The 121,383-nt window shown below is 34.2% G+C and overlaps 3 protein-coding genes and 1 long non-coding RNA gene across 4 annotated transcripts; 3 read left to right on the top strand and 1 right to left on the bottom strand.

The window, feature by feature from the left end:
• Nucleotides 1-57,513: 57,513 nt before the first annotated feature.
• On the bottom strand, nt 57,514-82,132 carry LOC149899248 (fatty acid synthase-like). Its single transcript, XM_090114233.1, has 39 exons — nt 81,992-82,132; nt 81,039-81,231; nt 80,368-80,488; nt 79,800-80,003; nt 78,795-78,911; nt 78,320-78,498; nt 77,488-77,630; nt 74,117-74,320; nt 73,239-73,425; nt 72,487-72,649; nt 71,820-71,989; nt 71,332-71,483; nt 70,892-71,075; nt 70,400-70,548; nt 69,366-69,550; nt 67,916-68,035; nt 67,694-67,803; nt 66,938-67,128; nt 66,400-66,563; nt 65,839-66,084; nt 65,627-65,741; nt 65,292-65,540; nt 64,604-65,020; nt 64,309-64,464; nt 63,982-64,094; nt 63,591-63,741; nt 63,160-63,331; nt 62,736-62,848; nt 62,375-62,539; nt 61,668-61,840; nt 61,360-61,509; nt 61,049-61,252; nt 60,832-60,940; nt 60,600-60,741; nt 60,365-60,515; nt 59,807-59,954; nt 58,788-58,952; nt 58,272-58,371; nt 57,514-58,177 (listed from the first exon to the last, which is right to left on the bottom strand). Exons 1-39 carry the CDS (start codon nt 82,130-82,132, stop codon nt 57,585-57,587), a joined length of 6,909 nt encoding a protein of 2,302 aa, XP_089970359.1. The 3' UTR covers nt 57,514-57,584.
• A 6,142-nt stretch (nt 82,133-88,274) lies between these two features.
• LOC149899247 (uncharacterized) lies at nt 88,275-92,046 on the top strand. Its single transcript, XM_090114627.1, has 3 exons — nt 88,275-88,322; nt 88,730-88,956; nt 89,127-92,046. The coding sequence occupies exons 1-3, from the start codon at nt 88,275-88,277 to the stop codon at nt 92,044-92,046; spliced, it is 3,195 nt and encodes a 1,064-aa protein (XP_089970753.1).
• A 19,943-nt stretch (nt 92,047-111,989) lies between these two features.
• LOC149899246 (uncharacterized) lies at nt 111,990-115,827 on the top strand. The gene is made up of 3 exons (XM_090114626.1): nt 111,990-113,064; nt 113,335-113,534; nt 115,756-115,827. Exons 1-3 carry the CDS (start codon nt 111,990-111,992, stop codon nt 115,825-115,827), a joined length of 1,347 nt encoding a protein of 448 aa, XP_089970752.1.
• Nucleotides 115,828-119,251: 3,424 nt separating this feature from the next.
• On the top strand, nt 119,252-121,022 carry LOC149899245 (uncharacterized). Its single transcript, XR_016457965.1, has 2 exons — nt 119,252-120,164; nt 120,799-121,022. It is a non-coding gene; the product is annotated as an uncharacterized LOC149899245 (long non-coding RNA).
• Nucleotides 121,023-121,383: the final 361 nt, after the last annotated feature.

Below are 121,383 nucleotides of genomic sequence, written 5' to 3'. Positions count from 1 at the left end.
CGGCGACCGGCCGCATGCTTCTGGTGACTTAAATCTACCGTGTAAAACGATCAGTTGCAGGCGTATAGACGTATGGTTGACTACTATGAATAAAAATAACACCTGTGTAAATAGGCTAGTGATGCGGCTTGATGAGGCGATTAGTGAAGCGACTAGCCGCACGACGAAAATCGACCCACGTATTCCCCGCTTTACTATTAATCATCGATAATTAATAGTGATTCTAGAAGCTTGTTCAGCATTCAATATATTCAGCATATTCAGAAATGATCATTATAATTCTCATCACCAGTGCTCATGTAAAATAATAAGGAAAGTATATGTTGGTAAATGAGTTTAAAATATATTATTTTTATTGAATTCTAGACAGGTAGCACACCCCGGACACTCCATACAAAATTATCGTTTTGACAGTAACACTGTAGAGACTGCAAATGTGTGTGTTAACGCTTTATGGTTGGCACATTTTTGACTAGCGTAAAAAAAATTCGCGTTTTTCTGATGAAATACCTACATCCGTAAACAGCGCAATATCTACGAAAAACGATAATCACAAATCCAAAATAATAAAATTACTTTAAGTCAATTTGATTAATGTTGTCAATCTTCGTTGCGTATCGTCCCTGTAGAAAAATATGGACCATTTTTACTGATCGTGCGGGGTGAGGTAGGTGTTTAATTTTGGCGGGAGGCGGAGAGTGTCCGTTCTGTAGCGTTTAGCTACTACATATTATGTATTCTGTGCAGGTAGTATAACATATTTTAGAATCTTTGCAAATATGTCAAGAATAGGAAACAAGAATAAAAAAAATCGCTTAAGTTCGAGTCGGGCATGCGACAAGTTCCATAAAAATAACCTATTTTTATTAAAATGACTAGCTTTAATCGCAATATAATGGTGTTAATAATATTTTAAAATACATCTTGTCTTATTATGGCGATAGCTACCTTCTATTTAACTTAACTTGAAAATAAATTTATGTACAGTACTCCAAAATTAATAATGCGCATGCAGATCTTCGCTAATTATCGTATTTCCAGAAATACCCGAATCACCCCGAATCATTGAATCGTAAGTGCACTAAACAATGCACTTGCATCTTGCACCTTGTTCGAAAGAAATAGGAGTCAATTCAGAGTCATACACAATCGAAAACAATTTGGGCGGTAGGTGACGGTAGCCTGTCAGTCGAAAAATTCAAAAACCCGTTTGTCGTCTTTATATATGGGTGCTGACCGCTCGTGTTATCTCTATAGAGCTGCTGTTACATACACTTCTTAGTTCTGTTTCAAAGTTGAATTTTCCTATAAAATGATTATTACACGGGTAGCAGATAGCAGTGCGGAAAGTGAAAATTAATAAGAGCATAATGACTGTTCAGATCATTCTTCGATATCAGAAATAGAGATACCTAATCTGTAAATCCTTTGGACTAAGATTTTAATGATTAGATTTCTACAATTTAAATGTAAACCAGTGTTTGAGAATATATTTTTTTAATTATAAACTTTGTTTTAACCTTCCATACATCCATCGTTACGCCAGTTTCAGTAAGACATTTTAATAGTTCTAAGTATAAAATTTTCCAAGTAAATCAATACAACAAATATATATTCGCAATCAAAAACTCAAAACTCAAAACTCAAACATTTATTTATTCAATTAGACTACTATTTAGTAGCACTTTCGAATCGTCATTACATAGTATTTTTAACATTTAATCGTGTGGCTTATCCTCACTATTAACTTACATTGAATTATGGAAACAAATTTCGTTACTTAGGTATCTCTTTTACCACAAAATCACAATAAAACTCATAATTCTAATAAACTATGCATGAAGAAAATACATTTAATCACTCTATATACATATCGCCTTCGGAGGCTCGGGGAATAGGACAGTTGCCCAACAGTGACGAATGTTTCTATGCGCATTATCAGTTTGGGAGTAGGTACTATCATTGGAAAATAGATGTTGCATTTATCAATAATGAGCTCAAAATAGCATTTAATCACGTTTCTATGTCTTTAATAGTTGTGTAACCAAATTATGACCGTGCCAACCATTTCTAAAAATGTATTTTTTCTTATAAAAAATATTATGTATCAACTGAAGTGAACGAGATACAAAAAAATTAAAATATTTAAATGCCCAATGCAAATTAAACATACAATGTTAGTAAGGATAAAGCACCTTTACATGACCTTATGAGACAAAAAAATATTATTTAACACGTGAATCAAACCAAAAAAGAATATGTTTTGTTGAGGTGTGCATTATTTTGCATCTTATTAGACTCCCCACAATTATTATTGGAACGAAGTTCCTTATTGCGCGTTGCGAAAGGGGGCTAGTCGGAAAAAAATAAGACTATAGCTGTTGTAATAATATGGTTGTAAGCCATGAGGCGTGCGTGTTTCTCTGTCTGTCTGTCTGTCTCTCTCTCTCTCTCTCTCTCTCTCTCTCATAGAACTTCGTTTCATTTGGGTGTCCTTTGATACCTCTCAAGTTTTTTTTTGTAAATATGTACCATGTACACATATTTTTTTACTGACATTTACATTGACTGCATGTTTAAATTACTTTCTTATATCGTTACTATTTTGTAAAGAAATCGTACACAAAAAATTAAAATTTATCTTATTATAAAAAGGTAATCTAAAGTTGGGATTTACCTGCGATTAGCAAGCGCGTGTGACGTTAGGATGTTATAGTTTCTAGTTATCGTGACCTACACCAAAAGTAATCCACAAAAATAGATTAATTAATTATTTTTAAGCAATTATATTTTAATTGAATCGGTAGAGTTCGGTACCAATAATTTTATACTTAAATATTATAATTTGTAGTGATCTTTAAAATGATAGCAAAAAATACAATCAGAGCGTGCACTTAATTGCTTTTGGTCCTTAATTTATTTTCATAAAAATTTTCATTGCTTCAATCAGCGCAGAATAATTTATGTAGAAAAGAAATTCATACATACATGCGCTATACTATATTACATATATTTTACTCTTATTTTCCTTATTAATAACCGAATGGTGGCTGCAGTGTACAACCACCACCCCAAAAGAATTTTAATTTCATGGTGACATGTTTTATTGTGTTTTTTCTTTTCCCAGGATTTATATATTATCTAGACCATGGACATATAAAAAAAAACGGACGCCGTATTACGAACAAACAACGTGAAGCCACCATAGTAAGCTAGCGATCGTGTAAAGACAATAAACACGCACACACTCTCACCATAGTAAGCTAGTCGGCCGCCATTACGTCGTGAACTACCGACTGATTAACTGTGTTTCACAAAAAATATTTAAAATGCCGTCTTGCGTGGTTAAATGGTGTCGCAACAGTACAATTTTAAATAACAAAACACAAGGGATTACATTCCACAGGGAAGCAAGTTATTTCTTTTATGTTTTAATGACAAAATTACTACGGCAAAATTTATAGAAAAAAATACAGCCGCCATTGTCATCAGGACAGCTGTTGCCATGGCAACATGGCACACACACATGGATGTTTCGCCGCCATTACTAGGCTTCACTCAATGTTTAGGCGATATACCGTCCGTCTTTTTTTATACGTCCATGATCTAGACATTAATATTATATATTGTTTATTCTTTTTTAGTGTCAGTGATGTTTAATGTGATTTTTTTTACTTTTGAGTGTAATTATAGTTGCAATTGTAACAATGTAACACAACGTATGAGTGTGTCCATTAAAGTTCGGATATTCAAATAAATTGACGTGATGATGCAATTATTGACGTTTCCTACAGTTCCCTGCATTTATATATTAACATAATTAATTGACTTCTACGTATTGGATGCATATTGCGACTTCTAAGTTAGAGGAGAGCCATATAAAGATTTTTTTTGTATAAACGTTTCCGTGAATCTGGGAAAGACCTGTAGGGAACCAATTAATTTTTAAAAAAAATAGAGACTTATTCCATCGACTTATTCCGATATATTTTTAAAGTTTATAAGATATTGCACACTGCTGTTAAATAAAGATAAATTTAGTATAATTCATTTTCATTCATTCATTCCGCCCGCGGCTTCGCCCGCGTTTTCAGAGAAAAACCCGTTCCCGTAGGATTTCCGGGATAAAACCTATCCTATGTCCTTTCTCGGGTATCAAAATATATATCTATACCAAATTTCGTGCAAATTGATTCAGTAGTTCAGGCGTGATTGAGTAACAGACAGACAGACTTTCGCATTTATAATATTAGTATGGATATTACGTTTCAATTACGTAATTAATTATCTATTTTTTGACACTATGACATTCGTTAATTTATTTAGAATAATTAAAATTTTTGTGACGATAAATTTAAATAGTTTGAAAAAGATAGTGTGGTCGTCATTCATACATATTCACATTGTTCGTTATAATTATATCACTCGATGTTTTACGGGTTAGTTTCCATAACAATTAACGTATGGTGTTGACTTACATTAACCTTTTTAAACTTTTCCATAAAGATTTTTTTTCACGTCAAAAATAATTCACGAAATATATTTCATTACACGTTTATTTTAATATAGGTTTTCATTTAGCATCACTACTACGGAACTGAAATATGATAACGAGGTATGTTGTCACAGCGCCCAGTATCTGAAAAAAGAAATTAATGATAATAAAAAGTAAACAAATAAAAAAAATAGTGTGTGCCGAGTACACATGTCAGAAGTGAAACTTCTTTGGCAAGATTCAAAGATACCAAAATTGTCACTGTACTCCATGACGTGACGGTATTACCATGACGCAACTTTGAAATTTTACTCACAAAGCGCCTAAAAAAGTTTCACTTCAAAAATATAGTGGATGTTCTCATGATTTCCATGTTATAGATATTATTTATCAAGTAATAGCTTAAATAATCCGTGTGATGTTTTTGTTTATGGAATTTTGGGGGACGGATAATGAATTTTAATTACATTGTGTTTGTTGGAATAGCTAATTTATTATTTACTACAATGCGCAATTGCGCAGTTGGAGAAGAATTTAAAAACAAATTTAAATTTTTGGTTAGTTCGATTCCCGGTCGAAGCAAGTGAATTTTCTAAAATATTTGAATGCAGTACTATTTCTTTTTAAAAATAAAGGAATGTTTCCTTTCAGCAAAATTTGCTATTTCTAGTACATATTTCAAGTACTTTCCCACCAGGGCTCATCGAAAATTTCCACACTGTATATGAAGTCATAGGTACTAACACATAATCCTTACCGCTAGAATCAAAGGCCTTCCTAGAACACACATTCCAAGGGGTGTATAATTTGTTGACTTCAGAAACAGCATCTTATAGAACACACTTAGCTCTATCGATAAGTCTTCACTAAATGTACTCGCTCTGAGAGTTATCTGACTCAACAATACTCGAGTTCGGTCCATCTAGAATGTGTATCAAATTATCAAATATTTTTGTCAATAAAGTCATAAAATTCAATATTTTCTATAAAAAAAAGATGTGTTATCTAAAATTAAATAAAATACCTCAATTCAATTGAAATTATGAATTATTTCACGGTTGCCCACTAACCACAAGCCAAACGAAGCAATAATTTACTATATTGAATACAATTCCCCAAAAAAATGATTACCAAACTCTTTTTACTTATAACTACAATAATAATTATTAGATTAGCACTAACCTCTACTTGAGTATAATGACATGGTTCCACTACAAGCGTTAAATTAGTTCCATGAAATAAAAGCCATGAGAGTTGCAGCAAAAAGTTGCCAAACTGAGGATTTGGATTTTCCACTAAAACACAATAACCTTTATATTATAAGTATCACCATTTGACAAAAATGATAAAAACAGAGCGTGTGTGCTGAGCACACGTGTCAGAAGTGAAACTTCTTTGGCAAGGTCAAAGATACCAAAATCGCCTTACTCCATGACTTGACGCTATTGCTATGACGCGACCTTGAAACTTTACTCTCAATGCGCCTAAAGAAGAGGATAATATAATTTACCAATGAAATATACTTACGTAAATATGTAATAATGTAGTATGGAGTTATAATCAAGTAAAGAAAGAATGATACAAGCAAGAGTAAGAGAAGGGGACCATATACTTTAGTTATTTCTTGTATTATCTCACATATACCTTCGTGTACAGAAGCCAAATTTTGTAGTGTTTTACAAGCTTCCTTTTCAAAATGATCTTCTATATCTGGAAGAAAAAAATTCAAATCATTGACGATTCTGAAATTCCACACATATACAAATTTATCTTAGTTCTTGTGTCCCACAACACAGTAAAGTTCTCGAAAGGGCCTCTGCGTGTTGGATCCGAGTCCCCACGTAAGCCTTCCAACCGGACCGGGTACCTTCCTTATGATGGTACCCGAGTATTATGGAATTGAGATACATAATAATAATATTCTTGAAAAACTATTGTTCTTAGCTACATTACCCAATTTCCCAAAATTTATATACAACGTATCAATAGAATAGTTAACTTGTCTTGAGTTTATTGTTCTGTGTGCCTTCGTTATATCTCTTTCTAGATCTAATTTATCTGCAAAAACAAAGCATAGCATTACAACTAAAACTATAATATATGTATAGTCAAAAATGCTTCAGCACAATACTTTAGAATATTTATATAAATTGTTGAATAATATTTTTTTTCCTTAGATTAAGTCTAAAAAGCTAACTTACCTATTTTCTGAAGTAACTGATAAAGTTCCTCATTAGAATCTTGAATTAAACTTTTCAATCGTAAAGCTGTTAAAGTAAACTGTAGTTCTAGGAGCACTTGAATTATAAATTCAATATAAAACAGCGAATACATGACGACTATTTCCACTTAAAATGAAAATAAACAGAAAAATTGAGATATTACTTCCCAAAGTAAGATATTACAAAGTAATGCGTAAATAAAGTAACAAAATCGATTGTTGGTACTTCAATTCATTGAATATTTTACAGTGGAATGATTTTTCATTGGTGTGATAATTGATTTGAATTTATTTTCGAAAAGTTCAGATTCCAATATAAACTTTTATCTATGAATAATATTCAATTTGTCAACAAGCTTGTAACTTCACTACATAGTATAAAACAAAGTCGCTTTCTATGTCCCTATGTATGCTTAAATCTTTAAAACTACGCAACGGACTTTGATGTGGTTTTTTTTAATAGAGAGTGATTCAAGAGGAAGGTTTTAGTATATTATAATTTATTATGTTTTAGAGAAAGCGGGCGAAGCCGCGCGCGGAAAGCTAGTTAAGCATAAATATTAAATTTACCATTGCTTCCATTGTGAATAGCTAGCAAAATGTGACCGTAAAAGTCAGTAATCACAATGATTAGTGTTCCAATGGTGAAGACACAAAAAGCAGCATATTGTTTACGCCCAATAATTCTTCTTTGCGTGTGGCTTCCAATCTGACATTTTAACTATTAAAATTATTAATTTAGTTTCAAACTCAAACATTAATTTATTCAATTACACTACTATTTAGTAGCACTTTCGAATCGCCATTACATAAGTATTTTTAACATTTACCACCGAGTTAGAGTTTTATAGTCAGTTTTCTCAGAAAATCATACAAGGTTTACAAGCAGTTCATGATCATAAAGAAGTGGCTAAATTATCCCAAAATATTATCTTTCTACTTTCCCTTTTGGTGCCTAGTCTAGTAGAAATATTCTGTTGGTTATGCTTTTGAGCCACGACGCTCACCAGCAGACTCAAATTCAACACCGTAAGATTGTAAAAACTGATAGATAAAAATGTAACTCGGGGGATTTCAAACTGTCGATAAATTGTGAGCATATTTGCAATTATAATTTTACCGTGTTTACATTTTTATGGTGACAAATACATTTTTCTGCTTATCGCTTTCGCATTCTTATTTTTGCAAAAGGACATCCAAAACCATATTATATTATAACAATTTTTGATTATAAGGTATATCAAATTGTATCACCTCATATATTCGTTCCAACACATGTATCAGACACTTCAGTCTAGCTGGGGAGTTGTAGCAGCCGAAACAAGTGACAGTCATAATAATTGCAACGTTACAGATCCATATGAGTCTTTCAGTTATAGTTCGCGCCCTTTCGGAATGCTCGTAATCCGCTAAATCTAATGCGAAGCCTGTTAGAATGGTCACATCTGGAAGGAAAGCAAATTCGTCATATTATTACCAGAATAATATATATTATTATATATATTCTGGTATACCAGAATAGATATTGGTCACAATAAAATATCCACATCGCGCAGTGACATCGTGCAATTCCTGTTGTGGTTATAATAAAAACGCTCACAATGCGTTATGGCCATTTTCGGTCTTGCAGCAGAACCGTCTTACAAATATACGTAGCAAAATAAAGATCAATTATGTAAATCGGGATGTAGGTATACTCACTTAAAACTGTAATGAATATCCTGCTTAGCAAATTGTAGGTTTGGGAAAACTGTAAACTATTAGATGTATATGTCACAGGAGCTACGCAACACACCCGAGATATTTTTAAAAGAAATACTGAGACTCTACTTAATTTATCAATATTAGAGTTTCTCATTTTTGAAGTGAAAACTTCTTCAGCGGCGTTGGGTAAAAAATCTTAAACACGCATCAGGACACGTGACCTGATCGAAAAAGCGTAAGACGGATGGATATCAAACATGCTCAACGTTAATAATCAAGTTTTCACTTCTGCCGGCACTCCCGGAGTGCAACCCGTTTTTTATAAAACCCTTTCAAAACCTGGTTCATTTATTAATTAGTTTCATTTAAATTATTTACCGATTTTCAAGATTTTTTTGTTTTTCTCCTATGCTATTGTTTTGCTCTACTAATTAGATTTGATTTTATCATAATGGCATCATTTTTTTCTTAATGTCTTTTAACTATTTATTTTTCATGAAAGAAATGAAATGAAAGAAATATACAAAAGTGGACAAGCGCCAATTTATACTGGCTTTAGTATAGCTTTACTCCTAGAAATGATTCAGCAAAATACAAATTTAGTAATGTTTTCTCAATAAATATCCCGTTCACAAATATTTATATGAACAATGACATAAGGCCTTACCTAAACAAATATTCGGCCTTTCTTTTCAATTATTTATTAATATTATGGCGTGCTTCGTTTGGGTGACATGTTTATTTTATTTGATTTACATATGCCTCCTTGTTATTATGGTTAAAGCGACAGCGTTAAGCTGAGGGGTGGATTCGATTCCCATTAGTATGAAAACGCGGACTGGTCGTCTTATACATTGTTTTTAGAAAAAGAATTTGATCACTGGGTATTTCCTAATGAAGATCCTCAATCGTTGTATAATAACTTTATTAACTCTATTAATTTAGCTGCCGATTTGTATATTCCATTTGTTAAGCTAAGTCACAATCCTGCAAGTAGTTTCAAACCGAAACCTTACTGGAATGTAATCTTATCAAAGTGTGTAGCAGATCGACGGTTAGCTCTTTCCACTTTTCGCCGCAACCCGACTCCACATAATTTTGCAAAGTTACAAACTAAAGTCCGCGAATCTCAACGCTTGATACGGGAAGCGCAAAATCGGTCACGCCACGAATTTTACTCTTCTATTGATGGCCAGTCTAAGTTAGGTGAAATGTGGCATAAGATAAGCTGGTTGAAAGGCATCAACACATCGCGCCCTTGTGTCGATAAAGAGAGTGCCAATAATCTCTTACAGAATTTGACACCCGACTCGGCCGTCCCTAAGGATCCTATTTTTGACGCTGGCATGACTGTTTTGGACAACCAAATTTCCATGCAGGAATTAAAGTCTTGTATGCGTCATAAGGACTCGACACCAGGAAGTGATAATATTTCATACTCTATGCTGGCTCATTTACCTGAAAACGGACAACGAGTTTTACTGAAGTTATTTAATGTTTTTTATTCCTTTGGCTTTGTACCATTACAATGGCGAGATATCACGATTGTACCAATTCCAAAACCCGGTCGAAATGATCAAAGTACTAGTTCCCTTCGTCCTATATCGCTTATTTCTTGCCTCTGCAAAGTTTTTCATAATATTCTTCTTAAACGCTTAGAGTGGTATATCGAAAGAAACAATTTTTTCTCTCCTAATACTGTTGGGTTTCGCAGATGCCGTTCTACTCTTGATAATTTAAGTAACTTAGTTTCGCGAATACAAATGGGCTTTTCTCGAAATGATATTTGCCTCGCTACATTTGTAGATATAAATAACGCATATAATAATGTCGATGTATTAAGTTTGATTGGAATTATGCAAAAGTTAGGAGTTAGCCTCAAAATATGTCGATATATTTGGAATTTTTTGAAGGACAGACGCTTGGAAATTAGATCTAATTACTTTTCTGTTCGAAGATCTACCTCTTGCGGCCTAGCCCAAGGAGACCCTCTTTCTCCACTCCTTTTTAATATTGTTACCATAGATATTTGTAAAAATATAAATAATGTGTCTATTTCACAGTACGCAGACGATTTTGTTCTTTTTATTAATTGCCGTAGCGCGGAGTATGGAAGATTTCACTTACAGAGAGCATTGGATAAATTAGTCGAACTATTGTGTGCTATTGGTTTGGACATTTCGATCCATAAAACAAAATTCTGCATATTCAAAAGGGGTTGGCGTAGAGAGTCTATTAATCTTTTCATTGAAGGTATCCCAATACAGTCTGTTGATAGCGTAAAATATTTAGGGGTGTGGCTTGACCGATCTTTGCGCTGGTTCACTCATATAAAATATGTCAAAGAAAAATGCTTCAAGTTGTTAAATTTTTTCAAAGTGATCGCTGGGTCGGATTGGGGCATTCATCCAATTATGTTAAGACACATTTATATTGCAATGATTCGAAGTAAGTTAGACTACGCGTGTGTTCTATATGGTAATAGCTGTAAAACTAATTTAAGTATTCTGGATAAGATACAAAATCAATGCATGCGAGTTATAGGTGGTTTTATTAAATCAACGGCTATACATGTTATGGAGAATGAGTTATCTCTTCCTCCCCTAAGGGTGCGTAGATATTATTTAGCTGGTAAGTATTGGCTAAAAAGCAAAGCTTTTTGTGATAATAATATAGTTGATATCATAAATGAGTTGAGTAGTCTTTGTAAAAACGGTTATTGGGCCCGCCGTAATACTCCTTTGTTAGCCTTGGTTCATGATTTGTTAAAGGAAAAACCTATGCATTCTAGCAGTCAGTTGGATATGTTTACTTTACAAACTTGGGTCAGCAATGTGGATCTTTGGGATGTGTTGGAACTGGAAATCAGGGGTATTAATAAACCAAAAATGAGATATCAGCCTCAAATGTTAAAACAACTCGCGATAGAGTATTTAAATACCAATTACTCAGATTTCTATCATATTTACACAGATGGCTCGAAACTGGGCAACTCATGCGGCCTAGCTATTTATGATCCTCAGTTGAACTGCTCCGTTCAGTTGCACATTAATTTTTCAATTTCTATCATGCACGTTGAACTGATTGCTATTGCAGAAGCTATTTCATATATTAATAATTCATTGGGAGATGGTAAATTTGTTATATTAACAGACTCCAAAAGTGCTATATATCACCTGGCTCGATGTACCTCGAATTTTCGAGGCACACCGATTGCCTACAGCATTTTGAAAATGCTGTGGAATGGTTCCTGCAATAGTAATCAATCAATTAAGATACAATGGATCCCTTCTCACGTGGGTATTCCTGGCAATGAAAAAGTTGATTCCCTTGCCAGGACCGCAGTTACGGAAGGAGTACCATTCATGTGCCTGCCATTACACACCGATTATTTCTATTGTTTGCGAGATTTTTGTGGTCAGATGTGGAAGGAGCATTTCGACGAGAGATCGTTATCGAAAGCGATTTGGTATAAAACCATTCAGCCGCACATTTGGCAATATCCTTGGTTTACCAGTTCCAATTTAAGTAGATCTGAAATTGTAATTGCTCTCAGACTTCGTTCTGGACATATCCCACTAAATATGTTCACATATCTGATGGGTAAATCGTCATCCCCCAATTGCAGTGTGTGTAACATGGTGGAGGATGTTTACCATATTATGGTGGAGTGTGTCCGGAACGAGACTGAGAGATCTGCTGCTGAGTTGAACCTTAGATTGTTGGGCAATGTTAATGTTTTTTTGGCGCTTCCTTCTTCAAAGGAAGCTAGATTTATTTACAAAATTGTTAATCTTGGTATTAAGCGTAGATAGTTGATTTTTGTAATGCCAATGAGGGTGGCATGATCATGTTTGATCAAACCCTCGTTAATAAAATAAAGATTTAAAAAAAAAAAAAAAAAATCTAATTTATCTGCAAAAACAAAGCATAGCATTACAACTAAAACTATAATATATGTATAGTCAAAAATGCTTCAGCACAACACTTTAGAATATTTATATAAATTGTTGAATAATATTTTTTTTCCTTAGATTAAGTCTAAAAAGCTAACTTACCTATTTTCTGAAGTAACTGATAAAGTTCCTCATTAGAATCTTGAATTAAACTTTTCAATCGTAAAGCTGTTAAAGTAAACTGTAGTTCTAGGAGCACTTGAATTATAAATTCAATATAAAACAGCGAATACATGACGACTATTTCCACTTAAAATGAAAATAAACAGAAAAATTGAGATATTACTTCCCAAAGTAAGATATTACAAAGTAATGCGTAAATAAAGTAACAAAATCAATTGTTGATACTTCAATTCATTGAATATTTTACAGTGTAATGATTTTTCATTGGTGTGATAATTGATTTGAATTTATTTTCGAGAAGTTCAGATTCCAATATAAACTTTTATCTATGAATAATATTCAATTTGTCAACAAGCTTGTAACTATACATAGTATAAAACAAAGTCGCTTTCTCTGTCCCTATGTATGCTTAAATCTTTAAAACTACGCAACGGACTTTGATGCGGTTTTTTTAATAGATAGTGATTCAAGAGGAAGGTTTTAGTATATTATAATTTATTATGTTTTAGAGAAAGCGGGCGAAGCCGCGCGCGGAAAGCTAGTTAAGCATAAATATTAAATTTACCATTGCTTCCATTGTGAATAGCTAGCAAAATGTGACCGTAAAAGTCAGTAATCACAATGATCAGTGTTCCAATGGCGAAGACACAAAAAGCAGCATATTGTTTACGCCCAATAATTCTTCTTTGCGTGTGGCTTCCAATCTGACATTTTAACTATTAAAATTATTAATTTAGTTTTAAAATCAAACATTCATTTATTCAATTACACTACTATTTAGTAGCACTTTCGAATCGCCATTACATAAGTATTTTTAACATTTACCACCGAGTTAGAGTTATATAGTCAGTTTTCTTTGAAAATCATACAAGGTTTACAAGTAGTTCATGATCATAAAGAATTGGCTAAATTATCCCAAAATATTATCTTTCTACTTTCCCTTTTGGTGCCTAGTCTAGTAGAAATATTCTGTTGGTTATGCTTATGAGCCACGACGCTTACCAGCAGACTCAAATTCAACACCGTAAGATTGTAAAAACTGATAGATAATAATGTAACTCGGGGGATTTCAAACTTTCGATAAATTGTGAGCATATTTGCAATTATAATCTTACCGTGTTTACATTTTTATGGTGACAAATACATTTTTCTGTTTATCGCTTTCGCATTCTTATATTTTTTGCAAAAGGACATCCGAAACCATATATTACAACAATTTTTGATTATAAGGTATATCAAATTGTATCACCTCATATATTCGTTCCAACACATGTATCAGACATTTCAGTCTAGCTGGGGAGTTGTAGCAGCCGAAACAAGTGACAGTCATAATAATTGCAACGTTACAGATCCATATGAGTCTTTCAGTTATAGTTCGCGCCCTTTCGGAATGCTCGTAATCCGCTAAATCTAATGCGAAGCCTGTTAGAATGGTCACATCTGGAAGGAAAGCAAATTCGTCATATTACCAGAATAATATTATATATTATTATATATATTATTACTAGTGGTCCGCCCCGGCTTTGATCCTATCTCTCAAGTTGGATCGAACTGCACATGGTGTGCGAATTTTATTATAATCGGTTAAGTGGTTTAGGAGTCCATTGAGGACAAACATTGTGACACGAGATTTATATATGTATATTAAGATATACATTCTGGTAATATTATGACGAATTTGCTAATTAATTGAAGCTATTGCTTAGGTTTTAGGAAACATTTTCAAATAATTGAAAAAACAAATGCCGCGTTCCATCGTTAAAATATAGAAATAATCTTTCCATCAATGAAATAATATTTCCTATTGATTAAGGGCCGATTTTTCTTTTTATTTTTTTAATGATTTTTTTTTTATTAAAACTAACATTTTAAAAACGTATTCTAATTGCCCGTATTTGACAGTTTACGTGACATTTTAATATTATCGTGTAATACTTTAGTGGATGTTTTATCCAAGCATTGAAAAATCGGCCCTTATACGGTTATTTTAATCATCGCAGTAGACAGTCAAATTCACATCAGGTTTTATATTAAGAAACAACATGACATGATAATAATCGCAATTAAGGAAGAAAAAGCCCATTGAGCGAAATAAAAAGGTAAACATATAACGTATTGGTCACAATAAAATATCCACATCGCGCAGTGACATCGTGCAATTCCTGTTTTGGTTATAATAAAAACGCTCACAATGCGTTATGGCCATTTTCGGTCTTGCAGCAGAACCGTCTTACAAATATACGTAGCAAAATAAAGATCAATTATGTAAATCGGGATGTATACTCACTTAAAACTGTAATGAATATCCTGCTTAACAAATTGTAGGTTTGGGAAAACTGTAAACTATTAGATGTATATGTCACAGGAGCTACGCAACACACCCGAGATATTTTTAAAAGAAATACTGAGACTCTACTTAATTTATCAATATTAGAGTTTCTCATTTTTAAAAGTGAAAACTTCTTTAGTGGCGTTGGGTAAAAAATCTTAAACTCGCATCAGGACACGTGACCCAGATCGAAAAAACCTGACGGATGGATATCAAACATGCTCAACGTTAATAATCAAGTTTTCACTTCTGCCGGCACTCCCGGAGTGCAACCCGTCTTTTTTATAAAACCCTTTCAAAACCTCATTCATTTATTAATTAGTTTTCATTTAAATTATTTACCGATTTTCAAGATTTTTTTGTTTTTCTCCTATGCTGTTGTTTTGCTCTACTAATTAGATCTGATTTTATCATAATCGCATCATTTTTTTCTTAATGTCTTTTAACTATTTATTTTTCATGAAAGAAATGAAATGAAAGAAATATATAAAAGTGGACAAGCGCCAATTTATACTGGCTTTAGTATAGCTTTACTCCTAGAAATGATTCAGCAAAATACAAATTTAGTAATGTTTTCTCAATAAATAGCCCGTTCACAAATATTTATATGAACAGTGACATAAGGCCTTACCTAAACAAATATTTGGCCTATCTTTTCAATTATTTATTAATATTATGGCGTGCTTCGTTTGGGTGACATGTTTGTTTTATTTGATTTACATATGCCTCCTTGTTATTATGGTTAAAGCGACAGTATTAAGCTGAGGGGTGGATTCGATTCCCATTAGTATGAAATAAGCATAGTTTATGTATGGTACTATTTAAATTTGAAAGGATCACATACTTGACTTTATATTGTTTTTTAAGAGTCGACTTGACCGATTATTCAAATAAAATATCATACACTTCAATGAATGTTGTCGTAAACTGAAATCAAAGGTTTTCGATGAACTGGTTGTGATTAAAACTATTAATACAGAAAATTCGTTTAATACAAATCATAGGTGATGTATTTAACATTTTTTAAAAGCAAGAGCTAGAGAAAGATCAAAATTTTTTACAGAACATAAAGTATGTCAGTAAACTGAGTCATCATGACCAAATAAGTTAATGCGCAACCGAGTACCTGAAAGAAAAAGTTTAAGAATTAAATTAAAAATTTGGAAAGTGTCAATGTACAGAACAAAGTTACTAAAGAAACTGGCTTGTTTTCTATTAGAAAAAGAGAGAGAGATACACAGAGAATGACACGCACGTCGCACGGCTTACAACTATAGCAAAAAGTGTCGTTACAAATTTTGGTCTTATTTTTTTACATCTAAATAAGTCAGACTAGAGTAGTTGAACCGGAAACCTCATCCTTTGCTCTCCCATCCTAATCCATTACATCACTCCCATCGTCAATGTTTTTTTCTCGTCATAATGAAACATGTTGGCAAAATATATGCACACCTAAGATGCACACCATCTCTGAAAATGTTCATAGTGGTGTATCATCACCATGGTGTAGGTACCATCAATTGCCCGAGCATATATGTCTATACAGGGTGTCCCACTATTGGTTATACTAAGCGCGAAGGGACTTGTAGTTTTGCATACACTGATCACGTAAAAAATACTTAAACAACAAAATTATGTCATAATTTTTTTGCTAAATTTTTCCTGAAAATCTATGTTTTCTTCTCTAGCTTCGCGCAGTCGGCATATACCGCTTCTCTAATGTGAGCATTTTGTCTATGAAAACATAATCTTAGGGCCGGCGCCCACTGCCGGCACGGCGTGGCATGGCAGGGCAGAGGATTTTATTACTAATGAAGTTATTTTGAATCTTATTTCAATCAGTTTAGAATTCAAGTTACTTTATTTCGATGCCACGATGCCGCGACGTATCGCAGGATGCTGCAGCATGACCCGGCACGCCGCAGGATGCGGCAGCATGACGTGTCTTGCTTTGGGGTCGAGGAATTATGATTGCTAGCTAGTTGAAATAAGGTTGAAACTTATGCAGCATTAGTGGGGCTTTTAGCAGGATGCCACGGCATGCCGCGGGATGCCATTGCACGCCGCGGGATGCTCTGCCGTGCCATGCCGTGCCGTGCCGGCAGTGGGCGCCGGCCCTAAAAACGATATCTCACGTGCGGATGGCAAATTTGGGCGTGTTGCTTGTTAGGGGTGTATACATAGAGTTTTAAGAATTCATCTATCCGAAAAAATAATGCGTCTGGAATTTTATAAGTATTTTTTACGTACTCAGCGTATGCAAAACTATAACCTCCTTTGAGCTTAGTATACCAAAAGTGTGACACCCTGTATGTATTTATAAAATTTTCGTACCACGCTCTTCTCTGGGAATCGGTCAACATCTATTTTTCATACCCCTAAGTGCTAAGAGTAAGGCAGAACAACGTTTGTTGGGTTAGCTAGTATTATAATATAAATTCAGCTAAATTAGATATTGAGTTCTGAAAGTTGAGCTTAGAAATAATAAAACTTTCAAACAGCAAATCACATAGAAAGAAGTAAGATACCTTCATTCCCAATAACCTGTCCAGAGTGAATACATTAAGAGGTGAAAATGTGAATTCACTCAATTCAACCGTACGTTTGAAAAGGTTCAACTCGTTCAAAATTGCATCGAAGTCACTCCAAAAATATTTCAGATGATGAATTAGTATCAGGGTTACTTCCATCTACAATAAACAATGTAAAATATGATTCGTTAGAAAATATGAATATAATATAATACTTATTAATTGCAACATATTATGTAGGTATTTAAGACAAAATTTGTAAATCATTTATTACCTACAACTTAGAGTTCTAACACATGAACGGCCTAGCGGCCAAGCTGTGAACGGCGGCAGAGGCTACTGCAGCCGTCGCCACAATCATGTCGACGGCAGTCGTCACCACGACTCTGCCGTTCGCAACTTGCCGTTCGTCAGATATTAGAACGCTTAGCCAATCAACTGTATTCCATAGAAGATTCCTATTACCATAAATTGAGGATATACGTTTTATACTCAAACTACATAAAACCTCACCTCCTTACACTTCCCGACTTTAGAATACCCGTAAATTATTATTAATTTTTTATGTATTCTTCAATTGCATTTTTTATTATGCTATATTTTTTTGGCTTTTCATAATTTTCAACGGCATTGGAACTGCCCATATTAAGAAACCTAGTATTGTCTAATACTTGGTTTCTTAAAAAATGTTTTATTGTTTTTAAGCTTACCTGCTGATGGGTACGAAAGCAAGATTCTGTGAGGATGATCAATCTAAATAAATGTAAAAGAAACCATAAAATATTCGGAATTTCATATTCTACGCCACCTAGAAAGTGAGAATCAATAATATATCTTATATATAAAATTCTCGTGTCACAATGTTAGTCTGCATACTCCTCCGAAACGGGTGGACCGATTCTCATGAAATTTTCTGTGCATATCGGGTAAGTCTGAGAATCGGCCAACATCTATTTTTCATATGTACCACGGGCGAAGCCGGGGCGGACCGCTAGTAATTCTATAAATTAATCTTTTTACCGAATCGTCAAATTTTATATTAAACTAGCGGTCCGCCCCGGCTTCGCCCGTGGTACCTACATGTTTAAACTATCCTATCTCTCAAGTTGGATCGAACGACACATGGTGTGTGAATTTTATTATAATCGGTTAAGTGGTTTAGGAGTCCATTGAGGACAAACATTATGACACGATATTTATATATTATGTTAAGATAAAAACAGTTAATAATACATATTCAAATTACTGAACACTAGCGGTCCGCTTCGGCTTCATCCGTGGTACATATTTCGCAATAAAAGGTAGCCTATGTTCTTTCTCAGGGTCTAAAGATTGTCCGTGCCAAATTTCATCAAAATCGGTTGAGAGGTTTAGGCGTGAAAACAATACATACAATATACATACATAATTACAAACTTTTCCTCTTTATAATATTAGTATAGAAGTATAGATAATACATATATATGTAGATGTAACAGTAAATAGAATGTATTGGATTGAATCCCATGAACTTTATAGATTTATCACAGCGTTTTCTTGTCATTCACACAACCAATTGCAGTCATAAAACATCCATATTAATTAGCATAGTAGATGTAATATTGATTTATTTTGAAGATTTGGTTTTCTTTTCTTTCATTGCATTAATAAATTTTTCATCTTACCTTCAACGCAACAAAAAAGCATTACAATATAACAGCCCAAACTCGTCAAACGAATTACAATCGACATCAGAGATATTAAGATGGACAGACCATCCTTGTGGCTTACGTCTTTTACAGTACCAGAAATGTAAAGATGTGATGCTGCATACGAGCGGATTTCCGAAGCAATCTCATTTATTCGTCTGTCGTCGTAATCTATAATAATAATTACATAAATATAATCAGCTATTCAAGTATAGAGGACGTACGGAGGTTGAGATGTTTTTAATTATAATTAATTACTAATATTATGAATCTGAAGAGTTTGCTTGTTTGAACGCGCTAATCTCGGGAACTACTGGTCCGATTTGAAAAATCATTTCGGTGTTAGATAGCTCATTTATCTCGGAAGACTATACGCTATACGCTATACGCTATATATATATCATCTCGCTAAGACCAACATGAGCGGAGCACTGCGGGTAAAACCGCGGAGAACATCAAGTTATAAAAATTATGCGTACCTTTTCTTTTCAAAGATGGACGGTGGAAAAAGTCTGATACATCTATATTTGTGTCACGACATATCTTGGCATATTCTTCATCCAAATCTAAAAATAATTTGAATGATCCGTCATATATAAAAATATCATAATGAACCATACATACGTAAACGCTATTTTTTCTTACCAAGTTGAAACTCTTTAAGACCTGAATTCAAATTAACGAGGCCAAAATATATCCATATTATTATTGAAGCGTAAAGAACAGTATGTATCATTGTTATAAAAGATATTATGCTGGATGCAACAGCATCCATTATCATTTTCCCTGTAAAGAATAGAAGTTGGAAAGAATGATCAAGTTTCGTCAAAATAATGACAAAATATTTACGAACGTGATCTTATTTCATACACAAAAAATAAAAGACGTGTGGCACTCGGGGACTGCCGTGGTAAAGCTATTGCATAGCATGCCTTCAAGCCACACCTCCGTGTCCGTCGGAGTGGGGAGCGTGAGGATTTTTCACGGAATTTCTCGATTCGGCCCCCGTTCGCTCAAGGCCCACGATAGAAGCTATGCAATAGCTTAATAATTTAAAAACTTACAAAAAGATTTTTCGGCGACAAAGTACGTAATATACTCCCAAAGCATCCAAAGATATAATCCTCCAACAATCAGATTGATGAAAAATTGCAAGATAAATAACTTTCTTGGTGACATTGAAGCTGTTGGTACACGATATATTATCTAAAATTGAGGAGTGTGATGATGTGAGGCTTTTTCATAGGCATAATATTTTCAATAGCATTATAAACAAAATTAAACTTATAGATATTATCACTTTTCCCTTTCCATTTAGGAGTACTCATCCTGCTAATATTATTTATAATATTAGCAGGATGAGTACTCCTAAACACCAATTTAACTCTTTCTAAAAACCAATTTAACTCTTTCTGATTTCATGTTTATTAATTATCGTTCAGGGACATGATGCGTGTACCGTCGGACCATTAAAAGTTGATCGACCCATAAATGAGAAAGATTTTGAGGATGGATGTATGTATGTTTGTTACTCTTTTACGCAAATATTACTGAACCGATTACAATAAAATTTAGCACTCATATAAAGGGTAACTTGGATTAACACCTAGGATAGGTTTAATCTCGGGAATACCATGGGAACGGGAACTATGCGGGTTTTTCATTGAAAAAGCGGGCGAAGTCGCGAGCGGAATGCCAGTACCTAGTATAATATATTCGTGCTCTATTATGTTGAATAGAAAATTGCCTTTACTCTTTACCTTATTCAATCTGTTGTAATATTCTACCCAGCGTTGTATTCTATGTGAATTATTATAAGCTTCCCAACTAATTATAATTAGTCTCGTACCAAAATTTAACATCTGTGGTAGTTTATAAAATCCGTTTTTAAGGATATGATCAACGACTTCCAATACTATTGTTGTATCTGCAACAAATGCTGTCTTAATATGCACGTATACATGTTAAATACCAATTTTATGTACTTAATTAGCAAACCGGGCGAACTCCGTTTCACCACCAGAGACACCTTTTCTTTGCTATAAACTTCAAGAAGCTCGAGACCTTTCCAACGAATGCAAAACCGTAGAAATCGGTTCGTGCGTTCTGGAGTTAAAGCGTCAGGAAGGAAAACCCGACTTATTTTTATATAGTAGATTTAACTGATAATTTATTAAAATTTAATTTCTGGCATTCTTCTGGTTGCTTTTACTTATTCGTACAATCGATTCTATAGAATAATACTTTCGAATATAATGCGAAGAACATAATAATATTATCTAAAACTCAGCATACCTACCATATTTTTATATGATGGTAGATGTATATTAGGGCATTTGCTTTGCTTAAAAATGAAAGTCACTTACCCAAGAATAAAAGGACTATTAAACTATATATTTGGAAAGATCTGGAATATGCTAGAGACGGTGAAGTTTGAATTGGTGCTATTGCAAACCATCTGGACAAACGTAGGCCATGCTTAAATATTTCTTGAAAAACTACTGCATTATTAGTCATGGTGAAAGGGTACTTCTAATTTCTTGATATATTTTTCGGTAACAGCGTCTTCTTATAGATAAAATTAATATAATCTACGAATAGAGGTTTTTAAAAAAAATGTTGTGGGGTTTTATGAAACCACGGTAAAAGTGAAACTGTTCGAACGGTTCCGAACACTGCTTGTGTAGCGCATGTTGCGTGTCGGTCGGCTGCCGAGTAGGTATACCTACTCGGCAGCCGCGATACACGCGACATGCGCTACACCGACCAAAAAGTTTGAGACGATGTAATAAAAGTTTCACTTTAAAATAATACTAAATAAATTAAGTGTAAGAAGTAAGTGTAAGTTATATAGGTACCTACTATTTTATATAAAATGAAAGCATGCAGTAATGCATTGATAAATGTAAAAGATACGACGATCAGCTTTAGTATGAACAATTAGGTGCTATGGGTTACGTGGTTATGCATAGATTTTTAAGTTTTTATTGAAAAAAACACGATTTTTTTCTTCACAGAAGAAATCGGTTAAGTGTGAGTCGGAACAGTGACATAGAGTGTTCCGTGCAAATCCATACTAATATTGTAAATGCGAAAGTAACTCTGTCTGTCTGTCTGTTACTCAATCACGCCTAAACTACTGAACCAAGTTTCATGAAATTTGGTATGGAGATATTTTGATACCCGAGAAAGGACATAGGCTACTTTTTATCCCGGGAAAATGACGCAATCCCGGAAATCCCACGGGAACGGGAATTATGCAGGTTTTTCTTTGACTGCGCGGGCGAAGCCGCGGGCGGAAACCTAGTAAGCTATATTTTTTAAATAAATTATTCTTGTGTCTTGAAATTAGAAAATAACTAAAGGAAAATATTTTTCACAAATATTCGTATACATTAATACTATTCTTCTCATTTCTTTAGAAATAGACAACTGTATGTAATGACGCTGAGGTAATCAAGGAAAACTAACGATTTTATCGAAAAAATCTCATCAATAATTCAACGACACATTGTCGTATTTATAAAAATACTTTTAAATCGATTAAAGATTAAGAACCGTATAATGTTTACTTCATCCCTCTATGTTTACAAATAAAAAGGTTATTTCAACAGCTGCTTGTATAAGTAAGGAAAAATTATAATTGTAAATATAATTCAATAAAATATTGCCGTACTTATACTATGTTGTTTTGAAAAGGTTAACATCAAATTTAAGTATAATGCTTATATAGAACTAAAATAATCGAAAAGAGAAAAAGAGACGTGTGGCACTCGGGGACTGCCGCGGTAAAGCATAGCGTGCCTTCAAGACACACCTCCGTGCCCGTCGGAGTGGGGAGCGTGAGGTTTTTTACGTTACGGAATTTCTGGAGTCGGTCTCCGCGCTCGAGGCCCGCGATAGAAGCTATGCAATAGCTTAAAAAAAATATTCAGCCCCCCTTTACATGTATGGGGAGGCATCCTTAAAAAAGGGTAATTTTCATTTTTTATATTTTTTAAAAAATTGAGATCCATATCCAAAGTATCCTTGAATCAAGTTTCATGCAAATCGATCCATAAACGTAGAAGATATTGTGCTGTGACAGACTATAGGACGGACGGACTGAACGATCTTTTAAGGGTACCTTGTCGAGCTACGGAACTCTAACAAAGAGCCTACAATAATTTTACTAGCAAGTCTAAATTACTTTACTTTATAAGACTTTATTTTATTTAACTTTAAGTAATCGGAGCTTTGCATAATATGTGTAAGTGATAGCTAAAACGATCTATCAACGGGAGATCGACCTTCACCGATCTAATAACTATACGTAAGTATTTTTTATCAAAGCGGTGAAAGATGATCGATTAGGGACCGATTTTTCAATGCTTGGATAAAACTTATTCGTCGAATAATGTATAAAACTACCATTTTAAAAACGTATTCTATTTGCCTATATTTGACAGTTTACGTGACATTTAAATTTAAATATTATCGTGTAATACTTTATTGGACGGATAAGCTTTATCCAAGCATTGAAAAATCGGCCCTAAAAGTAAGAAGTACGAATTGTATGACTCATAGATAGTATTTTAAAGAAATAAACTTGAGAGGCTTGACGAATCCCAGATGGAACGAAGTCGCTTAGAGAGAGAGAGAGAGAGACACAGACATAGAAACACGCGCACGCCGCACAACTTTAACAAAAAGTGTTGTTACAACTTTTCGTCTTATTTTTTTCAGTCTAGCACCCTTTTGCAATGTGCGATAAAGAAATTCGTTCCAATTCTTAGTGATAGCATGAAATAATTGGTCGATCTATGGTCGATCTCGTTGCTCGTAGAGTTATCGGGAAATAAAGAAAGAGTTTTCAATTAATATTTTTTATTTATAAGTTACATTACAGGGCTGTTATAATATTAAAATAACATGTGCATTTATATTTTTAACAATATAAAAAAAAACTATTAATACCCAAAACATCGCCAAGACAACCAACCAAAAAATTTATTTAGGATGAAACTGAAATATCATGATGAAATAAGTTACTGCGCATCCAACTACCTGAAACAAAATGGTCGTTTTGGAGAAAATTTAATTTGATTAGTAGATAACACACACTTATAACATACTTTAAAATAGTCAACAAAATTCTTAAAATGACCACTCACTATTTTGTCAAAACACTATTTTGAAATCAAAATAGCTACACTTATCTCAAGGGTAAAGGATTTGCCATTGCAAATGGGCATGGGCGCTGATAGTGCTTACCATCAGACGACCCACTTATTACATTGAAAACTAGCTGTGCCCTACGGTTTTACCCACAGTGCTCCGCTCCTGATGGTTAATTATACTGATATATAGCCTACTAGCGGTCCGCCCCGGCTTCGCCCGTGGTACATGATTATGTTTTCTTTCCATAAGAACCATCCTCGTACTTCAAGGAATATTATAAAAAAAGAATTATCGAAATCGGTCTACCTGTTCACGCGTGATGCCGTGACCAAGGAAAACGGGTTTCATTTTATATACATAGATTAGTCTTCCGGATAAATGGGCTATCTCACCGAAAGAATTTTTCAAATCACACCAGTAGTTCCTGAGATGAGCTCGTTCAAACAAACAAACGAAGTCTTCAGCTTTATAATATCAGCATACCTTTGTTGCTAGCGATCTTTCGAGAGCGAATACATTAAGAGGCGAATACGTGATATCATTCATTTCAATTGTACGCTTAAATTGATCCAGTTCGTATAAAACTAAATCGTATTCACTCCAAAAATATCTAAGACGGTTTATTTGTTTTTTGGTTTCATTTACCTGCAACATAAGCATTTAATCTTAATAATGGAACTCAACGGTGAAGGAAAACATCGTGAGGAAACCGACATGTCGAATAATTAAAAAGTTCGACGACGTGTGTCATCCGCCAACACGCCCTTGGCCAGCGTGGTTGATTATGGCCTGATTATGAACCGAAGGAGGCCCGTGTCCCAGCAGTGGGAACGTATATGGGCTGATGATGATGATGATGATCTTAATTAAGAAAACTAAGTTATATATAAAGTATATTTGTTACCTGTACATGGGTGCGATGGCAAGGCTCTATAAGCATCATCATTCTACAGAAATGAACTATGATCAAAAAAAATATGACATAGCTGTTCTTTGGGCAATCTAAAAAAGGATTTGTAAAAGTTCATAACTAAAAATTTGCGCTATTAAATATCTTCCATGAGCCTTCTAGTCGATTTAAAAACAAATAAATTATAAAATAAAAATATATAACCTTACCTTCAGCTTCAGTACAATAAAATAAATACAAAATTAAATAGCCCGAGGACGTCAATCGACTCACAATCCCTAGGAGAGATAGAAAGATGGATAGACCATCAGTTTGCTTGAGCCCTTTGATAATGTCAGAAATAAATAAGTATAATGCTGCATGCAAGCGGATTTCTGAAGCAACCTCCTTTATTTGTGTTTGGCGATGTTCTTAAAAATAAATAATTGTTTAAATCGGATATTCCATAAACATTCTGAAAATTATTTAAGTAAAGCGTGTTAAAAGAATTCAAAATTTAAATTGATGTTCGTACCAAACTTATTAAATAATAGTCCCAATATTTTTTGGAATAAAGCAAATATTATAAGAGCGAATCTTTTCGTTATTTTCTAAATTTTCTTAATACATTCTAATATTATAAATGCGAAAGTAACTCTGTCTGTCTGTCTGTTACTCAATCTCGTCTAAACTACTTAACCAATTTACATGAAATTCGGTATGGAGATATTTTGATACCCGAGAAAGGACAAAGGCTACTTTTTACCCCGGGACTTAGGATAGTTTTTATCCCGGAAATCCCACAGGAACTATGCGGGTTTTTCCTTAACGAAGCCCGGGGCGGAAAGCTAGTACTATATAAAGCCATGATTACCTTTTCTCAAAGATTCTCGATAGGAAAAGTCCGATACGTCTAAATTAATTCCACCACAGTTTGTTGAAAAATTATCGTCAAATTCTGTAAACGTCATGATAAATTTTATTAATCCCGAATGCCAGTGTAGCATTTGAAAAGTATCTTTTCCAGGGTCAAATGATAAAATTTGAACGTTTATTAACTTAAAATTCAGTTTTAATGAAGCTTATCCATAATTTAATTAAAAAGAATACAACAGATATTTTCCTGCAAATCAATCTCAAGCTCTAATTTTGTATAAGAAAAGAGAGGAGAAACAGTTAGGAAAAACCATTCTACGAAGCTCCTAACAACATTACCCTGGAGACCTAGTTTTACCCAGAGGGCTTGCTCTATATTAAAATCCTAGTCATATTTTACTCTTGATAGAAATCAGCATTTTGGATTTTGACTATTGCCTGAAGTAATTCTGAATATTGCCTGAAGTAATAAATGCGCCTCAATATCAAATAGATGAATCACATACCTACTTCTTAAAATTAGAAACTTACTTTCATATTTTTTTTTAATGCTTAAGCAGGCAATTAAGCATCCCTTACTTACCATTTAACTTCATAAGACCCGCATTTACATTTACCAGTGCAAAATATATTAATGTTATTAATAACGAATAAAGTGCAGTTAGTACCATTAGAATAATAGTTATTATGCCATGTGAAAATATTCCCATAATGATAAGCCCTGTAAAAAAAAGTGGATAAAAGGTTAAAACATTTGAGAACTAACAATAACAAAAAAATCAAAAATGTTGTGTGGTTTTATGAAACCACGGTAAAAGTGAAACTGTTCGAACGGTTCCGAACACTGCTTTGTGTAGCGCATGTCGCGTGACGGTCGGCTGTCGAGTGGGTATATACCTACTCGGCAGCCGCGATACACGCGATATGCGCTACACAGACCAAAAAGTTTGAGACGATGTAATAAAAGTTTCACTTTAATAAATTTTAAAATGTTAACCACCTCTTAATAATTTCGAAGTAACCTCGTCATACTTTCAAAGATATATTTTTGGTTTAAGAAAAAACAAAGAAACATAAGATTCAACAGACTTACAATCCGCACAATCATATTGATAACATAGAATTGAACCATCACTTGCAAGCATCATCATGACAAATAATGCCGCAGTAGTTATCCTCACTAAAAATCTCACGATAAAACATTTTCTAGCAGAAATAGAATCCTTTGGTACTCGACATATCTAAAATTGGAAATAATCTTATTAATAGTTAACTACGTATTATACGATCCGATACAAAGAATGCCAAAATCCCTATCGATCCCTTAGGTATCGACACTTATTCGGGGTCAAAGGTCCAATATTGGAACGAAGTTCCTTATCGCGCGTTGCGAAAGGACTAGACGGAAAAAATTAAGATGAAAAGTTGTAACGACATATTTTCCGTTCGTCTTCCGGGTGCTCTTGACACTTGCCAAGTTTTATCTCTTATTAATTGTTTGAGGGCCGATTTTTCAATGCTTGGATAAAACTTATCCGTCCAATAAAGTATTACACGATAATATTAAAATGCCACGTAAACTGTCAAATACGGGCAATTAGAATACTTACGTTTTTAAAATGGTAGTTTTATACATTATTCGACGAATAAGTTTTTACCAAGGATTGAAAAATCAGCCATAAATTGATCCGACTAGTATTTCAGTAAAAATCATTTACCTTATCGCATTCGTTGAAATATTCTATCCATCGTGGTATCCGTTCGGAATTTTTATAAACTTCCCAATTAATTAAAGATAAACTTACAGTGGCTATTAGATATCGTGGTACGTTAAGAATTAGTACGCCTTTTTTCGCCTGGTGAATTGTTTCAATAACAAATACAATATCTGAAATGTGCTCTGTGTTAAGGTTATTTTAATGAAAATAAAATCCAAAATAATTATAAGGATTCAATTAATTGTAAGGTAGTATAACACAAATGTTCTGAAAGTTTATTTTCTTCTTATAATCATCATCAGATTCGTCAAAAGGTTCAGGCCATCCGCCATAGCCCACAATTATTTTAAGTTCACCACGCCAGCGTAAATACTGCATTTTTAGAATTTTAAAGCTACTTAATTACTTACCCAGAAATAAAACTACTATAATACTATATACATGAAATCGTCTAGAATATGCCAAAACTGCGGAGGAGCTGATTGGACCCACTGCAAACCATCTCGACACTCGCAGAACTTGTTTGAATATTTCTTGGAAAACTGCGACTTTGTAAGTCATTGCTCATGGATGAAATTCTTTAGGATTCTTTTATTTGATTGATTATAATAATATGTAGTATATAGATATAGATAATTTAATGGAAAAAATAACGATTTTTAGTCGTGGTGATTATCCTTACGTCAGTAAAAATTACTCATCCTTTCTAAAACTATGTTTATAAAGTAAAAATTATATAAAACGAACTAATGGATAACAGATAAGTACAAAACAGGTATACCTTTGGTTAAAACATGTTATGGGAGCTTTTACTAATAAAATGCAACTAAATTTTAATGGAATGATAAATGTTAAAGATACGACGTTCGCATTATTTTTTTAATATTACTAACTTTCCGCCGGCGGGTTTACTCACGAATATCTAATTAATTTCAAATCACTAGTATTCATGTACTAAACATAATTGCTACAAAAAAAAGTTTACCTACTAAAAATATACAACCATCATGGTGGCAAGGTAATCAAAGCAAACTATAGCAAACAACGACATCAATCTTACGACATTATTTTTATTGGGTAAATATTGAGCAATACCTATAAAGAAATCATAACATATATTTACTAGCTGCAACCCGCGGTTTCACCGCGTGGCTCCGCTATGGTCTTACCGTCTTAGCGTGATGATGTTTTTTACACTTTCGCATTTATGTTACAAAAGAAGTATTTGAACAGTTATTTGACAATTTAGTAACTGATAGACTTATGGAAACACATTAAAAATTGAATAGTTATAGCCAACGTTAAAATAATTTATACAAATAGCATCAAAAAAGCAAAAGTAGAATAGATACAAATCAGTTCAAATCTATAATCATATAAATACATTGTTTTAGTACATACTACATTCCTCGTATAAGCCGCGCTTAAAAAGAAACGAATCTAAAATGGCGGCACTAATCATATTTTCGTCTTTACTCACACACTAGGGTACACGATTCAAACTTAATTGTTGTTAAAGATATGTTTAAGTATTTCCAATTGAGATTAAACAGTCACAAGACGAAGCAAAAAGCGTAGCAAACATTTTAAAATAAAAAAAAAGACGGGTTGCACTCCGGGAGTGCCGGCAGAAGTGAAAACTTGATTATTAACGTTGAGCATGTTTGATATCCATCCGTCTTCTGCTTTTTCGATCAGGTCACGTGTCCTGACGCGAGTTTAAGATTTTATACCCATTACAGAAAAAGTGCTCAACGCCGCTAAAGATGAAGTGAAAACTTCACTTCAATAAAATATAAATGATAAGCATTTCAGATTCAATTTATAAGCTATTGCATAGCTTCTATCGCGGGCCTTGAGCGCGGGGACCGAATCGCGAAATTCCGTAACGAAAAAACCTCACGCTCACCACTCCGACGGGCTCGGAGGTATGGCTTGAAGGCATGCTATGCAATAGCTTTACCGCGGCAGTCCCCGAGTGCCACACGTCTTTTTTGTAACTTTTTGGTAACGAATGTACAAAGTACAATGTACCTAGGATACAATTCTCATATACAACTTTGTTCGCAACATATCTTCGATTCCATTACTCTCATTATTCTCCTACTCCCTGTCCCATTGAAAGTGGCTCGTCAACATCAAACTGTACAATATCTTTCTTTCCACATTTTGGCATTTTCACAAATGTATTTATTTACATGTGCTTGAAAAATTTGACAACGAAATTCTCTATAAAAAATTACAGCAAGGAAAACTAACTAAACTAACTTACTAACCTATTACTAAATATAAAGCAAAGAATTAAACTGGTACACAACAATTAAATAAGTGAGTGCGCATCCAACCACCTGAAAGAAAAATTTTTAATGAAGGTTAGCTGAGTCCTCGTTAGATGTCTATAAATATTGATATTTCACATTAAAATATGTTTTATCATCAGAAAAATAAAATCTTTTTTACAGTAGATTCAAGTGCCTTTCCACGGATAAAAGGATTTCAGTAATATTATCGATATTAAAGGCTTTGTCAGACAGGACGCGTACTTAGCGCGCGTCAGAGCGTTAAGTTGACGCCGCGATATGACGCTAAGATGTGTTCTACTACCATCGTAGAATACCGTCAAACAGAGCGCCGGCGCTAGCAGTACGCAACGCTCTGTCGCGGCGTTAGGACGCTTTAACGTCGGGTGTTGTATTTTTTTACAAATTTAATTTTAGCGTCGGAGTTAATAGGCGTAAAATAATAATAAAAAACTGCATAATGACCGAAAATTTGATAGAATTGGTTAGAAAATATCCATGCTTATATAATACGAAGGATAGTTCATATAAACTATAAAGATATATCAATGAAGGCAAAATTGTGGGCACAAATCGGAGAAGAAATTAATGAAACTGGTAAGTAAAAAATTCTTCCGACTCCGGAGTTAATATCGCTGTACCTTGTTTTGTTCGTAAATAATAATTATGTAAACAACATGCAGCTTTAATAATATCAATTGCTATGTCCTAACGCGCGCTAAAGCGTTCTGTTTGACGAAGCCTCGCGCGACGTTAAAACAGGACGCTGTAGCGCTACTACGCAGCGCTAAAATACGCGTCCTATCTGACAAAGCCTTAACTCCCGTGAACGCGACGTACTCGAGGAAAATGATAGCACACGTCATTTTTCTCGGTCGAGCCACGACCGAGCTGTTTCGCGCAGCAATTTCTTTGCGATGCTCCCGCTCTGTGGGGACCCGGCTATTAGCCAAAAGATCACGGGGATATTGTAACAATCACTAATATTGTAAAATACCTTTGTTGCCAACGCTCTATCGACAGTGAATAGATTCAATGGTGAAAACGTTACTTCATTCATTTCAATTGTGCGCTTAAAGTGCTCCAGCTCACATAAAATAGATTCAAATTCGCTCCAAACGTATCTAAGATGGTTCAATAGTTTTATGGTTTCTTTCATCTGCAATAAAAAAAACCTATTTATTTAATAGTAGTTTTCCGTCTGCGGTTTCGTTCGTATATTCAAAGGAGAACCCGCATTGTTCCCGTTCTCGTGGGATTTCGGGAAATAAACCTAACATGAAACATAACATTTTAATAATATTTACCTGATGATTGATACGGTGGCAAGGCTCTACAAGCATCGTCAGTCTACAGAATTGTAATATTAACCACGCAATAACCGTAATATGGGTGACACTAACTAAAAATATTAAATTAATTATAAATTATTATTTTCTTTATGGAGAATACAACGTTTTTGGGAGGTTTTAATGCGTTTTACTACAGAAATAATATGTTATATTTATTTACAATCAAGCTCTTAGCTAAGTGCCTAAATTACGAAATAATTCCGCTGTAGAATATAAATATAATAATTAATAATGATCTAACATTAAAAAACCGGCCAAGTGCGAGTCAGACTCACGCACGAAGAGTTCCTTACTATGGTATGAGGGTCCCTTTATATATTTTTTTAAAATTTTTGGTATTTATTGTTATAGCGGCATCGGAAATACAACATTTGTGAAAATTTCAGCTTTCTAGCTATCACGGTTTATAAGATACAGCCTGGAGACAGACGGACAGATAGACAACGAAGTCTCAGTAATAGGGCCCCGTTTTACCGTTTCGGCACGGAACCTTGAAAAACTAATTTTATTAATGGCCAATTTTTCAATGCTTGGATAAAACTTATCCGTCCAATAAAGTATTACACGATAATATTAAAATGTCACGTAAACTGTCAGATACGGGCAATTAGAATACGTTTTTAAAATTGTAGTTTTATACATTATTCGACGAATAAGTTTTATCCAAGCATTGAAAAATCGGCCCTAAATCTTACCTTTCATACCAGAAAGTAATAGGAGAGCTAAACAACCCAAGCTTGTCAAACGAGTGACAATCAATACCAGAGATATTAAGATGGACAGACCATCCCTGCACCTGACCTCTTTTACAGTATCAGAGATGAACAGGAATGACGACGAACATGAGCGGATTTTTGAAGCGAGCTCCTTTATTTGTATGTCATCATAGTATTCTAAAATTTAATGATTGTTTAATCAGATTGTTTTATAAAGAAGAAACGGGATTAGAAGTACTTGACGTTTAAAGTACTTGAGTACTTTGACGTTTCAAAAGTGCTTCTCGAAGAAGTCTAATTGAATAAATAAATGTTTGAGTTTGACTCTTTTTTTGTACCCGTTTCGCATGAAATGCCCCATTTATTTCGCCATATTTACATGTTTTTGTTTGTAGAAACACAAATTGAATACATACCTTTTCTATTTAAATATGGGCGGTAAAAAAAATCTGATGCATTTAAATTAATTGCAATATGTATCTTTGAACAATGATCCGCATAATCTGAAATTTAAGGTTTGGTTCATATTAAACAAATATTGGAAATATCAAACTCCAATTCAAAAATGTTTTTATTCAACTTGATTTATCTTAGAGCGAGCGCGCACGAGCAACTTTGTCTCCGCAACTATTTTGTCTCTCCCATCAATTTGTATGGGGAGTTGCGTCGCTACGTGCGCGCACTTTCATACTAGCCCATAGGTGGGAGAGACAAAATAGTTGCGGAGACAAAATAGTTGCGGAGACAAAGTTGCTCGTGCGCGCACTGTCTTAGAAGCGCCTTTGGCTATTTCGCTACATGATTTACGTCTTACTTTATTAACTCGCACATTTCTAAGAACGCTTTCTTAGAGCTTACTAACACTATTAAAAAACTGAGAGGTGTCAAGTGACACCCGAATAGAACGATTATTCCGTCTAGCCCGCTTTCGCAACGCGATAAGGAACTTCGTTCAAAAAAATCAAGTTTCTAATTTCTTCATAGCCTATTACTTACCTCTTTGAGCTCACATAAGTATAGAAATGTATTTGTTTTATATGAAATAAATCAAAAACTATTTTCATACCAAGCTGCAACTCCGAAAGACGTGCATTCACATCTATTAGAGCAATATGTATTAACATTATGATTGAAGCGTAATGAGCGGTTAGTATCATGAGAATAATAACCATCACGGTATGGAAATTCATCTCCGCGATCGCTTGCCCTGAATAAGGAAGAAAAAGAATTATGTTGTGAAAGCAATAATGGTATTTAGTATTTACAGAATCTTCGACGTTCAATATATTATATATACTAGCGGTCCACCCCATGGTACCTAAATGTTTAAACTATCCTATCTCTCAAGTTGGATCGAACTGCACATGGTGTGCGAATTTTAATATTATCGGTTAAGTGGTTTAGGAATCCATTGAGGACAAACATTGTGACACAAGATTTATATATATTACTAGCGGTCCGCCCCGGCTTCGCCCGTGGTACATGTTTACGTTTTCTCTACATAAGAACCATCCTCGTACTTCAAGGAATATAATAAAAAAAGAATTATCGAAATCGGTTCAGCCGTTCTCGAGTTATGCGCTTACCAACACATTTTGCGATTCATTTTTATATATAAGATTATGTATTAAGATGTATATATTTTTGCCTTACACTCTAAACAACTCCTTATCTTCTCATCACACAATAGTGAAGCATAATCCCACAGCATCCATACACATGAAAGAACGACAGTTATAATCATGAAGATTTTCATAGCAACAACCTTCCACGGTGAAAGTGTGGCGTGTGATGGACGATATATTATCTAAAATAAATTTTGTTATTGTACGCTTTCATATAACCAGTTTTTCCACAGTCATTTGAGAAGCTCTCCTTACATTAAATTATACGAGCTTTCCGCTCGCGGCTTCGCCCGCTTTGTCAAACATAATAAATTATATACTTAAACCTTCCCCTTGAATCACTCTATCTATTAATAAAAACCACATCAAAATTAGTTGCGTAGTTTTAAAGATTTAAGCATACATAGGGACATAGGGACAGAGAAAGCGACTTTGTTTTATACTATATAGTGATGTATCGGTATCAATTGAAACTATTGCGAGTATTGAAAAGAACCACTACCTTATCTAGCTCGTTGTAATATTGTATCCAACGTCGCATCCGACTTGAATTATTGTAAGCTTCCCAATTAATTAGGAGTAAATTTATGAAAGCTCCCGTAAACCTTGGTAGTTTATAATCTTCTTGTATGTGGAAATGGGTGCATATTTCCACGATAAATGAAATGTCTGGAATAATTTTTTAAAGCTATATACATAGACTAGCTTACCGCCCGCGGCTTCGCCCGCTTTGTCTAAAACCTAATAAATTATAATATATACTAAAACCTTCCTCTTGAATCACTCTATCTTTTAAAAATCCGCATCAAAATCCGTTGCGCAGTTTTAAAGATTTAAGCATACAAAGGGACATAGGGACAGAGAAAGCGACTTTGTTTTATACTATGTAGTGATATAGATTTTGAGATCGACAAAAACTATAATATTTCAGTGGAAGAGATGACCGAACTCATATTATATTACATAACTCAGAGGATCATCAATTCCTCAATGAAGAGGAAAGGACGAAATAAGAAACTATCCAAAATGCATGGTTGAAAACATAGCAAAGCGTAGATTAACTTTTAATATCTATGACCACGTTAAACTGTACTTGTAACAGGTGTAAAACAATATTAACTTTAGAGCAGAATATTTTAAGCAAAAAAGTAATTGTTGAAAATATTAAAATGCAATAAAACTGGAACAAATCATCATCCCCACAGAGCGAACAGCTTCGCGAAGTAATTGCCGCGTGCGGCTTGCTGTTATTGATGAGTCTTGGACGAGGAAAATGGCAGAACACATGTCAGATTGTGTAAAAATAACTTACCTAAGAAAAAAATAACAATAAACCCGTAAATATAGAAGCCTGTAGAATAAGTCAAATCTGCGGAAGAACGGATTGGAGCTATTGCAAACCATCTCGACACTCGCAGTACTTGTTTGAATATCTCTTGGAAAATTACAACTTTGTCAGCCATTGCATGATATTTTGATGCGATATCTTTCCAGTCAGATTGCCTGTTTGTTACTTTGCATGTTGTATATCTTAGATCTTCTAAACAAAATACATTCATGTAAAACAGTTAATAAAATCTCAAGCAGAATCGCTTATTTTCTTGTAAAATTAAAAAGTGAAACTCGCTATGTTAACAATGGATACGTGGCCTTTAGGTGAACCACAAGAAAATAAACAATAGAGTACACGAAAGAGTTTAAATGGAACGATAAATGTGAAAGATAACTTGATCGCATCAAATATGAATCATTACGAATAGACCACAATCCAACGAGGAATGATATTTACTTAAAATAACACGCACTTACATTTATTTATAGACCAATTAGATTTCCGCCCGCGGCTTCGCCCGCGTTGTCAAAGAAAAACTCGCATAGTTCCCGTTCCCGTGGGATTTCCGGGATAAAACCTATCCTATGTGTTAATCTAAGTTACCCTCTATATGTGTGCTAAATTTCATTGTAATCGGTTGAGAGTTATTTACGTGAAAGAGTAACATACACACACACACGCACATACATCCTCATAAGCTTTCGCATTTATAATATGTATTAGTAGGATAGATCCCAGAAGGAAATATTCGTATATAGGATATAACAATTGTTACCGCTTTAATTACCAAATTCGAACATGTGAAAAGGGATCAAAAATTGATAATTACTGAAAAGTGTGGGTGCCATAATTTACATTATTAGTTACAGAAATTATAACTGCATCATTTTCATTAGAATTATTAAGGAAATGTAAAGAAGCCATGCATTGAAATTGTTATAAACGTTTTATAATAAAGATCTATAAAATAAAACAAAAAGCCTTTCTATTATTACTTTATTATTGCTTTGAATGAAAATCATCAACCCGTCCAACAGAATCAAATCACCATGGTTCTATGTCTTCTTTAACTATCTGAAAATATGGCGCCTCTATTTTGAAGTACAATTTCTTAAAATATCTAATGATAAATATAATATATATGATAAATATAATATAATATATCATAAGATACGGTTTCCATTTATAATTTTTAGGCTATTCCATATTCGATTGAAGCTATTGCGGCCCTTGAGCGCGGCGACCGAACGTAAAAATTCCGTAACGAAAAAGGCTAACACCCCCCACTCTAACCGGCCGCGGCACATCGATGCGATGCTATCCAATAGCTTTACCGCGGCAGTCCTCGAGTGAGTTTTTATCTTCACATTTCTTCAGCTTCATATATTTTCATTATTTTCTTCTTTTAAAAAGCTCCTAGCATAAGGATACTTAATACATTTTGGCATGTTATTTATATTCATAATACAAGTAAAGTTAAGTACACAAATGCTTAATAGAGCTTAAATCAAACAGGAAAATTACCTAAAATGAATTACTATGAAATAAGATTACCTTTAGATTTACCTATTACTAAATATAAAGCAAAGTATTAAACTGGTACATAAAAATTAAAAAAGTTAATGCGCAACCGACCACCTGAAAGAAAAGTTTCATTGAAGGTTAGCTGACTTGGCTAGACATCAAACAATATTGATATTTCACATTAAAACATTATTATTGGCAACTTTAATCTTTTTTAGAGTAGATCAATGCATTTATATAGATAAAATGATTTCAGGAATCATCAAGATTAACTCCCTTGGACGTGGCTTGCTCGAGGAAAATGTCAGCACACGTCTTTATACGCGACCCAGCTACGTCAACTCCGACCGAGCTGTTTCGCGCAGCAATTCCTTCGCGAGGCTGTCGTATGCTATGTGGGGATCTGGCTATTGACATCACATAACAAATATATTGTAAAATACCTTAGTCGCCAACGCTCTATCGACAGTGAATAGATTCAATGGTGAAAAAGTTACTTCATTCATTTCAATTGTGCTCTTAAAGTGGTCAAGCTCATTTAAAATTGATTCAAATTCGATCCAAACGTATCTAAGATGGTTCAATAGTTTCATGGTTTCTGTCATCTGCAATACAAAAATGTATTTGTTCTCGTGGGATTTCCGGGATAAAACCTATCCTATGTCTTTTCTAATGTCTCATAATATTAACTTTCTACCAAATTTCATCAATTTAGCGTGAAGAAGTGATAGACAGACAGGTATGTAGGTATCAGATACTTTCAAATTTAAAATATTAATGTATGTACAAGTATGTATAGAATTTGATTGATTGTAGAATTAAACAGCAGACCAATCAAGGACAAAATCCGTACTAAATACTTAAACGAAACATAATATTTTAATAAAATTTACCTGATGATTGATACGGTGGCAAGGCTCTACAAGAATCGTCAGTCTACAGAATTGTAAAATTAACCATGCAATAACCGTAATGTGGGTTGCACTAACTAAAAATATAAATTTGATTGCAAATTATTATTTTCGTCATGGAGAATACATCATTTTCGATAGGTTTAAATGCGTTTAACTACAAGATTTGTTTAAATACATTTTACTACAAAAATAAGTTTATCATATTTATTTACACTCGAGCTCTTGGCTAAGTACTCGTACCATATCTAAATAATACCGCTGTAGATTACTTGATCTAAACTTGAATGAAAATAATTATATTCAACCTTACCTTTCACGTTTGAAAGTATTATGAGAACTAAACAACCCAAGCTTGTCAAACGAGTGACAATCAATGCCAGAGATATTAAAATAGACAGACCATCCCTGCACCTGACCTCTTTTACAGTATCACAGATGAACAGGAATGACGACGAATATGCGCGGATTTTTGAAGCGAGCTCCTTTACTTGTATTTCATCATAATATTCTAAAATTTAATTATTTTTTATCTGATTGTCGAATAAAGAAGGGACGGGATTAGTACTTGACATATTTTTCTGTACTCGCTTCGCATGAAATGTCCCATTTATTGCGCCATATTTACATTTTTTTTGTGTGTAGAAACACAAAATGAATAGGTACCTACCATTTCTATTTAGATATGGGCGGTAAAAAAAATCTGATGCATTGAAATTAATTGCAATCTTTATCTTTGAACAATAGTCCGTATAATCTGAAATTAAAGGTTGGGCTCATATTAAACAAATATTTAAAATAAAAATGTGTGCGTGTACTAGTGTACACACGTAAGAAGTGAAACTTCTTTATGACCTTATTTTTCAAGAAATAATTTACTATATGCAACTTTACAGAAATACGTCGAATCACGCGTGGTAGGGATAAGATAAAGATGGCGCGTAACGGAAAAATGTCACGCGTAACGAAAAAATGTTACACAATTTTTTTTTTTTTCAAAAAAAAAAATTTTAACTTGATCTCTTACTACGGCCTACTCACGCTCGTTAGTATAACGTTTTTGAGCTCATATATGTATTTTGATTAATAGAGTATTTTTATAATATTGTCATACCAAGCTGCAACTCCGAAAGACCTGCGTTCACATGTAGAAGAGCAATATGTACCAACATTATGATTGAAGCGTAATGAGCGGTTAGTATCATTACAATAATAGCTATTATGGTATGGGAATTCAGTTCCGTGATCATTTGCCCTGTATAAGAAAGTAAAAAGAATTATTGCAAATTAAATGCAAATTATTAAATGCAAGGAACGAACTGACATTGTTAGCCTTTCTGTAGAACGCACCATTGAACTGTCCTGTGTTGAGCTTGAGCGTTACATTATTGTTTGCGTATACAGACCTCCTTCCAGTGACTATAATTTGTTTGAGACAGTCATGGAAGAAATATTAAAGCGTTTAGGCAGGAGTAAAAAGAAGGTAATAGTATGTGGTGATTTTAATATTGATTTACTTTCACACACACAAACGGCAACACGAATAGTTAATTTGTTTCATTCATTTAATCTGTATAAACTTTTTGATGAACCCACACGAATAACACCTACTTCTGCAACTTGTATTGATAATATATACTGTGATTGCAAATGTTTAGAAAAATATATTCTCAACACGCTAACTTCGGATCACTGTGGCCAGAAAGTAGTTTTTGAATGGGATTGCATACCTACAATTAAAAGAATTAATGTTAGGCCTATAACTAGGAAAGGCATTCATACATTCAGAAATAATATTGATAATAAACTGCCTGACCTGAATGATCAATCCTTTCATAAAAATCCTTGTGAAATGTTTACAAATCTTTTTAAGTTCATTCATAGTGAATATGAAAAAATATTTAAAATTAAATCTTTAACTATTACCAAGGATTTACCATTCAGCCAATGGGCAACTCCTAGTATACACAGATGCAGGAACGTTCTTTACGAGTTATATGGTATGAAACAATATAACAAAGACTTGTCATTTCTTAGTTATGTTAGAAATTATTCAAAAACATTTAAAAAAGTTTGTCTCACTGCCAAGAGTTTGTATGTCAGAGATAAAATACGCAACTCTGACAATAAAGTTAAAACGGTTTGGACAATTATTAATGGTGAATTGGGCAAAAGCCAATCGAATGATAGTACCATAAAACTTGTCAATTCTGGTAGGGTCATTGACAAAAGTGCTGATGTTGCGCTTGCTTTTGAAGATTTCTTTAGTAATATCCCTGCTAGTATAACTAAGAATTTAAATTCGTCTTCAGCGCTTGCAGAGTCTTTATTGAGGGATCATGTTGCTGAGTGTAACAAATTATTTGAATTGCGACACGTGACTGCTGATGAAATTGTTAAAACTTTTAAAACATTAAATTTAAAAAAAACATGTGATCTCTGGGGTATGTCTGTAAATTTAGTAAATAATATCATAGAAAACATTGCCAATCAACTGGCGTTTATATTTAATCAGTGTTGTGACTGTGGTATATTCCCTGATTTACTAAAATTTAGCAAAGTTATTCCTTTATTTAAAAGTGGTGACCAAGAAGACAGTAATAACTATAGGCCAATTTCCATATTACCAACTTTGAGCAAAGTCTTCGAGAAACTAATTTTAAACCAATTAAGTAGTCATTTTGCATCAAATGGTTTACTGCACGCCAAACAGTATGGTTTCACAAAGGGGCGCTCTACCACTGATGCCGGAGTAGCTCTTTTGTCACATATATACAAAGCATGGGAAAATTCAAAGAATGCTTTGGGGATATTCTGTGACCTTTCTAAGGCTTTTGACTGTGTAGAACATTCCACTCTATTACGGAAACTAAATTTTTATGGTATCAAAGGTTTAGCTCAGGATCTCATAGCTTCATATCTTCAGAACAGGGTACAAACCGTTGTCGTTAATGGAGAGAAATCTCGCGGTGCGCCGATTAACATAGGTGTTCCGCAGGGATCTATCTTAGGACCGTTTTTGTTCTTAGTGTATATTAATGACCTACCTTATTATTTGGAGGATATGTGTGAAATAGTACTGTTTGCAGATGACACCTCATTAATTTTTAATGTGGATAGACATGACACAAATGTTGACGAAGTAAACTCTGCTCTTTTACGCATATCCAATTGGTTTAATACTAATAATTTACTATTAAATACAAAAAAAACAAATTGTGTAGAATTTATCCTCCCAAATGTAAAAAAGGTGAAAAGGAATATTATTTTAAACGGGGAGGTATTATACCCTGTGGAATCGACTGTTTTTCTTGGTTTGACATTAGATGAGAAGCTTCAATGGGGGGCCCATGTTACCACCACCGCTGCTAAGCTCAGCTCAGCTGCATATGCAGTTAGAAGAATAAGGCATCTCACCGATGAAGAAACGGCTAGATTGGTTTACTTTAGCTACTTTCATAGCATAATGTCCTATGGAATTCTGCTATGGGGCAGGGCTGCAGATATAGAAACTATATTTATATTACAGAAAAGAGCCATACGCTCTATATATAATTTGCGTGCTCGAGACTCACTAAGAGATCTCTTTAAGAATACTGGTATCCTTACTGTACCGTCGCAGTATATATTTAATAATATTTTATATGTACACAATAACGCTTACTTACACACAAAAGTCGGAGATAGACATTGTTATGACACAAGAAACAGAAATAAAATTGAAATGCCATTTTTCCGGCTAGCTAAAGTTAAAAATTCATTTATGGGTCAAGGTATACGCTTTTACAACAGAATTCCTCATAATATTAAAGAGTTTAGTTGTTCTAAATTTAAAACTTATATAAAAAATGTACTAGTTCAGAGAGCCTATTACAGTATTAAGGAATATATGGACGATAAAAACCCATGGAGGGTTGTCGCGTAAAAACCACAGGACAGTTCTTTGGCATATTATGTTAATATAATTATTATGATGTTACATATGTAATTTGTAAAATTGTAAAACTGATATGATTAAAAAGAGCAACTATGGAGTTTCTTGCCGATTCTTCTCCGTAGATACTGCTTTCCGAATCGGTGGTAAATGTTAAAAATATGTACCTAATGACGTTTCAAAAGTGCTTCTAGAAGAAGTCTAATTGAATAAATAAATGTTTGAGTTTGAGTTTGAGTTTGAGTTTATTTTGTGAAAACAATAACATATTCCAGAATCTTCCGACGTCCAATATGTATAATTTTATTGTCTTACACTCTAAACAACTCCTCATCTTACACATTATTGAGCCATAATCCCAAAGCATCCATACGCATAACAGCACGACGATTATAATCATGAAAATTTTCATAACAACAATCTTCCATCGAGAAAGCGAAGCCTTGGGTGGACGATATATCTAAAAAAAACTTGAGAGGTGTCAAGGGACATCCGGATGGAACGAAGTTACTTAATCATTGGCTTGTTTTCTAAGAGAGAGAGAGAGAGAGAGCTATAGCTAAAATTGTCGTTACAATTATTGGTCTTAATTCCGTCTAGACCCCTTTCGCAACGCACGATAAGAAACTTCGTTCCAATGAATTTTGTTATTGCATGCTTTCATAAAAAGTTCTCCTTAAAATATAATATAATTACATTCAATCGATATGAATTGTATAATCGATAAGTATTTGGAATTGAAAAGTACTTTACCTTATCTAGCTCGTTGTAATATTGTATCCAACGTCGCATCCGACTTGAATTATTGTAAGCTTCCCAATTAATTAAAAGTAAATTTACGAAAGCATTCATAAACCTTGGTAGTTTATAATTTTCTGGTCTGTTTATATGGGTGCATATTTCCACGATATATGAAATGTCTGTAATAATTATTTAAATACTTAGTTGAAAATAACTGGTTATTTAATTGACAAAACTATTCATATTATTATAAATTTTTAAGGAATAGAAATAATATCACGAGGCGGGATTTGAACCCGTCTTACGCCTTGCTAGGGCGACGCCTGACCTCTCGGTGGGTCCCTACAGAATGGTCAGTCCCGTGAAGCAGCTCGCTTTATGTGGACGTGGCTCGGTCGAGGAAAACACGTCTAAGGAAAAACTAATATAGAAATTACTTACCTAATATTATAATAAAAATAAGCCCGTAAATATAGAAGCCTCTGGAATATGCCAAAACTACGGAAGAGCGAATTGGAGCCATTGCAAACCATCTCGACACTCGCAGAACTTGTTTGAATGTCTCTTGGTAAACTACAGTTTTGTAAGGCATTCCGAGAGGTTTATTTCGGTATTTTTTGACTGAGGTACTTAATCTATTAGTTTGTCTCTTATTATGCAATACTTTCTAAAGCTAAACAAAATACATTCAAGTTAAACAATTAATAAAGTTTCAAAGAAAATTTATTTATTTATTTTATTTTTTTATTTATTTATTTATTTATTTATTTATTTATTTATTTCACCTTACCACCACCAATATAATATTACAATGTAACAATTTTAGTCTTTGAAATCATCAACAAAGATTCGTAGGTATAAAAGGCACGAGATAAACTTTGTGACATACAAAATATGCTTGTTCTTAGAGTATAAATACTGAAATTACATACAAAAAAATGCCATAAATTAATTAAATGCTTAACTCATACATAAATTAACTAAATACACTCTACTATAAAATTCTAAAAACTATCCACAACAATTTATTATTTAGTATATTTATATTTATATATTTACCTCCAGACAATTTACAAACATCAATTAATCTATTTCAGTAAGACATAGTAATTATTACAAATAAACATAAATTACTTCCCTCCGTGCTAGTCGCTGACGCCACTGTGTTACAGTAGGGAAGTTTATTTTTATTTTATTTTTATTCATTTATTTCTTGCAAAGTTTACACTACGGTTTAAAGATATAAAACTTATGAGGATAAACAATAATTAGGTAACTTTAAGTAATACGTGTACTAAAAGGCACTAGCCACAAACAGTTTTTCTGTCTCGTTGTAGTCGAGGCTAAGCAGAAATTTATCCAAGGATTTACTGCAAAGGTATCTACTCATTTCTTTTATTTTAATTTTATTGTTAATGTAATTATACAAATAGGGAGCAATATAATATGCAAAATTTTTCGCAAAACGAGTTTTACAACCCGGCACACAGTAAATCTCTTCAATGCGGGTTTTTCTTTTTGTAACAACGGAAGAAGATGGAGGAACTGTGTGCTGCTCCAGGACTATTACTTTGATAAATAATTGCCTCACAGTCAGAACGCGGCATTCGGTGTACAAGAGATTTGTTGGATATCTAAACGGCTTAAATTGCAGTACTTTTAAGATACATCTCTGTGTGCGTTCGAGCTTAAGAAGTGTTGTTTTGTTTGCGCCACCCCAAGCCGAGATACCATAATTAATGAGCGATTGGCACAAAGACTGATAAACGATTTTGTTCGTGGTTTCATCCTTAAGGCGTCTTATTTTTTTAAAAATTGGTATAAGTTTACGTATTCTACTTTTTAAATCATCTATTTGCGGCTTCCAGTTTAAGTTTTTATCTATTGTTATCCCTAAGTATTTTATAGTATCGACAGGACAAAGAGTATAGCAATCGCAGTTTCCTACATTTAAGCACGTATGCGCCTTTATGGTAAAATTTTGGGGAGGTCTATTATTATTTTTAAGAGAAAAATTTATATATTTAGTTTTTGTAAAATTTAAAGTTAAAAGATTATGATTTAGCCAATTTATTACCAATCGCATGCCTGATTCAGCTGCCAAACGAGCAGATTCCCATGTCTCCCCTTGAAAAACAATAACAGTATCATCAGCAAAACTTATTAACTTCGCGTCAGGTATGTGTAGATTACATAGGTCATTTAGGTATATTAAAAAGAGCGTAGGGCCGAGTACCGATCCCTGAGGAACGCCAAAATTTATGGACCGCTTTTGACTCCGTACATCACCAATTTTAACAAATTGAGTCCTATTTGATAAATAATCTCTAAACAATTCTAGAGGGGTACCACGAATTCCCATTGATTCAAGCTTTGCCAGGAGCAGGGGGACAGAGACAGTATCGAACGCTTTCGCCAGATCCAAAAAAACACCCAAACATTTTATCTTCCTGTCTAAATTGTTAGCAATAAGAGACACAAGAGTATTGATAGCATCACTAGTCGATTTTTTTGCACGAAAGCCAAATTGATTAGTTGAAAGTATGCAATTCTTTTCCAAATAATTAACGAGACGCTTGTTAATAATCTTCTCCAGAACCTTTGATATGGTTGGCAAAAGTGAGATAGGGCGATAGTTGGTTATACTGTCTCTGTCTCCCGACTTGTAAATCGGCACTACTTGAGATTGCTTTAAACGATCAGGAAACACACCCGATGATAAGCATATATTGCATAATTGCGTGATCGGTGGGCCAAATATAGCAAGATTTTTCTTTAAGAAAATAGATGATATGCCATCATATCCTGAAGCATAAGTGTTTTTTAAAGACAAAATTGTATCAAAAAATCGATTATATTTAAAAAAATACAATATAAAGCAACCGTACTAACAATGAATACCGCAATAAAAGTATCCTTTAGGTAAACCACAAGAAAATAAGGCATTATAGTACATGGAACGATAAATTTTATAAGATAAGGTGATCGCATTAAATATGAATCATTACGAATAGACCACATTACTATGACGGCACGTATTTACTTGAATTATGTACTTACATTGAATTATAGACCTAAAGACAAAATATGAATGAAAACGAAAATGTTGTCATATGGATAATAATTATTAAAATCAATTCCATCCGCACCATCTGGATGGTTGGCGATCCACCACTGTCCGCTTCACCCGCAACTTCCTTCCGAGTACGGTGAAACTTTGGAACGATTTGCCACCTGCGGTGTTCCCGAACCACTACCACATTGGGGTCTTCAAGAAAAAAGCTTTTTTGTCCATAAAAGGCCGGCAAAGCACCTGTAACACTTCTAGTGTAATAACTTATGGCGGTGGAGGTGGCCCGACTCACCTTCCCCTTTGCTTGCTCTGACATAAAAAAATATTATTATTAAGGGCCTGCCTTTACAGCAAACTCATGATAACGCCTATGAAAGGGCACTGAATGTGGGAGGGGTTTCGGTGTTTTAGTAAACTCGAACTCAACATTAATTTTTTCAATTAGATTTCTTCTAAAAGCACTTCTGAATCATGATGTAGTTTTCCCGTTTACAACCGATTTGGAAATCAGCCACTACGGAGAAGAATTGGAAGAAACTCCGTAGGTAGTTGCTCTTTAAAAATCGTGTTAATTTTTCAATATTATATTATGTACATAATATTATATCATAATATAATGTAATATGTGTATAATATTATATCTTAATAGTTATGCCAAAGAACTGTTCTGGTACTTACGGGATAACATTCCATGAATTTTTTTCGAACATGTAAAAATCAATAATTAAATATTCTAAAATTGATAAACTGTGTGTACCTTACATTACTACATTATTTCTAATGAAACAACCACTATAAAAACATTTTCAGGCAACTTGATCGTAAACAACGTGATTAGTGTGTAAATATTTCAAATTTCCTATATTAAATGTTACATAAATATGTAGGTAACAATCGATATGTAATAAAGTATTTTTAAAAATCTAACATCTAAAGTGACTTTCCCACTTGCATTATTTCTTGTATTTTCTCGTGCATACAAATCTCATAAATAAAACACCATCTCAATAAAGTAATATTTATTACACACAGCAGCATTTCATGTATTGTTTGTTTAAAAAAATACATAGGACTATTTAATACCTTTTATAATACTACACTTGATGTCGTACTAAAAAATATCCATAGTCGGCCGCAGGAGAAACTACGATTCCAGTTTTTCTTTAGATTCTATGAAAAATTCTTGAAATGAATGAACCAATTTTCTATTCCAAAGGGATCAAACTTTTCTTGTTCTATTACTAATAACTAATTGAAAAACATTATCTTATACTGAGACATTATAACTAAATATGTTGATGCGCAAGCGACCACCTGAAAGAACCAGTTTTATTGAAGACTATCGATTAAAAGAAACAATTTTTTATCTTCACTATTTTATTCGTATTGTTAATATCCAAATTTAGAGTACGAGGAAATTAAGACAATCATATAACAAACTTAATATAAAATACCTTAATTGTAAACGATCTATCGAGCGTGAATAGACTCAGAGGAGTAAATTTTACTTCATTCAATTCCATAGCAAGCATAAAGTGGTCCAACTCGTTTAAAATTGAATCATATTCGCTCCAAATATATTTAAGACGGTTTATTAGTTTCATGATTTCATGCTTCTACAAACAATAAATATAATAAATATTACTAGCATTGCCCTGCGGTTTCACCCGCATAGATAGCGATATCGTGACAGTGAAAAGTCTACTATAGGTCGGACTATAGGTTTAATTTTTAATCACATGAAAATCACCTTTACCCCGTCCCGCACTACGGCCTGCTCATTGTATTGAACGGTATACCTACTATTTTCTGTAGATTGATACTTTTAAAAATTCGTTATATCTTTTGAATAGAATATCCAATTTTTTTCTTTTAAAAAGTATTTTGCTAGTATTGAAACAGTCTATAATAAAACATCATTTAATGGGATAAGGATTAATATAATATGTGTATGGATAACATGGTTTGATTACTGTCGGCACTTCTATTTACTTTGAAAACGTAAAAAAGTTGTTGTAGTAACATAACTACTGAAGATGGACATATTATGGTATCGCGGACTTTCTTGTAGATATTGATCGATTCTATAATACCGTAGAACATTTTTTTGTTCTATCATCAATCATCATCATCAATACATATAATAAAATTCTAGAAAAGTGGTGTCTGTACAATGAAAATATGTAAAAAAAAATTAGCAGGGGTTATTACTAAATCGATCCCAAACCCAAAACTGTTGTTAAAAAAATTTTTGTCTGTTTGTCTGTTTGTCGGTTTGTCTGTTTGTCTGTATGTTTGAACACGCTAATCTCAGAAACGGCTTATCCGATTTAGATGCGGTTTTCACTAATATATTGTGATAAGCTTCATTTAACATTTAGTGTTTATTTCATGTCAATCGGTTCATAAATAAAAAAGTTATGACCATTTAAGTAATCACAGCGAACATTTGCTAAGGCATTCTATACATGAATTACTTTATTACGTAAATTATTATACGCTAAAGTTATTCCTTGACATGTCCAGATGATCATATCGAAAGTCCCCAAGCGTGGGGGGGGGGTGGTTATGCTGAGGGGGTAGTAGGGGGGGTCAAAGGAACTTTATTTAGATTTTTGCTCATAAGTCTAAAACCTGCACAAATAGCATTATGGTTACTTCTAGGTAAATTTTCTATATAAAAGGTCTTTGAAATTATGTCGTGGGTATTATATTCTTAACCCCCGCGCCGTCGCAAAAAGAGGGGTGTTATGTCCGCTATGTGTGTTTACATGTCTGTCTGTGCCACCGTAGCTCGCTAACGGGTAATACGAATTAGATGCGTTTTTTTGTTACATTAGTTGTTTATTATATTATATAGGGGTAAGTGGGAATGAAAAAAACGAATGTTAGTTGTTAATGTAGGTTGTTAATGTAGGTTATACCCAAGTGATATATCAAATGAAAATAGACGACATGTCAGAAACAATTAGTCAAATTTTATCAAAATCGGTGCATCCATTTATTTGATATAGGGGTAAAAGTGGGAATAAATAAATGAATTTTATCAAATATACTCAAGTGACGTATCTAATGAAAGACATGACGTGTAAAGTACAATAAGACATAATATTTTATCAAAATTGGTTCATCCATTTATTGGATATAATATGTAGGTATAAAAGTGGGAATAAAAGTTGTCGAATATACCCAAGTGGCATATCAAATGAAAGGGCATGACCTGACGTAAGAAGTATAATGAGGCATATTTAATCAAAATCGGTTCATCCAATAATTATATGTAGGGCAAAAGTGGGAATGAGAAAAACGAATGCTGTCTGTTATACCCAAGTGATATATCAAATGAAAAAAGACGACCTGTCAGAAACAACAAGTCAAATTATATCAAAATCGGTTCATCCATTTATTTGATATAGGGGTAAAAGTGGGAATAAATAAATAAATTTTATCAAATATACTCAAGTGACTTATCTAATGAAAGACATGACGTGTAAAGTACAATAAGACATATTTTATCAAAATTGGTTCATCCATTTATTGGATATAGGTATAAAAGTGGGAATTAAAGTTGTCAAATAATATACCCAAGTGGCATATCAAATGAAAGGGCATGACCTGACGTGAGAAGTATGATGAGGCATATTTAATCAAAATCGGTTCATCCATTTATTGATTTATAGCGGTAAAAGTGGAAATGAATAATCGAATGTGGTCAAATAATATAATCAAGCGGCATATCAAATGACGTGTGAATTACAATTAGTCATGTTTTATCAAAATTGGTTAATCTGTTTATTACATATAGGGCACCTTAGGGGTGATAGTGGGGATAAATAATCCAAATAGAGTACCAAACGAAAGGATATGACATGTACATAATATATAGGTATGATTAGACATGGTTTAGATCAAAATCGGTTCTGCCATTTACTAGGGGTGAAAGGGAAAAGTTGAAAGTCTGTGAAAGTAGAAGGAATATGGGAGCGGGAGAATAACCACATCCTGGAAATTTTGAAATCTTCTGTACCTAAGTTTTATAGCTCAGTTAAGTAATAAATTTTACTAACAGTTCTTTTGTGTTATTATTTATTTTATTTCTTAACTTTATAATAATGTGTAAGTACTTATAATTTAGTTGTATATGATAGTACGTGTTTCAAGACGTGTTTACTCAATAATTGTGTGTTAAGTAGTAACTACTATGCAGTCACTATTCCACGCGGACGAAGTCGCGGGCACAGCTAGTCTTCAATAGATTCCGCAGCGCACGCGATGACAAAAGTTTTATTGAGGTATTTTTTACACCTTGGGTTAGATTATTGCATTTTTGGTAAGGATCTCTATTTTTTTTCAAAATGCAATATAGCCTATGTTGCTCAGTGAAGATGCAGCTTTCTAATGGTGAAAGAATTTTTGAAATCGGCCCAGTAGTTTATGCGTGAAAACCATACATACATACATACATAATTACAAACTTTTCCTCTTTATAATATTATTAAGTATAGATTTACGCATACATAATATTGTGTCCCTCTAGCATAATAAAAAATAGGCAAAGTTTTTTGCAAAAATACACAGGTCATTTTTAAAATACTGGAAAAATAATAAGATAAAACAGGACCATACATACAACGTATATAAATATATAAATTACCTGTTGATGAGTGTGCTGACAAGGTTCTATAAGTATCAACATTAAGCCGACGTGATAAATGAACCATACAATATACGAATATCTCTGTGCCGCACCACCTATAAAATAGCGGGACAAAGGTTTTTGGTGGTTCATATTTGAATATTTCTTACAATCTTCTTCTTCTTATCAGCCGTGGGACGTCCACTGCTGGACAAAGGCCTCCCTCAAGGATTTCCAGTACGACCGGTCACCGGCGGCCTGCATCCAGCGGCTCCCTGCCACTCGGACCAGGTCGTCTGTCCATCTTGTGGGAGGTCGTCCCACGCTTCGTCTTCCCGTACGTGGCCTCCATTCCAGAACCTTTCTGCCCCAACGGCCATCGGTTCTACGGGCTATGTGCCCCGCCCATTGCCACTTCAACGTGCTAATCCGGCGAGCTATGTCGGTGACTCCGGTTCTCCTACGGATCTCCTCATTTCTGATTCGATCTCGTAGGGAAACTCCGAGCATAGCCCTTTCCATAGCACGTTGGGCGACGCTGAGCTTGTTCACAAGGCCCAGGGTTAGAGGCCACGTCTCTGTTCCGTAAGTCATCACTGGTAACACAGACTGCTCGAAGACTTTAGTCTTCACCCCTTGCTTTTGAGTGAAATATAAATGAAACCTGAAATGGACAATCTTACTTGTCTTATTACAAAAGTCCAGAGATAAACACCCGAAGGTCGTTAAATGGATCACAATAAATATCGTGGATATTGTGATGGACAGACCGTCACATCGCCCGATCTCTTTTACAGTATCAGAAATGTACAGGTATGATGCCGCATACGAGCGGATTTCCGAAGCAATCTCCTTTATTCGTCTGTCATCGTAATATTCTAAAAGTTAATAAATATAGGTCAATTACTTTAAGAACTATTAGAAGCAATTAATAGAAAAATGGCAATGATTAATTTACTGATTTTTTTCAGTATGGTAAATTAAATTAAACAGTTTTTTTGATACCAATGTACAAACATATCTTTCATGCGTACCTTTTCGTTTCAAAGAAGGACAGTAAACAAAGTCTAATACGTCAAAATTAGTAGCTGTATTTATTTTTGAACAATTCTCTTCAAGATCTGAAAACATTGTTAATTATTAAAAATATTATGTTATGCACCTATCCACAATAATTTGCAACGATTTGGAATATTTTTTGAAGAATCACTTCACAACATTATTGGCCCACCATCTTATTCCCCAGAAATAACACCCCAGAGATTAAATTTGTTTTTCACAAAAAAATCATCACTTTATTACCAACATGTAACTCCGTTAACCCTGTGTTTGCATCAAGAAGAGCAATATTTATTAACACTATGATCGAAGCATAATGAGCAATTATTATCATTATAATAGTATTGACTAAACTGTGTGAATGAATCTCCGTGATTATTTGCCCTGTAAAGAACAAAACTAAATGAAAAGTTAAGTTGTTACTAAATAATTCTGTTAGCCACTATAACGAGGAGACGAAGGATCAGTAAAACAGATGTATGCGTACATTACCCCACTGGGATACGGGACTTCTGGCATATTGAATATTTAGTTTTATAGCATTCAAATGCTATTTAAAAAAAAAATCGATCTCGATGCGGGATTCGAACCCGCGTATTTCGCCATACTCGGGCGACGCCTGACCGCGCCGGGCCACCGTAATCTCGCCAGAGAAATCGAATTTATTCTATTCTTTCGGTTTCATGTGTCTAAGGGACAACACATTCTATTCTTTAAAAAAATGTGTGCGTGTACTAGAGTACATACGTACTTAAGAAGTGAAACTTCTTTATGACCTTATTTTTTCAAAAAATAATTTACTATAATATATACAATATTATAATATAATTTATAATTATATTTTCTTTTTTCCTAAAGCCTCAAGGGTTGCTCACCCACCTCTTTTTAAGGTCTCTTTACATAATATTACATACGGTGGCCTGGAAGAGATCGCTACCTAGCGATAAGGCCACCGTTTGTACACATTATTTTCCTATTATCTGTTTCTTTTGTATAATAATTAAATTAAATGAAATAAAATATTACAGAAATACGTTAGTCTATCACGCTCGTCGCTTCGCTCCTCGCTACCTATTTAAATATTTACACCGGCCGCTGCTATAACTCGCTCGCTTCGCTCGCTCGGCTCGTGCGGTAGTTCAAAAGTTAACCTAAAATGCTCGTCGCTTCGCTCCTCGCTACCTATTTAAATATTTATACCGGCCGCTGCTGCAACTCGCTCGCTTCGCTCGCTCGGCTCGTGCGGTAGTTCAAAAGTTAACCTAAGATGCTCGTCGCTTCGCTCCTCGCTACCTATTTGAATTATTACTTTTGGAGTACTGTACATATATGTATATACAGTAGAAACTCTAAAAGTCGAATACCAATGGAGACGCCAAAAAATTCGAGTTATAGAGTTTTCAACTTATGGAGGATTTTGAACACCTGACACCAATTAAGCAAACATGTGTTTACGTGAGTCATAGATTTATTATCGTATACTCCTAAAATGTTTTCTAAGAAACAATAGTGTACCTACATTGTCGGCACGTTCTCAAAGTCGGTAACTTATTTTTGTTCGAACAATAGAGGTAATAAATTCCTAATGATCAAGTTGTAAAGGTTGTTGTAAAATAAAAAAAAGATGGCGCGTAACGCAAAAACGTTACACTAAATTTTTGTCTAACCCCGATAAAGAAGTTTCACTTCAAAAATTCTAATTCGGACACATCAAAGCTTTGAGTCATGTATATTTATTCTTACACTCAAAACTCCTCTTTGAAAACGTTATTGTAAAATAATTCCACAGTTTAAATGCATATAATAGAACAAGAAACAGTGCCATAGAATATCTCATAACAATGCACTTCCATGGCGAAAGCGAAGCGAAGCGTGGACGATATATCTGCAATAAAACTGGTGTTATTTTTCTATTATATCAATAGTTTTAAAGTAAAGAATTCCTTACTTTCACAAATATTGTTGTTTATTTTATAACTTCGTGCTTCCATAAGTATTAAAGTTTGAGCAAAAGTGAAACCTAAGTCGTAGTTACCTTATTCAACTCGTTGAAATATTTTATCCAGCGTCGCATCCGATTTTTGTTATTGTAAACTTCCCAGTTTATCAACACTAAATTAATGAAAATGTTTACAAATTTAAGAAGTTGAGAAGATACGAGTCCTATATAAGGGGTATTTGCTTCCACAATAAATAAAATGTCTGAAATAATGATTATAAAACTTGAAATTTATTGAAAGCTCGTTCAAAGATTCGTCTTTAGTATCGGTTTACATCAGACGAGCGAATGCTCATTCTACCCCCACTGTGTCAAATTCTTTTAATGTAAACAGGCGTAGAAAATTCTTTCATTGGTCATAGTGCTTTCAAAAGATTATATGCAATGTTCTAATACTGAACTGTACAATAAAAAAAATAAAAAAATGCTCTTGCTCTAACTGTACCTCTATGTTCGTTTGTTGTAAATCCACAGTAAACTCATGTAATAATTAATGATTTGCAAGTAATAATATAGCTGACCAAACCAGTACCATTATCAAAAATAACTTACCCAAGACCAAGACGAAAATAATACCGTAAATATATAAGCCTCTGGAATATGCCAGAACTGCGGAAGAGCGAATTGGAGCTATTGCAAACCATCTCGACACTCGCAGAACTTGTTTGAATATCTCTTGAAAAACTGCGACTTTGTAAGCCATTGCAAGAGGTTCCTGTATAATAATTTTACTACTCTGATTATTTAAAAGCTGTAAAGGTATAACTATTTAAATATAAATTTTGTTGTTATAACTATTTTAACATATTTTTTGGTATTTCTAATACCAAATAATAATACCAAAATGAAATAACCGAGTGATGGTTTCAAGTAAAATTCTCAGCTATGTTTTTGTTAGAAATTGAAAATTCAAACTTACCTACCTTGCCAATAATGGATACAATGACTAAACCATCAATAAAGTATGCAACTAAAGAGTACTTAATGGCTGAAATGAACATTTTAATGGAATGATAAATGTAAAAGATAATATTACTTATATGATCACATTAAACATGAATCATAACGAATAGAGTATTTTAAGAATACATAAAATATATTAACCTTGAAATTTTAACATTAAAATATAGAACAATACACAGAATAGTACCTAGAAACAAAAAATGTTGTGTGGTTTTATGAAACCACGGTAAAAGTGAAACTGTTCGAACGGTTCCGAACACTGCTTTGTGTAGCGCATGTCGCGTGACGGTCGGCTGCCGAGTAGGTATACCTACTCGGCAGCCGCGGTACACGCGACATGCGCTACACAGACCAAAAAGTTTGAGACGATGTAATAAAAGTTTCACTTTAAAAATATGCAATATTAACGTTCACATGATAACTGTAAAATTTTCCAACACAATCAAGTTGCTCATCAATCATTCTTGTTTATTGTGTAAATAATAAATATTTCCCAACATTTTGGTGTTATTTAATCGGTTCCTATCTATGTACTTTATACAGATCAATATGTTGACATTAAGAAACCATGCGTTGTATTCGGGTGTTTACAAAATATAATTGTAAAGTTATATTTTTGTATCAAATACCTCTACAACTCAGAAACCAGTTTTACTTCGGAAAGTATGATCAGGGTCAATTGTATTTAGTTGTTCTCATCGTATTTCGTTTTAAATAAAATTGCTAATCAAGAAATCTTTATAACACTCAACAGTGATATAAATATTGAAAGTGTACGGTACGGTAGGTATATTATTTAGGTAATGTCACTTTAATCTCTATAATATAAAAATGAATCCCAAAATGTGTTGGTAAGCGCATAACTTGAGAACGGCTGAACCGATTTCGTTAATTCTTTTTTTATTATATTCCTTGAAGTACGAGGATGGTTCTTACGTAGAGAAAACGTAAATATGTACCACGGGCGAAGCCGGGGCGGACTGCTAGTAATATAATAATAATATGTATAACAGACGTTATATATTTTGATTTAATGAACACAGTAGATATTCATGTTTACAATGTTTGGCATTACTTAATACAGGAGCAATCCGAAATAAAAAACATATCTAGTTATTAATATTTTAAAAATGGTTAAATGCAAAATTTTAAAACTTTAATGCATTTAAAATTCGTTATAAACAAAACGTCCAAATCAAAAAAGAAAGCTGTATTTGTTATTACACACACAATAGCAAATTACTTCTTTAGTAAAGAGATTGATTATAATTATTAACTTTTTCTACAGAAAAAGGAAACTCGTATCATGTTAGTGAACTTAGCAGATCATTTTTAGCAGATCAAAAAAAAAATGTGAGTTCTTATCGCGTGCAGTTGAGTTCTACAGTTCCTGATACTTTTTAGAAATAGTTCTGGCGTTTTTACCTTAAAAAACGACATTTGAAAAAATGATCTGCCAACTTCCCGTAGCAGATCATTTTTAGCAGATAGCTACGACGTGATGCTACGACGTGATGCTGCGACGTGATGCTACGGCGTGATGCTACGCTGTGATGCTACGGCGTGATGCTACGGCGTAATGCTACGGCATGTGTTACGGCGTGATGCTACGGCGTGATGCTACGGTGTGATGCTACGGTGTGATGCTACGGCATGATGCTACGGCATGATGCTACGGCGTGATGCTACGGCATGATGCTTTGGCATGATGCTACGGCGTGATGCTACGGCATGATGCTACGGCGTGATGCTACGGCGTAATGCTACGGCGTAATGCTACGGCGCGATGCTACGGCATGATGCTACGGCATGATGCTACGGCATGATGCTACGGCATGATGCTACGGCATGAAGCTACGGCATGATGCTACGGCATGGTGCTACGGCGTGATGCTACGGCGTGATGCTACGGCATGGTGCTACGGCGTGGTGAAATATGACATAAATAAATTTTCTAGTGTTTCATTTTACGCGAGTATTTCTAAAAAGTATCAGGAACTGTAGAACTCAACTGCACGCGATAAGAACTCACATTTTTTTTTATCTGCTAAAAATGATCTGCTACGGGAAGTTGGCAGACAATTAGTCATGTTTTATCAAAATCGGTTCATCTGTTTATTACATATAGGGCACCTTAGGGGTGATATAGTGGGGATAAATAATCCAAATGGAGCACCAAACGAAAGGATATGACGTGTACATATAGGTACAATTAGACATGGTTTACATCAAAATCGGTTCTGCCATTTACTAGGGGTGAAAGGGAAAAGTTGAAAGTCTGTGAAAGTAGAAGGATATTGGAGCGGGAGGATAGCCATACCCTGGAAATTTTGAACTCTTGTACCTAAGTTTTTTTAGCTCAGTTTAGTAATAAATTTTACTAACAGTTATTTTGTGTTATTATTTATTTTATTTCTTAACTGTAAAATAATCTGTAAGTACTTATAATTTAGTTGTTTATGGTAGTACGTGTTTCAAGACGTGTTTACTCAATAATTGTGTGTTAATTAGTAACTACTATGCAGTCACTATTCCACGCGGACGAAGTCGCGGGCACAGCTAGTATAATAAATATAATTGAAAATACCTTTAATGCGAATGATCTATCAAGAGTGAATAGATTCAGAGGCGAAAACGTTACTTCATTCATTTCAATTGTATGCTTAAAATGTTCTAACTCGTTATAAACCGAATCGAATCCACACCAAACATATCTAAGACGGTTTATTAGTTTTTTGGTTTCTTGAAACTGCAAATAAAAGAATGTGTGCACACTGCACATTTACCTGCACATAGATGTATTTTTGCTCACCTACTCATACTATACAGGGTGTCCCACAATCAGTATTTTCAGCTCAATGGAGGTTATTGTTTTGCATCCGCTGAGTACGTAAAAAATATTTATAAAATTCCAGATGCATTTTTTTTCAAATAGACGAATTCTTAAAACTCTTGTGTACACCCCTAACAAGCAATAAGGGAATGTGTTTTTAAGAATTTATAAAAATATCTTTATATTTTCATTGTTAATTTCGAATCCTGAAAGATAGCATCATACCATACTTAAGCTTTGAAGTAAACAACTAGTGAATCAGCTTCTGAAAATACTCAATTGTAATGCACTGATAAATGTAAAGATAAGATCGCATTAAATTTTAATACTAATTACGAATAGTGCTGCTTTTATTGTTTCTTTTCTGTTCGTCATTAAACATAACGAACTTATCAACTTTCTTTTATGAAAATTTACTCACTTACAATTGTTTTAAATAACCACCCAAATAAATGATATCCTAAATATTAAAAAACTATCTAGAATCATCAAAACAGATCAATACTTTTTTAGCACCTTGTTTATGTTCATTACTAGTTTACCAGAATTTGTAATTTTGTAGATATAATAATTTTCTTTAGAATTGACCAACCACCATCAGTCTTTAACAACAAACTTGCTCATCAATCACTTACTGCGACTTCTTTTTAGTGTAAATGAATATTTCGTTTAATATTATATTTCGTTCATCATTTTGAATTTTCCAATCGATATAAATATTAGAATTGGATTAATATTTATTGCGTCAGTCAGTATGAAGCAAGGTATTTTAAATTATTTGTCCATTGAAATCGCAAAAAAGAAGTTGTAAATAAAACGGTAAATCAAGAAAAGCTCCTTTATTGCAATACACACAAAAACGATATTTGTTTGTAAATTATCAAAACCATTTATTTTATTGCTGTACCGAAATAACGTCTGCATTAAGCAAATATGTCTCGCAAAGATTTCTTTGTTCAAACGCTTCCAAAATACCATCTTCTAGATGTCTATTGATAATTCCAGCACATCTCATATCTTGAGCTGCATACGCGAGTGGAGCTTGCAAATCATATTCAACAACTGGTTGTTCAGAATAATTCTGTAGAGAATCTTTTTCAAGTATCGACTTCCATTCATCAGAGATATCCATTTTCGGTCGCAGTAGAACAAGCTTCGATTTCAGCTTTTTCAGTTCAGCAGAATAATTTTTGACGTGAAGGATTCGGGAATACGCAGCTTCGATCAGTTCTTGAGCATATTGAGACGAATGATTCACTTTTCCTAGAAGACTTCGAACGCAAGCTGTCACTTTTTCTTCCCAAGTTGACGCGTTTTCCAACACGTTATCAAAACTCTCGGTTTTGTTTCCAGATATCAACCTCATCATGTGCTTGCAAATCGCATCTTGTAAGGCTTTTTCGTCCTTATATTGGCTTAGATTTGCCTCGAACTGTGCTTTTATTTCATTTGGTGTACCGCCGAGACAAAATACAACACCAGTAAAACCTGAAAAGATTTATAGATAATAATTAAATAATTAATTAATGATCAAGTGACAATGACGGTACTGTGTTTTTTTATCAATATTTTAAATCCTTACCATTTCTTTCCAAAATAGCGGCCATCTCTAAAGCGACAATCACTCCAGATTCGTAACCAAGGAGATAAAAGTTCTTCCGTTGAGTCAATGACATGAAGGTCTGAAAAATAATATGCAATTTAAAACAGAAGAAAAATAATACATTATACTTGAAAATAAATATGAAACTAAAAGATAAAGACCGTCAATATCTTCACAAACAAGACCAAAATCAGTCAAAGATACACATGGGCAGACCGCACATTAAAAAAAATCAAAACATCGTAAGTTTAAAAAAGGCACACAGAGACAGTAAAAGTAAATGACAAGAAACAAAATACATAAAGCCATCTATACTAATATTATAAAGACGAAGAGTTTGTTTGTTTGAACGCGATAATCTCAGGAACTACTGGTCCGATATGAAATGAAATTTATCGAGGAAGGCAGGCTGTAAATCATCACTCTAAGACCAACAGGGGCGGAGCACCAATGAAGAATGTTTCAAAAAGCTAGTTTCAGATAAACGTCACTCACCTCAGCGAACCGCCTCGCCACAGTGGGCAGGCGGTGGTCGCGCGGCTGCAGCACGAGCGCGGGCAGCTTGAGCCGCTCGCACAGCACGCCGAAGCGCGCGTGGCTCCCCTCCACGCCCGGCACCGTGCACAGGAACGCTTGGCTCGCGTCGAACTCGTTGTGACGCTGCGCATACAGATTGTTTATTAAGCTGTTGCATAGCTTTTACCGAATCGAGAAATTCCGTAACGAAAAAATTGGTTGGCTGTAAAGTCGGTTTGCTGGCGATAGTTGAACGTGACAACGTCCGATTGTGCTTCTTTGTCGCTCGTTCCGCGCTCTTGCACTTCAAGCCTTACATGGAACGCCTCAGAGCGAGGTAACGCCGCATGAGTCATGTTTTTTCGTGCGTGCAGCCGGCTCTATCGAATTATAAGACGTTGTCACGTCAAAAACCTCACGCTCCCCACTCCGACGGACACGGAGGTGTGGCTTGAAGGCATTCTATGCTATAGCTTTACCGCGGCAGTCCCCGAGTGCCACACGTCTTTTTTCTTTGCAGAATAATATACACAAAAATAACTTAGTTTTGTTTTACATAATTTATTCTTTAACAAGGTCACGGGGAGACTAGACTGAGTTTCCGATTTAATATTGCCAGAACTGAACACAATTTAATTAAGAGGGAACTTTCAAATAAAAAAGGATCAATAAAAACAATTCGCTCAGTGGAAAGTTCTGTCTTGTGAGGTAACAAAAGAAGTCGGTTGAAAATATAATTAATTTAACAAAGTTTATGCATTAGATCCATGCATTATGAGTAGAGAACAAAATTTTTTAATCATTTAAGTAGGGACAAAATGTGACAGCCTTACTTGGTGAAAACAGGCTACTCTACGAATTCAGAGCCTGTCCCGTACCCCATAATATCCTATCCTTATGTTATTATAATAATATGCATTTCACAGGACGATTATTTATTAATAAATAACAACATATATCAGTACAAACATCAGTTACACACAGCATTCTAAACTTACCAAAGCTGAACTGTTCGTCAAAGTAGGCAAGAAGGTCATCTCCGTCGTTGCTAGCAGTTCGTCTGAATCTATGTAGGAGTAAAACGTAGCCAAGCCTTTTGGATCTTCAAAATCTGTTTCAGAAACTGTTTCTTGGATTTCCCGTAATCTATAAAAATGATAATTTGAGCGTGTGAGCAAATAAACATGAAATTAAAGTAAAAGTGGAAGAATTTATTCTATAGATTTAATAGAATATATTTTATGATAATATAAGAACAGCAATATGATTTTTCACACAACAGAATGGTAGCACAGAATACAATGACATATGGAGTGCCTCAAGGTTCTCACCTTGGTCCACAATTATTTAATATTTTTATAAATGACGCTTTTTATGATTTTAGTCACTGTGATACCCTACCTTATTTAAATATGACATGAAAATATTCAAGGTTAACCAAGATTAACTTAATTGCTTTTCCTACAAAAAGATTTTCAAAACTTGGGTAGTCAGGTTTTTCTATTCACATTTAACTGAAAGGATTCAGTTGATTTAAATGTGAACAATGCACTTACTTCTGGACCGTCAAATTAAGAATTTTACTTTCTTCAAACCAGACATTGTACACATCCCTTAGGTAAACTTGCACGATTCTAGATTTGGCTGGCTCCATACGTAATTCTAACAAGGTTGAAGTTTCATCAACAGCGTCTGGTATTTTAAAATCTAAAAATATTACGTCAAATAAAATAACTTTTACCATTCTTCACCTTAATAAATTAGGAAGAATTAAAGATACTTTTGAAATACCTGCTATAGCAGAAATTTCTTGAAGTATAGATGTATTAGATGAAGGACGAGTGTGACCTACAATCGTCACTCTTTCAGACAAAAGAGCTTGTTCGATTGTATCTATGGCATTTTTTACTGATATGGAAGGACCGTTGTCAATCTGAAATAAATTAACATCAATATGTTTACCGGTCTTTTATAATCTTCTAGGTTTTCAATTTAGATTTTACACGCAAATTATAATGCTTACCTTTTTAAGAGCAGGAAGTTTTATAAATGTTGCTGGTAGTTTCATTTTACGTCTCATCAAACACACTTCTTCTCCAATCGTGTTATCCCCATTGATTATTGCGAAATACCTAAAAGTTTAATTAATGCAATTAATCCATATTTTTCGACTGTATTTTTGCATTACCTAAGTATTTTACTTGTTTCTACAATGTTTCACTGTAGCAACAAAATCTAACCTCAACTTAGGATATGATCGCGTCTTAGAATCCAAATCCTTGAGGGAAGAAGAAACATTAGTAGAATTATAATCGCTCGTGATGATTGTGTAAATTCCCTCGGCTTCATGTTTGATATCGCTGTCTAAAGATTTAGATATAGTTTTCTTGTCCCATACGCCCTCTATTGTTAACTCAAGTTGAACCCCTAATTGCTTCCAAATCCTGAAATTATGCAATGAATTTAATAAATATCACAATATATCATATCATCTTTACATATAATATTTCAGATCACGCACTTGTCTTTATTTAAAGGTACCTATACTCACTTAATTTTTTGCATCATAAAGTTAGATTTCTTCGAACAAATCAGTTGTATCTTTCTCACGCCTCCGGCAATGAGACATTCAAGAAGCTGCACGGCCAGCACGTCATCATCCGAAATAACAATGTGGTAGTAATTTGGTGAATTGTACAAACTGAAAATTTAAAAAAATGAATTTAATACGACCTAATGTAATCATTAGATAATTCTATAATATGTCTGTAGGGTAAACTGTGTAATATGTCAAATTAATAAAGTCGTAATTGTGCACCAAAGCGCACGTAGCCGCGCGCTATGCTATTTCCAACTCACCTAGTCTCGGTATTGGGTATGTTCTGCTTCATGTCGATGAGGAGGCGGCCGCGGTGGCGGCTGGCGGCGAGCAGGCGGAACGCGCGCGCCGCGTCGCTCGGCGCGAACGTGAGCCGCGTCAGCGGGCGCACGTAGCCGCGCGCTATGCCCTCGCTGATCAGCACTTGGAGGCGCTGCACGACAATTAATTGACTTTACATAAGACTCCATAACTTAAAAACTTTTTCCGAATATTAAGACAATCGTACAAACAAAAAAAAAACATTACTCTGTATTGTCAAAAGAAACAAACGGGAGTTGTATCAGCAGATGCCATGTGCAATGCTCCACCAGGTACTACTGCAAAATGAACCGCAACAAGCGACCGTACGTAACCACGTGCCTCTGCTGAACAGCACTATCGAGTGCTGGTTAGCACTTGGTAGTGCTGATCGTTCAATCGTCGAAACGTTGAAGTTGCCTATTAGCTAATATTTAAAATGATGTTTACAAATTTAAGAGGCTTGATCGTAAAAACTGATGTTACAGGGCAACTAATGAACTTAGCATTTAATTGAAGAGTGAAAATTATTTACATAATAAAAATTCTCTCATTAATATAAACATCTTACTAGTACATAGATACAAGTTGCTTCTATAAGAAAATACTGAATATACTGAAAATATACAACTGCACATTTTATCACTTATACCCCAAGAACACTTACCTTCATTTCCGATTCATTTCCATTTCTAAAGATAGACGAAAGATCGACAGCTGTAAACGATCTGCTCCTCGTCATGTTGTACATTCCATACGAGAAGTCTTCGTTATTTTGCAACATCCCTGTGTCCAGAACAATTCCATAATGCGCACAGCATTTTATGCTTACCTGAAACCGTAACCATATAGTATGAGTAGATATATTATCATGATTATAGTATGTTTGAAATAGATTTCAAAATCCAATACCAGTTCATTGATGAGAGGATAACTTAATTTTCAAAACAAAATCAAACAATTAAAACTCACAAAGCAAAGAAAAATATTTATTAGTCCTTATGAAATAATACTCTATGATTGCTTACATTTTTCAGGTCACCTTTGACGCAGTTCAGAATTATGTCGCATCCATAGCCTCCGGTAGCAGATAAGACCATATCTCCAAAAGATATGTCTCTTGAATTTCCAATATGGTCATCTATACAAAGCAGAAAATAAAAAATACTGATAAATTTAAATTTTAGGAAGTTTAGAGTAGTAATGGGTAAGTGGTTAGGCGTTTTTTTGTTTTTCACGACGTCACCATAAGGCCATTGATTCAACACTTATTGATACTATCATACGTTATACTTCAGTTCAAGCGAAAGACTCTATTCAGAATTTAACCAGACGTTGTTGAAACTGGCTATAATTAGAGTTACTTTGTTTCCAGTGTCGATCACAACCTTCCAAAAAGTTACACGTCCTACTAAAATTATATTAACAACTTCATTAATAACTATAATTTACCTTTCAGTTTTGGGAATAGTCTCTTCAAGAAGTGCTTCTTGCCTTTATCACCAACTGTAGTGAATACTTCGCAATTATGCGCAAGACATATGGATATAGCTGCCTGACCCAAAGCACCGGTACCACCGTGGATCAAAACTTTCATACCAGGTAACAAATTCTGTTTTATCGCCTAAAAATTTAAATTGTAAAATATCACAAAGCTATTGAAAAAAATCATACTTTAAACGATATTAGATATTTCTTCATCAGACCATTACCTATGCCCATTGGTAAATAAAATAGTTTTAGATACGACATAATTTTATGCTAAGATTTTTATTTCAAAATAAACAGATTTTTTTTTAAATCGCTATAGAGCATGCTAAAAATATACAAACATGAATAAAACCCATTTCTGCAATGTCAACTATCCGCAAAATACAACTTACAAGACAATAAAACGCAAGTGAGTAAGCTAGTGGTACAGTGGCTGCATCTTCCAACGTCCACATCTCTGGAACCGGCCACAAAAGATTCAAGTTTGCTTTGACTCGACTGCGAGTTGCTCCTCCTTTTACCAAACCCATTACTCGCGTACCACTAGAGGACATATCATCAAATAGTAAATATACTTCTACCTTCACTTTTTTATTTTACTGAATGTCTTATTTTTTTGTTGAGTTGTGATTGTAGTTGTTTCAATTAGTGACGCCATATACTCTTTAAAATTTAAATGCAAGCATTCAATTAAAAAATTAATACCCAATTACGTGATAACTTATAAAACTCAATAATAGTGTTGCATTTATTTCATAAAATATTAATATTAAAACTGCTTACTTTTCCGTAACACCACTGAAATCCATTCCGTATTGGTTTTTATTCACATTTTCATAGAAAACTTCACCCGACGCTCTCTTCGCATCAGTTTCATTAATTCCAGCGTATTGTACCTTTTGAAAACAATAGACACACATTAGTGCGTAGGCTTGAACAATCGAACTGATTGATTTCAGGTAATCTTTCAATATTATCCTCAACTTTACCATACACTTTATTGTTGAGAATATAAAATTCATTCCTTTTGAAAACTTTAAACTACGTAGTGATTTAAGAATTCATATTATATTATTAAATTAATTAGACTTTTTTTAATATATATCTTACCGTAACATTAATTCCATTTCCAGTAAGTTCAGGTGCATCAACCCATTCGAGTGAATTTATATCTCCAATTTGTCTACTTCGTAGGATTACGTCCTTGTTTGCTTTTGGTAACTCCTTAGTAATCATTGGCAAATAGTACATGCCTCCCCATTCACCCTGTACAATGTAAATATTTTTGTATTAAAAATCACTTCAAAACTTTACAAAATTGTTGACACTGGTAAAATCTTTATGCTTGACAGCAACGATAAACAAAGCAAATCATTCAAGTTTAAAATAGATTAAATCAACTCACGTTATTCAGCATTAGCTTAGCCAGATCCGACTTCGGGAATTCTTCATTACCCTTAAATTCATCATTGATTACCATAACATTAACAATACGGCCATTTTTACGTAAATGTTCTGCCAAATCATCTAAAGTCGGTATTGGAGGATATGACGATACCAAAAGTATCTTTTGATCTTTCGGAAGGCTATCTATAGTATTGAATAATCGTTCCAAATCTGAAGTATTTTCGAATGTATAGACGCTAGTACCAGCTTTATCAGGTTTTGGGTTCCACTTAATTAGTTGTATACATTGGTCTCCAATATTGTGATGACTAACTATAGAGAATAGGTTGGATGGATGTGGTTTTAATAGTTTGGTGTATTCTTTGTTAACAATCAACGTATTGGATGGTAGAGATTTTCCAAGTGAAGCGCATAACTGAAAGAAATTAGATAATTAGACTAGTTCTTGGTTCATTTCAATTAAATGATAATGAAAATAATTAAATTGTATTCCCTTTAACAAACGTTCAAAATGCTGGTACATTAGAAATGGAAAATTATGACAAAATATTGAAATTGGTATTTTAGGTACCTCAACGGATCTAAAAATACAGTTACACGTAATTTTTATGGAGTCAATGTCAATGGAAACAATAACATCTAAATAATCATAATAATAATGAATAAATAATACAAATAATTCTTACCTTATCATTGGAAGATAGATTGTTAACGAATACGACATCGACATCGTTTAATTTACCAAGTCCATATAAGCTTTCTTCCTTCATTATAGAATATTTGACCTTGAGATTTGGTATATCATTCATTATTTGATGAATATAATTAAATTTAGATACTGTAGTATCACCCTCAATCAACTCAGATATAACTATTTCTTCCTTATTAACGTTTTCCATTATTATTTGAAGACAAGTGTAGAGCGCAGTAATTTCCTAAAGAAACACATTAGGCGAAAATTGGTCAGAAATAAAATTATCTTCTTTTCATACTTCATTTAAAAGTTCTCAAGTTTACTTACATTTGATCGATCTTTAGGGAAGTGAGGCAAAAACTGCAACGATTTCAGTGACATGTTATTTTTTACAAACGATAACTCACGGAATCTTAAATTCTCCATTAAAACTCCTCCGGATCTAAAATATTATAAATATTCCCATTAATATTAGAATTGATAAAAATATAAATAAATTCGTTTATATATTTCTAAATAACAGATTTTTGACTTCATACCTTGTACAATTAAACACATCTATATAATTGACTGCTAGCTCATCTAAACCTTCACTGACTGATCTATGATTATCAACATCAATAGTTATTTTTCTTATATACTCTGGGTATGTGGTTTCTCCAACAGTTTGTCGCAAAACATTTAATTGTATTAAACCATCGAGAAAAGTAACCCAGTTATTTTTCCAAGTGATATATCCTTCGTTGGAAGTATCGTTTATTGCTCGGAGAGATTGGAAATCTTCACTGTGAAGAAAAATTTAATGAATTTACTAAAGTGTCTCTCTAGGTAGAAACTTAAAAAATGTTATCAAGTTACTTATTTTAGAATGACAAATCTTGAAAAATTTAGGCACGTTAAGAGTAAAGTTTCAAGGTCGCGTCATGGTCATACCGTCACGTCATGGACGTACGGCGACGATTTTTGTATCTTTGAATCTTGCTAAAGAAGTTTCACTTCTGAGACGTGTGCTCGGTACACAGGCTCTTTTTTTTCTTCTCAATCCTTACTTATATAATATAAATCTTCGTCACACTTAATCTTTAAAAAATTCAACATACCTATAGTTATAATCGCGAGTGTATAACATTTTATAGATATCTTCGGAATAAAGCGTCATCTCATCTTTATTTTCAGGCACCAGTTTAAATAAACGGTAGTTGTCTTCGCTCCTCTCACTGTGGATTATTTGCCCGGTTGCTACTACCATACCTTCACTTGCAACCTGTAGATGAATAATATTATCAACAAACTTTTGAATTAAACCTTAATTAATAACATAAGACAGTATACTACAAACATAAAGTAAATCAACATTTATAACACTTTATAATAAGCAAGATAATGTCGGTTTCAAGTGCATATAATAATGAAATGCTCATTTTGGTCAAAAAAATCCTGATCGAAAAATAGTGTATTTACATTAACAACGTTTTAAGCATTAACAAGAAAGATTTTCACCTCAGAATCACCTACTCAGCTCATAAAATAATTTCCCCAATTACTTCTACTTACTACTGTTACCCATACAATTCAAGAACAGAGATGACTACCCACAAATTTATAACTTCCAAATTTTGCTCTAAATAGGATACTTACCTCAAAAGCCCCAGTTCCTCTATGCAAAGAAACGCTAAGTCTCAAATGCCGCTTATCATGTAATATCGGTTGGACAAACAGATGGACATCTTTGAACTGTACGGAGACGCCTTTCTTCTTTAATTCGAGACTCATAGTGAATGTGTCCCATACAGCGACGATTGCGGCAGAAAATGGGTATAGGTTTTTGCCTGTTATAAAAATTATGAAGAATAATTATAATGCTATTTCTTTTTTATTTATATTAAAACAACTGTTACAATGTCTATGTAAGTCTATTTTTATATTTAAGAATAAATAATCTAAATAAATATGAAGTTATCTAAATTTACGATTGATACAAAATTTCAATCTACCCTCCATAAGGTTTGTTCCGTATAAACAAATGTCTTATTTTTTTTTATTAAATTCTGCGGGTGGCATGATCATGTCTGATTAAACCCACGTTAATAAAATAAAGATTTAAAAAATTGGTTGTCTGTAAAGTCGGTTTATTGACGATAGTTGAACGTGACAACGTCCGATTGTGCTTCTTTGTCGCTCGTTCCGCGCGAACTTCAATCTTTACATGGAACGCCTCAGAGCGAGGTAACGCTGCATGAGTCATGTTTTTTCGTGCGTGCAGCCGGCGCTATCGAATTATAAGACGTTGTCACGTCAAAAAATAATGTAAAAGCAATTTATGTTGAATACAAAAGGAAAATAAATTTCTAAATATTTTAATGTTTCTAATACCATCAAATGAAAAACACTCACCTTTAACAACGTGTCCTCGCAAGTAGCTGTGCTCATCGTCATGGATGGACAAAGCGAAATTGCATTCCGCGGCAGTTTTCTTAAAACCTTGTACGTAGAGGGGTAGTGTCCTATATGAAAATATTAACTTTTAATAAAAAATTACAAGTAAAAGAGCATGTTAAAATATTGTTTAAAATGTATTATATTATGTAAATTTCTGATTCTATATTTCATATTTACCATTTCTCAGTATGTGCCCATTCAACCAAATGTCCCAACATTGGAGTTCCAGTGGATACTGGGAACTCCACCCTCGGGTACAAAGCCTGCACGCGTGGGTTATATCCTTCCATGTACAATCTGAAAAGGAAAAAAAATGTGTCCGTGTACTAGTGTACACACGTGAGAAGTGAAACTTCTTTATGACCTTATTTTTCAAAAAATAACTTACTATATGCAACTTTACTGAAATACGTCGAATCACGCGTGGTAGGGATAAGAAAAAGATGGCGCGTAACGGAAAGATGTCACGCGTAACGAAAAAATGTTACACTAATTTTTTTTCCAACCCCGATAAAGAAGTTTCACTTCAAAAATATTTTACAGTATGTGGATAAAATTGTACTTTATTAGAATTGTTTTTGTTATTTTTTTTAAGCAAGTTAAAATACCAATGAGAGCGGCACTTATAGCATATACTTAGGTAACTTCCCAATACTATTAACCATAGATGAATCAGCACCTGTAAGAATGGTACTAACATCTACGAATAATGAGTAACAATTACATAAAACTTTTAATTATAAGCATAACAGTAACGTCCATAGCTCCCTTATAGCAGTCCGTGTGGCGCCATCTCTATAACTAGCAGATATAATGCACTTGGCAATGATATTTTACCTGATCAATCGAGTGTAATGTTCGCCTTGAAAGCTAGCAAGAAGACACATTTCTACCTGGATATTTATATAGCTGCGGTATTTTGTTCACCTACTCCAATTATTAGATAATGACTCACTGTCCCACAGCCTCCAGCACGAATCTGGCGTTATCATCATGTCCCCGTCTCGTGAGCGGAATGTTAGCGCAAGTATCGGGCAAGGCTCGCTTGAGGATCGCCATCACCTTTCTTTTCCACCTACAATACTACTGTCCATTTTCCTGTAAACTAATACAAATGACTCACTGTCCCACAGCCTCCAGCACGAATCTAACGTTATCATCATGTCCCCGTCTCGTGAGCGGAATGTTAGCGCAAGTATCGGGCAAGGCTCGCTTGAGGATCGCCATCACCTTTCTTTTCCACCTACAATACTACTGTCCATTTTCCTGTAAACTAATACAAATGACTCACTGTCCCACAGCCTCCAGCACGAATCTGGCGTTATCATCATGTCCCCGTCTCGTGAGCGGAATGTTAGCGCAAGTATCGGGCAAGGCTCGCTTGAGGATCGCCATCACCTTTCTTTTCCACCTACAATACTACTGTCCATTTTCCTGTAAACTAATACAAATGACTCACTGTCCCACAGCCTCCAGCACGAATCTGGCGTTATCATCATGTCCCCGTCTCGTGAGCGGAATGTTAGCGCAAGTATCGGGCAAGGCTCGCTTGAGGATCGCCATCACCTTTCTTTTCCACCTACAATACTACTGTCCATTTTCCTGTAAACTAATACAAATGACTCACTGTCCCACAGCCTCCAGCACGAATCTGGCGTTATCATCATGTCCCCGTCTCGTGAGCGGAATGTTAGCGCAAGTATCGGGCAAGGCTCGCTTGAGGATCGCCTGCAGCAGCCCGTGCGGGGCCAGCTCCACCAGCACTGCGTCCGCGGGGATCAGGGAGGATGCTTCTTCGAATAGTACTGGGTTCTGGAATGTTTGTGACCTGTTAGTTATGTTTGCTATGTCTGTTTTCTTGTAGCAAACGGTACTAAATTATATGGAGCTCCTCCGAAAGGATTTGGGTTCTGTATTGTTGTTTGTTTCTTATGTGCGATCTCTATTGTTTATTATTGAAGTTAAAAAATAGTAAGAGAGATTTGAATTGCATTCTTGTTTGGAGAAATTTTGATAATTGGGAGTCATTTTAAAAAGTGTTTTATTGGAATTTGAAACAATACTTACTTCGGAAACAGATACCATAAATATAGAAATAGGAATAAAAATTAGTAAATCCGGTGGATTTGATTGAATTGAGTTGAACATCGGAGAAGGTAATTTAAACTATCCGACCACTCAAAATAAGAAAACAATATCTTTATTGTTTATATATATTTACTAGCTTTCCGCCCGCGGCTTCGCCCGCGTTTTCAACGAAAAACCCGTTCCCGTAGGATTTCCGGGATAAAACCTATTCTATGTCCTTTCTCGGGTATCAAAATATCTCTATACCAAATTTCATGCAAATTGGTTCAGTAGTGAAAGAAAGAAAGAAAAGAAATTTATTGCCAAAAAAAAAAACAGCCAAACACATTATAAAATTTATGTTACAATTAGGCAAACGGATACAGCCTCAGCAAAATGTTGCACAAAAGCAGCGCTGATTTTCAGGCTGTACCGGCGATTGCGGTTCGTCTTAATATTAAAACAGAATTAAGTCTAGGTACGTTAAGGCGTGATTGAGTAACAGACAGACAGAGTTACTTTCGCATTTATAATCTTAGTATGGATGGTATCTGTTTCCGAAGAAGGAAGTGTTGTTAGTATTGTTATACTAACCAGTAAGTTATTAGTATGATATTCAGCAGAAGAGTACATGGCGAGTGGTTCGTTCCACTTGTCCTGTGGGATCGATGTGCAGATCCAACGCTCAGAGCGAGGTAACGGATTCTTTATTACTTCCTTTAAGTATTTTAAAAGGCCGGGACCTGTAGTAATATTAAACATAAACCTTTATATCTTAAAATAATATTCCTGATGCTTTTAATAATACACAGAAATACGAATAATTATAAAAATATAGTTTAAATTAAGGAATTCAATAATTCCTTTCCAAGATATTTATGTCACTATAGAGCTCAGATAACTTGATATATATTAAAAATATACTGTTATTTCAGATTTAGTACATAATTTAGAAAAGATCAAATTTTCATTATGTTGCACCTATATACATAATTATTTATTAATACATAAATTACCGAGAAGTTCAAAAAATGAGGCATAAAGCATAAAAAATAAATTATCGTCCAAACACAACTAAAGACTTACCTGCTTCAGCAATATATCTAGAATGGTAAGCGATATTAGAAGATGGAACTTCTTTAGCAAATATTCCTTTTGCAGTCAAAGATTCAACGAACTCCTTCATAATATCCGCTGGACCAGAGATTGTTGCGGAATCAGAACTGTTATGACAAGCTATTTCAATTTCTGGGGGGCACAGCTTGGCTATCTGTGATAAAAAACTTATTTGTAAAAAACATATCTAGGAATATGATTTGAGGGCTATTTGAAATTTTACGGGAATTTCCATATTTTGAGAGTATATTGACTTAAATACCAAAAAATAGTGTCAACTTTTTCAACTATGCGCAATAAAACACTATTAGAAGTAAATTATTAATTATTTCCATATAACTCCACTTTCATAACTTAAAAGTAAAATAAAGAGCAGATATAATAAACCCAGTTTTTAATTCCCATTTTACCTGTGTATATCCCAATCCAACAGCGGCCATAGATCCCTTAATGAACGGTGTCTGTACAGACACGAGCCCGCGGCTATACGCGGAGAGGATCATCTCTTCCGCTGTGAGGCAACCGTCTGCGTACGCGCATCCTAACTCGCCTACACTGTGACCTGAGATTTTTTATGAATTATAGTAAATAATTGTATTAATAAAAAATAATTGTATTAATGTTTTATCGAAATTATTAAATCGAAGAAGTCAAAAATAATAATAATAAAAGAGGGGGAAAAGACAGTTATTGAGAAACAAGATACATTAAATATAGAAATAATAAGAGCTTTAAAAGTCATTCATGAAAAAGATGTAAGAAATAAAGTATAGTAAATTACTGAAAAAATCAAGAAAGATAAATTCAGTAGTTCTATGAAAAGGAGTGAATGAAAGAATATATTTCAAGCACTACTACAAACTTTACTCAAGTTTTTCTCCTATTTTAAAAAACTCACCAATAATTTTATCAGGAACAATTCCCAATTCAGTAAGAACATCAGTGAGACCGATCTGAACGGCGGCGATTCCGACGAAGGAATGCATAATGTTATCAAAGATTGTCTTTTCTGAAGATGTGATGATGTGGATGAGGTCTACTCCTTTGGGCTTCAATACTTCATGACAACTGGAGTAGAATTCGTTCGATTTATTAGTGATATTTATTTCTAGATTATTAAAAATTAACTGAATAAGCACAGATTAGCCTTGGAGAACAGAATATTAACTCGGTATAGTTAAAACCCTTACCAAAAGTAATAGATTGAAACAATAAGACATAAATGCTACTATGATCCCATATTTGAACTCCTCTATTCAATTTAGAATCACGATTTATTGAAATACTAGCGGTCCGCCCCGGCTTCTCCCGTGGTACCTACATATTTAAACTATCCTATCTCTCAAGTTGGATCGAACTGCACATGGTGTGCGAATTTTATTATAATCGGTTAAGTGGTTTAGGAGTCCATTGAGGACAAACATTGTGACACGAGATTTATATATTATATTAAGAAGATAAATATAAAAATTTCATCCAATTCATAAAAATAAATATTCAAGAATTTCATATATAAAGAAAAGGTAACAAAAAAATAGATACATTAGAAAACAAATCAAACATACCGTTGTATAGCCCTCTCAAACACGGGTATGCGCATGAGCTGCTTCCCCATCCCGGGCCACTGCGAGCCCATCCCGCTGTACACGAACCACAGCGGACGGGTCACGTCCGGGAAATAGTCCGACCTTTCCTTTATAGCTATCGTTTCGTTGTTTTCATTTGTATCTAAAGAAAAAGCCATTTTTTTAAGTATATATTTTTTTCTTATAAATTTATAAAGAAATGAAAAAAATCGATCACGAGGCGGGACTCGAACCCGCATCCTTTCGCGCCATTCCGGGTCGGATGCCTGACCAACTCAGCCACTCGTGACCCGCCAGAGCAATCGAATTTATTCTATTCTTTCAGTTTTATGTGTCTAAGGGACACACCGCGCGCCATCTATTTGAGATGATTAACAACCATCTGTTGTCGCCGATGTCAACGAGTCCCGCCTCGTGATCGAATTTTTGCTATTCTTTATTTATAAATTTATATTTATAAAGCATTTGAATGCCATAAAACAATAAATATTTTTTACTTTTCAATTCGTAGTACTGAAAACTATTTAGAAGTTGACGGCTCAAAAGTAAAGCAAAATATTTAACTTAAACAAAATGAGGTGAATTTGTAATAAGGAAATAATTATAAGAGTCTTGATGCAGACGCGTTATCAATCAAAACCGTAACGATAAAATTAAAGACAGAAGAAGATGAATAATTTATTACCAACACTATAATAGATTCCTATTAATTAATAAAAAAATTCACAAACCCAGAATAACATATCCTCTTCCCATATGACCACTGATTTTATCCTGATGTATGTTGTGTAAAAGAGCTATTTCTTCCGGGTCCACTGGTCTGGTCTTCAAGTCCTTTATAATCTTTTCCACTGCTGATTGTTGCCTTCCTGATAGTGTGACCAAGTGAGGTATAGTGGACTTGTATTTATTGATATCCTGTAATGTAGATAAAGAAAAGTTTATTATTTATGTACAAACATTTTTTTTTATTTATGCCTTGTTTTACTATGGAAAAAGAGTTATAAGCTATATTTTTAAATCTAGTATAAATATTCGAATCAAAGCAATATTATGTTGTGTAAAAAGGAAGAAATGGTATTTGAGATAAGACATGCATATTATGTATAATTGATATCGATTTTTCAAATTTCTTGCTCATCTAAAATTAACTTCAATTCGTGAATAAAAACTTTCGTGAAGAAAGCTACGGGTCGTAAAATTAAAATGTCGACATGATAATATAATACTTCTATACCGCATTAAATTGTTTGTAGCCAAAACCTTCATTGCAGGTTTATGGCCATGTATCTGGAAGCATTATGAGAAATTATGATGTTGATGGTAATGACTAATGATGATGATGACGAAGAAGAAAAAAAAAGACGTGTGGCACTCGGTGACTGCCGCGGTAAAGCTATTGCATGCTATGCCTTCAAGCCACACCTCCGCGCCCGTCGGAGTGGGGAGCGTGAGGTTTTTCGTTACCAAATTTCTGGATTTGGTCCCCACGCTTAAAGCCCGCGATAGAAGCTATGCAATAGCTTAATAAAACCTACCGTCGGCTTTCGGAAGCATATACATAATAAATATTATGGTGATGATGACGAAGAAGAAGAATAAAACCTACCTTTGGCTTATAATGTCCATACAGAAGTACATGAGCATTAATCCCAGTAACAGAGAGATTGTTAACAGCAGTATATCTTCGACCAAACGCTTGGTGATCATTCACAAAGCGCATGACTCCCTTCTGTATCCCTGATACGTCATCTCTTGGATTGTCACAGTGGAGGTTAGCGGCTATTTTACCTTTTTGATAACCGAGGAGGACCTAAGATTTGGTAACATTTTATTTTTTTATTATATCGAGAAATTTTCTTATAGTCGATTGCAATTTATCAAATGAGAAAAAAATATTTGAAACAAGGAAAATCGCATTAAGTATCTTTAAAACTAAATGTAAAAAATGCATGGTGAGAAATCGTATAAGAGGTAGCAACGTTGACAAGAGAGAATTTTAGAATACTTGGTTCTTTGATATACTGTTTCTCTTGTTAGAGTCCGGGCTGTCTGGCTGGCCGCAGTGGTTGCGTTTATTAGTGCGCATCTTATCTGCACAGGAAAATATCCTTAATTTAAATTTATTTATTAACGCGTAATTTTTAATCTTGCCTTTAGATAGATCCATGAGACATAAAATTTTTATTGCAAGACGTTTTTTTCGTCGTTAAATAGGTGCCATACGCAATTTTTTATTTCAAAGTAATTAAAATATCATCGAAATAAGTGAAATTACATCAACATGAGTCCGCTTAAAAGGTAAGTAATAACTTTATTACTTACCTAAATAACTTACCTAATAAATGACTTTAAAGTTAAGTATATTTTCCTGTGCGCACTAATAAACGCAACAACTACCGCCAGCCAGACAGCCCGGACTCTAACCGAAATAGCAAGAGAAACAGTATATCAAAAACCCAACTATACTAAAATGCCTTTTTTAAAACGTTGCTAGCTCCCGTACCAAAAGTATCAAGTATTAAAAGAAAATTTCAAAATACAGTGAAATTAGTCTAGAGAAATTTTTGCATATGTAGTGGTGTGTATATTACTCAGATCTTAGAGCGCGTTTCCATTATATCGTTCTAGCCTATACAAAAATGTTTCGATATCCTAACATTACTATTGCACGCCTCATAAGCGAAGCGTTTTGCACGCCTCATAAGCGAAGCGTTGAGGTGGGTACTACTGTCACTTCGCGCAAAACATCTGATTTTTCAAACTTAAAATGTCTTTATGTATCATACATTGCACTTGTAAGATAATACATACACACACATATTAAGAAAAAACACTATTTTTAACGTTCATGATATTTTTGATGTCATTTTTGTTATTTAAACTAGTTAAAAAACAGTTTAAAAAAGTTCTGTCTTGGACGTCCGTGTGTCTGTATGTGCGGATCCTTTTTCTTGTTAACACGATAGCGACCGAAATACTTTACTAATTGAGTCTTTTTTTTTCTCTTACGCTTGAGTATGCTCAGGAATAGAACCCTTTCATTTTTCAGGGTCTGATTCGATGTGGTTTAATTGTTATTAAATAAACAAAAATAATAATTAATAAATATTTATTAAAAAAAAATTATGAGGCGTGCACTTTTGGATTTTCCAAATTATTTAATTTTATACTTATCCCTAGCAATACTCTGATTTATGTTTTAAAGAAAATGGTTTTGACTTTATAAAAAAAATAATAATAATATATCATTCAATTTTACGTCCTTGAGCCAATGACAAGGCGAATACCGTGAAACAATAAAATATCTTGTTCATAATAATTTGTTTCGTAATTAATATTTGACCATAATAATTACGAAACAAAACAAATAAATAAATCGTCACTTGATAGTGGAAAGTGGAAACACGCACAAAACCAGAATAAACCAGTTTACGCTGTCCGCAGGTGCCTCGTGCAGTCCGGCGTCAGTCGCTTGGTACCGTTAGAACATAAAGCACACATTTCATTCGAAAATTATAATTATTACGTAGTTTAATTGTTAAATTTTGTATTTGTTGATTGTTGTTATTGTTTGTTATTGTTGTTATTGTTTGTTATTAAAGTGAAACTTTTATTACATCGTCTCAAACTTTTTGGTCTGTGTAGCGCATGTCGCGTGTATCGCGGCTGCCGAGTAGGTATACCTACTCGGCAGCCGACCGTCACGCGACATGCGCTACACAAAGCAGTGTTCGGAACCGTTCGAACAGTTTCACTTTTACCGTGGTTTACATTTTTGGCCGGAGAACACCTAATTCATACACGTCTTCACTGAAGTAAAAATCGGCACTGCTTGTAATGTTTGGAACTAATAAAATATTAATAATACTAATATTATATATTATGTACTTGAATAAAAACTAAAAATAAAATGTTGTTTTTTCTTATTTGCTGACCATACACTACTACAAACGCAAAAATTTCTCCAAGCTAATTTACCTGTAACATTCTATGATGCAAGGTAAGATTATTCACTCGGGGCGTTATTCTTCAGATATTCTGTTTTTACAGAACCAATACATAATATTAATTTCTATTTTTATATATATTTGTAGCTATTTTGATGGTTTCTTGTGTATGTATGTGTGTATGTTTTCTTTCTTAAATTTGCCAATAAGTCGACTGTTTCCGAAATTAGCTTGTGTTTTTTTTTTTCAAATAAATACAAAATAATATGTTAAACTGTAATACAGTTGAAGTTAAAGATGCGATAGTTTAAAAATAAAGAAGCGTATTCAACATGGACATTGAAGTTTGGAATTTCATGTTCTGCGTCATACAAGGTAAATAATTCAATAATCAACATTTCATCATTATTCCTGAAACTGAATAAATTAATATCCAATTCAAATAAAAGGTCAAGAGCAATTTAACAAATAATGAGTAGTAATTAATACAATTTATGACGCTATGAATTTATTATTTGGGTCATTGAGGATGCCACCTGCATTCGCCGTTTTTCTTAAGATCCTACGAGAGAAGGTGGGTAATGTTTTTCAAGTGTATGTATGTATGTTTCTTTGGCACGTCTAACGATTTGTCGTATTTTTTAATATTTCAGGCCATTTTTCACACACGGCAATATCTGATCCCATACTAAGCTTTCTCTTGTGTTATGGAAACCAGATGGCTGATAAACATACATGTATAATCATAGAAATCTACATAAAAATAAATCTTACATATATATATATATATATATATATATATATATATATATATATATATATATATAATACTAGCGGTCCGCCCCGGCTTCGCCCGTGGTACATATTTACGTTTTCTCTACGTAAGAACCATCCTCGTACTTCAAGGAATATAATAAAAAAAGAATTATCGAAATCGGTTCAGCCGTTCTCGAGTTATGCGCTTACCAACACATTTTGCGATTCATTTTTATATATAAGATATATATATATATATATATACAGAACTTACCTTAGTAATAGCAGATACTCCAGACGCTGCTTCACTATAACCAATATTGGACATCACGCTTCCAACATAGAGAGGATCTGTTCTATTGTCACAGAATACTCTATCTATTGCTTCTAATTCAGCTTTATCTGCTTCTGGGGTTGCTGTTTTGGATATATTTAGAAAATAAATATGTGTTTTAGATTCAATAATGTATGAAAAAGTTAATTATGTTAAATGATGGCCATTTTTAAAAGGTGGAGGAAAAAAATTACAAGAATCTTGCTCTAAAATTATGATTTTAGTAACGAACGAAATAAGGGTTATAAGAAATAACTCTAGGCTTTCAAATTTCAAATAATAAGCATAACACTAAAAAACACTAGTAATCTTTCATGCTGTAATTCAGTTTCAAAGCATAAGTAGATTATGAATGAAAACTGTAATCTGTAAAGTAAAAGTTCAAGTGTCGTTTTTATTGAATATGTAAAATAAAACTAGTCTAATAAAAAAACATGCTTTTGAATAATTTTTGTTTGTTTAATTAATTCTACACGTGTTTGAAAACGTAAACGGCTAATTTTATATTAGTAAAATATTCATTGGACTTTCGGTTCCATCGTATTAAAAACAATTTCAACATTACGTGAAAAACTTTTGACTTCGTGCGTCATATTTTGTTATATAATGTGATCTAATTTTAATTATTTTGATACGCAATTTACAGTTCTTATAATTAAACAATTAGCAAATTTACATTTAAGGGCTTATTCCGACTATAGAAATGAAACAGTCCAAAGCTATCAAAAGATTCACAAATGTCCATTTTTTATAATATTTTGATTAATCTCACCAGAACCAACAGCTTCAACATATTGCACTTGTTTAGGATCAACATTTGCTTCTTTATAGAACTGCTTCAAGAAATCAGCCAATTTATCTGAATCTCGATAGAAACCATATTTCGGTCCATTTTCTCCTTCAACTAGACCATTGAATTCAGATTTCACGTGAACTACTTCGGCGTAAATTCTAAAAGATTAATGAAACATTATTAAAAGTAGTGTAGTAATTCTAAGTGTTTTATGTATTTTGAAAAAAAAATCAGGAATGAGTGAATTGAAATTAAATGAATCCTCAAGAATATGACTATGGATCCGCTCTACAAGATCGCTTTTCGAGCATCATTTCACAGCTAACAATAACAACGGCTCCAAGCTTATAGCTTACTTCATAGCTATTAAATAAGTTAAACAAATAACAAGAAATTTTATAATTTTAATTAAAACCTAATTTATATAGATAATCTAATCCTCCTTATATCTTACCTACGAGCATCCTTCTTTTTCTGCAAGAACAATACATTGATAGCTTCAGATTTAGCGCAACCACACGCGTTCTTATCAAACGATCTCGTTTTACCGTCACGATTGATCAACATCACTCTGAAATAATCATCTATGCTATAAATTCTATGAAAATTTCAAAATTTAATAGAAAAAGAGCGTGTATGCCGAGCACCCGTGTCAGAAGTAAAACTTCTTTGGCAAGATTCAATGATACCATAAGATATGCGTACTTAAAATATTTTACTCTCAACGCGCCCAAAGAAGATTCAATTCAAATATATGAAATAGAAAATATGTATGTGTAAATATTGAAACATCCTAATTTAAGGAAAGAGGAAATAATATAAATGCTAATGTAGGTAATAAAAGTTCAATGATAACATTTGTATATGATTATAATTTGAATAAATTTTCTAATAATAACCTCACGTTTACTGAATATGTAAAATCAATAACAATAGTTGTTTTTGTTCAAAATACATTCTGTAATCATACATTTTTTATGTCACAATTATTTAATTATATACAAGTAAGTTTTTTAAATAGGCTCTCATGTATTACTATAAATATGTCATACTAGCTGCGCCCCGCGGTTTTACCCGCATTGCTTCGCTCCTGTTGGTCTTAGCGTGATAATATATTACAGCCTTCCTCGATAAATGGGCTATCCAACACCGAAACAATTTTTCAAATCGGACCAAGTAGTTCCCGAGATTAGCGCGTTCAAACAAACAAACTCTTCAGCTTTATAATATGAGTATAGATGTGAGTTCGATAAAGTTTCAGATATTAATTTTTACTAAAATGAATATGATTTTAAGGAAACATAACTTATATAAACAGATGTTTATTAAAATTCTATGTGATTATCTTTTAAATTGAATCGATTTGGAAGATCAATATAGCCCTGGACACCCAAAAAATAGAGCATGAATAAAATTTCCAGGATAAACCCAACAAAAAAACATATAATAATAAAAATACCTTCTCATATGAACAGAAGACTGTGGAAGTAAGCACAAGCTAGCCCCTCCAATAAGAGCAGCGTCCACATCTCCTCTATTCATGGCCTGATACGCCAGTTCTAAAGCAACTATAGAACTACAACAGGACTGGTCTATGGCCATAGATGGACCTTTCGCATTCAACCAATAGGAAACACGATTTGCGAACATGCTTTTACTACATCTGTGGAATTGTATGAATGAATTAGAACGATTTTGTTTAATTTAAAATTGAAATTATTTCAATCACCTTTAAGATGTCAAAGGCCAGACAATTGCCACATGTACTGTACAAAAAAAATGTATAATGGCGCATCCACACATACCCGCCGGCATTTGCATCTTTTACCTGCGGCACGCGCGGCTTTTGGTTGCCGGCGGCAGTTTGCTTGCGGCTTCGAAATGAAGTGAATTTGCCGCTGGTAAAGTCGGCGGCCTGCATTCAGCAGCAAGGCGGTCTGAAACCCGGTGGCATGTGTGGATGCGCCATAAGACATGAGGTATTATAAACTCCCATTGATTATTACATGAAAGTGAAATAAACTTACCCCATAATACCAAAACCAGTTTTCGTAGAAACAATATAGAAAGCAGATTTTTCTGTTTCTGAAAAGCATGATCCTACATACACGCCGACCTTTTTGCCGCTAAGCTGATCCGAATTCACACCTAAAATAGTAAGTCGATTAATATTTTATAGATAACTAGCTTTCCAACCGCGGCTACGCCCGCGTTTTCAAAGAAATCCCGTTCCCGTGGGATTTCCGGGATAAAACCTATCCTATGTCCTTTCTCGGGTATCAAAATATCTCTATACCAAATTTCATGCAAATTGGTTCAGTAGTTAAGGCGTGATTGAGTAACAGACAGACAGACAGAGTTACTTTCGCATTTATAATATTAAGTATGGATTCTATTATTTACATTATGATATTACGGGAGCTTGAGACGTTTTTGAAGCTAAGTGAGGTGAATCAAGTTTGATAGATAATTAGTAATAATAATAATATACGTAATTTATAAGGTCATGACTCATGACTGTACAAAAAAACCGAATTGACGACCTAACCAAAGCTATGATTTCTCAAAAAGGCTTCGAGAACTAAAAGTAAATCCATGAACAAATATCTTCTAGCCTTCTATATGACACCAGTAAAAATACAATAACATAAAAATCTATTCATCCTGATTATTTTTTCCTACAAAGAACTTTCATTACCTGCATCATATATAGCTTGAAAGGACTGTTCCAGAAGTTTCCTGGACATCGAATCCATGTTGTTACCAAGACGATAGTGCACTTTGAAGAACTGAGCGTCGAATAAATCCAACCCGGGAACTTTTCCCGTATATTGGGCCACTTCAGGATGGTCATACTTCCAACGACAGTCCTCGGAAGAGACTGGATTTTTCTTTATAGAAAATATATTTATTTAACTACTTACTTGACTAGTCTTAATATACATATATGTATAAATCTCGTGTCACAATGTTTGTCCTCAATGGACTCCTAAACCACTTAACCGATTATAATAAAATTCGCACACCATGTGCAGTTCGATCCAACTTGAGAGATAGGATAGTTTAAACATGTAGGTACCACGGGCGAAGCCGGGGCGGACCGCTAGTCCTAGAGAAGAGAAAATGCTTTATGTTTTGAGTTTGAGTTGTTGCGTCTCCGTAAAGTTTAGGCACAGAATACTAATAGTAGCTAACGCTAGTTTAGGTACAATTTCATTGAGAAAATTCTTTTCTTTTTTGTTTATATTGTATTATTAAATATTATACTTTTGTAATGTACTGCTAATAATATAACTAACTAATTGCTAGTTTTATAGAAAAAGAGAGAAGTTCTTTAACGTCAAACATATTCAGATATTAAAATATAAATCGTCACACTCAAAATTTGATCAACAATATGAATATAGAAAGCTGGTTGCGAAAATTCGGTAAAAAACTGCTGGACCGATTTAATAGAAGTACAAAATATAAATATTAAAAATTTGTTGAATGCCACTTCAAAGGCAATATATTATGTACATTTTTTTCCACTAAACGTGGACGAAGTCGCCGAACTTTATCAAATATTTATATGACATTCATGAAAATCCTACATACTTACTTGAAAATCATAACTGATTAAAAGTAATGTTAATAAATTACAAAAATTACCTTATTATACAGTATGTCGGATAACTCCTTAATATTTTGAGACTGCGGGTAGAGCCCGGATATTCCACTGATGACGACTTTCTCCCCGTCCGTCAACACCAGATTTTCAGCTGGAGACGATTCTTGAGGCTTCGGCGACATCTTTTAAGCAGAAAATATGTGAAATAATCAAACCACTTTTTCTAAAATATTAAAAAAAAATTCTCTTTAATAAGTATTATAAAAAAAAAAAAATAATCCTGGAAAGATCAGATTCAGAGTTAATTTACCCTTTTATTTTTCCCACGTCATATTATTATTTTCAATATTTAATACTGTTAAATGTAAAAAATAAAAACAATTTGAACATCGAAATTCCCAAATTGTACGTTATTTAAATAATTAAACACTGATTTTGTGCACTTTGGCTAATTATCGATTTACCAGGATATAAAAAAGGATCAAAAACAATTTAAACGAAGGTTACCTTTTCGAAAATCCCTTTTTCAGCACAGTACTAATTAGAGTGAGGATTCTTCGACAGACACTCTTATTTATAGCCACTTATGAATGAACAAGAAATAATTTTATTCGTTAGGTACCTTGAATATAGCAAATTATGTAAAATAGAGCACTGTTTATAAAGTTCAATTAAGCATACTTTTAAATTTTATTGTAATGTTCCGTATAAAAAATAAATAAAATAAATGAACAACACAAAATAGCTATATCCCGCCGAAATAATTTCGTTCGTAGTTAACTTTTTTAACTCACGTTCCTTTTTTAAAAATATAGACATTCTGTGACTGCCAGTGTTGACTTAAAATAAAGGAGGTTGTATAATATTTTCGAAAAGGTTTCATCATTTTTAAACAGCAAACTTTAAAATAAATAAAAATATGTTTTTATGTGTCCCTGTAATTATAATTGTTTATTTTATTATAATACAAAACATCCACATGAAATTCTGTCTGGCCTTCTACATAAACATACGATTTTTGCCCTGAAAAAAAAATACCAGAAAATCTTCAGAAAATAAATTTGAAAGTCTGAAATAACGAATGTGCTAAATATAAAGTGATATTAACAAAGTTTCTGATATAAAATAAATAAAGACATACTTAAAAATATTAAATCAACCATAGGACATAGGTAGGTACTTTGTAAGTTAGAGAAAATAAAAAATTCAAAATATTAGAAAATAATTCTTCGTTTGTTTATGACTTTCATTTCAGAAGATATTTTTATTTGCTGCGATATCTTTTTCAACGATTTTTGGTGAGTCTACAATAATGTTTTCTTCATTCAGGTTTTGTGTAGTGATAATTAAATAAATATCGTCGATTGAGGTTTTATAGATTTTTTCCATTGAGGTACTATTACTAATACGTATGGAGACGACACCGCCTACATCACTTATGTTCCGCTCAACATAGGTCAAATGGCCTCACTGCACTCAGTCGCTTTAGCGCGATGGTCGCATTCATGTCTTGTTTGTTTTAAAGCAAAAAACCAAGAAACTCATCAAATATACAATCGAGTGTGTTGCGATATTGCACTAATAATTCAAGTAATGCGGCAAAGTGCAAAGAAAAAACTTGGTTCGAGCAAAATTTTTGGCGGGCGCCATTTTGCGTCATTTGTCATAGACTAACTAAAAATTTAAGAAACGGCATTGGGTATGAAAGATGTTTAGATAGTATATTAGATGAAGTAAATTTTTATAGTGGAAAATAATAATTTTACACATTTAGAAAAGATTGTACTGTGGATATTATTTGAAAAAAAGGTTAAATCATGAAAGATGAAAATAAATTACCTACGTATCTATCAATATTTTTTTTTGTTACATTGATTGGTTTTAATTGAAAAGTTTTTAATTGGTAAGTTTATTAATAATTGATTTATTAGATTAATTTTATTTTTTTTTGTTACATTGATTGTTCTTAATTGATAAGTAATAGGCAAAATATTTACAAAGTTTCGCCTCTATAGCGGTGAGTCGATGACATCGCTTAAACTATGACTCACAAGCCGCCCCGCGCCGCCGCGCTTGCAGCACTGATTTTGTTCGTGGTGTCTCCTCTATACGTAGTAATAATAGCTCAATGATTTTTGCATTTTGATTGTTCGTGATGTGTTTCTGCCACGTTTCTGTGTAAGTAGGTATGTTAAGGAGTTATATCTTATATATAAAATTCTCGTGTCACAATGTTAGTCTGCATACTCCTCCGAAACGGGTGGACCGATTCTCATGAAATTTTCTGTGCATATCGGGTAAGTCTGAGAATCGGCCAACATCTATTTTTCATATGTACCACGGGCGAAGCCGGGGCGGGCCACTAGTATAGTATAAAATTTTCTTCAAATAGTTTTAAAATCAAAATCAGTTAAACTATATTTCACATTGACGTGCTTGACCCTGAATGAAGAACAAATAGATACTTCTATTACACAATTACAATATATTACAAGCAAAATACGCATAATTGACTTGAATAGAGTTAGGAATTTACGTCAAAGGTGCCACGTTTATCTTTACCCGTTGGGTGTAAAGGGTTTTTGTGCAAAAAAAAAATGATTAAAAACTATTAGTTAAGTGTATATTAAAAACATAATATTATGTTCTTTATAAATGTCTGTTTTTTATACAAAACTAGCGACCCGCCCCGGCTTCGCACGGGTGCAATGCTGATACCACAGACTAATAATAATATACTACGTATACAACTGATACTAAATACACTACAGAAAAACTGTGAACGTTGTATATAAAAATATAGCGGCCCGCTCCGGCTTCGCACGGGTATAAAATATATTATAGCCGGGCGGCCGGCCGGTACCGCCGCAAACGCTACGTCCCGCAATTTTTAAATCTGTAATATCTTCGAAAATATTCACTTAAATCATACGGTGTAAAGGGCCATATAGATCTATATTAAATGAACAATGTATTCAAGGTATTTAATTGGTTAAGGATTAATGCTGTATTGGTTAAAATCGCATCGAAAATTAGCCATTATTTGTCGTAAAAAGTAAATGTCAAAAAAAAGTTATTGTGGGTTATCCATAAGAGATAGACATATACCATCGCGGACTTTTCTGTAGACCTTTTCAATGTGTATAATACTTAGTACATTATTTTGATAAAACTCGTAGGGTTCAGCCTGCGTTTGCAATGTAAGCGGAAAAAATGTAATTTTTTACGACATCACATTAGAAACCTCAAAAATAACAGCACTTCTCCACTATTTAATGGATGTTATTATCCATATAAACCTTCCTCTTGAATCATTCTATCTATTAAAAAAACCGCATCAAAATCCGTTGCGTAGTTTCAAAGATTTAAGCGTACAAAGGGACATAGGGACATAGGGACAGGGAAAGCGACTTTGTTTTATACTATGTAGTGATGCACAGATTATAATATACATAATAACAAACCATTAATACTTTCGAATGAAATTAAATAAAATAAAATGATCACGTTGGATGTAATGAAATAGCTACCTACATGATATGTTTTGTGTATTATTGGATAGATGAGGTTGGGTGGATTATTTAAATAATTTGGAAAATCCAAAAGTGCACGCCTCATAATTTTTTTTTAATAAATATTTATTAATTATTATTTTTGTTTATTTAATAACAATTAAACCACATCGAATCAGACCCTGAAAAATGAAAGGGTTCTATTCCTGAGCATACTCAAGCGTAAGAGAAAAAAAAAGACTCGATAAGTAAAGTATTTCGGTCGCTATCGTGTTAACAAGAAAAAGGATCCGCACATACAGACACACGGACGTCCAAGACCGAACTTTTTTAAACTGTTTTTTAACTAGTTTAAATAACAAAAATGACATCAAAAATATCATGAACGTTAAAAATAGTGTTTTTTCTTAATATGTGTGTGTATGTATTATCTTACAAGTGCAATGTATGATACATAAAGACATTTTAAGTTTGAAAAATCAGATGTTTTGCGCGAAGTGACAGTAGTACCACAGTATTACCATTATTTCCTACAGTAAGGAATCGCCTTTGATGTCGCGCGATGCCGCCGCCAGCGTAGGTAATGACGCTGCCACACGAAAATACGCTAGGGTTGCAACAAATGGGAAATAAAACAATTGTGATTATTAATATTATGATGAAATCTTTATTCATATGTACATTCAAAATAATTGCGATTATTAAATCTGATGTAATTATTTGTTCATAAATATATAATTACAGATATTGCACTGCTAAATATTATTTACGTGGACACTTTATTTTTGGATGTTCTTAATTGTATATTATAACATTTAACTAAGTAATGCATTCGCATTGGGATGTACAATCTGATTAGAAAATAATGAGGACAACATATACATAGCTTTGATTTTAATTCAACAGATACAATTAATACAATCTTTCTGAAATATTGTTTCCTTCTGGGATTTCAATGTAAATTTACATCCGTAAACCGAACAGTTTGTGCGCGCCATAATAGAATATGTAAGTACCTATGTATAATAAAATTATTACACAAAAATACGACTGCGTCATCCTTTCGCGCTAGGTAAAGCAAACTAAGCGTGTTTGCTTTACGCGGCCCGCGACGCCCGACCCCCGCCAGTTCCCCTCCGTTTCTCTGCACAAGTACATTCGTCGCACTACTGTAGGAAATAATGGTAATACTGTGGTAGTACCCACCTCAACGCTTCGCTTATGAGGCGTGCAAAACGCTTATTTTTATAATAACATACTTAATGTTTCTCTTATTCTTTGATTGGGTGTCTGAACTCTGAAAATCCATTCATTCTTAAATTATGAAACGTTGAATAATTATTCATTAGGTACCTACTGTATTTGTTACATTTATGTAATATAAATAATTAATTATTCCTGTGTATAGGTATTTACTATAATCAATTTATATAAAATGTTCTGCGAAAACTTACTGAATGCTTCTCATTATGTACTTACTACATAGTTCCAAAACTAAAAATTTCAGCATTCAAACCCATCGTCAAGTATTCTTCCTAAAATGTAAATAGATATGGTTTAATTTCATAAAACATTATTTTTGGATCATTTTTGTGTGTATATTTTCGTGTTGTACCTATTAGTGTTAACTAGTACGTAGAATAGGAAGTATTGAATAGATACATGGGTTTTATTTCACTAACAATTTTGAATTAGTACACTCTTTAAAACTACATAAAACAATTTTTATTTTTTTCATAGTTGTTGAAAATACAGCCTTGATTGATAGGACGGAAAACCATTTTGCTGGTTTTTGGAATCTAATTAAAAATGTAGACATCATTGTTGGTTTAAGCTTAGCTTAATAGCGTAAAAATGAACCCTTAATCATGTGTTAAATACCTACATGTAATAATGCTAATCGTATGCTAATGTTCTTGAATGTGGGATTGTGGAATGTGGATACATAATGACTTTTCATATTATGGCATTCTAAAACTTTAGCGCCTGTAGAAATTGATAGGCAAGTATGCGATATCGAGTTGTTAATATATTTTTATGAAAGGCGATTACGATTAAAAAAATGAAAAGCAATGTATTTTTAATTCGTCCTGAATTTAAATGAAATGTGTTATCCTTACCTGTTGTATAGGGAACGAAAATCTTTAGTGTCAATAAGACATTTTAGTAAGTACATATCGAAATTTTTACGAAAAAAAAAATTTTTTGGCTTATCTTAATATATTCCCATATCTAGTCTCGGGAGAAAAACTTATTACAAAAGCATGAATACTTCATTGTCTGTTCCTCGTCTGAATTATTTCTAGTAATTTAATGCTTACCTACTAATAGACAACTCTTGAATTTTCCAAATCAATTTTCAATTTCTCATTATTTAATGCCATGTAACAAGCATGTAACACACGAAAACAATTTTTGTACCGTTTAAAATATATTTAAAGAATAGACCATACCTACATTTTATTGAACATCTATCAAATCATACCTAGTATGTAACATAAATTATGTTACATACTAGGTATGTTACATAATGTTAATAAAACAAATTTAACAAACACCAATAACAATCAAAACCAAAGTAAATACCTAGTTATGATTATCGTAACTGTTTCTCAAATAAGTAGGTTAAACGTAAGAAAGTCACGTTTAACTTTTGAATCACATAATTGATGTCATATCAATATTTTATAATCATTAATAAGATTAATAAGATCAGTGATAAGGCTTCTTTCTCCTATATAATATTTATTTGAGGATGAATCTCAATTGATATTTTAATTCGAAATTAAACGCGAATGTAACGACTTGTGAAATGTGGAAGTGTGTAGGCTTAATGCTCTTTATAGGGCAATGGATTATAGTGAGTATACTATTTTAGTGTTCAAGTTTTTTCTTACATACCAAACTTTTTTAATGTTTTATGGGTCAACTAGTCAAACGCTGTCTATTTTAAATATAGAAAGAAAAGAATTCATCATTGTATTCCTTAAAATTACAACAATTTCATTGTACTTTTTTATATTATTTAAATAAAAATAACAACCAATAATACCTCCAATAAGATTTGTAACACTGTGGTAATTTATGTCTTATATCTTTTTTCATCAGATTGACATCGTACATAGACTATTTGAATAGATTTCTTCAAACTTATTAAAATACATTATGATAAGTTCGACTTCAAAATTACTGTAAACTCCTATCTCTACTTATAATTCCGTCATTAAGTAAATCATTACATTTTAGATTTTTGTTCTATTCTTAAAGGTAACCTCAGACCCAGTGACCAATGAAGATGAAATTTCACGATATGCCCGAAAGGCGGGTGATTGCTGCCCATGTCCAGAGTCCACGTCCACCTCACGACACAGTGACATAGAACATAGTGCTTCTGAAAATGTGAACGTCATGACCTGCCCTTGTAACTCACGTAATTCTGATTCAGACACAGCACCATCTATTTTGTCTCCAAGCACTGTCCAATCTTTTGCAAGGTAATATTTTAAAATCTGATTATATAATCTTTAGAAGCGAATGTTTCATTGAATTAAAGAAAATTATTATTGGCTTATTTTTTACCATACAGTATTATACATAATCCTTATAATGAAAATACAAAAATGAATTACTTACCTATTAATAATTTACAATGTTAATTTTACAGACAATCTGAACAAAATGGAGAATCGAAGCCAATACTAGAACCAGAAGGTGATCTTGCGCCGTCTATGTTAGAAACTGTTCGCGAAGCTACTGAAGAAGAGTGTCAAGAAGCAATATCTCGAGATGCAGGAAGAAGTGTAATACAAAGCGTTAACCACAATGCGTTGATTGACGATGTAGTTAGTCAAGAAGACGCACGCGAAAATATTGACATGGATACTGTACCGGAAGCATCTAATAATCAAGAAAGAAGATGTATTTCTCCTTCATCTGATGATTACCGATTAACCAACAGGGATTCTTTGTCTAGTGTATTAGATATGAATTATGCACCAAGTAACTTATATAATAACTTACACTTACCCGAAGAACTAACTTTTCCTGTGACTCCTGTCCAAGAGCTTTTATTTTCACCAAGTGACATTCAAAATCGTTTCTTTCCACTTAATGGATTGAATCCTTTTGCAAGAAGGGCCTGGGTGCCAGCACTTCATACAAGACCATTATTAACTGCACGAAGGCCTATAGATGTAAATAATCTTTTCAATTTAAAAGATGTAGAACTTGTTCCTCCACGAAGAGTTACAATTGCGAGAGAACCTGAAGAGCCTGAAGAAGTTGCTTATAATATTATGAACAATCGCATTTTTGAACCTGCTACGGATTCAAGCATTAATGGTGTAAACAAAACTCCAAAAATGTCAAACACTAATGATAACATCGATTGTGGACCTCGTGGAAGCGAATCTGCAATTCCAAATCATTCCGGGAACTCTCTTAGAATGACTGATCGTTCAACTGATCAAAATCGAAACACTTTCAATGTGTTAACGTCACCAAATCAGGCAAATAAGGACAAATATGTCAGTCCTGATATATCATTAATTAAGGATAACGTATTAAAAACATTGGAAGACTTCAGGCAAGCCAATACCATGATGCATGATAATTTACGATCTAGTTTGGACAATGTATTAAAACCGGAAAACCGAGAACCTCTAGTCGAAGAATCAAATTATTTTAAAATGGACCGTTCAAGTAATTCTTTTAAAACTATCGCAAGCATGGAAGACTTACAACATGAGTCGGACAAGATGCTTTTTAATAATAACGAAGTCATCAAAACAATGGCTAAATCTAATGATAACTTAAACAATATTAATATAGACCAAAAAAAGTGGGAAAATGACGAGGACTTGATTGATTTTGAAAGGGATTCATCAAATCAGGAAACATGTGTCGTAGATGATCACATAAATAAAAGTCCGCAACATTTTTATAATGAAATGAAAACAGCAGCTAGCGAACCCAACTACGCACATTTAAGAGCAAATCAATATTCACATGATATTCCAAATTTTCGGAATTCTTTCAGCAATATAAAGTCAAACGATCCTTTAGAGGATATAGATCTTGATATTTTTCAGTATCAACCTGCTTTACACGGCGTCAATGGCTTAAAAAATCTTCGGTTACCTCAACTTAATATGAAGTCTTATAAAGCGCAACTTCACGTACCAAATTCATTAAATTTAAAACCTGTTAAACTGCAAAAGACACTAAGAAGAGGTGGTGATATTTTAGGTGCTACTTTATCAATGAAACCACACGAAACAAAAAAGGCATTTGGATTACTTAACAAAAATATGAGATCATCACAAAATGAACCCAGGGCTTTCGGTATTCCAGGTATTGAAGATATTCGATCATATTTGGAAAATAATGCTCCCAATATTTTGAACTTACCTTTCATGAACCTCGGTTCCCAAGATGAATGTGGATCGGGAATGAGATTAGGTAGCGCAAATGAAAATTTGAGATCATTCGCTGAAAATGCTATAGCTAATGTTCAGGATACTTTAGATAATACGTTCAGAGAAAGTAACATTAGAGATTACCCTCTTATAGGAGATACAATTTTAAACCCTAGTGATGTTATTGAAACAATCACTGAAGCACGTGAGGACGCTAATGATAAATTACGTAATTTTCAATTAGATTTGAATGACAGACTGCAAAGAATTCATCAAAGTTTAATTAGTCAGTCAAGAATTCCATCACCATCAATCTTACAACAGCGTGAACGTACACCATATACTTCCCGCCTCGAACAAAATAAAATTAAATATAATCAAAATAAAATGTTATTAAATTCCAAAAACAATAAACATGCATCTACATTAAGATCAGCTACTACTTCAAAAAATAATCCAGCTCTTTCATATGCTCCAATTAGCCGTACATCAACTAAATCTTTATCTGCAAATAAAGGAAATAACTTTGCGCAACTTGGGCAAAAATTAGACTCAAAACGACCGTTTTCTTTACACGAAAGATTGAATTTAGCGAAAGAAAGCAAAGGTATCATTTCATTCACTACAAAGAAACCACCAATACGGGAAACGTTGCCAAAAATTAAACCTTTGGCTGCTCGGAATCCTATAACAGCACTGAGAAGAGATAACCTACAGTCTCAATCAAGAGGAGTTTCACCAGAAATGAGAGCATCACCAAGAAAACAAATAGGCAGGGAGCCAAAGACATCACCTAGTGAAGTTATATACTCGAAAATTCCTTCCACGAGTAGGATGGCACCAAAAGAATCCTTATGTGAAGAAAATGGTGAACAAAATTTAGGTGAATCAATACAAGGTAGAAGTTCAAGGCCAACTGTAGAGGCAAGACCAAGGAGTGCGGGAAAGAATTCCATCTTGCCAAATATTGCTGAAAATGCATTCTTATCTAAAGTAAAAGAAGCCGTGACGCCGAATCATTTGGGACGTGCAGTTTCAAGGAACAATAACAATGATATACCTTCCAACGATGCTATAGTTCCCTCTGCTTCAGAAATAAAAGGAAAAAGTATCGAACCATCCACAGACATATCTTTTAATTGCAAAATGGTATGTTCAAAATCTTAACTTCATGAATGGCATAAATGTTAAATTTCTATTCTGTTTAAGTTGTAAATATTATTAAGGTTATACGAATAAATAATGTGTATATCAATGTTTTGATAAGTAAAGTCATACTTGATACCGTATAAACTATAATAAGTGTTTTAATTTTTATTGTTTTGTTCACTTTCCAAACCTTCTGAGCAAATTGGCTGTTAATAGCTTACTACCACAATAATTCGATCGAATAATCGATCGTATATGACTGTTATCAGAAAAAAATTGTATGAATAATCAAAGGGGCTAGATTTTCTAACTCTTGCACTCATGCGATAGCGATTGATTAAAAGAAAATAAACCAAAATTGAAACATTAATAACGTTTAAATATATTATGTACAATTAAATTAACATAATAAATTTGGAAAATCCAAAAGTGCACGACCTATAAATATAAAACGTTGCTAATGATATCACCATTTTCAATATCAATCTCCGCATAGTAAATCTAAAGCTAATAAAAAAATAATACGTTTAAATTAAGTTTTACACCAGCTATAGTGTTTCAACTGAAAAAAAATGTTATGTCAAAAACGATTTATGTTTGCCCTCTGATTTTCGATTTTCATATATTTATGTAAAAATAATAGATATAAAATAGATATAGATAATCATAGTATGTTTTTAAATATTTAATTAATTACGCATGATTTTAAAGTATATCATTAATTATAACTGAAATTAAAACACGACGCGTGTCAATAATGAAAAAAAGTGTCGTACATCGTTTTTTAATGTATTTTCTCTTTATAAATAAACTAGCTGTGCCCCGCGGTCCTACCCGCATTGCACCGCTCTTATTGATCTTAGCGTGATGATAAATATCTTCCTCGATAAATATCTAAAACCTAAATAATTTTTCAAATCGGACCATAGTTCCTGAGATTAACCCGTTCAAACAAACAAATAAAATATTTAAACCTGCTTTTCGTAAAAGTTTAATCAATTGCTTACAGGACTTTTTGATTCCTTACTAGCTTTACGCCCGCGGCTTCGCCTGCTTGGTCAAACAATCGACCAAATCGGTCCAATAGTTGAGACGTGAAGAAGGCACAGAAGGACCGACAGACATACGTTCATATTTACAATATTAGTTAGGATAATAGACTTCCAATACTAAATTATTATGATTCATCTTATATTATTTGTTAAAAATATAAATTAATAAAGGGGGCCCCATGTTCCTTTTATACCTAGGGCCTCTATTATGTGAGCATCGACTCTGTAAACATATGCAAATCTATTTATTAAATGTTATCGTCAGAAGGTTAAATGCTTATTCTTAATGACCAATAATTGTTCAACCATGATTTATTACTCTTTATTACTATGTGAAAATCTTTGAAAACGATAAACTTATATTTTGCTTTCCCAAGACGAAAATTTAGTGACTCGATTTCCTGAAAATTCGTAAAAATAACATGGTTTAAAGAAACAGAATTATGTTAGTTACTTTTTCATACTTGAATCGGCGAACGAAGTTGGTGAATGAACTCATTTATGAATAAATAATGTTAAAACTTATGAATTCTTATTACCAAAATATGAATACGGCTAAATTAATACTGTAGGCACGAATATTGTAATAACATGTGTGCTACTTACAACCAACAAATATCTAATGCTCTTACCAGATCTTGATATATTTTTCGGATCTCTCGCACAGTATAAGCATCAAATTATTCACAGTTTTTCCAGTAGCATATAAAAAAATTTAGTACATAATATATTGATTATGTTTTTCTTTCGATTATGTTTCATTGTATGAGTGTTATTAATGTGAATGTTGTGTACACCTATAATTGATAAATACATAAGATACAATTATTTAGATAATGTCATCCTATATATAATGTAATGTGTATTTATTGTTGTGTGTTCCATAAATAAATAAAAAAAAATGTGTGCGTGTACTAGAGTACACACGTAAGAAGTGAAACTTCTTTATGTCCTTATTTTTCAAAAAATAATTTACTATATACAATATTAAAGAAATACGTTAGTCACACGCTCGTCGCTACCTACTTAAATATTTACACCGGCCGCTGCTGCAACTCGCTCGCTTCGCTCGCTCGGCTCGTGCGGTAGTTCAAAAGTTAACCTAAGATGCTCGTCGCTTCGCTCCTCGCTACCTATTTACATATTTACACCGGCTGCTGCTGCAACTCGCTCGCTTCGCTCGCTCGGCTCGTGCGGTAGTTCAAAAGTTAACCTAAGATGCTCGTCGCTTCGCTCCTCGCTACCTATTTGAATATTTACGCCGGCCACTGCCGCGACTCGCTCGCTTCGCTCGCTTGGCTCGTGCGGTAGTTCAAAAGTTAACCTAAGATGCTCGTCGCTTCGCTCCTCGCTACCTATTTAAATATTTACACCGGCCGCTGCTGCAACTCGCTCGCTTCGCTCGCTCGGCTCGTGCGGTAGTTCAAAAGTTAACCTAAGATGCTCGTCGCTTCGCTCCTCGCTACCTATTTAAATATTTACACCGGCCGCTGCTGCAACTCGCTCGCTTCGCTCGCTCGGCTCGTGCGGTAGTTCAAAAGTTAACCTAAGATGCTCGTCGCTTCGCTCCTCGCTACCTATTTGAATATTTACGCCGGCCACTGCCGTTTTCAGCTTATAAAGGATTTCGACTCAGGCGGATTTTGATTGGACAGAGAGTTTGAGGTTTATTCTTATAAATTTTGAATTCATAAAATTATAATTGAACACCTGACACCAATCAAGCAAACACGTGTTTACGTGAGTCATAGATTTATTATCGTATACTCCTAAAATGTTTTCTAAGAAACAATAGTGTACTTACATTGTCGGCACGTTCTTAAAGTCGGTAACTTATTTTTGTTCGAACAATAGAGGTAATAAATTCCTAATGATCAAGTTGTAAAGGTTGTAAAATAAAAAAAATATTCTATATTAAAACGTAAGTATGTATATATAATATGTGCGTCATTAATTTCTGACTGTTTCGAAATTTGGTGCAAAATAAAATAGTGTGTAAATAAAATTTGTAAAAAATCAATAAAATAAAACAATTGAGTAAAGATCTATAGGCATATTATGTATGTATTTATACAAGGTATGTATATTATATATTTATACAGGGAACTTCTCAACGTGTTATCTATGAAATTATACTTTTACTCAATTGTTTAATTTTATTTACACACTGTTTTATTTTGCACACTTCAAAAAGCATAAAATAAAATATTCTATATTAAAGCGTATATATAATAATATGTGCGTCATTAATTTCTGACTGTTTCGAAATTTGGTGCAAAATAAAATTTGTAAAAAATTAATAAAATAAAACAATTGAGTAAAGATCTATAGGCATATGTATGTATTTATACAAGATATGTATATATTTATACAGGGAACTTCTCAACGTGTTATCTATGAAATTATACTTTTACTCAATTGTTTAATTTTATTTAACTACACACTGTTTTATTTTGCACCAAATCTCGAAACAGTCAGAAATTAATGACGCACATAGTAACTATATATACATATTAAGACAGAGGTTAAGCTTAAATAACTTGAAAAATAAATAACATGATCACGCCCACGTGTTGGTGTTTTAAAAAATTCAATCAAAAACTGAGAATAACTTTTAATATTTTAGAAAAATAAATATGTACCACAATCAACATTCAAATGTTAGAAAAAATTTATACCATAATTCCACCCACGTGTTAGTGTATATCTATACATATATTAATAAAATTGTAAAAAATTGAAAAATACAATCAAAAAGTGAGGTTAATTTTAAATAACTTAGAAAAATAAATACCATAATAACACCTAAGTATTAGAAAAAGAGATGTAATTACTTACTTTTTTTAGAAATTCACTGGAATTAGAATTAAAATAAACACTTAGATTTTGCTGATCACTTTAATGTAATATTACCACGTCACTATAGAGCGTTGGAAATTAATACGAGTGCAATAGAAAAACGGTCAAGTAAAGTGATAGGACGTACGTTAAAACGATACGCTATCCCTACTCCGCTGGAGAAAGTATACTTCGAATCACGCGTGGTAGGGATAAGAAAAAGTTGGCGCGTAACGCAAAAATGTCACGAGTACGGCGTAACGCAAAAATGTCACGCGCGCGGCGTAACGCAAAAATGTTACACAAAATTTTTTTCCACCCCCGATAAAGAAGTTTCACTTCAATAAATAAATAAATAAACATTAGCATGGTAATATATCATCGTCTACGTTTCTGTACGTTAAATATCAAAAATTATTTTATGCTATTGCATAGCTTCTCATGTAAAAATTCCGTAACAAAAAACCCTCCCACTCCAACCGGCACAGCGATGCGATGCTATGCAATAGCTTTACCGCGGTAGTCCTCGAGTGCCACATTTTTTATTTTATTTATTTTTTGAGCTCCCGGATTCGAAATGAAAACATATTTTTATGTTGGGTATTGACTATCTATCTACTTTCCGATTATCCTTTTATCGAAGCTTATGGTCTATTTTACTAATGTCACGGTTCGGGCAATAGGAGCCGGGAAGCAATAAAAAATGTTTGAAAATTAAAAATAAAATACATTATAATATTATTCTTATACAGATAATATTGTTAAAATGATCCTAAGATAACTTCTAAAATAAATTCTCATACCCGGTCTTATTATTTTAATTTGAATGAAATAATCGCCTGCATTAAGAGAGATGTTATGGTATAAATTCATGATCAAACCGGCGGACTAGTCGCGTGGGCGTTAGTCGAACTCGTCGGATAAATAGCGAAAGTCAAACGATTTGTAACACGAAAATTTTAGAATTAACCGATAGCCCATAAAAAAGATGTAGGCGGTAGTGTCATGCCATACTTTTCCAGTGTGACTTACACCCCGCCATACCGGTGCGAATGCGTTGATTTAAAAAAAACAAATCAACCATTTGTACCAGGCTAACTTTTGCACAGGTAACCATCGTCGTGCAGCCATTTACGAAAATCGCCATGCCATACTTTTCGGACGATTCCAAATGGTCACCATACCGCCGAAAATCTGCAAATTTTTTTTTCTCGCCAAACGATTTGTACCACCCTAATTTTTTTTTTTCAACAACTCCTGAATGATTATAAATAGAATTGTGATAATGCCATACCTGTGGGAGGTGGCGAATGTGTATAAGATTTTTTTTTTTATTGTAAGATTTTATTCGTAATTTGAATGATTTGAAGTATGGCACTAATTTTTCCCTCTATTAAAAGTATGGCAAATATAATAATGGTCACGTTGCACGGTTGCATCATAATATACTTTCCAAAACTCCAAATGCCATACTGGTACAAATCGCCAATTCTTTTCATTTTTTTTACGTCTTGGCTTAAGTCTTACAATCGTCCGACCCATGTTTGCAATCTGCGATATTTTTTTCTAGGTAGAATTGTATACAAATAAACAGAATATAATGATCCCATACTGTTAAAAATTATTTTACGTATTGTACAGTCGTATTTTTGAAACGTGACGAATAAATTAATTTTTCAAGTATGGCAGCACTTTTCCCCCCTACTAGAAGTATGACAAATATAATAATGGTCACATTTTATCAAATACTCTCCAAAAATCCAAATGCAATACTGGTACAAATCGTTTGGCGAAAAAAAAAATTTTTGCAGATTTTCGGCGATATGGCGACCATTTGGAATCGTCCGAAAAGTATGGCATGGCGATTTTCGTAAATAGCTGCACGATGATGATTACCTGTGCAAAATAACGTTAGCCTGGTACAAATGGTTGAATTGTTTTTTTTAAATCAACGCATTCGCGTCGGTATGGCGGGCTTGTGGGCTATCGGTAAATTCTAAAATTTTTGTGTTACAAATCGTTTGACTTTCGCTATTTATCCGACGAGTTCGACTAACGCCCACGCGACTAGTCCGCCGGTACCAGCGTTCTGACCATCATTTTTCTTTTTGTCATTGCGTACTATGACCCCTGTAGAACCGCCATCGTGTTACAAATGACCCGAAATTTTGTGTCAGTATCTCCCGGCCTAACACGGGAACTACACTAGGTTTTGAATTCCTTACGAATGTCGAAATTTGCGAAAAAATGAAAAAAAAATTGACGGCTGTATCTTTTGATTTCGTTGGCTTATACGTTTGATTTTATCTGTCTGGAACGCGTAGAGGTATTAAGCTGAAATTTATATCGAATACTCAAGTCTACGGCCCCTAAATGCTGTGAAGAAATCAACCTTATAAGCCAACGCAATCAAAAGATACAGACGTAAATGCTGAAAATTTTCGCAAATTTCGACATTCGCAAGGGAATCAAAACCTACAGGGTGCTTACTATGAACACAGAGTCTTGAAAGGAGAATGACCACGGGTGGTATCGGTAAAATTTTAGTTGTGCCACGTATTCGTGATATTGTTAATTCCTATTTGTATTTATAATGATCATATGTATCACTATTAAGTCTTAATTATACCGAATAAACATAAATAAAAGTAAAGGTTTTTGATTTGACACGTATATCTATCTCTCTTGCAAGCGTCCTGCGTCATATGTCATAGTTTCTATTTGAAATGAACTCAGAGGAATAAACCTAAGGAAATGAATGTATTCGACGCATTGTCCGACGTTATTTATTGCACGCCTCATAAGCGAAGCGTTGAGGTGGGTACTACTGTCACTTCGCGCAAAAAATCTGATTTTTCAAACTTAAAATGTCTTTATGTATCATACATTGCACTTGTAAGATAATACATACACACACATATTAAGAAAAAACACTATTTTTAACGTTCATGATATTTTTGATGTCATTTTTGTTATTTAAACTAGTTAAAAAACAGTTTAAAAAAGTTCTGTCTTGGACGTCCGTGTGTCTGTATGTGCGGATCCTTTTTCTTGTTAACACGATAGCGACCGAAATACTTTACTAATCGAGTCTTTTTTTTTCTCTTACGCTTGAGTATGCTCAGGAATAGAACCCTTTCATTTTTCAGGGTCTGATTCGATGTGGTTTAATTGTTATTAAATAAACAAAAATAATAATGAATAAATAATTATTAAAAAAAAATTATGAGGCGTGCACTTTTGGATTTTCCAAACTATTTTGAAATAATGTTTATTACGATTTACTTTTCACATTTATCTTGTAAATTAAAATATTACCTGTGTAATAAATGTAAAACTTATCGTTTATCGTTAGTTTAAACTCGATAAAGTATTTTTTTGAAGTGTTGAAAAAAACTATTGTTTTATTTTTATTGTCGCGAACTGCGGCTTATTTACATAAAAACTTTAATCGTTTATAAAAGTACTAACATCAAGCTTTAAATTGAGCTATATTTCATCTTGACACAATAAGTTTGATTGCGATACCAAGTGCCATAGTCACTTGGGCAATCTCCTTTGGTACAAAGTAACGTCTTATAACACAGATATAGGAATAATTACGAAAAATATTATGAATTTTTAATTACATTAGTTTATATATAAAAAAAAATATTTTCAATAATTTTAAACTTAAAAAGGGGGTAGGTAGCCCTTTACTCATGAACCCTTACATGTATTAAATTAACTCAAGTCTATAATATCTATAAGCTGTAATAAAATCAAACTTCTATGTCAATACAGCCGTAAACGCTGAAAATTTTCGTAAAATATTAAAAAAAATATGTAAGAAATGTATTATAACTTGTATTGACTACGATTTTTGACGAGTATGATTTGGAGGGGGGGGGGAGGGAGTTGCTACATTTTCAGCCGCGTGACCCCCCCCAAAATGTCAGGCTAGGACCGCGCCTGTTTGGAGGGGGGGGGAGTTGCTACATTTTCAGCCGCGTGACCCCCCCCCCCCAAATGTCAGGCTAGGACCGCGCCTGACGCGCCGAGCTGTCAGCGCCGACGGTCAGCGTGAGACTAAAGCCATAAAGATATAAATCAAATAACTTGGTTTGCCTAACGTTTATGTTAAAACAATTCGTTTGATGGATTAAAATTCACAGATATAATATGCGACCATGTAAAAAGTTGTAGACTTTTTCAAAATAACCTGAAATTTTAAGGAAATGTGGGTATTACGAGCGAGTGAATTCACTGAAGTGAACCAAATAAAGCCTCTAGTGGAATGCTAATAAAATTTAACTATACATAATGATACATAATTATTTTTATATAATAAATATATTTTCTGACGAGATTGCTTTTCTCTGAGATTCACCGTCATTTTTCAGTTAGTATGCACCTCGCACACGCTAAATGCGACCCTTTGATAAAAAATATTATAAATATTCATTCCGTTTTATTAACATAAATAATTGCGTCAGGGAATTAATTATTTATACATGTTGGTAATTTAAATTTAAAAAATAAGTAATGGTCAGGTCTTCACGAATACATTTATAAACAATAGTAAAACACTGAATTTGAATTATAAAAATGCATTTGTTTACTTTGTAAGTTTACGTAATGTGACCATCCGTCTACATTTGGACGAGAATATTGTTTCTATAACAAATTAACTATAATAATTATATACATAGATATAGATAATTATTATCTATCCCTTTGACACTATAAGAAAAAAAACGTTCCGCAAATAAAAAGCAACCAATAAATTTTTTATGGTAAACTAATAATTTTCCTAGCTTTTGTTCTATTTTTCACGATTATGTGATCGTGTAGTATGAATTATAATTTTTCGTTGTTATAATCCAAATTTATTCATCGCGTCCCACTTGGAAACAAAAAAATGGTCACTTCAGCCACGTAGAAACATTGCAAGTCATTGATAACATATTTTAAGGTGATAAACGTTATGTACAAAACATTGTCTTCTGACAATCATACGACAATAAAAAATCATTAAGTACTACTCCACCAAATCAATTAGGCGCATGACAGGAATGCGGTTTCGGCGCCCGCACCTCATCTCATCTCCCCGCGCTCGCCCTAGTTACTTTCGAGACTCGAATAGTCCCCTACCTAGCTCCAGTGACGCCATGTTTGCCATGTGCCTAATTGTTTTGGGGGAGTCAAGGGGGAGCAGTACATACAAAACTTGAATCGAACTTTGATCGAGACTGCAAAAAAAGACGGGTTGTACTCCGGGAGTGCCGGCAGAAGTGAAAACATGATTATTAACGTTCAGCATGTTTGATATTTTGGAATGGTATCCGTCTTACGCATGGAATATAAAAGCAAAAAAAAAAGTCCGTCTTACGCTTTTTCCATCAGGCCACGTGTCCTGGCCCGAGTTTAAGATTTTATACCCGCTAAAGAAGTTTTCACTTCAAAAACAATGTTTAGTTTGATTCGGACAGTTGAGTAGAGAGTGAGTTCTTTAGATCTCCTGTGGAAAAGATCACGGTATTCCTCGCACGCTTGCTATTCAAAATCCACTCCCATGTGGTCACCTAACGTAACGACAAATCGTAGACCTCTTGACAAGTCAAACATGCCAAGAACTACACAAACGATAATCTTATATATAAAATTCTCGTGTCACAATGTTAGTCTGCATACTCCTCCGAAACGGGTGGACCGATTCTCATGAAATTTTCTGTGCATATCGGGTAAGTCTGAGAATCGGCCAACATCTATTTTTCATATGTACCACGGGCGAAGCCGGGGCGGACCGCTAGTATAATCTAAAGAACAAAGAAAGAAGAATTTATTTTGCCAAATGCCAAAAACGTGAATACACACAATAACAATGTTTCTCAACAAGGTGAAACTTCACTATCAATGATGACATAATCAATAATGATAAATTAATGTAAATGCTGACAACACTGATTGTTAATAATTAAATTAAAAAAAAATACCGAGTTTAGTCAAAAATATAGTTTTCTAACCAAACCATGAAGATCCTTAGCATTCAAGTTTCACCTTGGTGAGAAAAAATAATATTTTTAATGAAAATAAAAAAAAATCATGAATTGTTTTTATTTTTTACTAGAGGTCCGCCCCAGCTTCGCCCGTGGTACATACTTCGCAATAAAAGGTAGCCAAGGGTATCAAAATATCTACATACCAAATTTCATGCAAATTGGTTCAGTAGTTTAGGTGTGATTGAGTAACAGACAGACAGACAGAGTTACTTTCGCATTTATAATATTAGTATGGATTAAATAACTTAAAATGAGAAATAATTCTTCCATTTACAATATCACAAAATTCTTCATAGATTTTAAGTTTTTGATGCTATACCAAATATCAACAAAATCTAGATTTTGTTGTTATTTGGATTTGTAGGCTTTTCAAACATTTCTACGACGGATCAATAATTCCTACTTCAGTATATACATGCTAATTAGGCCTTCCTGATTGCTAGGCGTCATACATTTATTAAAAAGTACCTATCGGCTCTTGTATATAAAATGAACTAATTTTAATAAATAGTTCACAGTCGCGTCTGTGGTTTTGTTGAAAATAGTTTCATTTGTTAACGGTACATCGTTGTTAGCAGGTAATTAAGAAATATATTATTATATGTAAAGGTATTGTTACTGAAATGTCCTATTCTGAAATAGCCTGAAAGAAATCTTAAAGTCCTCTTTGCCCCTAATTTTGCTTTATTGACTTTCTACGATAAGTAAAGCAAAGCCTTGCAACAAGAATAGCAAAAATAATTGAATTTAAATTTCGCTTGCCGCTTTTTAGGTTATCTCGGTAGTTTTTTACAATTTTTACCCTTTACTTTCAATCAAAAGAAATATAGTTTAGAACTAAAAACACGCTTCAATCCCATTTAATTATTTTACTAACACCCATCCATGGTGAGTGTACAAATTTTGAATTAAATCTGTCCGTTAGTGGGTCAAAATCAAGTCTAGCTCTTGGTACTGATTTACGTACCAGTGTCGCAATAAACACTTGATATTTTTTTTATAAATAAGGGCTAAGTTTTAATTAAATCTCAGTGTAAATATCTCTACAGACAATAAGTGCCTGTAAGTAATTTCTACATTTAGATAATATACTAGCTTTCCGCCCGTGGCTTCGCTCGCGTAGTTATGGGAAAACCCCGTTCCCTTAGGATTTCCACGATAAACTTATCCTGTGTCCTTTCTCATGTTTTTAATTATATTTGTACAAAATTTCAATAATATCGGTTCAGTGGGTTAGGCGTAAAGTAGAGACAGACATACAGATATGTCGACGAACTATTGATTCTTCGATATGTCGGTTTCCTCACGATGGATGTTTTCATTCAACGTTAAGAGCAGTGGTGATATTAAGGGGAGGCTCCCTAAATTTTATGTGAATTTGCATTAATATTCTGAAACAGTCACACATACAATCAAAATGGAACTTTAGTATATGATTTATTGGGTCTTTTTCTTTCCATGTACAAGACAGTTACGTAATTGTAACATTTTCGCTCGATTCATTTTTTATTCAAAAATTATGCCTTTTTTAAGGATTATTCCATTTTTTTAAAGATTTACTTGGACTTTATGTCTAAAATAAATGTTAACAGTAAGAAAATATAGTTTACTATCCAATCTCAAGATATTTTTTGTCTAGATCAATTAATACTTTAGTTATAAACGAAATAAGAAAACTGAGACTTACGAGATTTAGTTTCGAGCTCGAACGAGATCAATAGTAGGGGAGGCCAAGAGGGGGATTTTGGGATTTACTCGAGCGCGTCAGATTACTATAAGGGACGGTACCTTAGCTATTCATTAGTACCTCTAGTCAATATGAGCAGTTATGGTTGGTGGGTGCGCTCAGGGGCCCCGCTGGAAAATTTGAATAATCCATAATTCTCTAAGGTTGAGCTCGAATCGTCAGATTAGCGAAATGGGGACTTCTTATATTGTAATTAACCCCCCCATATATTAATCTGACGCGCTCGAATAATATTACTTTAATTTTTTACCCTTTCTTCATAGCGATTAAATCGCCACTTAAATCGTCAGATTAACGTATACTTTTTTTCAGTGACGTCCTGGAGCATGCAAAATATCAATATCTAACGCGCTTGAGTATTTCCAAGCCAATTTTTTTCTTTTTTAAATTAAAAAAAATCAAAAAACCCTTCCCCACCGCTAAAAGTGAAAACATCATAGGACCTTTTTTTCTCGCTATGGTCTAATCTACCAATTCTAATAGGTTCCCGTGACGCTCGAGTAAATCCACATTTAGCATCCTGGGCTCCCCTACTACAAAGAGCGCACGCGATATTCAACTTTATTACGGCTATGTTAGCGTCTAGCACCGCGTAGCGGTCTAACCGGTCTCTCAGTGCCAGAAATTATGTTAGGGAGCCTCCCCTTAAATAGATATATAGAAAAATCTATTTATTTCCTACACGCTCGCCTGGATTCGAACCCCCGTCTGCACCACCACTACACAATAACAGACAAAAGTTACTTTCGCATTTGCATACATTCGCATACATTTTAGGATTGTGTTATTTGGATTTTATTTTCTTTCTTGTAAAGTAGACATTTTTTTATCTAACCTTATTTTTAAATATCAGATGTGGTATTAGACATTTAGTCCATTTGGGGTTGCATTTTTTAGAGGACGCAATTTTATTTTTTTGATGTGTTGGCGGCCGTGGGACAAGGGTGGCGACCCCACAAACTTGGTTTTAGCTTCACATTGACCCCCTCTACACATCAAAAAAATAAAATTGCGTCCTCTAAAAAACGCAAGGTTAGGCCTAAAAAATGTAACATTTCAATGGACTAATTTTGTTATTTACTAACTGAACCGCTAACCTTTGTTCTGTCATTTCACCTTAATTCATAAAAAGATCGTTTCCGATGAAAAAATCATAAAATCGAAATCAAAGCAAAGAGAATTAAAAATAACGAGAATTTAAAATTATATTACATAAAATAATAGGTATATTTTTAGATAGTAATTACAAAAAGAGAAGAAGTCACGTGCAGAAAGCTAGTAAAATACCTAGTAACAAATAAGAGTCAAATAACCACGAAGGTCGTTTGAGGGAACAGCTAGTCATACATAAATTATATAAAATTAGTTTTCCATACATTATTATAATTTACGAAAACAAAATTCAAATGAGACAGGGCAAAAATCGTCATGAATTATTATATTTCCAATATTAGCATTAGGATTATTCAATATTCATATTTACAGAAAAGTGTTGAAATATTCTGAAAAATATGTACATAGTTACATATTTTTACATAATATAAATGAACTTTTAGCTCATTAATATTTCAGGTGACATGGCGCCAAAACCGCAAGAAGTGTCGGGTGAGGGAACAAAATGCCCCGACAAATCTGGAGACAGGGTCGTCATCTCGGGAATGGCAGGCCTTTACCCTGACTCGCATAATGTCAAGGAGTATCGGGATATTCTTTATAACAAGGTTTGTCAATTTCTATGTTCCTTATCATCACTATCACTACATTATACTTATTATACTAAATCTTATCACGACTTTGTTTTATACTATGTATAGTATAAAACAAAGTCGCTTTCTCTGTCCCTATGTCCCTATGTCCCTTTGTACACTTAAATCTTTGAAACTACGCAACGGATTTTGATGCGGTTTTTTTTAATAGATTGTGTTTCGTTACCGTGTAATTGATCGTGGTGTCTATTATCGATGTTTGGCACAGAGTATGCAAACAAAGGTTGTCAAATTATTTTGCAACTGTCATGCACCACGACAGTCGAGACCTTAATCTGTGGTCGACACTTGTACTTCCGCATTCGATCGAGCCGCTCCTCTGCAGTGTGCGCGCGCGGCGGCCATTGAAACACGTGTATCGCATCGGATAATTGGGCGCAAATTCATCGAGTGCTGCAGCATCTCCAAGGTACGTGGTGCATTGTTTTTGCTGCTCACTATTTCCGAACATCGATTTTGTGTTAACGTAATTTTCCCTAATGTAGTAGAAGCCACCCGCTATTTCGGCTTGGTGCGATTCTACATTATTTCTGGTGCCGAAACCCGGGAATTTGCGTATCAATTATCATATTCAGAAGCTTATGGTATTACTGGTCACACGTAATTCATAATCTAAAATCAAATTCAATTCCGTTCGTATTAGGTTCTTTGTTTAACAAAGTAGGAAGTTGTTGTAAGATCTATTTAAGCAAACACTTATCTTATCGGTGCTTAAATTCAATTGGCTTAAAACAATTTCATATTCTAAAACTTAATACATATTCAGAAGTACAAGTCAAAGTGTTTAATTATTGTAGGAACTAGTTAAGCAATCACATATTTCATCGGTGCTTAATTTTACATCGGCCTATAGTAATTTCACATTCCAAAGCATAATTCATTCACGTTACAGTTTATCCTAACTACACAACTAATATTAAAACGTAATATTAGGTTAAATCGTAATATAAAATAATTTCATTTCTGGGGGCACGGCAGTGCCCCCGCCAAGTCGAGCAAAAAAAAAGCGGCACGGCCGTACCATCCTTTTCTCGAAGCAATTCGGGCCTTTTTCGACCCCCTATAATTCGGTTGTGGATAAAGCAAGAAACCTGAATCTTCAGTAACTAATCCGGCATTGTATAAACACGGAATATTTAAAATTTCAGTCAATTTGAACCAGTAGTTTAAGAATGACAACTTGTTAAAGTTTCTAAATTTTGTCACTCACTGACTCACCGATCATCAAAAGTCCAAGGCACTTCTAGCAGACTTAGAAGCTTCATATTTGGAATACATATAGAGTTTAGTGTCTTAATCATGGGAAAACTTAAATATTTTGTAATTTCGGTCCAGTTTTCCAAATACACCAACTGCATCAATAACTTTGTAATCCCATATAAATATATGGGATTACAAAGTTATTTATGCAGTTGGTGGTTGGTGGTGGTTATAAATTTAATAGGTGTAGATAGGTACCTACCATATGAGGCAAGGGAGGGGGTATAGGGTGGGTAAGGGTGTGTTTAGCCCATGAAACTGAACAACATTATTACTTGTAAAATGGTCGACGTAATGAAAAACACATGATTGGACATGTCTTGAAGTACGAAAATCTAATAAAACAATATATTATAATTTAAATCTGTTATATATAAATTGTTGGCGCGACTAGCCTCCTTACAGACAGACTGGCCTCTATTGCACGCCTCATAAGCGAAGCGTTGAGGTGGGTACTACTGTCACTTCGCGCAAAACATCTGATTTTTCAAACTTAAAATGTCTTTATCTTAATCTTAATCTTAATATCTTAATCTTATCTTAATACTATTATAAAGGCGAAAGTTTGTATGGATGTATGGATGTATGGATGTATGGATGTATGGATGTATGGATGTTTGTTACTCTTTCACGTAAAAACTACTGAACCGATTACAATGAAATTTAGCACACATATAGAGGGTAACTTGGATTAACACATAGGATAGGTTTTATCCCGGAAATCCCACGGGAACGGGAACTATGCGGGTTTTCCTTTGAAAACGCGGGCGAAGCCGCGGGCGGAAATCTAGTGTATCATACATTGCACTTGTAAGATAATACATACACACACATATTAAGAAAAAACACTATTTTTAACATTCATGATATTTTTGATGTCATTTTTGTTATTTAAACTAGTTAAAAAACAGTTTAAAAAAGTTCTGTCTTGGACGTCCGTGTGTCTGTATGTGCGGAGGATTTTCTTGTTAACACGATAGCGACCGAAATACTTTACTAATCGAGTCTTTTTTTTTCTCTTACGCTTGAGTATGCTCAGGAATAGAACCCTTTCATTTTTCAGGGTCTGATTCGATGTGGTTTAATTGTTATTAAATAAACAAAAATAATAATTAATAAATAATTATTAAAAAAAATTATGAGGCGTGCACTTTTGGATTTTCCAAATTATTTTACTCTATGACTGACAAGCAAAATATACGCCAAAATGACAGAACAATGAAATGTGAATGCCTTCGAGCGAGCGGTAGCCGCACGCATACGTGCGAGCGCCCTCATGCTGTTCGGATGTGCCTCGAAACCTAACCTATAAGTTTGCGATTTTCATTTATAATTTCGATTGATAAATTACATTTACGACTAAAAGGCTTGCTCATTAGTTTACTGATATTATTTGCTTACGATTGGGATGTTGTTTGGTTAATTTTAAGGAACTTACATAAATACCTTAGTCTTCAAATATAATTACTTAATAGTGTCGGTCGGAGGAAGACTACATATAAAAATAAGAAAATATCATAAGACCTTTAACAAAATTCGTTAGAAGTAGATGGTATCAAAAAGAAAGGCTCTACAAAAAGAAGTGAGATCCCATCAAAAACATCCTGTAAAAAACCCAAGTCTCGCAGCTCAGTCTTTCTACCGTCAAAAGTTGTGAGATCCATGTAATACCAAGTCGGTTAATCTATTTAGTGTCTACTTGAAGGACCTTCTGTCTTAAGTTATTACATAAGTTATTATCATGCCAATATTAAAAATATTTAACGTTTTAAACAAATAGATCGACTTGGACATCGCATGAAAACAAAATGAATATTACAATATTATATTAGATTCTTTAGTCTCTCGCGCCTCACGCGATTGAAACTCTCGTTCCTGTTGGTCGGTGGCCCCGCGTCGTGCTGTGTAGTGTGATACATACTAATAACACAGTATTACCATTATTTCCTACAGTAGTGCGACGAATGTACTTGTGCAGAGAAACGGAGGGGAACTGGCGGGGGTCGGGCGACGCGGGCCGCGTAAAGCAAACACGCTTAGTTTGCTTTACCTAGCGCGAAAGGATGACGCAGTCGTATTTTTTGTGTAATAATTTTATTATACATAGGTACTTACATATTCTATTATGGCGCGCACAAACTGTTCGGTTTACGGATGTAAATCTACATTGAAATCCCAGAAGGAAACAATATTTCAGAAAGATTCTATTAATTGTATCTGTTGAATTAAAATCAAATCTATGTACATATATGTTGTCCTCATTATTTTCTAATCAGATTGTACATCCCAATGCGAATGCATTACTTAGTTAAATGTTATAATATACAATTAAGAACATCCAAAAATAAAGTGTCCACGTAAATAATATTTAGCAGTGCAATATCTGTAATTATATATTTATGAACAAATAATTACATCAGATTTAATAATCGCAATTATTTTGAATGTACATATGAATAAAGATTTCATCATAATATTAATAATCACAATTGTTTTATTTCCCATTTGTTGCAACCCTAGCGTATTTTCGTGTGGCAGCGTCATTACCTACGCTGGCGGCGGCATCGCGCGACATCAAAGGCGATTCCTTACTGTAGGAAATAATGGTAATACTGTGCTAATAATCAAATCAAGCGATGTCCAAGTCGATCTATTTGTTTAAAACGTTAAATATTTTTAATATTGGCATGATAATAACTTATGTAATAACTTAAGACAGAAGGTCCTTCAAGTAGACACTAAATAGATTAACCGACTTGGTATTACATGGATCTCACAACTTTTGACGGTAGAAAGACTGAGCTGCGAGACTTGGGTTTTTTACAGGATGTTTTTGATGGGATTATATTAATACTCGGGGGTAAATCGAAAAACATTCTAGCGGCTCGCGCAGCGCATCATCACTTTAACTTGTTATTGTAAGTTATAATCTGTATTCATTCACATTACCGTTTCATGCGATTTTCATCCTTAACTTCATATGCGTAAAGGTGAAATAATAATTTCATTGTTTCATTTTATTTCATTGTTTGAAAAATTACATCGAAGATTAACTTTGTTATTTAATTGTTTGTGTTTAAACGTTTTTACATTTTGTTTATTCGATTTATAAATTTAAATTTAATAAGATGTCTTTATTAACTAAACATACAACTCGGAAGTTAGGTTCTTTGAAAAAATTAAAATCTAAATCGGTGGATGAATATTATACGACTAAGGACTTATCGACATTGCGTAGAAAACGTACTATAGCGCTTAAAAGATTATCGAAGGCGTTAGAAATAGGTAATGCAGCTTTGAGTGATCGTTCACAATACGACCTATTTTTATCGTATCATCAGGAAATTAAACAAATCGTTTCAAATTTCGAAAATGCTCATTTTAATATACTCGATCTGTCAGACGACGCGGATAATGAAACTGAAATTGAGGAACAATTCGATGAATTATATTTTCAAATACAGTCTATTTATATTAGTTTAACTAAACATGATACAAATAATTCGATTAACTCGAACATCAATTCATCGAATATCCGTTTACCTAAAATTACATTGCCACATTTTTCGGGCAATATCAAGCAGTGGCCTGTGTTTTATGATACGTTTAATTCTTTAATTCATAACTCAACCTCAATTTCGGACACGGAAAAGTTTCATTATTTAATTTCTTCTCTTAGCGGGGATGCGTTATCGGTGGTTAAGGCGTTCCCTATGACTCATGAATATTATCGCGACGCGTATGAAGCTCTTATTAATCGCTATAAATGTAAACGAACATTAGCTTTTACTTGTTGGCAAGATATTTTAAACACTAACTTCATGCATAACAACGCAACTGAGTTTCAAAAGTCACTCGACTTATTCGATGAAAATTTAAATATTTTAAAATCTATTGAGTTACCGATAGATCGTTGGGATTTTGTTTTAGTTTACCATATTTTATCAAAATTAGACAAGAACTTACGCCGCGATTTTGAGGAGAAATATTCTAACGTGGAGTTGCCGTCTTATGATCAATTAAGGGGTTTTTTGCGTTCCAAATGCGAAGCCTTATTACGAGATACACATTTTTCTGGTATGAACAAATCTTTAAAGCCTTCGACTACTCAAAATCAATCAACGAAACGTTTCAATTCAAATGCACTTGTTGCTATGAACAATAGAGGTAATTCGAACGATAAGTCTAAAGTTTATTCAAGTAGCTGCGCGTATTGCCATAAGTCGCATTCTATTTTTTCTTGTCAAGATTTTATTAGTAAATCGATTGACGATCGTATGGCTATTGCCACTCAAAACAATTGGTGCTTTAATTGCCTGAAGCCATCACATCAATTAAAAAATTGCAAATCTATTTTTTCGTGTCGTATGTGTAAGCGTAAACATCACACCTTACTCCATCGCGATCATAACACTAAGATCGAATCAAATCAAATCGGGTCGTCGCTGGTGTCAAGGTCACATACGAATCATACAGTGCTGTTAGCCACAGCTATCGTTCAGGTTAAGGATGCTTCAGGTAATATGCAATCGTTTCGTGCCCTGTTTGATACGGGCAGTCAGAGCAATTTCATAACAGAATCAGCAGTAAAACTTTTAAATTTAACGCCGGCTTCAACAACCGCGGCAATAAGTGGCATAGGGGAAGCGGATGCACCTATTATCGGTGACGTCACTTGTTCTATCGGCACTAACGGTCGAATTCTATTTAACTTGGATATGCACGTCATATCTAAAATATGTGGCGATCAACCTATCGCTCAACTTAATTCATCAAGTTGGTCCCATATTAAATCGTTGCCGTTAGCGGACCCTGGTTTCGATATACCTGGTCCCATTGACATTTTGCTTGCTGCTGATGTATTCGCTGACTCTGTTCTTAATCAACATATCAAGGGAGGTGTCAACCAACCTACCGCGTTTAATTCAATCTTTGGTTGGCTACTTCTAGGTAAAACTAATATTTCATGTAGTAGTCTGTTGCAGACGTTGCCTGTAATCGATAATGATTTAAATTCATTAGTTCATCGTTTTTGGGAATTAGATTCAGTACCGCAAACTTCAATGCTAACTCCAGATGAGTTATTATGCGAACGTAAATTCGTTGAAGAACACACACGTGATGAATCTGGGCGTTATATTGTTCGTATTCCGTTTAAGAATAATTCAGAACCGACATTTGAGGGCTCTCGCGAAGTTGCTTTGCGTAGGTTCTATGCTATCGAACGTAGGTTGTCACGTGACGCTTTGTCAACTTTATGTCTGATTACATCGAAAGTGGTCACATGACAGTGGTTCCTGCAGCACAAGTTGGTACAGGAAAATATTACATACCTCATCATTGCGTTCTACGCCCTGACTCTGCGACCACACGCCTCCGCGTTGTATTCGACGCTTCTGCGAAGGATATACATTCTAAGTCACTGAATGACACACAACTTATCGGCCCAAAGCTACAACCGAATATTTTAAATCTACTTTTACGCTTTAGGGAACACAACGTTGTCTTCATGGCTGATGCTCGTCAAATGTTTAGACAGATTGTAGTAGCACACGAACATCGTGATTACCAACGTATTTTCTGGAGGAGTTCTCCTGATGAGCCCCTTTTAGAATATCGTTTAAATACAGTCACATATGGATTAGCTTCGTCTCCGTTTCTCGCTTGCCGTACTCTTCGACAGCTTGCTGAAGATGAGGGAGATTCTTGTCCACTCGCAAAACGAGTACTACTGTCTGATGTTTATTGTGATGACGTCACAACCGGATTTTCATCGTTAGAGGTCGCTCAGGAAGCAAAGTCGCAGATTATTAAACTTTTTAAGTGTGGACAGTTTGAACTTAGGAAGTGGGCTAGTAATAAACCGCAGTTATTGTCTGATCTACCCAGTGATAGTTGTTTGACTGGATCCATATCGTTAGACAATTCTGATAATCAAATTCTTAAGGTATTAGGTCTTAAATGGAATCCATCCACAGATACGTTCGTTTTCGAAATTGAATCTACTTATCGGCCATGTACTAAGCGGTCAATTCTTAGTGAACTCGCTAGGGCTTTCGATCCGTTAGGTTTTTTATCTCCCATCACAATTCAATCAAAATGTTTAATTCAGAAGTTGTGGATTCTCGGCGTTGGATGGGACCAAACGCCGCCTAACGAGATCATCAATACATGGAACAAGCATCGCACTCAACTTAATCTTTTGAGTGAACTTCTAATTCCTCGGCAACTTACCTGCACGGATGCTGTATCGTATGAGCTACATGGGTTTTGTGGCAGTTCTACCCTTGCATACGGAGCTGTCATCTATTTACGTGTTACAGATGCTGTTGGTAATATTCATGTTTTCTTCGTTTGCTCTAAGGCTCGAGTTGCACCTCTTAAACATACATCGTTACCACGACTCGAGCTCTGTGCTGCAGTTCTTCTATCAGATCTTTACAAATTTGTAAAAGATACGTATCTTTCTCGTATTCATATTGATTCTGTATATTTGTGGTCTGACTCAACTATCGTTTTGTCTTGGCTGCGTTCTCATTCTTCGCGTTGGACAACATTTGTCGCGAATCGTGTCAGTCACATACAGGATATCACCCCTACAGACTGGTGGCATCATGTATCCTCAGGTGATAATCCTGCTGATTTGTGTTCACGAGGTTTATTTCCGAGTGAGCTTGTGCACAATGCCTTATGGTGGGCGGGACCGTGCTGGTTAACCCAAAGTAGTGATACTTGGCCTACGGATACAGCTGTTGTCACATCAAATGAGGAGAAGGTCGTTATGGAGAAGGAGCAACGTAAGGTAGCTCTTTCCGCTGAAGAGAGAGCTCCAATCGAACCAACAATAATTGACTCTTTACTTAATCGTTATTCATCATTTCAAACAATCGTTAACATTTTGGCATTTGTATATCGTTTTATCAATAACTCTAGAACCCCAGCTCAAGCTAATCGTAATAATTTCATTAATAACGTTGAAAGACATAACGCATTATTAAAAATCGTTAAACATGTACAGAGTCAGGTCTTTTCAAACGAAATTGCTAATCTTAAATCAAACAAACTTTTATCGAAACCTTTTCGAAAACTCAATCCATTTATCGATCGATTAGGTATTCTCAGGGTGGGCGGTAGAATTTCACGCGCAGGTTTAGAATACGAACAAAGGCATCCAGCCTTTCTACCGTCTGATCATCCATTAACGTTTTTAACTATCGACAACATTCATCGTAACTACTTGCATCCAGGCCATTTCCTTACCTTAGAGCCTTTGACAGCTGTCCCTGATGAAGATCTATCAAATGTTAATATAAGTCGGCTTCATCGGTGGCAGTTGTTACAATCATTTCGCCAGAGTTTTTGGTCCAAATGGAAACACGAGTATCTTAACTCACTAACACAACGCGCCAAATGGACTAAGGATTCTAAACCGCTTCAGATAGGCTCAATGGTGATAATTAAGGATGAAAATCGTGCGCCACTACAATGGTCTCTTGCCAGAGTAGTGGATCTTTTACCCGGTTCTGATGGTGTAGCTCGGATTGCAGTAGTTAAAACAGCGAAAAATCATATAATTCAAAGACCGTTGGTTAAGTTATGCCCTCTACCAATCGAGGACTAGCTTAAATCGTTTATCTTTCTTTAGTATCGTAAGGTATCTAGACATTAAGTTATCGTTAGCAATAAGATATCGTGTCTGTGTAACATCTATCGTGTTATACAGAATCAATTAGTTAGGTAACTAGTTTTTATCGTAATCAATAAGTATCATCAATAATTATGCGGATCATTCTTATCGTTCTCGTTCCCATTATGTTCTATTTATCGTCTGACCAGAAAATACCATAGGCATTTTGGTGGGCGGGATGTTTCGTTACCGTGTAATTGATCGTGGTGTCTATTATCGATGTTTGGCACAGAGTATGCAAACAAAGGTTGTCAAATTATTTTGCAACTGTCATGCACCACGACAGTCGAGACCTTAATCTGTGGTCGACACTTGTACTTCCGCATTCGATCGAGCCGCTCCTCTGCAGTGTGCGCGCGCGGCGGCCATTGAAACACGTGTATCGCATCGGATAATTGGGCGCAAATTCATCGAGTGCTGCAGCATCTCCAAGGTACGTGGTGCATTGTTTTTGCTGCTCACTATTTCCGAACATCGATTTTGTGTTAACGTAATTTTCCCTAATGTAGTAGAAGCCACCCGCTATTTCGGCTTGGTGCGATTCTACAGAGTGATTCAAGAGGAAGGTTTATGTGTATAATAACATCCATTAAATAGTGGAGAAGTACTGTTATTTTTGAGGTTTCTAATGTGATGTCGTAAATAATTACATTTATTCCGCTTACATTGCAAATGCAGGCTGAACCCTACGAGTTTTATCAAAATAATGTACAAAGTATTGTACACATTGAAAAAGTCCAGAAAAGTCCGCGATGGTATATGTCTATCTCTTATGGATAACCCACAATAACTTTTTTTGTCATTTACTTTTTACGACAAATAATGGCTAATTTTCGAAGCGATTTTAACCAATACAGCAATAATCCTTAACCAATTAAATACCTTGAATACATTGTTCATTTAATATAGATCTATATGGCCCTTTACACCGTATGATTTAAGTGAATATTTTCGAAGATATTACAGATTTAAAAATTGCGGGAAGTAGCGTTTGCGGCGGTACCGGCCGGCCGCCTGGCTATATATTTTATACCCGTGCGAAGCCGGGGCGGGTCGCTAGTTAATTTATAACTCAAACATTTATATTAAGCTATTGCATAGCTTCTATCGCGGGCCTTGAGCGCGGGGACCGAATCCAGAAATTGCGTAACGAAAAACCTCACGCTCCCCACTCCGACGGGCGCGGAGGTGTGGCTTGAAGGCATAGCATGCAATAGCTTTACCGCGGCAGTCCCCGAGTGCCACACTGTTGACGACTGGTTCTAGATTTTAGGTGGCGAAAGAAGATGAAAATAAACTTGTGCGTATATAAGTAGTTTAATAATTAAAATTACAGAATGCGTTTGGTAGATTAATTTTAGTGAGGGAGTGTCCTGCTCAGCGGTTGCGTGGCGAGTCGAAGTCGTAGAGGACAGTGGGGTCAATCCGCGGCCAATCGCACGGCGCCGCGACGTGACGATGCGATGACGCAGTCGCAACGCTCCGTTCTGCACGATTTTGTTGCGGCAACATGCTCCCGGCCTTGGAACGTGCTGGTTCCAACGAACTGTCGACCACGAAGCGAAGAATCAGCTATCTGGTGAAGGAAGCGGACAAATTTTAGTGAACGCCCGACGCACGATGCCGTCTGCAGTACGAATGTCGGCCACTCGTGCTACTCCATCCTTCCCCGGATATGTCGCGTGGATGCGCCCCAAGCTCCACTTCAACGGCGGCAATCGGTCGTCCTTAATGAGAACGAGCGTGTTCTCCTTGAGCTCCCCCTTGTGCTGGTGCCATCTGGTTCGCGTTTGCATCTCGGAGACATACTCTTTGGACCAACGATTCCAAAAGTGCTGGCGTATTTGTTCCACCCTCTGGAACCTCGGGAGACGAAGCTCAGGCACGTCGTATAGCAGCTCAGCCGTTACAGGTGCAGTCAGCGGACGACCAACCAGGAAATGTGCAGGGCTAAGTGGAAGGAAATCATTGGGATCTGTGGAAAGATGGGTCAAAGGACGGGAGTTCAGGACAGCTTCAACCTGGGTCAATACTGTGCTAAACTCCTCGAACGTTAAATGTGCGTTACCTACTACACGTTTGAGATGGTGCTTGCAGCTTTTTACTCCAGCTTCCCACAATCCCCCGAAATGACTAGCGTAAAAGGGTATCATTTTAAAATTAATATTTTGCGAAGTTGCATATGCTTTAATTTCATCAGAACAGGTAGCTAAAAATTTTTTGAACTCATTCATGAGACCGACAAAATTCTTCCCATTGTCAGAAAAGATAGTCACGGGTTTACCTCGCCGCGATATAAAACGTTTCAAAGCTAATAGATATGATTCCGACGATAGATCGCTAACAAGTTCCAAGTGAACCGCGCGTGTAACAAAACATATAAATAAGCATATGTACGATTTTTGCAACTTAGCACCTCTGCCTTTGCGATTCAACGTGAACACTGGGCCAGCGTAGTCGACACCACAACGTATAAACGGATAACCTGGGTCCAGACGCTCCTGCGGTAGATCCCCCATAATAGGCGCGACGGTAGTCGGTTGTAGTCGTGCGCAGCGCATGCACGAATGTACCACCTTCCTAGCGAGGTTTCTGCCGCCGACCGGCCACCACATCTCTCTGATCGTAAACAGTAGAAGCTGTGGCCCGGCGTGGAGTAAACGTTCATGCTCGAACCGAAAAAGCAAAAGGGAAAAATGATGATTAGCTGCGATTAAAATAGGAAATTTTTTATTGAAACTAAAATTTGGCGAATTTTGAATACGCCCACCTACACGAATTAAATTATTATTTGCGTCAAAGAATACATTTAATTTAGAAATTTGATTGTAGCCTGATATATTCGTTATATTTTTATTATTTTTAAGCGCATAGTAAATATCGGGAAACGATTCCTGTTGACTCAACTTTGCTAACGTTAATTCAGCACGATTTAATTCCTCGACTGATAATAAACCTGTCCACTTATTAGTTTTATTTCGCGCGTTATTAATAAAACGTAATACATAAGCAGCTGCGCGTTTAAGTCTATTATATTGTGAAAATCGAGAAAAAATAATTAAATTATCGTTTAAATTATTACTTATGTGACAACAAATATTTGTAGATTTAATTTCCGGTAAATCTGTATTAATTAATTTGGAATGTTTTAAATCGGACAATTCAAAATGTACATTATGTAAAAATAACGGACCCTCCCACCATAAAGATGAGGAGCTAAGCGCTTCTAGACTTTGCCCGCGTGAGACTAAATCGGCTGGATTATCCTTGCCTGCGACGTGACGCCATGGATGTTCCTTGGTCAGCTCGTGAATCTCTGCCGTCCTATTTTGAACATAAGGTTTTAATAAATTAATAGGCATACCTAACCAACCTAAAACGATAGTTGAATCTGTCCAAAATACAATTTTATCAAAATTTGAACGCAGTGATCCAATAAGCTTATAATATAATCGTGCACATAACGTGACGCGGTATTCGTAAACTACTAAGAAAAGATAATCCATTTATAAACTTATCCCATATTAGCGAAATTTCGTTAGGAACCGATTCATCCCACGTCAATTTTAACAACCAACATCTTTGTAATAAATGCTTTGCGATAGTAATAAACGGACTTAATAATCCTAGCGGATCGTATATTTGTGAAGCACACGATAAAATAATACGTTTTGTCACTACTTCACTCTTTTGTATAATCTGCGTGAAATAATAAATATAATCATCGAGACTATTCCATCCGATACCTAACGTTTTATTGTTACAAGTTTTATTCAGTAAACATAGATCGTGTGTTTGCGATTCATTAACGCTAGGCGTAATTAAATTTAAATTATGACTAAAAATCCATTTTCGTAATTTAATACATGCTGAATCTAAAAGACTACTAGTTTCTTTACAAATATTTTCTAATTCGGATATAGAATTCGATGAAACTATGAGATCGTCAACGTAAAAACAATTATTAATAGTATCGGCTACATACGGAATATTCGAGTGTTTGGCTAATTCCTTTAAACACCTACAACTTAGATACGGTGCGGATGCCGTTCCGTACGTCACGGTGTTGAGTCGGTACACCCTCAGCGGCTCTGAGGGATCATCCCGCCACAAGATCAGCTGCAGGTCACGCTGATCTTCAGCAATATTCAATTGCCTGTAAAATTTTTCAATGTCAGCGCATGCAACATACCTATTCTCGCGAAAACGTAATAAAATAGAAATCAAGTCACCTTGAATAGCAGGTCCAATCATTTGTATGTCGTTTAATGATACGCCGGAACTAGACTTCATACTCGCATCAAAAACTACGCGTAATTTAGTTGTGGTGGCGTGCTCCCTAAACACACCATGATGCGGTAGGAAATAGTGCGGATTCCCATACGTATTGACGAGACTCATATGACCTAAATTAATATACTCCTGTATAAAATCAGAATACATCTTTTTATAATTAGTATTTTGCTGAAGACGTTTCTCTAACGCGTAAAAACGACGTTCAGCTTGTGCGCGTGTATTACCTAATAACTCAGGTGATTGTTTCAACGGAATTGAAACACAGAAACGACCATCGGAAAGTCGACGTGTTGTGCGAATAAAATGTTCCTCACAAGCAATATTATCTTCGCTCGATAATTGCTGTAATTTATTGCTAGGCGCGGATAATTCTTCTAATTCCCAGAAATTCCTAACTAACTTATCGAGTGAATCATCTTCCGTGGATAATGTCGAATAATTACAATTAATATGTGATAATTTTTTATTACTAGTATACGGAAAAGATTTAATTGCACCTGACACTATCCAACCTAATTTGGTATTTTGAAGGAAAGGACCACTTTTCAGGCGCATTTTTCCTTCAGTTATTAATTCCCAAAATAAATCAGCACCGATCAGTAAATCAATAGGTTGACTTTCGTAAAAATTGGGATCAGCTAACAATAAATTGTGAGGAATATTAAATTGATTTAAATTAACCGTGGTTGTAGGCAATTTTGATGTAATTTGGGGCAAAATCAAACATTGAAAACGGGCAGTGAAGCTCCCGTCGCGCGATTTAATTTCAATGTTACAAGATTGCGAACATTGCGTAATAGAATTACCTACACCGTGAATATGTTGAGTGGACTGTAATATTCGTATATTTAATTTATTTGCAAACGATTGCGTTATAAAGGATCGCTCGCTTCCGCTATCTAGAACTGCGCGTGCGCAATAATACTCACCCGATTCATTATATACTTCAACTATCGCCGTAGACAATATGACAATCTGTTGCGAAGAATTGTCATCCTTTGTATGCATAACGGTTTGTGCGTGATTAATACATTGAAGTTGCATGTGTGCGTTATCTACTGAAACCACTGAAACGGGATGCGTATTAGTAAGCGAGGGGTGCTCGTACGTAGTTAACGTCACTGTATTTTGTTGAATTGGTGATAATTTAATTGCATCACAAAGTAAACTATTGTGCTTTTGTTCACACTTTCTACACGGACCAAAAAGACAAGTACCAACTAAATGACCTGGGCGCATACAATTAATGCATAAGTTTTTATCATTTATGAAATTAACCCTATGTTGCGGAGATAAGTCGAGAAACTTCTGGCATGAATACAGCTGATGCCTTTCGTTACATAGCAAACATGACTTGTAATGGCTGCGCGACTTATTGGATTGCGATTTAGATTGTTTGTTATCCGAAACTATGTTGCAATGAATTTTGGATGATGAATTTTTATTTTGGTAAGTGGAAAATTTATTTGAGTTATTTGAAATACTAGGTTTACTGTGATTTACGGATAGTGTAGTTAATAAATCGGCTTTTTCTTTAATGAATTCTAATAAATCGTTTAGTTTAATAATTTTGTCCTTATGTAATTTATAAAATGTGTTTTTATATTGTTCCCACTCGCGTTCAGTGGTAGGATCTAACTTTGAAACTACGATATAAATAATCAAAGTGTCCCAGTATTCCGTGGGTTCTCCTAAGATTTTAAGAATACGTAAATTTTTTAAAACTGTATCAATTAAATTGTGTAATTGAATAGCCGATTCTCTTGAGACGTTTTGAAGTGAAAATATTGCTTTAATGTGACTTTGCACTATCAATCGCGTGTTATTAAAACGGTGTAATAAAAGCTCCCATGCAACCATATAATTTTCGGATGAAAATTCTACGTTTTCTATAACGATTTTGGCATCGCCTTTTAAACTCGCCTTTAAATAATGGAATTTTTGAACCGGTGGTATTGTTTTCGAATTGTGAATTAAGGATGAAAACGTGTCGCGAAATTCTACCCAGTGTTCATGTGAACCGTCAAAGCTAGGTACAGAAATAGTCGGTAATTTTACTGAATCGTTATTAAAATTGTTACAGGTCGTATGGTCGTGCGCTAAGGAACAGTCAATGGATTTATTAACAGATCTATCCTCGGAATTATCTGGGTTTACCATGCAGTCCAGCATCGCCAGGACAACATAATATTCCCTCTCAAACTCTACGCGTGATTCTATGAGTTTATCCGTTTCTGACTCCGGGACAAGATCTTCGATTTTACTTTGTACTTGGTTGAAATCGTTCATTAAACTTTGTGCACCTGGTATACGTAATTTTAGTTCTGCCCTTTGATGTGTATCAAGATCCACGTTTTCAAAAGACGAAACATATTTCTTAAAATTCGTTAACCTGCATTTGATTAACCCCCTTTTTTTCCTCAAATCCTTAAGCTCCTTTTGCTCAGAAAGAGACATAATGACTGAAGTAAAAAGCTACAAGTACTTACGTGCCACGTGAAGCAGATTCTTCGGTAGCGTAAAAGCACGTGAGGAGGCAAGCAACACCGAAAGCTCTGGAATATACAAAGCACAGTATCACTCAGATGAAGCTTTACAGGGTTGGATAAATTAGCTGGCCGTCTTACCAAACTGCACTGTAATTTTGCGACTTCTTCGCCGATTGCGT

This window comes from Colias eurytheme, chromosome 21 (assembly GCF_061535395.1).
Source record: "Colias eurytheme isolate Ceu_HAF_F1 chromosome 21, ilColEury1 Martin Lab GWU primary, whole genome shotgun sequence".
Lineage (NCBI taxonomy): Eukaryota > Metazoa > Arthropoda > Insecta > Lepidoptera > Pieridae > Colias > Colias eurytheme.
The sequence above is the reverse complement of the archived record's forward strand: the minus strand, read 5'-3'. Positions and strand labels throughout refer to the sequence as shown.

Coding starts and splice junctions, on each gene's coding strand:
- LOC149899248 (XM_090114233.1), bottom strand. CDS start 82,132: ATGTCGCCGAAGCCTCAAGAATCGTCTCCAGCTGAAAATCTGGTGTTG. Junction 63,332..63,590: donor CACTTGCGTTTTATTGTCTT/GTAAGTTGTATT, acceptor TTAAATTTTTAG/GCGATAAAACAGAATTTGTT. Junction 58,178..58,271: donor CGCTATTTTGGAAAGAAATG/GTAAGGATTTAA, acceptor AAATCTTTTCAG/GTTTTACTGGTGTTGTATTT.
- LOC149899247 (XM_090114627.1), top strand. CDS start 88,275: ATGTGGAAGTGTGTAGGCTTAATGCTCTTTATAGGGCAATGGATTATA. Junction 88,323..88,729: donor TTATAGGGCAATGGATTATA/GTGAGTATACTA, acceptor CTATTCTTAAAG/GTAACCTCAGACCCAGTGAC. Junction 88,957..89,126: donor ACTGTCCAATCTTTTGCAAG/GTAATATTTTAA, acceptor TTAATTTTACAG/ACAATCTGAACAAAATGGAG.
- LOC149899246 (XM_090114626.1), top strand. CDS start 111,990: ATGTCTGATTACATCGAAAGTGGTCACATGACAGTGGTTCCTGCAGCA. Junction 113,065..113,334: donor ACGTGTTACAGATGCTGTTG/GTAATATTCATG, acceptor TCACCCCTACAG/ACTGGTGGCATCATGTATCC. Junction 113,535..115,755: donor TGGAGAAGGAGCAACGTAAG/GTAGCTCTTTCC, acceptor TTAAAATTACAG/AATGCGTTTGGTAGATTAAT.